This window comes from Melanaphis sacchari, unplaced genomic scaffold, assembly GCF_002803265.2.
Source record: "Melanaphis sacchari strain LSU unplaced genomic scaffold, SCAv2.0 Contig20_pilon_pilon, whole genome shotgun sequence".
Classification (NCBI taxonomy): Eukaryota; Metazoa; Arthropoda; class Insecta; order Hemiptera; family Aphididae; genus Melanaphis; species Melanaphis sacchari.
The window spans coordinates 7,241,472-7,385,650 of record NW_020271042.1 but is presented as its reverse complement, the minus strand read 5'-3'; the positions used below and the strand labels follow the sequence as shown (position 1 = coordinate 7,385,650).

Below are 144,179 nucleotides of genomic sequence, written 5' to 3'. Positions count from 1 at the left end.
ACAATATGCGCGCACAAAATGTGACAATATATCACGTTAATATATCATGTGTGTGTGTTTGTGTGTGTATATTTTATATTGATTTTTCACATTATATCGCATAGGCTACCGGGTGGTCCACTGGCTCACGATGAACAATCCATTTAGAAGTATAAAGAGAGCTATTTAGTCGTGTATTTTGATCTGTGGCAAGTTGCACACTGCCTGCAGGCTGTAGCAGTACGCAATTCATGTAATACTACTCGTATGTGTACGCAAGCACCTCGTCGTATATACAATCATAAGTCAACACGTACTGCGTCTATACAAAATAATAATAATATTATTATAAAAGCAAACAAACGAGTCGTCACAGTTGTCGTCAAAAGTATTTATGTGTGTGTATATATATATATATATATATATAAGTAGTGTTGTAGTTACGAAATATGATTAGTATTATCACGACACACGCTTCCATTTAAACTGTTGTTCAATCGTATTCGTGTATACATATATATAAATTACGAGTGTAATACGACGACCCCGCGCGGGCGCGTGCGGATAAAAAGGACCAAACGTCTGTCCCCGAGGGTCGTATGATCGTCGTAGATTTGTTTTTGGGGAGAGAGAGAGAGAGAGAGAGAGAGAGAGAGTTTAATACTATATATACTCTTCAATATTATGTACGTTAATATAATATAATATATATGCTATATCTGAACGGGGACGATGCAATATTATCACATATTATATACAATAGCAGACCGAGAATGATATACATACACGTTGCACATACCGGGGACCTCCGGTTATAAGTTTAAAACGTTACATCCCCGCCCCTACAATACCCAGCTATAAACCTACACCGCCACCCTATTGCGCGTGTATCACATGATCACGTCGGCGTGGGAGGAGGTTTTTAAGTGTTCTCATATTAGCGCTACCCCGCCATAATAGCACGCATAAAGTAATTATGACGAATAGTGTTCGGACCCGAGTACACATAATATTATATAATATTATAATATATCACGTGCAGTATAATACATATATACACATGCACGAGCTTCTAATGAACGCCATTCATCGTGCGTATGTTATTATTTGTATATACGTCACACACACACACACACACACACACACACACATAGGAGCCGACACTAAAAACGTTTGATCGTCGCCTAATGATTTCGTCGTTTTGATGTAATATATAATATAATATCATACAATAATAACAATACGTGCAGTATGACGCGTGAAAACGCACTTTACACGACTACCCTATCGGCACTATAAAGACGTCGTCTTCCCGGATAAAGCTTTTGTTTTAATTATTAAATTACACGCGATGATGAATAACTGTATTCGGAATCTGACGTGAAGTGCGTCTATATAATAAATGTTACGCAATTTATTTTTAACACGCGCGTATTAATTTTTTTTTAACTTTTATTGTTGTATATATTTTATAATCGATATTGTCGATGTTTGATGTGTTGTAGAACTCATCTGACTGATACTATTTAGTGTTAACATGTCATCATGTATAATATAGATGATTGTTGATTACAATGCACCATTAATTGTTTAGGAAATTAAAATATGTATCAAAAATAAATGTTGTTAGGTATATGGTATATTGTTTACATTTTAAATTCTGAGCGGTGCGATGAATGTATTGATTTTACAATAATGATGTATTTTTTTTTGTCTGTCATCACTATTTGTGCAGTAAAAATGCTACAATTTTCAACCTTGGAGGTGATTTATTATTGAAAACTAATTATAGACATTTGAAATTGTCGATTTTTTATTTTTTCTAATTTAACTGTTAACACAAAAAATCTTTGCTTGATCTTTAACCTTAAAAATTTAATACAGAGTTCATCATAAGCTGTTATTAATGAAAATTTAAAAACAATTGAGTTTAAATAAACAAAAATATTTTATAAGCATTTTAAGTTGAATTTTATCGAATTTTGTCAAAAACGCAAGATAGAAATTATATAATTATCCATAAAATAACTTCTCAAAAAGTGTTTGTTATTTTATTGTAATTTAAAAATGAATTATTGTAAGTACCTATTTAAAATGTTTATTAAATTATTTCTACTTTTTTTTTAACTATTTATAGGCATGTATATGCAATACATAAACACAATAATTTTTAATAAACATTTGAAGTTCAAATTTGGACAAAATTACGTATTTAAGTGATGAATAACAATGTTAGTTATTTTTTGATAATTTAAAACATTATTCTCGGGGACTAAAAACTTATACGTATATTATGAATTTTACCATATATACAAAGATATGCAATAATAGGTATTTAGAAATTTAGCACATTTATTCCAATGACCCAGTCGATATCAAACTGTACCTACAGTAGAGTGTCCTATGTCCTATTTGTCCCCTTTTTTTATAGGTATTTCAAATATTGAGACATACTAAACACATTTTTAAACAATGAAACGTTGATAGTTATAAGTTTTAGTATAGGAATTTACTTATCAATAGTTTATTACTCAATATGAAGTAATGTAAAACGTATATGTAATTTATTTGTAAATAAAGTAATAAATAAAAAATATTCATTGATTAAATACTCATTCCAAAAATCACGGTTTCACTTTACTATTTTACTATACAATCAATTAAAAATATTTAATTTTATTAATCCTCTCTCATAATTTATTTTGTTTACACATCAATATTGTAACAATTATAAAACACGACACTACTACAACTAACTACTGGTGGAACACATTTACACACAATTAACTGTAAGACTTTTTGTCGATACACACAATGTAAGAGTGACAGTTTGTTGAACTCATTATACATTAATGCACCACAGGCTATCTAACTTATAGATTATAAATAAGTTTCAATCTCATTTATCCAACTTAATAATCACATTTGTATATGTGGTACTTGTTTGGGTCGTTTTTCCTATAAAAACTGAAGGCCAATCGATAAAGTTTAAATTATATCTTAAATATGTCTGTATAGGTATCTAATAGATAATTTATGATATCAGCCATATTTGTTTTATGTTTTTGAGTGTCTTGAGTTTTTGTAGTGTCATACTATTTTCTTAACTTCTCTATTATAGTAACTTTTTGTTTAATTTTTCCTTACTGACAATATTTTGATTTTTTTTTAATAATTTAAACTAAAAATAAAGTGATTCAATTTTTGTTTTATTTTAGAGCAAAGTTCTATTACCTTTTTGACTATAGTTATTTCAGAATTAAGTTTCAAATTTTATTTCAAACATATTAAAATGTTGGATTTCGACATTGTCATCCATATTGTTGATTTAATTTAATATTTTGTATAATATTGTTAGATTACTATTAAATTATATATTTGGTATAAATTATTAGTTTTTCTATAAATAATATACATCATACATATTTATTGATTGTTATCAATTATTATGTATAAAAAAACGAATATTACTTTGACTACTTATACATAGTATAAGACAAAGTCGCTTCCCGCTGTCTGTGTTGAAATTAATTTCAATTTCTAATTTTTGAATTTAATATTGTAAACAAATAACATTTAATATAATAAACAGTGTTTCTATAATAACAACAGGTAAGGTATTTTTTAAATGATTTAAGTAACTACGTTTATGGTTACGTTATTAATTATTGAACACATTTTGTCTTTTCTCGTACAAAAGATATTAATAAGTATTACATAAATACATTCAAAATAATGTTTGTTTGTGAAAAGAACAATTAAAAAAAAAGAAAAAATTACCATTCTATTTCGCATTTTTGTTCGATACCTATATTATTGTATGGCATTGATTTGACGCATTTGCTGCGTTACCGTATAATACGTTTCTAACGTTTATCGCTAATATATTACAATGGTCGCAATATACTTCGTTTTAAGCCTTTTATCGCTTGTTAATCACGCGACCCAATCAACCGTTGAATTGAGACCTGTAGTGTTGTAGCTGCGTATCGGACCGAGTAGTTCGTCCTATATTAAATCATACGGTACCTACTGTATTACTGTATACGCACGCAGTACAGAACTGGTGTCGGCCGATTATTGCATTCCGGAGGAGTGCGTCGCGGCACGACAATATGTGTTGTAATATATTATATTTAAGTAATATGTATAGACTTTTAGGGCTAAGTGCGCTTTTTGTTTTGGACGCGCACACTCGTTGTACACACCTGTCTGCTCGACGACGCGCCGATCGCAGCACCCCGTTTGAAGAGGCGTCGAAAACGCGCGAAGAATGTGCTACCGCGCTTCGGCCCTCTGGACGTGAGCGCGGGGGGTGCACGATTTTCCGCACCGTCGCGGTCGGCCGTTTTGCGCACAACACTCGGCGGCGGCGGCGGTTCGGCTCGTCTTTTGTCGTCATTATTATTATTATTTGTAAACGATACACTATATACACCTATTATAATACATATAATATTATATAGATCGAAAACGCCGACGACGCGTATATTATTATATTTTATTATGTTGCGGCGTGCATATGAGTATTGCGGTACGAGTATTTAATGGTACCTTTTTGTCGGCGGCGGCGGTGGAAGATGCGCCGACAACGATTATAATAATATACGAACCGACACACATACACGCGAGCGCGGGGTGATAATACGTTTCCATCCAGTGAGAGTCTTTTGTCGCGGGCGGGTGTTGTGTATATGTTATATACATACATATATATATATTCGTTACATTATATATTCGTTGTGTGTATTTTTTTTTTTTTTTAATACGGTCCTATCCCTCCCCCTTTCTTACTATTCACAGACGTGTATTATACATGTATTTATAGTAACACACCGTCGCGTCGTCGGTAATCCTTCTGTGTGCGATCGCTACTCTTTTATTTTTCTCCGGGGCGCAACAATATGATATGTGTGTTATAACGTCGTCGTGAGTACGTATATACCTATACACTGTGTGCAAGTATAATGTGTGTATATATTGTGTATCGGCCCCCGAGCGGCATCCTTTGGTCTCGGCGACTAATGCGTCGCGTAACCCTCCGCCACCACCTCTGCGAGGTTTGGCGTTGTTTTTTTTTTCTACCCGTCTCGATGACTCGATACAATATAATAATATAATAATATTCTCCGCGGCTGTGTACAATAATATATATTATTATTATTTTTATTAGGCTTACGCGTTTCGATTTTAAATCTCTCGTGAAATTCAACACGTATATTACCTGTATATTTTATATCGCAGCGGCGCGGCGTGTGTTGCGTGTACATAGTATGCCCCCCAAACGTATGTAGACATATACTTGTCCGCCCACCCCGTCCGATGTGCGTAAACATGTTTATAGATTATACCGTTCGCCGCGCGCAATAATGGTATACATTTTATTATTATAGACTATAGTAATATTTACATTTTATAAAATAAAGGTCTGTATACAGGGCGGTACCAGGTTAGAATTTTCTAAACAGTAGTCACTAATTGTATGTACTTATATTATACAAACCTCAAATTTCAATAATTATCGTTTTAATATTTAGAATGTATTTGTGTACGTAATAATCTAATATTAATACATTATACGATTGTGCTACAATATTATATGGGTCACAATGACTGTTGAAGTGTTTAAATGAGTATATTATGTAATTCGTGTTCGATAAAACACAATTTTTATTTATCGTAAAAATCCAATTACTATAAGGTTAAAATAGGGATAGTGAAAATTAATGATGACTAAAATAAAGACATGCCTACCAATATTTTTCATTTAAACTATTTTAAGTATTTTAAAAAAGTGAGTAACTCTAGTCAAGTAATAATTAATTAAATATAAAAACGAAATATAATAAAAATTAATTTTATAGTAAAATAAACTTTTCCTAGAAAGTTTTGCGTAATTATGACTAAAAGTTGATGTTAAATTGTGATGAGCATTAGTAATTTATTAAATTAATTAGATAGAACATCTTAAAAATAATCAAAGTTAAGTAAAAAGTTGTGTTAAATAAACTTCTTACTTAAACTTTAACTTTTTAACTCATTCATGGCCTTATATGGATGTTGACTGTCGCAACTCGACTATGGAAACTTAAATATACACTATATGTATTCTAATTTTATTAAAGTATCAATATTTAACTACGTATGTTGGGTGTGTGTGTGTGTGAGAGAGAGTTAAATTACGACATTAATAAAGAGTATCAGTATTTTAATCAAGTAATGTATTTTGTATTAATTATAAAATAAATTAATGTGTAAACATAGGTACCTAGTACATAATATATATTTTAAAAATTTTCTAAAAATAAAATAAGTTGTAACTGATCCATTTTAGCACTTTATACCCGTTAATACATGGTTAGTTAATATTGAGTATGGAACCCAGTTAAAAAGGCAGTTTGATTCTTCGTGTGATTAAATTCAAAGTTTACGATGTCAATAAACTATTAATTATTGAGTTTTTTCAATAAATTAAATATTGAATCGATACTGTAAGAAATTAATAATTATTGGTCCATACAGTATTTTATGCTATTTAAAATGAGATTTTATGCACGGAGAAATGATATCTATACTCTCATTTATTTGAATTTTTTCATCGAACTTATTCCTATTTACATTTTAGTTTAAAATTATGTTACTATGTTAATTTAATTTCCCAGACAATGCAGAATGATCAATTTGTACTTTTTAAATTTGTTCGGTTTAAGACGTAGTGTATTCCTAGTAGAATAATTTAACTTGAATAACTTTGATAACATTTCTTCTATAATATACTACCTATTGTATGTTGTATGTATAATACACAGGTACATTTAACATTACTTAGATAATAACAAATATTCAATTTTTATTTAAATTTTTACATATCTGTCATAATTGAAATTATGATTTACATATACACTTCTTAATTCAAGCTTCAACTATTTTTTGTCATCATACACTAAGAACCATATAATATAAAGACATTGAGAAGAAAATGTTAGAACTAAATAACTGCTTCGGCCCGGTAGCCCGTTAGTTGTCAGTTGTCAACAGTCATTTTGCGTTATATTATACATATTTATTTAATTGCATATTGTATATTTCGTCTTCAAACAGTGTATAATTTGTGCGACAGACGCCAAGAAAATACGAACAGTAGTAGCGAGAGCATCAGCAGAAGGGGGTGCGAAGAAACGTTAGGGGTTCGTCGTCAGTGGTGGAGGAGAGATTCATTAAAAACGGAGTTCGTCTATGTATGGTGCGTATACTATACAGGGCGAACAAAATTTTCACGGTGACTGAACCTGGGCCCCTCGGAGCTGAAATAATACATCAGGGCGATGTCCTCGCAATGTGACAAACGCACACAATTTGGAATTGTGTTTATTGCGAAACTGACATGAAAGCGATGGTGTGGTGGAAGAGAACGGGTGGCATTCGACGGAGGAACGGTATGTTTTTATTTTTTATTTCTTCGATAAAAGAAAATCTTTCTGTTTTTAATACTTGAATCGAGTTGAACACACACATTCATATGAAACAATCGCACAAAGCGACACGCTCGTCAACTCTGCATACAAACAATACTTTTGAATTAAAAAACTCTTCGAGTGAAAATGCTCACATTTATGATGTTTCTTTTATTAATACAAAATTATGTTTCAGAAAATAATTAAATTTCTAGATGCAGATATTGATAATGGTATTACTATAATTATAATACATTATACTATATTTATTTATTTATTTTTTTGAAGAGGGGGTTAAATCGTTAACAATAGAGTTACAATACATTTATTTCTAAACACAATACATAGATTGAAATTTAAATATTTGAATTTTAGCATCTTTACGTTGAAATTATTTAATTTCGAAACATATTCTTTAGTGTACTCATGAAAAACTATAAAAAAAGGTTTTTGATAAATTTATTTATTTTTTTTATATTTTTAATTACGAATAAAAAGTAGCTTATTATTTACATGTAATATAATTATTGATTTCAGAATAGACAAGTATTTTAATATTTAATCGATAATTACATTTCAGTTCTATGAATGTTATAACTTAATTTCAAGAATAGTATTTAAAATAATATATAGCATACTCGTAATTTTAAATTGTTTTTAATGTTATTAAAGTATAAAAATTAATCATTTTATTTATAGATAAAATTGGATACATACCTATTTTTGTCTGTAATATCCACGAATATTGTTGAATTGAAAACAATTCATTGAATCGCAATATATAATATAGGTACACCGATTCAAATGATTGCATAGAAATAAATAAACTGTATTTACGTGAAATTACGTGTTCCATACCTACTCAACAACATAACGAATGATTTTGAACGTTTGACGTATTTTCGAAAGTTATAATAAATAAGTTATCGATATACGTAGGTTGTACTCGGTTTTATATATACTTATTATATTACATTGATTTAGTTAATACTATCAGCTTTGCTTACGAAATAAAATAAAATAAATGATACAATTTTGTTATTGTACGATATTTATTATATCTGAATTCTGAACATCGTACAACGCATGCTCAATAAAAACAATAAAATACTCCGTAGTTGACTTGGTACGTAGTATTTTTGCGGCAGCGGTTCAATACGTTTATACACAAATTCGGCGCAGCGGGCGGTGGCGCTCGAACTTAACCCCTTTTGGCGAGAACAAAGAGCAAAGAAAATAATATAGTAATAAAAAATAATACCCATATTATACAGTATAATAATGCGACTGTGTATATTATGTAGTCTATTGCATCCAATACAGGGTGGTTTTAGTCGAAGTCGTACTCTGGAATTTGAAATTCTCCTATCTTCCTCGCTATAGGTACGCTATAGTCAATAATTATTCTCGACAAAAATTAACAAGTCATGTGGTGTTTATAAATATTATAATATCAATTGAAGGATACGGATTTAAGACATATCGTATACCTATACAATATACATAATATGTATTAATTCACGTTATTTCGTATTTACTTATTTTGTAATTTGAACGAAGCTCCTACTCTATAACAATATTATAAAAATTTAAAATCATCGATTTATTTATATTATATTTTCGAGTTTTTTCGAATTATTTGAAACATTTAATAATGCCACAATGAATACGATTATAATTGTACTGAAGTCATATTTTCCAAAAACCCCATAGATTAATTACCCTACTGATTGTGGTGACGAACTGACGAAAAATCGAACGGTGCACCCTGTCTGTTGCTGCACTGGGGTCGAACGGCGAAACCGCACCCTGTAGAAATATATACGTATATGCACGAGCAGTATTATCGACGAGGACTCGATCGGGTCCGGCGCGGCGGCACGTCGCCGTGAGAATTTGGGCAACGCGTCCTTTGGGTGACAAGGACACCGGGGCGGCACGCAGCACGTCGTAATAATAATGACGTCGTCGTATATAACAGTATAATATATACATATTATTGTTATACACGCGCAACAGTATAATAATATGAATATATGATGTATTATTATTATACGTCGGGCGATAACGACGTGGCGGCTAAGACCGCGCGTATTCCCGGCGGGTAGCGGCGGCGACGGCATTTCTAATATATGATGTACGACGACGTCGACGGCAAAAAAAGTAAAACCCTTCCGATAATATACCGTACACATATTGTTATGCTGTAACGCGTTGCAATGACCCTTTCTCTCCCTTATACCTACCCACCACCCCCAAACCGCTCGTCCGGGGCGAAATCTGAAATACTCTCGCACATATAATATTATGTATATATATATATATATATTATATATATATATTATGTAATACATATTTACGTTATATTGTTTACGTGTTCTGCGGGAAAGAAAGCACACGCGAGTGTGTGCTTCGTGTCGCACAGTCATCGTCATCCCCGAACCCCTCGTCATCATTACGGTCTCCTCCGATGTACACAAAATATTATATCGCATATAATATGATACGCTGTTGTTGTTAATAATATTATTATTATCGTCGTCGTCGTCGTCGTCATCGTCGTAGCCGTTGTTATAAATCGTGTAACGATAATATTATTAGCCCTCGACTATATTTATATACATATAAACGTGCGCCCTTTCACTGCAGTTATATACACTTATATGCGTACAGCATACCGTGCGGACCATTATTTTATTTTGTCGGCCGATACGGGACAAAGTGAATATGTGTTACCGTTGTGTGTATGTGGGCAAATGACACTAATGAGCCATTGAACCCTTTCCGGGCAATGGATTAGTCGAGGGTATAGTGTGGTAGTAGGGAATAGGGATGATCTGTTGAAGGCCACACGACATCACATATATACCTGACCAGAAAATTCGTATTGGTAATTACTATTTTTATTTTTTACATCTGATAAAGAGCAAAGTAATGTATAAAGTTGTTACTATTGTGTAGTACTAAGACTTATACCTCTCAAAATCTCAAGCTTTTTTCGTGCACGGCTAGTATGATGAAACATTATCATGAATTCATGACAATTACTAACAAAAGTAGTTTTTTTATTGAAATTCTTTATTCTAGTGAAGGTTTTAATTTTAAGTCCATCAATAATATAAAAATATATCATGTACCTAGTATATTATTCTCAGTTACTCGAACCTTGATTACTTGAAATTTTCGATACCTCAGACCTCTAATAAATAAAATTCCTCTTCAAATAACAATAATACTTAACGTTTAAATAATCTGGTTAATCCAAAAATTACTTTTGAATATGTTTTCGATATCTCGAATTTTCTTATCTAAATAATTTTGTACAAATATTTTTAAAACGATAAGAAAATCAATACTATTATGTACAAAAAATAGTTTATCACCGTGATTATTTTTTGCTTATGACTTGATTCGTAAAACTCAACCATTATAGTTGATTCAGTAGTTCAATCCTTAATATTAAAAGTGTGGAAGATTTATTTAAATCATTCGGTAGTTTAATAAAAAAACCGAGAACAATATATTAAATAAATCTAAACAATTAATACTTTACACTATTTTTTTTAAAAGTGATAACATTCAAGTGTAAGTATATTAATATAAATTTGAATTTGAACTTTTTTAAAATAAATAAATAGGTACGATACATAAATATTTTTTAAGATTTTGAAGACTCGATATTTTTAGTAAAAAAATTTTTTTTATTTTCTCTTGAACTTTGAGTTACTGAGATGAGACAATTGTAATTAGTTGTTCACACTCGTCTCTGTCTTAAAGCTTGTTAAGTTTAGCGGAAAAATTATTCTCTTATTTCTAATATTGTTATCAAACGGTTAAAAAAAATAAAATAAAAATTATATTTAAAATTTGTATCTATTTTTGTCATAGGATTTTTTTTATTATTAATTATTAAAAAAATAAATTTTAATTATTACAATAATTTTTGTTCAATATTTTATTTTATAAAAAACCTCTTTTTCAAAATATGAATAAAATTATTCTCATGATGATGAACCTAATATTTAAGCTATATAATATAATCCTAAACATTAAAAACGCCAAGAGCAGTTTTCATTATTTCCAATAGCCCCTATGATGAATAAGACAAATATTTCACTAAGCTTTAGTAAATTGATAGTATTAATGCTCTCTAAAAACATATTTTGAGGTAATTTTTTAATTTTTTATAGGTTATTGGATGTATTTAGATGCATTGGGATATAAAAGTATAGAACGTAGAATTTTATGAACAATTTTCAATAAATTTTAATTGTTAAAATATTTCGATGACTGCTCACCATGGCATATATTATCTACTTATCAACTTAAATTCATTCAATATATATGAAAGAATATTATAAACATAGTGGGAGAAAAATATGAAAATTCGATGTCAGTTATCTAGGTACCCTCGTGCGGGCGGTAACATTTTTCAGTAAACGTTCCCAAACCGGTAGTGTACGCTTTTTTAACTCTTGCACCGCATGACCTTTAAACATATTGCATACCGCCAACATGCAATTCATTGGCTAGTCGTCCATTCGGTATTTAAAAAATATCTTAATAATCGATCCAAAATAAACATTTACAGATGTTTTTTTATTATACATAATGAATTACAATAAAATTGGCAAAAATAGGTATAGTTAGAGTGATTCACCAAACATGCACTCCACCCCATTTCTTTAATATAAATGCTTTAAAAAATGCTGTTATTTAATATGTTCATATGTTCTTTTAAATACTTGAAATATTTGTACAAATGAAGAAGTGGAGAAAAACTATACAAACTTTCGTTTTTTTTTTTTTTTTAAGAGAATCACCCATTTTTTACTTAAAATTTATCAGCAGACGATTTTTTTTAAAATTTTTATGTGTATCTTAAACAAAATTTGATCAAGTAACCTTATTATATTAAAATATTAAATAAGTCAAAGTGCAAGTAAAAAAACAATTCTAGCTTTAAGTAAATAATGCGCTGTGTATTGTACTACAGCGTACTTATGTATAGTGCAAAAAATCAAACACTTTAAACTCCCGTGTGGTTTGTAAGTATTATCATATATTACAATCAGTTTCAAACCCAGAGGTTATGTTATAGTATTTATTTTTATTTTTTAAAGTTACCTTGAAATTTTCATCAAATTTTATTGATTAGATTGATTATTAGATTTGGTATCTTGTTAATACACGTTGAATTCGATGTATAGATAAAATTAATATTAAGACTAATGTATAACGAGTAATGACCATACTATAATTTAACTGGCATAATAATTAATTGGCATACATTGTAAATATAAATTTTAATAAAAATAATAAATATGTATATTAAATAATATAATTTTGTTTATTAAGCAATAAAATGTATGTATTATTTAAGGAAAAGAACAGAAAAATAGTAGATAAATAAATTTTTTTGGATCCCCCCCTTGAATAAATCCTAGTTGTACCACTCATTACAAGCAATATGCATATATAAATTTTAAATCGGTTCCGGGTTTACAAGGCACTGACGTTTTAATAAGTTTCCTAAAATGTACGATCGTTTTGCGTATATAAACAACAACTCAAAACATTTTCGACAACGAGACGAGGGTCGGTCAGTCACCGGTCAAATCCCATTAAAATATCATTATCATTATTATGATAATACCCGGTGACGAGGAGTGAGAAACATCGCAGTTTTCATTGCTTCAGTGCTTCAGCAGAGAATTTAATATCATATAGTATATAAACTATAGTCTATATTATATATAAGTATAATATATTCATTATAATACTATATTTTTAATTATTATAAGCTATAAGTTTCGTTTTTTAAATTTCGACATATATCACCGTAATGATATTCATATTACATGTGTACCAGCTGCTAATAAGTACTTATTATTTATTAATTATTATCAATGTTTAAACTTTGAGTACCGTACGCAATGAATATTGTTATTATATATATTTAAATTTCACATTCAGGTTTTATTTGGTGTACGTACGTCCAAAATCATAAAAGATAATTCTGATTTAATAAAACCACAAAAAAAGCAATGGATTTTAAAATAATCGATAATTCTATTCAGAAACATCGTTTAAAATTAATTATTTTACGGTGACAACTGACAAGCATGGTAAAAGTATTATGTTTCGTTCACGTGTCTATTCTATTAAATCCCCATACGAATGACTTGTTTTACTAATGAATATTGCTGTCAGTTGCAGCAGTTGTACGAATATGCAAGAATAGTTTTTAGAACTTTAATTCGGTGTTTGTCTAGTAAAATTATTTTCCAAGCGGTGTCTATCATCTATGTTTGTAATTGTTGGCACATAAACATGAACAAAAAACAAAAATACAAAATTTTAATATTCGCATTAATAGTTGAAATAATGGAGAAGTTCAAATATCATTGTCTACGTATCGAGTATAATAAAAATAACAATTTTATAGCTAATTCGGACCATATTAGGAGGCGTACGTGCAGAGTTTTTTTACCACTTCTTCAGACACCATATTAACCAACCGAAATCGCGTATAATAGATTTTATTATATACCTGTAAACTGTACAATCAGTTTGGACAGTCTAAGAACGACCGCTTTGAAATCTCACCTCGATACAAACCCACTATTGCATTATATTATATCATTATCAGTCTAATGGAATAGCATGCGCTAAAGATGCGTCGCGTGTATACTTACACGCAGGTATTATAATAGTATTTCGATTTAGAAAAACTCTCTTTTTTTGGATTGACATAAAAAAAAAAAAAACCCATTAGGATCCGAAACGATAATACATATTACGTGTGCACCTATATATACGTACCGCCATACCAATAATGTAAGCATATAATATAATATATATACCTATATAAATACACATCGCGGGTTTCTTTTGCGGATCGAAGCCCGCAATATTATATTAGTATTATGTAAACGCGTAAACCGTTAACGCGCGTTCCTCAGAAAAAATTCGTGTTAAGCTGAATGCCGTTTTTTTTCTTTTTCTTTTTCTTTTTTTTTTTTTTGTCTAGTGCCGGCTGTAACGCACGCGTTTAATATATAATATAATGTATATATAGGTACTAAATATACCCGCGCGGTGTCACGGGCCGCCGTGTATAATACATGGTCTGTTTCTCTCGCTGTCTATAATATATTATGTATAGTCGTTTATGGTGATTGCACATTAACGAAAGACGCCGCGAGATGTACCGCCGTTGCAGCAGCCAATGTATCTATAGGTATATGCGTGTGTGTATAACATAATATATATATTATACGCGATAACGCCCGGTGTCGATAAGGAGCGTGCTCATCCGAGAGAATCCCCGGCGCTTTTGACAATCGCGCAAAAATAAAGGAGAAAGAAACGTATATACACGCAGCTGCTGTCGGGGGAAAAAAACCCCCCCCGAAAGAAAAATAGTCTGTGTGTATACTTATATACATTTACGCTCGCATTATCCTATACACATATACACATCGCGGTTTGTGCCATGCTTACGGTCGGTCTAGTTCGGCGAACACTATTATATACATCGTCGTAAGTATACAGTCTACAACAACATATATAGATATATATCTCGACGAGTTCCCGCGCATATATAACATGTACATAACCGCCACACGTGAACGCACGAACACTTGCGCGGAATACCATGTATGGTGGTCTTTGTATATGCGGACATTCGTGGCTACACATATATAGTTATACCGATATCTATGTAGACATAATGTTATTTTAGGCGATACCCATAACTTATATATTGTATTTGCGTTAGTTAAGACTGCTAAGAGACAATAATATCTATTAAATGATATAATGTTAGGTTAAAGGTTACGAACAATGGAGAGGGGAAGGAAGAACAGTTAGGCTAACGTACGTACAGTAACGACAACTAAATTCAATCATAATTTAAAGGCATCTAATAAATATTAATTAAAGTTGAATTTATTATTGTAAAATTATTATCTACTCAAACACGACTACTTATCTAATCTCTATAGCTAATATTTTATTATATTATATAAAAAAAAAATGGCGTTGGATTAGGTTATGTAGTCGTTTAATCAAAATTTTATGTACTACAAATTCTCACATCTTATTAATAAGTAGTAAATATTAAACTTGTGTCCTTTGCTAATAATCTAATATAACGAAACACCGCAAAAGTAATAACGATCGGTATATGTTAAAAATATATTATATTTTGTTGTGTGAGTGCGTAAATGGAGACAATTTTCATAATAGGCATAATATTATAATATGTGTATGTGAATGCCGTGTGTATAACAATATATTAGTGCGCGATGGCCGAGTGTGCCACCGGAAGTTCGCGAGAAGTCCGGGAAGTCGTCGGCCGCCGGATCTCGACACTGTTCCGCTCCGAGTGCCGCGGCGATTGTCATGTAAATGTAAAAGATATTCCTTTTTTTTTTTCATTATCATCTGCCGGATGTAAAATTTCAAAACGCATCCCCTTTAAAAATATATGTAAAAAAAAAAATCCCTTTACAATATATGCGAGAGATACATTGTTGCGCGATTTTAATGACCCCACCGCGTAAAGCTCGGCCGCCACGACCGTCGGGAATGACGTCACGGTTTAATACCCGAGACTTCCGTGGGGTTGGGGTCGTTCTGGCCTATTGACACCGGTGATTGAGTGTGCGCGCGTCGTCGTCGTCGTCGTTAACAATTTACTGGCGGTTTATTCGGGCTGCTGTATAAAGGGGGGTCAAGTGCACAAGATCGACGAAAAATACGATCATAAAATATATTGTAAAGTAAACTATTCTGTTGTTCATCTCTGAAAGGGTTACGCGGGGTCGTCGTAAGCGTTGTACAGTAAAAAAAATAAATAAATAAAATATTTTATAATATTATTGTTATCGTCGTTGTTTTAATTGATTATCTTCCATTTTTGCCAAATTTACGCTTCGGGGTGTCCAAATCGATAAATGCGTGCATGATATAATATAGGGGGGTTCAATATGAAGAAATTGTTTTTACTCGATAATGTTAGTGTCGTACCTACCACTGTAAGTGCAGATGTAGTAATGTTAGTAAGAAATTTTCATTTCTGTCTCCAGACTTATCCCGCAAGAACTCACTCGAATTCATCATATACGAAAATTGCGTATTTATAAAAATTATAAATTTCCAACATTTTCTATGACTTTATTGTTCAACATTTTGAGTGTGTTTGTCACATTGTACACGTTTGGTGGTTAGATAAAAATAATTATTTTATAATATAAGATAACCTAACGAAACATAAGAAAGTCCTAGACGCAATTTAATATAAAAAAGCACTTTGATTCAATTAGACACGTAATTCAATATTTTGTTATCTACGTCTTTAATGATAATATACGCGCACAAGATGATTTTTACGGACATACTTAAAACACTTTTAAGCTTAAATTATACATTTAATCAAATTTCAATTTTTGGAATTTCGAAATATACATATTTATTATTTAGAAGTATATAGGATATTTACCTTAATAAAAAAAAAATTGTACGTTAAGTACGTAAAATAACTCATGAACGGCGACTCGAAAACGGTTTGATTGATTATTGAACGGCTCGGTGGACGGGTGGAAATATAACATTATAAATAAGCTAATAAGCGAAGAACGAGTTTTTCACAAACTAAAGACTTAACATTATGTTATAGAAATAGAACCACAGTTATCCGATCGTAAGTATCTACATCTTGTTTAAATAAGGTATAATTTGTTGCATTTGCATTATATTATAGTCAACTCGAGTGCATAACTACTACGCTGTTTATTGTACCGTGTTGTTTTTCATTTATATCTAATACCATTGATGACTATTATCTACGTTTTGTCACCCATTATATTATACATAGAAAACAATGGGAGATGGTGTAATGAAAGCCTTGCAATTTACGACTATGCGTCCGTCGGACATGGTCGGTGACCATTAAAAATGGGTTTCCGCATTCAACTATGCATATACCGTGCTGTATGTGTTGGGACGCATTAAGGAGGGGGTATCCGAAAGAGGCAATTACTTCAGAAATGTATTGTCTATATTTGATCATATCAAAGGTGATTAAACTATCAATGCTATATTGGTATCATAATATGTTCACAAAACATAGAAAATAATATCGGACCCATTTTGTCGAATGGGTCCAATTTTTTGTTTTGTTTACCAAGATGCGGGCGGTGTATCGTTAAAAAGAGTTCTATATCGGTACAGAGGGACTGTAAAGATACGTTTTACAATATTACATTAATTAAATGTTAAAAAAACGAAAAAAAAAACAGTTTAAATCTGACAAAATTGAAGTAAACGAGTGATAGATGTGTCCCCTCACTATGTAATGGTCGTGTGCCATGTATTATTATATTTAATAAGCATCGATAACAAAATGCCAAAAACGCGTAACGACGATGTGCTTATGATAACTCATCGGGGTTTTAGTCCGAGGAAAACGTAGTAGTTTCCATCATCCTCGATATAATTAGAGCGTCATCTGATGTTGTATTATTACGTTGTCTGTACATTATTCTCAATTGAACCGTTTTCGCGTCGTCGTCTATGAGCGCACGCGCGTAAAATATTTCAGTATTTGCAGCGCCGTGTCTGATGCTTTGCTTGCAATATGGATCATAATATGGAGTAGTTTCTATTTAGGCGAACCTAATAAATACACAGTATTAGATGTGTTGTGCTGCCGATGATAAAGATTTCAAACGACGCGCGACGTCGACCGTTCTGACTTATTATTTATTTATTGATGTGGTAGGTGCACTGAGTGCATCATATATCATTACACATGATTCGGTATGAAATGCATTGAGCATCGTCTGATTTTTCCACCTCTTCTCTCTTAAAAAATAGAGTTTGTTGTTCCTCCGCACCACGCAGTGCTTTCGTAGCGCGTAGATTCCGGTTTCCGGTTCAGCGTTGCGCGCTGTGGGTGCGTACGCGCCTTTAATTTGATTTCGCATGGCCGTTTGAATTGTAACTTAGCGCTGTAACATTTTACTTTTATTATAACTTATCGAAATCAGTCGAATTTAAAACTTATCGAACAGTGCGCGTATGAAATTAATAATCATCAAGTCAAATTTAAACGAATACAACTCATCGTCAACGACCTCTATCGATAAATATAAATATAAATACACAATCGGTAAATCATCGGTACGACGACGGACAAGAGCAAAATTCGTCATATTACTCGAAATTTATGTATAGATTTTTGATAAAATCGATTTAAATCAACATAAACATAAACATAATACGTCTTATATATACAATTATAATAATATTGTTAATAACTATTACCAAAAAATGCTAATCGTTATTAACATATTAAATTATTTTGTTTTAACTTTGATGGTTATAAACAAGCTTAATGCAATATAAGAAATAATTTATTTTAGGGTGAGATGAACTGTGCTCATCGTTTATTCAATTCGATAAAACCACACGTTACACTTTAACCGTGCAAAACTTCATACGTATATACACGGCATCGACAAATGACATTATTAAAATACATGACAGATATTTTCACGATGTGGATAGTGATATTTTATTTAGTATTTGTATGAATGCGTATAGTACCGATATTTTTAAATAAAAATAGAGAAAATACGTCAATGTAGTAGATATAAAAGTAAAAAAAAAATAAGAAAATATGAACAATTCACATTTTTATTGAAACATATTTACATTATAAATAATAAACAGAGTAAAATATAACATTTAATATAATTATTATTTATAGTAATTTTTAAATCAAAGGATTTATTTTTTTCAGCTCAGTAGTTTTTTCTTTTTTTTTTTCAATAAAAATAAACGTACTTACTTAATATTGTTTATATTCATAATAATTATAATAATTATGTATTTAAACTTTTTAATTATAAGTGTTTTAAAATTTAAAAGTATTAAATAATAAATACTTGCCATACATTCAATAATACATTGAAAAAAGGAATATTTTAGTATTTTACTTAAAATTTTTTGAAAATATTATAATTGAATATTGATTCATTTTAAATAATACTTCAAGTTATATTATATATTATATCATATATTTTAACAATAATTAATAATTGTAACGTTCATTGTACGCCAATATGGCTTGTATTCTGTAGTATAATCTTCAAATACTAATGTAAAAAAGAGCGAACATATTATTTTTTTCAATTGATATAGGGCCTACAAGCTAGTATTGGCTTTACATTGATTGGGGCCCCTATATGTCTAAATTCGGGTTTAGATTCTGTACTGTTTGTTTATCATTCCAAATTTGGCATGAACAATAACTTTACACATATAGTTTCCAGATTGAAAATGTCTATATTCAAACCCCATTCACTTTGAATCCAAGTTTTACCATATAAATAATTTATTATATGAAATTTTAAAATAATTTATTTTTTGATGTTTAGTTTTTACATTAATGCTATGAATCCTAAACAGTTATGGATGGACTGGCTTGATCATTCCTGGTGATCCGTTATACCAACAGATTAAATGGCCAAGTAATATTTTACTTAAAAATATAATATATGAAATATAAAATACAATATATTATATATAATGCATAAATAAGTTTTATCTGCTCGTGTGATTTTAAATACTATAATAATCGATAATTTAATAGCATTATGAAATAATCAACTTGATCAAGTGTATTTTTGATAAACTATTTTATAATTCATTCAAACAAGTTATGCGATGTATGAAATATACACACAGGTATATACGGGCGAATAAAGTCTCTATAGGAATTTATTTATAAACTATATGATTATCATTTTTATATTCGTAACAATTAATAATAAAGCCACCGTATACTGAGCACTGATGCTCGCACTTATCGCACACAGCAAAAATAATGTTGTAACGTAACTTAGTCATGTATTTTATTTTATTTATTTTTTTGCGTTAAATGAGATTATTATTACAGAAAGAATCGGAGAAACCAGTTTAAGTTATGAAGAAAAAACCTAATAATGAAAAAAAAATTAATAAATAAAGCTTCAAGATACCTAATTTTAATACAAGTAGTACACTAATATATATATATTCATAAATATGTGTAATGTGTAATGTGTTATAAAATATTCAAAATTGTTTGAGGAGAAATAATTATTTTACGGATGGATATCGAATGTCGTAAACATTTAACTTGAAATGTCATAAAAAATTAATTTGGCTTTACAGAAGATTTTTTTATTTATAGGTTGAAAACCAATTAAGTACGTTGTATTAAATTTTATAGCTTAGGTATAAAAATAAACATTTTTATAAATTTCTAACCACAAAATAATTTACTAATCTTTTGCGACTTTTATGATTTTTTTTTAAATTCTAATTTTAAAGTTTGAATGCTTAAAAAAATATACTGTGACAAAAGATTTTCGGTATTTTTTAATTGATAAATCAATAACTTATGAGTAGATTTGTATTATATTCTCAAAAATTTCTAACCAGCGAATTATTTTTTATCAACATTTTTAGAAAAAAAGGTAATAAAAATTTTTTTAGTGTATATAAATAGCTCAAAAATAGTAGAAATATTTTGAAGATTTGATCATAAATATAAAATTATAATATAAATATTCAGTAAAAATTTCAAGTATTTATGGTTATTCGTTTTTGAGTTACATTAAAAAAAATAAAACAAAATCTATTTTTTCAAAAATTGAATTTACATAAAAATTCTTGTTTTTTCCTTAATTTTTAATTCGTTTTTCCTGATTATAAAAATAAATACATTTTAAGTTTGGCTTCTTTAAAATATAAACTAGATCCAATCCCATGTATGAAACTAATCTCATTTTTAAAAATTGAAGCTTTTTGCTGTACTTGTGCACACACAAAAAAAAAAAAAAAAAAACATTGTAAAATCAATATTATCATCGCTTTGCTTAGAATCTAAAACAACAAATGTTGGATAGTTATATATTTTTAATTTGTTATTGTGGTTACCATAAACAACCTTGAACTTAAATATTTACTATATTGCACCTACATCAGACTACAGATGCAGTTACGTGTTTATGTATTTAATACACTTTATAATACATGTATGCATATATATATATATATATTTAATTTTAAAATTGTTTTAAAATTATTAATATATTATTATTTGTAAGTAGTAAGTAGTATAAAATTTGTAAGTAATTTATGCATAGTTAAATTGCGCTCAAGAGTATTGTGTAGATACATTTTGAAATATACTTTTTTCTAAAAGTATTCAACTTTAAAGTAATTTTATATGTTAACACATTTCGCAGTAATTTTAAATTCGTTTGTTCAAGCATTTATAAGAAGGATTACTATTTAAAATAAATTTAAGTTCTAGATCCTGAAATTGAAAACCATATCATGATATTATTATTATAACAACGTACTTTAAGGTACTTTTATATAAATCGTTCAGATACTTACAAAATGTGGTATCCACTTTTGTTTGGGAAAAAGTATAATACAATACCTATTTATATATAATATATATATATATATATTAAATTTTAAGCTGAAATAAAATAAAGAAAGTTTTACCAAATTCACATTTTTATTTTATTTTTCCAGCACTAAGATTAATTTTATATTTTTTTATCAGTTCACTGACGTCTTGTTCTTTTTTATATATATAATATTTATTCTCGAGTCATCGTTCTTGCGGAATTGCCATTCAAAAAACGTTCGCTTATCCAAGGTGAAAGAATGGAAAAAAAAAATTAGATATATACATATAAATCTCTAGCTTTTCCATCATCGTCATCTTATATGCCAAAGGCGAACCCTCTCCTCGGCGTCCCTTAACCATCTCGTATTTTTTTTTCGATTTCCAATCGTCGTATGTATCTAGCCATCGGCCGCGATTGCCCAGCCGACCGTGCAACCCCTGAAAATAAATCTTTACGCTGGAACGGATCCCAGTTGTTGTGCGCGAGCTGGATTTAAAAAATAAAAATACAAAATGATGAAAAAACTCTCATACATATATATACAAAATTCACTCTCGCACATATATTATTATTATTTTATATATATTATAGAAAAGATGAGAAAACCGATCGGAAATAAACGGCAGAAAAATAAGCGTAATAACGTTATACTCTTTACTTATTATTATTTATTTTTTAGATAAGGTTTTTTTATTTCCAGAGATTATAAAGAAAAAATATATCTCTAGATATACCTTAAAGAAAAACGGTGATTTCTACGGAGTCGCAATAACCAATGTATGACGTAGTAATTGTCCATCTGAGAAATCAGGAAAAATCTTTTGCCCAAACGTATAAACATATATATTAGGATTTTTATTCGTTATACTGTCATGACGGTATACAGTATAGTTGTAATATTATATAGGTATTCATTGAAAGTTGCCGGCAAAAATGCAATCTTCTCGAATAGGAAATATATTTTTATTATTTTTGATATAAAAACTACCGAGAGACCATAAATTAGATGACGAGTCATCACATCAATCACTATTACGTTTATTTATTTCATGAATAGTATATTTGAAGTTTAAAAGCTAATAAGCTGATGCATAATTTATAATTATTGAGTGGTGTTTTTATTTCATTTTTTATTTTCATTTTAAATTAACAGTCTAAACAAATGTTGTGCATTAAACTTGAAAATGTTGGGAACTTGTTATTTTAATAAATATGGAAATTTCTTGCTAGCATTTTTACTTCTACATCTACAATAGATGTGATATTAATGATGACATTATCAAGTAAAAAACTTTGTTTATATTGAATAATAGAAGAAAGTTTAATGGAGAGGCTTAATAGAAGAAACCATCCACTAATGACACTGTATTTTTAATTATTTTTGTTTTTTAATAATTAAATTATATTGATTATTTAATTAAAGTAATAATATATTTTCAGCTTGCAAACTAAAATTAATTAATACTGATTTTAAAAATTATTTACAAAAAAAATCTTAAAAAGAGTAAGAAAAACGTTTTTATAAAGTATTTATACTTTTACTATTATTATATAGATCACTCAACTACAATAATAATTTCTGTTGCAAAATAAAGTGATACTATGTTAGAATACTTTTTTATCAGTTTGTCTGCTTTTATAAATATCTACTGAAAACTAAACAAACACATGCATATAAGTGTATTTTTATTTTTTATTTAATAAAAAATAATTGATTTATCTATGTAGTGTTTTTGTATCGAAGCTTCATAAAGTGCTCGTGTCTGTTTTACAGACTCTGTCAACGATTTATTATCATTTATCAATATAATAAATAGAAAATGATAATTGATCCGTTTCATGTAATTATATAATTTTGTTTTGATAATAAAATAATGATATGGTTCGTTAAATTATCGTGAAAAATCAGAGACAGAAATAATGCGTCCAAAATATGTCTTTTTTTAATTATTGTTATGAATCTAGAAATAACAGAAACTAAATAACCGTGGTTATGACATAACTTATTATACTTGTATACATCATGTACATAGACTTCAATTTATCGTATAGCTGATATAAATATAATATATTGCGAAATATACTTGTGCTATAACATTAGCACATTAGTGACTAACACATCCTGGTCACAGTCCACCCCTATATGAGGACTGCGTTTTGTTCTATTGGGGTGATTAAAAATGTGCTTTGTAGGTATTTTATTCATTAATCATTATATTAAATTAAAATAGTAAGATCTTAAGTATTAGTTAAGAAATTTACAGCGGGAATTAACCAGACATTTATAAGTAAGTCTAGCAGCCTTGCTACACGTATACTGCATACATATTATTAATTTACTTATACCTATGCTGCATAATATTATAGTATTCAACAAATTATTATCGTACTAAATAATGCTTAAATTTTTCGTATTTTTATATTGTTTTTGTATGTCCACTTTATAAATTAATTGAAAAAGATCCGTTAAGTCTTTTCGAAAACATCATTTTCAATAAGTTAAATTCTCTGATCACGGCGGTCACGGTTATCCGTTAACACAAGTTGTAATATTAGTAAATTCATAACGTTAAATTTCCGCTCTGTTGTTGATGTTCCTATAACGATATTGTTACTGACAGTCTATTTTGTTGGCTATTCGAGTCCATTGGTTTTTTCCGCAAACAAAACGATCTATTATCATTTTAAATACAAGCTGTATATTATTATTTTATAACAAAATAATTAATAACTTATCGTTCCAGATAAGAAATACATCACAATTTTATATATTTATTTATGTGTATGTGTGTCTGCAAATATAATTGTTTTTTAATACCAATCAAGCTGTCTAAATGGTGGTTTTCTATAGAAAATGAATTATATTACTCGAGATGAGTAATAATAAAAAACGACGCAGCTCGTAGAACTTTAACAGCATTATAAATCAACTATAGATTGTGAGTACGCAAATCATTAAAAGTTATAAGTTATAACGATTCTCAGAAAATCCGTAAAAATAATTGTTTCAAGATCCATTTAATTTTAAACTTATTGTTTCAAATAAAATAGTATATTTATAGCTTTACGTCAATAATAACACTGAAGCATAATATTAAACTTTCAAAAATCATTATAATTATACTATTATGTATTTACACAAGTACAAAGTACTTATTTGATAAAAATTTACCTAAAAATACCTCTATAATAAATCTATAGCGATATAATTGTTATATAAATACATAATACTGTATACTCGCTAGCATAGTTCATATTTATCAGTCAATTTACAGTATTATAATGTTATATTAATATTGATTAGGTATTTGGGAATTTTTTTAGACATTTTGAATAAACTCGCTGTTACGTAGTACTGCATGGCTGTGTGGTTTATAGCGTTGAATGGTTTGGAAGAGCGAACCAATAAAAGCCGGTGTGTATACCGTTCATACTGTCCAAATGTATTAAATACATTTATGTACAGCAAGACATCCATGTAACGAACTTACATTTAACGTAATGTTCTGTTAAACGAAATTGTTTGAAAACCAATCCAAATCAAAATCAAATTTATTCAATTAGTGAAACAGAAAAATTATGTTTAAAAAATGTCTCTATAGTAGTATTTATTTTTTCATTTTTTCTATCGTCCACGAAATTTTATAATAGTTTTACACTATTTTACAATTCATAAATATCGGGAAAAAAAATTATCGATAACTGTATTGTACGTTTTTTTGACTATTTACGATGCAGCGTGATCAAAATAAAAAGCATAAAATTATAATAATTTCATAAAATATGACGTATATTAACTATTTCTAAGCTTGTATGTATTCAAAAATTTCTAGGTAACGCCCACAATCACTGATTGCATTAAATTCAACCTGTTTTGATCGTAGTGTTACTACACAAATCAATCGTCTATTATTCTATAACAGGGGTCTCCAAACTTTTTTTATTTTAGGACCACATAAAATGAAAAAAGCTCTTAGCGGGCCAAAATCTATGAACGCATTTAATTTTCATACATAATTTATAAATTACAGCTAATACAGCTGATAATTATTGCTCGTGCGCATGATAACGACTATGAAAACTATGCATATTTTTAGAACATTTGCCGTTATTTGGCGGGCCCGTGAAAACTTATTCGGGGACTGCATCCGGCCCACGGGCCGTAGTTTGGGGACCCTTGTTATGTAATATATAGACGACAATTTTTCTTCTTCAAATATCTATTTCATAAAGAGGTAAATAAATTAGGAACTTATTAGAAACCGATTATTATGATTGGTGCCTGTACTCTAACAGAATTCATAAACTCATAACTAATAGGAAATTGTTCTGTACCTTATTTATAATGTTTAAATTGTCTTGGTAGTATCGTCGTATGCGCTCAACAAAAATATATTATATACATCACATATTTTGCGCGGATGTGTTTCCTGTCGACGCTCTTCACGGTCTCCTTAATTTTCTGTATAATTTATGTATTGCACATTATATTATAATATATGTTGGAACGGTACGCATTATATTAAACGAACTCGCGTGGGCGGCGCCATTCGTCTGTATATACCTACGCTCGTATTATTTTTTTTTTCATCGGCGCACTTACTTTGTACTATACACACGAGAGGATTTTTCGTTTTCAAAACGCTTTTAATCAAAAAAAAAAAAAAAGTAATAATAATAATAATAATAATAATACGCAGCGGGCCGCATTCGTGGCGGAGAATAGAAGGGAGTCGGCTGCTTGCAGACCTTTACGCACTGTTGTCGCGGTTTCTTTTTCCTCTTCCTTTGGTTTCCATTTCCCTAATGGCCGTATGTCTATGCGTTGAAAATACCAGTGTGTTTCGGGTACACGAGCAAAAATAATAAAATGTGAAAAACCATACATTTTATCTGTACACGCGACGCTGACGAGGCACAAAGACGCGCGTCATTCATTATATATTTTATATTTGTATTATAGCAGTATGGATGGGTAAATTCAAGTTCGTGATTCGCCTACAAGCTTGCAAGCCTACACGCCTGCAAGCCAGTAGGGCTTTGCCTCCCCTATTATTATTATTATTGTTATTATTATTCCTATGTGCATAAAATGTTTAATATATACGTAAAACATAAAGACTAGTTGACTGGGCGATATTACAGTGCAATAGAGGTAGATACAGATCGCACTCTCATCATTTCGTTTTTTTCAAATAATTTAAGTGCACCTTTAATGTGCAATGTGAAACGTTAGGTAGATAGGTTTGTATTGAAGAAACAATAACATTAAAAATATTGTTTTTGAACAGTAATAGCCATACATGCAGTTAGAGATATGGTGTAATTCTTTGCGATGTCATATACTTTTTTCAAACTCGTTGGGTTTAAATCCCTATGGAACACTCAGTACAGTATATCTGTCGTTAAACTAAATATCTACTACTTCGATATATCTAAATATTTTCATTAAAATTTGTCTTTCTAAACAAAATAATCTACTTTCTTTCATTTAGTAATGCTGGTATTAAAATTATGCTTTATGGAATTTATTTTATGCTATGATTTTTAATTACTTAAATTTGTATTACAACTATTAAGCAGTGACTAGTGACGATACAAATTAATTTTTTTAGGACTATGTTTTTTTTTTTTTTTAATGTATACGCACTAACAATTAATGTTACTCTTCTAGAAAAGTGATGGAACTGATTTTTAAAAACAAGTTAATTATGTTACAGAACTTCTTTCTTTTTTTAAATTGTATAAAAAAATCTTATTATTTGAAAATATAGTGTTGTTAAAAATGTTATTACTCAGAATTGGAATAAAATAAATACATAATTAAAGGGAAGACTGGATGTCGTATGATTTGGTAATTACGATATTCTAGCTCGTAAAAAGTATTTAACACAAAAAAGCATATTGACTAGTCGGGTACTTACCTTTCATTATACCCATGTCGGAGATGGTTATTGTTCTTTGATAATAATTTATTTTCTACCTCATGCACATAAATGCATTAATTTTTTTAACATATTATTCAAATACGCTGTATTTACAATTTTCAAGGTATGTACGTATTATTGATATGTTAAACTGACTAAAATATTCTATCCCGTTGATATTGCCGTTTGTGTACGGTGTGTCTGTACAATGTACAAGCAAATAATAGCTGTCGCTTAATACTTAAACCCAAATGTATTATGATGATCTCGATCTTGGCGTTTTCGATGCTGCAAATTAAAAATTATTTTACCCGACTGCCCTGAGCTCTCTCTATATGTGTTGAAAAACGAAATAATTCAAGATCCTCCACCAACCACGGTCTATATAGTTAATGATGTAAATAACGACGGTGATGATCGTATATATTTATATGTAACAATAACACGAGTATAATATGTAGATTTTACGGTTAGATTCGGTTTTTTTTTTTGCTCCCGGAGACAAGTCGTCTGAACCCTGGGGGAGTTTTGGATAATATATATATATATATATATATATATATGTGTGTGTGTATTTCTACTGCAAGTCAACGACACAAATGGAAGATATAAAAAAAAAACTGCATCAGACTACAAAATCGCATATACAAATAATATATTATGTAAAGGCGTTCGTTAATTTTGTGTTTTTTCTTCACCACTGTATAGTACTCTCTCGCCAGTCATTTCTCATCGGATGATACTATTTCCGCAATAATAATGCAAATTCACGTAACGTTCATTCGACGACGGAAGATAAAATCACGCCATTTTGAATAATATATACAATAATAATTATATGAATCCGATACATATGAAATATACGAATACAACACGAAAATATGGTCATCGAGTGTACTATTGTGCGTTGTACAGTCGAATTATACATTTTTGGTTTTCTCTCCAAGCTGTACCATTTTTCATTTGTATAGCTTGATTGTAGTCATGCTTTACTTTTTTACACAAACGTGATAAACACATTAGGTGTACCGCGTTCACGTGTGTAAAATTAGCCTAAATTACACCAGACTAATTTTAAGTCGTAAATTTTTTCGAATTTTAGGTTCATTGATTCGAATAAATGATCAAATTTAATTGATAAAGCTAACTTCATCCATTCCTTATATATTTTTCAATCAATTTACAATAACTTACAATTTAAGCTCTATAACTTATGATTAGTCTTTTTAGTTAATCTTAATCATAATTTAAATTTATAAGCTTATAAATTTCAAAAACCAACTTATAATTTTTCCTCCAAATATTGCCAAAATAAATACAAATATATTTGAAGGTAAATGAAAATTTTAGAATCCAAGAGAACTACAACTAGTACATATACGTATATACATGAAAAATTTAAATTCCAAATTTTATGTATTCCAAAAAGTAGAGACTTTTAAAACTTTTGGTCTTAATAATAATTGAGTTGATAACAATTTACTATATAACATGCAATCTGGGGTGTCTCAAGGCAACTTAAAAATTTGCAACTGAATAGTCAACTATAATAGTCTGCATATTTTTACATAGTTACTAAAAAGGACATCAAAATCCCAATGGAATATATTTTTGAAATACGAGTTTGTAATATTCATGACACGTGAGAAGTTTGAGTTATAATTTATGGCAGGTAAAAATTTTGAAATAGTTTTTCATTTCTCTCATGATATGAAAGTTATAAAATTACACAATGTGAATACAAAATAGTATGCATTAAACAATACTTACCTTGATATTCTGTCTACACTGACTAAGGGCTGGAGTCTTGAAGATATCTTAAATATAAAGGAGTAGGTAATACTTACGCTCGTATATTGTGCAAACCTGACGATCTGTTTTCAAGGATTTTTTATAGGCAATAGGCTTTTATAAAAAGTATTCATACTTGCGTGGCTGTACTGGTTACTCGCGTAATAAATCATCATTGACCATTTATGTGTTAGCACAAGAGTATCCTAACGTCTACTCGCCCGTGATGTACACAGCATTTAAAAGATAATAACGGATAGTGGAAATGAAAATAAAATAGGCATTGATTTAACGTACAACATGTAAGTATATTTGGTTTTTTTTTTTATCTTTGGGGTTAAACTTCACAACAATGATTGTAGAATGGCACACATGTTCACAACCGGTTAACAAAATTAATTTCAGTGACATGGATTAACGTACATGTTAAAAATTTAAGCAACGGTCTCATGTACATAATAATAATACTTATATAATACTATAATATTAACGTGTTATATTCCAGAATCGACTAATAGTAAATATTTTACTATATATTATCTAATAAATATTTCTCTACGATAAAATACATTAAAAAGCGAACAAACAAACAAACAACGTTCAACAACTCAAATGCTATATATAGGTGATGGTGGCCCGAAAGACGGATGTTTAGAGATTTGAATGTGTGTTTTCACACATGAGGATATGTTAAATTACAGTAATCTAAAACGTGGGTAAGTAATAAGATTGGTTGGTGTTCAAAACCTCACTTAAAAATAAATTACAATAAAAATTGAGATAACATTGGTCATATATACAAATAATAAATAAATAATAATATAAATGATATAAAAAGACTTTATAAATATCACAAAAAATTGGGTGTAAAAACAAATTTGGCCTCGATTTTTTTTTTTTTTTTATGCCTGATGCATTGTATCATTAAGTCGAATAGGAACGCCTGCCTTAAGCAGTATGATCTTAGCACCTATCTAATAATATTAAGTTAGTGAACCTTGAAGTTAAGATTATTAATAAAATATGAATTAATTATAAATAAGAAGTATTAGGCTAAAATTTTCTAACGATCTACGAGAGAATACGAGATATGAATAAATATCATAAAATCTGATATTATAAACAACAAAACTTATTTTTATAACTCATTTACGTTAAAAAAAAAAAAAAAATAATAAATATTTAAAAAAAAAATTGCTCGCTACATTAAATTTTTTTATAAAAAGAGTATCAAGCATGTAATGTTGCTTTAATATTGAGCATTTTGAAAGAAAAAAATTTTGTTATTTATGCTACGCATATACATATATATATATATATATATATATTTATAAACGAACGCATTGGAAAATATTTGGTAACTGTTTGAACTCAATAATGTTATGCTGAAATTTCTAAATGTATAATATATATATATATATATTTTAACGATTAATATTAAGACTTTTCGTTTGACTCGCCTTTTTGAATACCATTTACTTTGATCTCGTTCACGGAATGTGATCTAGCGTGCTGATGGGAACTGCTCCGGCCGTCTCGAGTACCGGTGATCATGTTCGGCAACATGTGGTTGGCCGAGTGCGATCTAGTGTGACCATTATTACCGTTCCGATTGCCCACGCTGGTCTGACTTTTGAGAGCCATTTGATAAGCAACTTCAAACGCTTGACCTAGCGTCAAGATAATTTCAGTCGCTTGGTCCTATAATAAAGAACAGATAATCAATTTTACATACATTGTCAGAAATAAAAATTTAATTACAAATTCGATAATCAAAAATCGTCTCACCATAGAAGACACACTGAAAACGTGACTATAGTGTGAGCTAGTGTGATGATCTTTTGTGATATATGCAAAATGATTTAAATCATCTGCGTCTTGACATGCACAATCTATATTCCGAATTTCATGCTCGCACACTAAACTACCCGACATGGGGTCCATAAACCGAACACCTCGGTATGATATTACTAACGCCACTTCTGGCAAAGTCCGTTGGGCGCCATTGGCTACGGCGTGTTTAAGTTTTTGAATAGACTGTTTAGTTGACTCCGTGCCTCTAGGTTCTTTTACTTCGGTGGAACCCAAATACTAGAATATAAAATATATAAACTACGTTGTTTTTCTATATATCAATAATTATGACCAAGCTGCTTATTTTGTATTTTATTCGAGACTTACTGACGCTATATACTTGACATTTCCAGAAACAAGCGCAGCTGGCTGGTGTCTCCACTGTGTTATTAGTGTAGAAGGAACGCCAAAAAGGAGTTCTGAAGGTCCTCTGATTATTAGGTCATTGTTGTTGCGATTAGAAAAGTTTTGTAATGGTGGTGGAAGAGGGGCATGTCTAGACTTTTTAGGATTATGCCGGAGGGTAGCAGTGCCGGACGCCACGTGAACTGAATGTTTTGAACCAACTTTTTCCTTGAGTGACTGAATATTGTTTTTCTGCAACATAATATCATGCATATGTTAAAATTATAGGAAATTAATACAACTATAGGTGCCTAATGTTACATTCAACAAAACATTACAACCATCAAGTTTATGGAAACTCACCAATTGCCTGAGATCGTTTCCAATATCGTTTAAACCATCACCGACAGAAACAGCTTGATGTAACTGAGACTTACTGTTATCGACAGACGACAGTATTCTTCTTCTATGGCCGGGTTTGGTGATTTCTAGCACCGCTGTGAGTTCCACTTCCCAAATCCTTGCTATTCGCTCAAGATCTGTATATAAGTGTTTGCGGAACGTATTTATGTAGCAAGACAGCCCAATGCTAGTCAGCCATTCTTCCATCTGTTTAGCGTCTTCTTCATCATCAACTTGATCTAAATCGGCAATGGATTTACTTTTAGCTTTAGACGTATCTTTGGTATAGCGCTTTGACCAGAACTCTTTTACTAAGCATGGTAAATCGTTAACAGAATCTAAAATCTTTGCTCGATCGGTTTCGTTTTCAATACCCATGTCTTTTAAATCTGATTCTACTAATACGCCACACTACAAAATAAATATAATTTCATAAATAAATATTTTATACAAAATAACTTCTATGGACATATTTATAAGTTATGAAAATGATATATCCATTAATTGAAATTTCAATAAATAAAATAAAATACTTGTAATTAAAAATTTCAAAACAATAAAATATTAAATGAATTTTAAATTTTAAGGTACATTTATGATATACTTACAATAAAATCCAAATTATCGTAGCCAAATTCAATGAATGCATTAACAAAGTCCTGGAAACCTAATCCAAATAACCATGATTCCACCGTTAATGGACTATCATTGCAATTTATTCGAGATTTTTCTTTACTATCTGATCTATTTAATCCTAAAATAATATTCCAAATATTAAAATAAAATTGAATAATAATAAAAAAAAAAAAAACAGTAAGACTACCTAGTCTGACTTGGAATTCTTTTTCAAGCTCATTACACATAGATTCCTTAGCATTTCCGCCTCCTAGATTTGTTATCAAATCAGATATTTTAGCCCATTCCTCTTGTTCGTCAAATGGGCTCAACATAGTAGAACTTTTTGACTGATCTTCTGCGGAACCAGGCGATTGAGCTATAACTGGAGGGTCATATACTGTACGTAATTTACGTAGAGTTTTTGGTCTTTCGGCTCTATTACTATTGATTGATCCTCTCAGTAATCCTGTTTAAATTTATTTGTTTGAAAAAACATTAATATCAAATTATTTTTTTAATTATCCAACCTGCAAAGGTCGCATCTCCTACAAATTCTTCTACAGCAGTTTCTTCAGAAGTAGACACACTTTTATCAGTCAACAATGCATGAGGCTCAGGCACCCAAGTAATCACTAATAAATCTTCTTCGATTTCTGTTTCCATATCTTTTGATTTTCTTTTTAGATTACTATAAATCTAAATAACCCAATTATAGATTGTTTTTTTTTAATAATTTATAATTTTTTTATCTATAATAAATGAAAATGAACGTTACTTGACTAAGTGGTCGTATTCTAGCGTGTATGCTACGTTCAGCTTGCAATGGCGATGGCGGTGGATGATCAGGGGTAGGAGGTTGATGATAATGTGTGGGGCTTAGAGGCCAGTCAGCTGAAGGCGTATCGTCGCCATCAAGTAAACTTTCTCTGGACGATGAAATAGTAGTAGTAATAAAACCATTATGGTCGGACACAATGACCTGGTTAGTTGTAGCAGGTTCTAGTTCAACACGTTTGAATTGTAAACCACCCCGTGATAAAATTGCACCTGGATCTTTATCGTGACGTTTGAGCTTTCGCCGGGGGTTGGTTGTACGAATTGGGACATTTTGGTAAATTGAAGTTAACGCCACAGGCTCTTCGCCTGAAGTTGGTCGTAGTTTCATTTCAACATATTGGTCAGCTGACTTTTCTCGGCGTAACACTTCTCCTCGACGACTTTGATCAGACAAAGGTGAGCCAGAAGTGGCATGGTATAAATACTCATAAGGCCCACTACTGCTGTTTGCGGACACTCGAGACGGGGAATCAGCTGCAGGTGTTAGTCTTTTAGATGCCACAGGCTAAAAAATATTTACTACTCATAACATACAGAACTTAGAATAAAATAAAAAAAACAACTTACAGAAATATTAGGTGCACTAGGATTCAATGGACCCATTGGTAAATATATTGAAGAAGATATAGGTCTATGACCACTAGAAGTTGTTGAAGAACTTATACTTACAGTGTCTAGTTCAGGACCCGAGAGAAAACTAGATTCTATTAAGGACCTAGAGAGTGGAGTAGGCTCATTTTTGTACCAACGGCCTGAATGGTAATTTCCATCGGAAATCCTACGATTATAATAATTTAAAAAACTTCAATATTTAAAACAAATTGGTAATAAACTTACGCCGAAGATTCCGATACACGACGATTTTTGTGTTTTTCCCAGCGAGTGGGAGAAGGACTAGGTGATAACATATTTTCATAAGGACTATTTAATAGAGGTATGGGTACCATATCACCATTTTCACTCCTCCTTTCGGTTTCCATATCACTTTCATTGTTATTATTAAATTGGTGGTCTTAAAAATAAATACAAATTTTTTTTATAGAGTTGGAACTAAAAAGTTTAAGCTTCTGCATACTTTGTAACATGGCTGTTATTTCTACGGCAGGACCAGCTTTGGGTGGAAATTGTTTTAAAAGATCTTCTACTGTACGCCTATGGATGTCCCGTATGTGGGTATTAATTCCGTGATCAAGTAGTGTTCTTGCTACTTCAGTCTTGCCACACTGAGCAGCTTCGTGAAGTGCAGTGCCGCTACCGGTACGAACATTAACGTCCATGCCAGCTGATAATAGTAACTCTACTACAGTCCTAATTGCATTTATTCATATTTTGTTATTTAATGCATTCTAATTAATATTAATAAATTAAAAAACCTTACTTGTGGCCATTTCGGCTTGCTAAATGTAAAGGAGTGTGAGCAAACATTATACCTGCCGCACGTGAATTGTACGATCTTATCAGTTCTGGTCGTTTGGTAATAATTAGTTCTACTGTCTCTAGTCTGTTCACAATAAATGCCATTAATAAAAACCGAGTTAAATAGGTTGAAACATTGAGTTTACACACACACATATTTATAAGAAGGGCTTGGAAGTTCATGCATTTTGCATTTTTTTTTTTTTTTGGAACTTATAGATGATGCTCTCCTGGCTACAAACGTGTTTTATGAACATGTGAATCTAAATAACTAATTTTTATTTTGCAATTTTTTTGAATTTTTTGACTTTTTAAGTCATTTTTTGTTATTTTTAGGACCTACTTTCCTTTTTAGTTCAATTTCTTGTATTTATGATTAAATTTTGTCAATTAACATCTTTACATGCATATTTTTTGTTTTACACAGACTATATATACGTATCTACATAAAATTTATATTTTATAAAATAAAAAAATATTTTACACAAGTTATATACGCGGGTAGGTAAAGATAAAGATTTGTTAAAATAAGGCAACAATTGCTAGCTATCATTTTTAATTTTGACAATATAAAATGTGCTTTAATAGTACAATGTAATAATTTTGAATAATTTTTATTATTATTACTATTCTTTAAAAAAAAAAAAAATAATAATAATATATTTTTACTAGTTTAAAACAAAAATTTATAATTTTTTTAGGTAATTTTTAAATCATATTTACATATTTTTTTTTAGGTCATTTTTAATGTTTTTAAGGTCATAAACTTCCTAGCCCTATTTATAAGTTAGGTATATATGTATACAAATAATAGAGAAACTAAATTAAATTTATGTATATTTTCATTATAGGGCTAATTATTTTTAGTTTCTACTTTGTATAAAATCGATAATATTAATATTTATCAATAATTCCTACCTTCCATATTGTGCGCATAAGTCTAAAGGAGTTTCGTGTTTGTGGTTTCTTATAGTAGGATCAGCACCATGTTCTAGGAGTAGTACGACCACGCCTGAATGACCGTGTTCGGCTGCACAATGTAACGGAGTTTCTCGATTTTTTGTCTTAACATATTATTTAAAAAACATACTCTTAAGTCTCGTCAAAACATATTTCCGATCATAAGCGTACGCACGAGGTGTACAGGATATGCCACTACGACTTTGTTAAACGATTCTATATAGATCCGGTTAAAATAATTTTTTCCTTTAACTACTCATTATTGATAAATTAAAAATATTGTTTTCAAAAAATAGGCTTAGAAATTAACATCAAAGAACTTGTAGCTGAAACTGAAACTAATTCTGATAAAATATCGATTTGAATATTGCGCAATAAATATAAATTCTATGATGACAATAAATTGTAATATACCTAAAATTAACTATGTTTTTTTTTTTTTTAAGCAATGGCGCCCAACTTTTTGTAATGCATACCCTGCATAGTGCATATTATATCTGTGGACGCTCGTGTTTCCAATAAATTTAGGATTCGAAAATTACCATATGATTGACATTGGGTATTGACGGCCCGTGGCAGAGCAACAAGCGGACTATGTCAACATTGCCTCTCCATGCAGCGTAGTGTAGTGGAGCAGCGCCTTTATGATCAACTACATTTGTTGATGCTTCATTACATAAAAGAAGTTGAACAATTTCCCTGACAATAGAACAAAATGCATAAACCTTTTTTGAATTTAAATTTATTGAACCTACATAATGTATAGTTGTAATACATCTCTTATGTTTGTTTTTCCATTATAATGTTATTTTTACACTATTAATTTGTATGCTTCAAATATAGAAAATTTTATTTGTATAATATTAATAATATTAAGTTACACTTATGATTATTGGTTAATAAAAATAATCACTTACTTGTATGCATTTAATGAAGCATGGTGCAATGCAGTAAAGCCAGTTTGGTCTTGAGTATTTACACCAGCGCCTCTTCTCAAACTAAACAAATAAAAATAAATTATAGTTATTATTAATATATTAAATAGGTATTATCCCCATATAATAAAAAGTCTATGCCTATAATAAAAACTATATTGCAATCGGCTTCTTGCTGAGTATATAACTCTAATATAATGTATTCCTGTACACATATTTATATAAATTATTAATTAAAAACAATGGTCAGATGTTTCCTACAATAGATAAATATAGATCAACGCATTCCAAGGTAATTATAAAAATTAAGTTGTCAAAACAATACTATATAAATAAAGAATTATATTTAATAATTTGATATAATATAACATTTAAATTTTTTAATAAAGCAGTCACATAATAATTTAGTTTAGTAATTATCTAGAAAGATGAAAACTAATTTATGAATTATAAATCAATTTATAAATATTTCAAAAGATTTAGCTTGACGATAAAAAAATGTTCTTATCAAAGTTAGTATATATTTCAATAGTAACAAAAAAAAAAAAAAAAAAAAAAAAACAATTATTATTCACTAATAAGAACAATAGCTCAATTCCAATATTTTAAAAATAAGTTTAATATATTTTTTTTATTGGTTAATTTTATAGATGTATGATGCAATGAGTATAAGTAAGCAAATATGACGTGTAATCAAACAATTAGCTTTTTAAAAAGTTTTCTTCGACTTTTGGAAAAATTTAATTTTTAAATTTGGGTTATTATGAATCAATTTCACAACATACCAAACAGAAAACGGTATTTTTGTTTAATTCTTGTTAAATTATAAAAATTCTAAATACAATTATTATTTATTAGTGAATATTAAATAATGAATACTATAATTATTTAACCTCATCTACAATTAATATAATAATTTAAAATTGTTGGTACAGATGTACAATCTTTTAATGTTATATTTTACTAAATAGTAAATCCTTTGAAATAAATTTTTGTTTTTCATCCTTTGATAAAAATCTCATCTATGAGTCATGTTTAAAGACGTTAAGAGTGCGCTATATCCGCATGTGATTTCTCCGTCTTACAAACGCGTAGCATACCAAATTGTTCGATCAGAATAATCCATTTAACTCTGTCATGCTTAATATTTAAGTGAATTTACCTATTATTAAATTTAAAAACAAGAATATAAAATAGCAAATCTCTTAAGATTTTTGTTTATATTTTTATTTTAAAGTGAGTTATGAACACTTTAAAATGTAACAATTTAGATTTTTAAAATGCTCATAACTCACTTTAAAATAAAAATATAAAAATACCTATGAGGTTCACTAGTTTATATTCTTGCTTTTAAATTTGATAATAAGTAAGTTCACTTAAATATTAGGTAAACATGACAGAGTGAAATGGATTATTCTGATCGAACAATTTGATACGGTATGGATTTATAAGGGAGACATTGTATGCGGGTGTAACGTCATCTTGAATAAAATAAAATATAAGTATCTATGTTTAACGTGGAGAAAATAAAAACTTAGATATTTCAAACTATATTTTAATATATCTCCTTAAATTTAGTAATTAAATGTTAACGTTGTAAATAAAAAAAATTCTTTGCTGCAAAAATAAATATTATAAAATAGTACAATAGATATATACACATCGTTGCATGCCTGCATCTTATTATTATTAATGGTACTTTAACCCAACAGAAACTATGAATAGGCTATATAGGATGGGCCATAGATTGCTTGACTTCCTTCTCATGTGTACTAAATAATACGTAATGTACTATCGTATTCGTACACGATCGTAAGTATGTATAATATTATATTACAAAAATAATCAGTTATTATTCATTGTTTGTTTGTTTTATATAGCACAACAGTGGTTGTAGGTTGAAAGTGCGTTATTAACAGTTATTAATTTGTGTTTATATTGTGTTTGTAACTACTTTCTTTGTGCGAGTGTGTACACATATGGGAAGTAAAGTCCCAGTGGAAATATTTTACGATATCGATAATAAGTAATAACTAATAAGTAATAAACTCCATTAGATATATTACACTAATTACACGTCTCACAAAACATATTTATCGGCAAACTGTTAAAAACTGTCAATGATTCAATTTTACAAAAAGTACTTATTTTACTAGTCACTTAAGTATACATATAATAATAAATTTTCACATCATAATATGGCATATGAAGTTAAGAATGATAATAAACTACAAATACAATTTATTAAATTATAAGTCATTCAATCGAATGCAACTAAAGCCTTCTATAAACATTAGTTTAGTAAGTTCCATTTGACGTTAGTTAAAAAATTTAAACGCCACTATAAAGGACATTCATTAAAAATAAATAAATTATTCTACCAACATCAAAGGTCATTTATTTTATTCTTTCTTTGAATTTGATTTATCTGGTTTTATTAGATTTTTCTTTAGAACAATAAATTAGTATTAAAAAACTTAAAAGTAATACAATTTTCCCAATACTTTCATATTCAAGTTGTATTAATTATTCTTTTAATTGCATTCATTAAATGAGATTTCTTAAGCTTTTCATATTTCAGTATATGCATGTCATTATAGTATGGTTCAAGTATTTTTTTTTATTTAACGTAATAGGTAATTAAGAACTTTTAATAATTTTTAATTTTCACCTTTGCTTTTAATTTTATTGTACTAGAGTCTAGATTAGTTTAGATTATTTATTTACGAATTGTAATTATAGGGTTAAATTAAAATATTCAATCAATAATGATTAAATTTAATACTTATGTTAATATAGAGGCTAAACATATTAATTTATTATTGTTTATATATAATCTAAAAATTAAGCCGATATGCTAAAAAATAAAATTTTACATGTGAATTTAATTTCAACACGTGATATAGGATATGCTTTTAGGGTGAGTATATAATTATAACCTTTTTTTTTTATTCACAGAGTGATAATTGCGATTAATGATCTTCAAAAGTTTAAAAATATCAAATGCTATAGGGTTTGTTCAAAAAATTATTAATAGTAAAAATATCTTCGTAAATTAGGGAATATACTCACTCCAGTACAATTAGTATAAGTTTCAAGTGTACCTTGTATTTTGGTTAAGTTACTGTAATGGGTTTAGTTGTGTTAAATTTCAATTCAATAATAAATAATTGTTGCTTAACCTGAGAAGAGACAGCTTCACTTTTTAGTAACCATGGTTATCAGACAATTAAATTAATAATAAAATTAAAAATTCTACACACATTTTTGTGACATTTAATTGATGTAGTTTACACTTTGGTGGGTAAAATGTAGATAATTCTTAGAACTTTTTTAAATAATCGGGAAAAACAAAATCAAAAAACTATTAATATTTATTAAAGTTGTAATGTTATACAAATTAATTAGTATCTTTGGTTACCAAAAAGTTGAAAATCTTCATTAAAAATTTTTTTTATCGTATACCATTAATTTATCATTAAGTTAAAGTTTAAAATATCTATTACAGTGCCCAATTTAATAATGAGATAGATATACTCGATAGTCAAAATCTATACTGTAACGTACAGCATTTTTTTTCACAGTTGTTTTAAAAATTACAGAGAAATTTTTATTTTTGACACGCCAAAATACAAATTAGATTCACTAGTATATTAGCTATCAAAGACTCTCAAAGAGCTTATAAACTACTATAGAAAAAGGGTTTTCAGACACAATTTATTTTAATGAGTAGCAATAATTTGTATTGTTACGATAAAAATATAAAAATTATAATATGCTAAGGTTAAAAAAATATGTCACTTCATTAACTCGGCCTAGTTCCTTGTAATTTCATTAAAATGTTTAATTTTAAATCTGTGGAATATAGAGTGCCAAGATTTTGTATGTTATAACGCGGTTTAAGAATTTGTCTAAACAACATATGTGAATAAACTACAACTAACAGTGCACACATAATATTATTATGACGTAGGCGTATGATGACAGAATATTATGATGGGAGAGTCAATGTTTTACCTATCATGTTTTTATGTTTTAAAGATTTCTAATAGTTTGTTTCGTCAACGGTGTTTACTGATACAACTAAAATACTAATAACGAGTAACAACCATAAATAATTTTAAGTAGATCGTTTATTAGTTGAAGATGTTGAACTTTTAAATTGAGGTCAAATATCAATCTGTTGATTTAACCATAGTTAATATCTGAAGAATGTAATGATATTATAAACATAAACATAAACATGATATCGTTCAGTGAAATATTTTACTGTGTATAACTGTTGATGACGTATTCGTGCAACATAAATAGATCGTAAAATAATTTATAGTATTTTACAGTTAATTTATAGATTGACGATTCAATACTTTTATACTTGTTGATCCTGATATTTAAAGTGTATTTATGTAAGATGCCTAGTTAGTTTAAAATCCATAAAATTTACTAGATAATATAATAGTTTCAAAACATTTTTGAAGTTTATTAAAATACCAATTACATCGGAATGTAGTGTAAATAAAGAATTATCAATTTAGTTATTTATCAATACCTATGATGAATTATTAAACATTAGTGAATCATATATTTTAATAATAACGATTAATTTTACAACGTCACTTTAACTTAAATTATAACAATATGATGCTTAACGTTTTACACAATAGCTTTTTGATTCATTATGTGGCTGACGAGTGTGAAACAGGGGTTTTTAAACGCGGTAAAATGTTAGGGTCTGGATAGAAGGGAGGGGGACGAGATGGTAAAACGAGTGAAGTGATGAGGAATATTTAGGGTTAAAATGTATATATAGAATATATAATAGGTATTATATCATTTAAGTAACTATTGGTTGAATGTCGAGTATTTTCATTTTTTCAATCGGTACGATTAACAACATTATTTTTATCAAATTATCAGAAGGCATAGATCGAAGGAGAAAAAAGAAACGATCAGATTTCGTAGTCACATATCGTAAGTTTATTTTTCCTTGGTTTCAATTTATCGGGACATAAAACGAGGAACGTACTTAGGCCCCCTCACTTATCAGAATTTTGCAACTTTTTTTTTCACGAATATTTATCACTCAATTTTATTAATTCCAGAACAAGGTTCTAAAATTCGTGCACAGAGCAACAGTCGTTTTAATCGAGGAAGTTTCAACGACGACTATCGTATATAAAATAAATATATAAGCAAACATGTGTAAAGCACGAATAGATTACAATGGCTATAAATGAAACGGCGATACCTCCACCTACGAGTTACCTAATGTTATTGTCATAATTATCACAGCGAACCATAACAAAGTATTGGCCTACGACCATCACGATCAAATATGAATATTATTGAGTCATTAGTTTATAACATTGTGCCGTCACCATACGGCGTATGTCTAATACTTTAAAGAGTTTTCGTCGTTATTTTCAATATTTATTAAGCTTCAAGACTACCTATTAAATTTTCTAGTAGGCGAATATCTCGGTGAATATTGTTTACTACCTATTAATTATCATCTCACCTGGCCAGTGGTCCCGTTCTCTTGGCCTTTTGCACTAGTATCTTCTCCACGGCGTTGAGATTGCCGGTCTTGGCTGCAATCACCAGGTCGTGGTCCTTGCCCATCCTGGCCGCCGAAAGTCCCTGCCCTAAGCTGCCTCCGCTGTCGTGTCGTCGTTCACGCGTTTACGACAATCGCCGACCGAATGTCGGGCACAGTCGTACACCCGGACCGTACCGTGTCCGCGATTTTGTCACCGGTCATCGTGTTCCGTTTTATCTTTTACGCTGGCACTTCACCGTCTCGTTACGATATTATTATCACACACGAACAAGCGCGCGCGCACACACACACACACACACCGTAAGCGGACCATAACACAAACACGGTCGCCGATCGATCGCAAGGAGCCGCACCGTCGGTGCCGTGGTGGGGTGGCCGCGCGCGGTGCGTCACTCCCAGTCGGTCAGCTGCTGCTCGAGCCGCCGCCGCCGCAGCGGAATCGATAACAGAAATGTACGCAAAACCCGATCCGACGACGTCGAGATTAACAGGACTTTGGCGGTGTTTGGTGGACAATAAACGGATGCGATAAAACGTGCCGAAAATACAGTCGGCCGTCCGCCCACGTCTTATTATTAGTTCCGGTGGAAGTGCAGTGTGGCGGCGATCGCCGTATCAATATTATTGTTATTTTTATTTTTGCGACGATGATAATAATTCCGTACGGGCGCTACGACACCGCCACCGCCACGCGACACCGAGCGTATTCACGACTGTTCCCCGCCTACGATGTTACAGTGCAGTCCGCGCACACGGTTTGTACCGACGACATCAGTGTTGCCGACTGGACAATATTAACCGTAATCGTGGTCACGTCGTCATACCAGTAAACGAGTGATGCGACTGAGATGGGTAGTGACAGACATTATTGAATGCGTCGGATGGTCGTTAGTGGTGAGTAGTGACGTGCATCTGTGCAAGTCACACTCGTTTAATCGGGTGACGGGTTGTTACACTTAACAAACTATAACGTCACTAGATCCGAATCGTTCGGACTCTCGAACTTTGGCCAGCGACAACGCACTATCGTTAACCAGACTTGAACAGTCAACAAGGCTGACGGGCGTGCGAGAGGTGTGTGTGTGTTTACATAATGACATGAATACCTATTGAATTGTACATTTGCAGTATGCTTTTATTAGTCGTGGTTAACAAAAAAAACGGCGATGAGTCATATTTTTTCGTACGTCCAGTAATGATTTCCCAAACATAGGTACCTATCGCCGATTTAGGTCGTCAACATTCCGTGTTCGTGAATACGACGAGCAATTCTCCGTCTTCTAAGTTGTAGGAAAATTAGGTAGTGCAAATTTTGTAAATGTGTGTGCCTACTGATCACCGACTAGGTACCGATTTGTAGCATTGAACCAGACAGAGTGATTGTTGTGTATCAAAATAATTGCATTGAAATGTTTGTTTCCAATGTTTACAATATGTACTTATTAGTGATAATTAACGTTTGGTATGTACAAGTATACTATTTTATAGCATAATATAAAGTATAATCATATATTCATATTTATACCTATTACAGACAGCAATAGGTAACGATGCACGGAAAAAAATTATTATAATTATTTCAAGAATTTACAGAATTACGAAAAAAATATAAATTCATTTACTTTGACATGCACTTAAGTAAAATTACATTATTATGAATTATTAATAAAAATATTTTTAATTTTAGTCAATTATTAAATTTTAATTGACTTATAAATAGTAGGTATAACATATTATAATTTATCGGAATATAAGATACAATCTATAGGTACGTATAAATGTATAATCCTCGGATTGTCCTGATTGACAGAAAATCAACGTGTAGAGTATAAACTAAAATAGATAGTGACTCGATATTTTGAAAGTGTTCTTATTTTATAATGCAAGTGCACACTAAATGCTAAGAAGAGATTTTGTAAGATTCGCATTTTGAAGAGGGGTTTACGCGGGTCTTTGTCGGATCATGAAAAACAATTATTATTTTGTTTGTATAGGATTGCCGTTGGTTGTAAAAAAATAAAATAGTCATCATAATAGAATGCATTTTAGATATTTTTGTTATATTTGACCAAAACCACTTATTTAATGTTGCGCTCAATATCAGCTATCTGTACAGCTATAATCCCTTTTTATTTTGTTCGATTACAGTTCGGTTGTTTAGATATGGCAACATGTTATTTTATGGACGTCTTGATTAACGTTCTTCATATCAATAATAAGTTTGCCATTATGGACAGGTATAAAGGTCTGACTTTCTTCAATAACTTTAGTAATTAATTAATATTTTTAATTTATTATTGAATAATGTGCATATCATTATTTAAATATAAATTATTACACACAGTCTTTTTTTGTTTTTTAATTTTTGAACATCATTAGTATTAAATCAAACAAAGTTGAACAAAATTTGAATCACATAGAAACATAGATTAGTCATTTACAGGTGCACAGAGATAGGCAGATAGTTATTAGTATTATCATTGAGTATATATACTATAATATATATATATTCAATGGTATTATTTATAACATTCTTAATTTCTTGAAAATTTAAACTATATTATAAAATTAACCATTAGGTATAACAATTTAAATGTTTGATATTTTTCGCATATATAAATACGAAAACTTTCTTAAAATAATATTATAACAATTGAACAATTGAGTACTTTACATTTTAATGAATAGTAAATATACTCACTTGGCCATACTCAATTTAGGATAAAATAATTAATTTACAAACTTTTTAATTCCATTAAAATTTAACATATACAATCAAATTTCTTTAAACTATTATTATGTATTGCGTACTTACATATTTTAGTAATTATTGTCTATTAGGTACCAAATGGATGAGTTGTCATCATTGTAGATTTAAAATGAAGTATATCGTATATCCAATTTAATATGTTTATAATTTATATAGCATAAATTATACAATGATGCAGCAATTTAGTAATTGTATTTAATGTGCTCGAGTTTAATAAGTATTAATGTTATCTTTAAAACATTCAATATCTTGATTATTAACGTAAAAATAATGAGAATGAATCATCATTGATATAAAAAGAATTAATAAAATTTCGAAGATAAAAACCCGAAGGATATATTGTACCTATATTATACCTATTTAATAGCAAATAAAAGTATTGACACTATTTACCAGTTGAAATTTTAATTTATTTTTTAGCTTTTAAACTCAACGTGTTAGTTTATATTTGAATTAACTTATATTTACATAATTAGTTAAAAATTAATTATAGCAACTTGGCATTTTTCATTAGTTTAAATAATAATATGTTGAGTCAAAATTATGTTTTTACACATAACATACCTTTTATCCGTGGTCGTTAGTAGGAGGTTAAAATTAGAGTTAAAATATATTGGTGAATGGTGGAGACAAAAGCGTCAAAATAAAATAAGAAAAAAAGTCATATTGTACGAAAGCACCAAAATCCTATAGGTACCTGTATACCATGGTTAATAAATAGATAGATATTAAACAGTAGATAAATAATAGATATTAAATTTAAAACTTTATCGATGAAAAACTCCAAACGTTTAATCTTAATCAAAATTCTGGATAATGAATGCATTGCAATGACTACAAATGCAGCAGAATCATATCATTGAGCGCTCAAGAATTGGGCCACTATAAACCTTTTTTCAAAAAAGTATATGGTAATTGGGCTACTTCTGTTATACATTTATAATAGGTAAACTCGGTGATTGGGCCACTATTTTAAATATTTTTTATTATTGTATCTGGTAATAGGCCTAATAGGGCCAACATTCAATTTTAATAAAATAATATTTAATATAATTTTCGGTCGAGCTTAGAACAATTAATGCCCCAATATTTGGACATTGCTCCTATTTTTTTTTTTTTTAACACATCTTAATTGTAAATTAAAAACTTTATCTGTGTATAATAGAATCAAATTGTATACAGACACAACATTAATGTGATAATTTCTAGACATATATTTTTGAAGTTAAAAATAAAATGATATAAATACAATTATATATAAAAAGAAGAAAACACAATACAAAAAAAAATTTTTAAAAACTCAGTTTAATGAACAAAATATTATTTATACATAATGTTATATAAACTTAATTATATAATAATTTTAATTAAAGGATTATAAATGAACTCAGCTCCTATTTCCCATACTTTTGAATTCGTCAATCACCATGTCAATATTAATACAAGATGTTAGTTTTGGTTCAATAAACATTAATAATAAACTATTAAGTCGATCTTATTGTATAGTACTCCTTAAGTTATTATTTTTTTATTGTTAATTTAAAAAATATCCGTTTGCAGGAACAACTCATAACTAGTATTACACTGAATAATTTCAGTACAGTGAAAAATCTAGTAAATGATTTTATGTAATTATTTGCTTTCATATAATCTAGCCACGAGTATATTGATTCATTATTAATATTAGTATATAGTTGAAATTGTATTATGCCCCTATAATATATTATTTCAAAGATTTAAAATGTATAAAAGAAAAAGGAAAAGAAAACAGTGTGCAGTTTTATTATATTCGTTGTTATTATTATTATATTGTACTGCGCCGTTGTCATTATAGTAATAGCGTCTTTAATGTTTATGAAAATATGTAAAATCATTTTGATTTGATTTTTTTACGTTGCAGTATTTAATACAAAACGTATTGTTTCATTACACTATAAACTATATACGCAACATTATTGTTGTAGAACAGTATAACACGCCATACATACATTTCACTAATACACTATATACAGTACCTATGTATATACTCAAATGTAGTATATTGTTTTGTTATTTTCGAACGGCGGTTCAACACAATGGCATCTTTTCTCGGTACAACAATAATAATATTTGTATTGTATACGGTTAAATAAAAAACAAAATATTTAATTTTCTGCCCACGCCATACATAAAATGTACACATGTATATATTTACAAATATATCCATTGGTCGGTTATACATATTATCATTATTATTATTATTATTATAAACGTATATACTGCTCCCTTTTTGTTTTTATTTTTCCCTCTTTACTACTGCTAGCTTTACAACCCCCTCCGCAGCCTCTTTTACAGTTTTGCGTATTTCCCCGCTGGCCGCTCTATAGTAATAATCGCACACACCACTGACTATTATGTTATCTCTTGTCTGTATATATATTATGGCATTATGGGTATTCATCGACGTTCGTTCCTATGGAATATCTCTCTCGTACTCCGCTCCAACTTTTTTCGATGTACCTATTCACATTATTTTCATTAGTCGTTATCTTTTAGCCTCTCTCTTCTGTGCGCGCGCATTTAAAACTTTTCGTTTCGAATAGCTTTTGGGTTTGTTTTTTTAATTCTGTTTTCCAATCGGATAAAAAATTTTTCTTGTAACCTCGTCATCGCCCTATTAAGCATGATACCTGACGTACCTATAAATTCATAACTTTTTTATATAATTGGTGCTATACTGCAGACATTTTATTTGCTCATCGCGTGAATGAAATTGTACAGAGTTTTTCATCAACAGAGTTCACCTCCGTGTTTTCTTTCGCAGTAATGAATTTATTCAAATTCTGAGTTTTTAATTTTTTTATATACCTACTTCTGTAGATTATGTATTTTATTTATATGTATTTTCTTTCTATGTATTTTAACATTCTTGAGATACTGTATACCACTGGATAAAATTAATGTCTTGCTATTATTACTATAAAATTTTTACGTAGTGAGATATAAATAAGTATCTGGCACCTCATCAATACTTATGTACCCAGTTTGTATTACTTCACTAGTTTATCCATGCAAAATTCAAATAAATTTACCTGAACCGACTTACAATATTCCACCGAATTAATAAGTAAATAAAAAACTCGTTAAAGTTTACATTTGTATATGTAAGATTGGGTGTCAAATCATCGTTTTTGTATACGGAGTATATACCTGAACATAATTTTGAAACTCCAAATAACCTGTGAATGCTATAAATTTAAAATCATTTATATTTATTGTTGTTCCTATACTTGTTGATTTTAAAGCTTATTAAAAACCACAGTGAAACTTTGTAATCAACATTACCTATGTTGTGTTATATTGAGAGTTTTTTTTTTTTTTACGACATGTATAATTAATAATTATAAAAAGTAATTCAACAAGCAGGCTTATCTACATGGTTTCCTTTAATAACTTATTTATTTAATGATTTCTGAGTTTTGAAGTATACTTACTTAAGAACTATATTTTCAAATAGGCACTTAAATTGTTTATACTAATTAAAGAGTATCTTGTAACGATACTAATAATTTCCGTTTTTCTAATAAAAACCACTCTTTCTTCTGTAATTTTTTAAGCAGATAATTTTTATTTTTCAACCATATTATGTACTATTGGCGATAGATTCAAAATAATAATACATTTGTAATATTTTAGGTCGCATGGTGATATGGAATTTTTAATAATTAACATGACGTATTTTATATTAACATTTTATAATTTGAAAAAATTGTCTGGTTATCATAATATATTTTATTAATTTTTATATAACAATTTTTAAGAACTACGAAAGACTTATATATAGTATATTGTATGTAGATAGAAATTAATAAATCAAAAATTAATTGTTTGAGTTTTTATTTAGATATCTTTATTAAGATAAAAAAAAAAAAATTACTTGTTTCAAAATTTAAGTAAGAAGGTTGGTTATCATTTATCATTTTAAAAAAATAAATAAGTTTTCTATTGCCGCATAATGCACTTAAAAATTTCAAAAATCTAAATTGGAAAAAATAAATTACCAGAGAAAAAAATGGAAGTGAGCCACCCCTAACCGTAGTTATTAATATAAATACTTTATACAACGAAAATAAAGGTGAAACTTCCAAAAAAACAAAATCGTGTTGTTGATATTTTACAAAAATTTTTTTTGTATGTACTATGTAACGACAAATAATAAACTTTTTGCTCTTTATAAAATCCCAAGACACTCTTGCGAGTTGCACTCGTCAATTTTGACAATCATATAAATATATATATTTTTATATAGCACGTCGCACATGTACCTTCACCTTCATCCCGGTTAAAACCCAGTCGCAATGTCTAATAATATCTTTATGTCCTAAATACTTTGATATTTGAAGCTCTCTTATGAGTATCAATAATAAAAACAATAATTACAAATAAAATCGATGAGATCGCTCACAACTATTTTTTATTTGTCTCTATCTCTAGCAGCCATATAAAATTTGTATAAAAATATTTACTTACAAAAATAAACGGCTTCTACAAAAAGCTCATTGTGCTGTATTCCGGGAAGATTTAGCCATCCATATAGGATGCATGCTGCTAAGTAGATAATTATCATGAAGGTAAATATAGGTATATAAACAAAATCCATAGGTTTTACAATATTTATTTATGATTCTCATTTATTGATAATATGTTTTTTACAAAATTTTCGTAAACAATCGCAAGATCATGTCGCGATACAAATATTATAGATTGTATAATGTACAAGTAAAAAAAAAGAAAAGAAAAATTCGATCACTTTATTAGCTACTATAGAATCTATTTATCGTAAAAATAACATATTATTATTAGAGATATGCGAGACTCTAATAATTTTACACAGTAAGACTAATACGAGAAATTAAAACAAAGTATAAAAAAAAAAAACTGTATTAGAATCAAAATTAAAATCTGACGACTAAATCTCTCTCTACTAGTTTATGTATATATATATGTATATATATGTATATATATAATTTTTATTTATATTCATATAGATTCATATTTTGTTCTGTATATTATTAATGCGGTTATAATATAAGTTTATAATGATCAATTTATTTATACAATATCAATAATTATTACTTAATTATTTAATATCTTACAATATAATATAATATATATGTATAATATGTACGGACATATATTGGTACAAACATCAATTAAAAATCTTTCGCGTTTATTAAAATAAAAATTAAATCACGCAGAACATTCGTCGTAATGTACATAATTTAAAGCTTGTCAGCAGTAAACTTCGTCCGTTTACTGTAATCTCGACCAGTATGTGTGTTCCGGCGCTTGGCTCAATGGTATTTGAACCGGTACCGATACTCCTGCAGATATTACGCCTGAAAACACGCAATTATCAACATTAAAAAAAAAAACTCATGATAAAAAATATGTAGGTATTGACAAATTCAAAATAAATTTTAGTAGAACTCCTCGATTCCTAAAAGTAAGTACGCACACATTTCTGGTAATTTTAAGCGTCTGTAACATAATTTTAATAGGTAGGTACTTACCTATTACCTATATACGTATAGTATTAATCTGGTGACTTTGTTAAAGCGTACAGATTGGCTTATTATGCGTATATTATTGTACAATATTAGACTACGTCTAATTTTTATGCGTTGGTAATTTAAGTAATTCGATTAGGTTACTCGCATGGATTCATAGAATTTTATTGGAGGTTTTTACAGTCAACACAACCGTAGTTCGTGACATTATATTATTATTATGTGCTACGTAGACTACTTTTTGTTATTGACAGGAAAACACTACATCTTTCATCTTTGACATAATTCATCGCAGTCTATATATTAATGAAACGTTATATTTGTATGTTTATATGCGTCTAAGAGATCACAGCCAAGTCCATCGCATTCGTGGTCATGAAATTTGGTACTAAGTAATTCTATACCCTATAGTCTATAGGTACCTGAAGATATACACTTCGAAGCTCAAACACACAAATTTGTTGGCACACGAAAAACGTATATTTTTTATTCGTTTTGCGATACTATTGGCTACGGAAAATAAAACATTTATATCTGGATATAATTTTAGACCTGTTTTGTATAATTGATCAAAACTATCTAACTTAACGTGTTAAAAACATATGTAGTTTATTTCATTTGTCATGGGGAAACACCACACAGCATGTATTATGAAAAATTGGGTTGAACACTACGTCGTTGTCGTGTTTTTCCCACCCGCGATAACTAATAATAATAACAATTAAAATAATTAAAATAGTAATAAATTTTTACCTGTGCCCGTAGCGCCCGGTGACGTGTTGGACGCGTGATGCGTAGAAGTGGGATACGCTGCCGGATGTGTGTTTGCGTTGACTGAGTGCGCGGGAGCGGGCTGGCAAGGGACACGCGGTGACGACGACACTGGATGGTTGTACAGCGAGTCCGGTGGCGGATGATGGAACATGTACGGATACGAGCTTGCCGGATGATGGTGGTGATGGTGATGATGGCCGCCGGATACCATGCTCGACATGGAACTGAAAATTAGAACATCGAATGACCTGTGAGAACCATCGTAAGTGCATCGTCGAGTTATGAGGCCCGTAAAATGCGATATGCAGGCGAAATACATTACATAACGTGACGTACGTCCGAAGACGTGTCGATCTTTTTATTCGGACACCCTCTTAAAAACCCGCCGATAATCGTTCGTAATATATAATTAAGTTAGATTAAGACGCGTATGTAATGTGTATATACCCACACAGCATTGAAAGTTATATTTAATCGTGTTCGATTTTAAACGGGGATCAGGAAAAAAGTGATAATCGACGGATTTTGGCAAACAATCCGAGTCATAAATCGGTGGATTCAAAAGAAAATAAAATTGATGTTTTTTGTTTTCTCCAGAAACATTTGAATCGCGTGATTTCAATGTATATTGAATGATGGATCACGTTAACTCGGTAGAGGTATGCACTATGCACTCATGTACACTACTTAGTACTTAAAAGTAAAGACAATATAGTAATAGAGATGAGTGTAGTCAGTTTGCACCAAATTGATCCTAAATATTTACAAAATGTGTAATTTGCACCAAAACTTTTAAGCTACGTCTGTAATTTGCACCAAATTAAAGATATTTAATTTACACCATCTCATGTAGCAATAAATAGGAAATTTAATTTTCATCAGTCAAAATCGATTAATATTAGACAGGTACAATATCGAAAGAATAATCGTACAATTTTCGATAGTTGAATATAATATATTAAAAAAAAATAAAAATATAAAAATAATAAAACAAACTAATGTTGCATTGATTGTTAGATAATTAGATTGTAATTTATGTTTTGATACTTACAGGTTTTTTGCATTTGTATGTAACTTATACAATGAATGGAGTTTTTGATATCAATTTATTATTATAATGGTCCAAACAACTCGAATTTGATTTGTTTATTCACTTGTTTAAGAAGTCGTTCGGTTAAGTTTATACAAACTCGATAGTTTTATGTATGTATCTGTTTGAAAATCGGTTAGAACTTTAATGAAGTAAAACATTTTCTCAAATATCGAAACTTGTACGATTATTCTTTCAATAGTAACCTATCTTATAATAATGGATTTTTATTTTGGTACAAATTACATTTTCTACTTTTTATTATATAAGGTGGTGTAAATTATATACCCTTATTTTGGTACAAATTACAAACATTATTTTCAGCTACCTGTAGTGGTGCAAATTACGAACTCCCATAGAGACTTACCCATAATTATCGGTGGGCATGGTGGCAATTGGTTGTGATATGGACTGGTACATATGGTTGAAACCGGCCGCTTGAATCGACGCCAATCGGTTGTTGTGGCCACCGCCACCTCCGCCACCGCCGCCTCCACCAACTGTGTTTGACGTGGCACCGGCTGGCGGACTTACGGATGCAGATGATGAAGAAAGAGCAGCCGGCGTTCCGTTCTGCTGGTCAAGAACTCCACCACTACCTCCACCACCTCCACCCCTGCGCTGGTTTCTCAATTTTTCTTCTCGCCGCCATTTTGCTCGACGATTGCTAAACCATACCTGCATGAAAAAAGCAATCAAAGATTTTAGTTTATATTCGGATGTGTATTTGATATAGGTACTATAGCAAAATGTTGCAAGTCATCTACTAAGCACATTTTATTTTATATCAACGTAGTGTGATGTTTAAACGTTTAATATAATATAGTTTTTAGCAACGACGTAATAACACATTTTGTGACTGTTCCTCCCCATTTCGTGTATGCCGCTCATTTTGAGTGACTTCTATACACGATTGTATTTAGCTATTTATAGGGTTGAATCGATTCCAAAAAAATAAATGATACGATATGATGTTATGAGTTTCATTAGGTTAATAGTCGACGCGATAAACCATTGCAGCATCACATATATATAACATCTGTAATGTGATATAAGTGCAGTATACGCATCTTGGACAGCGTATATGCGTTATTCTTTCTGTATTTATTTTTTCGAATGATATACGTCTGTCGTGTTTACATATGTTTTGGGTTCTTTTTACTGTGAGTGGGGATCGGACCGTTTATGTTTCCATTAGGATTTATTACAAATGTATGTATAGCGCGCATGTATTTATCGACGGATTCTGTTTCGACTGTGGCGACCATTCACGGAACGCACCGGTCCGTGAAAACTACAACCAGCATATGATTATAGAGGCGGTGGTGGGTTTCACGTGTATGTTTCTAATTTAGCTAATGATCGGTTGCCCTACATAATATTCAATTCCGCTAATGTTGCGGACGAACACCCCTTATAATGTATAATGTATAATATCGTTTGCGCCAGCTAGTATACCACCCATAGATATACAAAAATATAGAAGGCACCGTGTATCATTTATACAAATATAATAGATACGATTATGTAATATCACGAGATGGGGTCGTCGATGACGATTTTTTTTTTTACTCGTGTTTTCCCGCAGCGAGATTATAATAATATTGTCGTTGGTCATAAACACTAGTATTTAATATTTATGTACATTTATAAAATTATAAACAACACGATAGGTGGTAAATTGATGCTATGTGTATGTAGTTGTGTATATAAATATGTAGGTAAAGTATGCTCGTCGCAATGACTGAAACATTAATGATATTATTAGTTTTGGTACGTTGAAATTCAAAATTAATGTTTTTCTTGTTCCTTGAAGTTGTATATGTCTTGGTTGAGGTACACAAATCGACAAATATTTTTAAATAAATTAAATATATTTTTATCTTGCATGAAAGTTGAAATTCAAGTTATTGTGACTTGAGTCTTTACTGTAATATAATATATTTAAATGTGCACGAGAACCCTATATGGTCTATATGAAACTGAATTTTTACGTTACGTATTGATAGGTATATAACTGTATGTGCGTGTGCGCATTTACTAAAAGCCGCTTATATTATGTTCTCTTGTCGAAAGTTTGATGAGTTCCCAGTATAATGGATATTTAATTTTGAAGTTAATATGTACATTAAACTATTCCGGATCTGATTAAGTATTACGGAACGCGTTGCGTCCGATGATTTATGTTTATAAGCATTATATATACATACTCGTGAGTGCGCTTTGAATCTATGATATCTACTACTATAATAATATAATATACACTTTTAAATATGCTTATAATTACTTAAAACGATATACAATCCACGAGGCAAACGTTGGTATCCTATACAGTTTTAATAACTATTAACTGTATAATATAAACGCAGTGTTATAAATAGAATTATCGGATGTAATATTAATAACAAAATAATACGAACATTCCTCAATCAATATTAATTATGAAAATATTAAAATAACGAGTGTTGCGGTGCTATAACGAGCAAGCACAAATATTATTGAATAGATAGGTATAATAGTATAATAGATACATTACGGTCTTTGGAGACTTTGGAGTTGGGGAGAGGAAAACTTGCCATGGATCATTTTTACACGACAAACGTAACTATTATTTCATCGTATCGTCAATTTATTTATTTTTCTCCGTCGTTTGTATTATTATTAATGTTACCTACCTATACCGAAAACGTTCAACAGGCTCGTTGCGCACGACGGGCGTTGAATTTATCGTTGGCGCGAGGGAAGTTAAAAACCGGCGGTCCCTTTGTGCTCGTTAAATTTATGTCCACCCCCCTAGTACACACACATATATGCACACAAGCGCACATGCACATATGGGTTTTTATTATCGTTGGGAGGGCGGTCCGCGATTAATCAGTCTACTCTTTTTTTTCTTTCTTTTTTTTCTCCCCCCGATGTCCGGCAGCGAAGAGGACAATTTCCTAACTGGTGGCGATCATGGGATTGCTGTAACATACGTGTATATGGTAGGTATATTATAGATATAGTGTACATGTAATAAGTATATATACATATATATATATTATATTACTGTGGTGACGAAGGGGAAGAGTGCACGTTCTCAGTAATTGAACTGTCCCCAATTACTCTGCACAAACAGATTAATTTTACTGTATATATATAAACGTACGTATATAAATATATTAATAATATATTTTATTGTATATATGAGTATAATATACCCGTTGCTAATAAAATCAAACTGGCCTTTATATATGTCGGCCCTTGTATCGTAACTTAATTGTCGGAGTGAATGTATGTGCGCATGCATGGTAGATTGGTAAAAGGGGGGATGATTTTTAGAAGATGTTTTCCGTGTTCATTATCGTATTAAAATGAAATTACGTGGCGCAAATAGAAGAAACCGACCGTTGCTATATAATATTGCATTAATATTTTGATATTATGTTTACAGAGATAATATAATATGTTAAAATAGTTTCTGCAATTTTATTTTTATCCGATGATTTGATCCGATTTTATTTTAAGACGTCTGTCTTGTTACACACATGTCGATCTCCCCAGAAAAGGAGAAAAAAGGCTGTTTTTATTTTATATAAAGGGATGAAAATTCATCTCACACCTACGCTACGCCATCATAGGAATGCCAGTTATTCGCTTATAATATAATATACGCGGTGTACAGGCGACTGGCGGCAGCCAACCGCAAGAGCACATACCCGTACACACGGACAAACACAATACCCTGGTGTGGGGAAGTTGCCCCCTTTTCAAAATCAATACCTCGCACCCTATCGCCCATGGTTTTCATTGTCGCTGGCATGGAAATTCCACCACGAATAATATTTTCACTAACTCGTTCCCCGTCATCGCGAATCATGTAACAGTTGTATTACACACAAAATATAGTCAATGCGCCTCGACTACCGAATAATTAAATTGTTTGTTTTAAAGTCTGAAGTATAATATAAAATGTTATAGGCGTACTTATATTAGCAAGTTTATATTATATAGTAAAGTTTATGTTTGTCTAAATAATAGTATAGTAGGACATTGCAGTAAATACGTAATATATTATAAACGTGCGATTATTATTACCTGAATTCTGGCTTCCGGAAGAGATATGTTATCCGCCAGCCTTTCTCTGGCAAACACGTCCGGATAATGCGTTCTTTCAAATTCTGAAAACAAAATAAAATTGATTAAATTTAGATATGCATAGCAAAGTTACATTAGATGAGCTATATTTATAACTTGACCAAAAACTGAAAAAGTTACAATTATGTACTAGATAGGTACTTATGATTTATGAACCATAAGTATACTTCGGTTGGAACTTTAAATTTAGAATTATGGGATGTACGCCGAGGTGCGTATACTAATTCAGAGTTCGTATAAATCACCTGTATCTTTTGATAGGATTTTATATATATATATATATTTTTTATGATATTAATTAAACTAAGCATTACCAAACTACCAATATAATATTTATACGTAAATATAAAATTAAAATCAATTATTTAAAAAATGAATGTACCTATTCTAAAATAATATAAATAGAGATAATAGAGTGGATATTTCAATAAGCTTTAAATATTTCATACAATAAAATTGAAGTATTGGTAAATAGATATTTATTATTTTAGTATTAATAGAACAAGTGTATATTATACGGTAATTACATAAATACCTGAAAAAATTAATTTGCAAAATTTAACTTAGAGGTATGTTAAAAAAGATTAGAGAATTTAAATAATTAAAAAGATTTTATAATGAAACTGGAAATCGAAAATCCAGCCAGATAATTCTATTAATGCGACAATAATAAATTTAACAAAGCCTACATACATTATTAAATTACTATATTTTTATTTATTGTACTAAACTAAATACCTCAAATAAAAATGTTATGTTACTGAAAATAATATAGTGGTTATATTATACGATAAATTATTTTTATATTTATTGTCACCCAAATTCTTCAAGTTATATGTTACTATCGATAGGTAGTGTTTATCCTATAAACTATTTACTAAAATCAGTTTGTGCCTTATGATATTTATTAAAGTTAGACTCATACTATATATTAATTTAATTTTTGACACACATAAATGAAATTGCTATTACCTACTAGAGTTGTTTTAGCCTTATTATTTAATATTCGAAATTAAGTTTATTGGTAATGTGAATTCTACAGATTTAAATGAATAGGACAACGAAAAAGTGTTAACACTGTTAGTTTGGTTGACTAATATTAGTTGAGAAATAATGAAAAGAGCTTACGAATAATTAACAGTAGCAATCAAATTGACTGTAATTGATAAGAACAACATTAATTTAATAGTCTATTTACATATTATAGATCGACGTTGGGTTAATTAATATTATAAAAGACTAGAAAATAAAATATCAGAAGAATATATTTTATGTTTAATGAATATAATAATACTATCGATAGGCAGATATATTATTGTGGTAAATGTATATTTATATCGAGGATATATATCGCTAACGTCAATGAAAATATTAAACTTTTTAAATGAAAATTCAAAATGTAGACACCAGAGCTTTAATATTATAGATAGTTTTATTGCCAGAAAAAAACAAAAATTATTTGGTCGTTTAGAAATTGCCATGGATTCCGAAAAACGAAACTTTCCATCTTTTTAAATTCAAATTTCAGATATATTCTGCTTTGCAAATTAAATGATATATATCTATGTGATGTACGATTTTTGTGTTTTATACGTATGTTGACCACCTATAACTAACCTTTTTCTAAGCTGTCTATTTGGTCGTTGGTGAAACTAGTCCTGTTTCTTTGCAGTTTCCTTTTCAGTCTAAGTCTTAGTTGCGAATCGTCGTCCGCCGACGAATTGTGCTCCGAGTTGCCATCGGATGTGCTCTCCGGTGCCAATTCAGCAGCTGAAACACGCCAATTCGAATTCAGCAAAATTCGTTTAAAACAACAAACGGGATGAATTGTGTTTCTAATAGAGTAGTTTTATCAATATTCTATATATAAATACATATTCAAATGTCACGAAAAATACTGTGTAAGACTTCGATCGTATTGGAAACTTAGTCGGATCTCTGTGTATTATATTAAATAGTGTTTTTAAACCGCCGAAGTAAGACGATTATATCTTATATAATATCAAGAAAACACTTATCCCGCCGTCCGTGCTATCTATGCTTTAATATTGTCTCCCAAACTGTAATACATAATAATATAACGCCTGTTATATTGTTATGATGTAATATTATCGTTTTGTGTGTACGCATTATAGTAATAATAAATGGTAGGCGCTTTTACACGGTTTTTATAGCCGTTTCGTTCCACTTTCGATTTTGATCGGGTCTCACGTGATCCGCCAGTGGAGGGTACATAATTATAATATATATATATATAAAGGTGAGGTATACACACGCAGGAGAGGGGCGAGCGAAGCGATCAATCGGTTGTGTATGTGTATGTGTGTTTAACAAGGGTGCGGGCACACGTGTAACCGCTTGGCTGCGCGTGCGCGAGTCGCGTGAAATAACCCTCACGGCGGCCTTGGTCGAAGGGACGGTGGAGGGCGGTCCGGCGTGGGCCTATCGGAACTCTCGAGGGGGCCGAAGACGGGTCGGTGGTCGGCGGTGGCGGTTGCGCGCCGGTCCGGAAGGACTGCCCACCCTCCCCTCCATTGTCGGTCGTCCCGTTGTGGCGAAGGCGATAGGGCGCCGCAGCTGCTGCAGTCGGCGGGTACATTGCACCGTTGCAGAAGAGGGATGAACGACGGTGGTGGTTTGGCGGGTATAGCCGGTGGCGGTGGTGCGGGCTCCCTCACCGTTCCCGGAAAATCGGCTGCCGGCGCGCGTAACCGGATTTCGATCGGTCTGTGACGAGGGTGGTCCGCCGCTGCCGTCGATCTCGCGAAAACAATAGAATCGGCCCGTGGCCAAACTTCATTTTTATTATTATTATTATTATTATTATACGTATTATTATGTATATGTCTATAACGCGACGCTTCCGCCCAGCAAACCTTTGTACGACGTACATCCCTACAAAGTGCGAAATCACCAGCAATGGACTTGCACGATAGGCTCTTACAACACTCCTTATAAAATTTTGTTTCAGAAGTCATAATCTTTGTATAGCGTTATTGTTGTTATTGGGATCTTAAGTGTACAAAAAATACCTAATGGGCCAGAAATAATTACAGGTACCGTAGTTGCGTCCATGGGCCACGATTATATAGACAAAATTTCAACTGAAGTCTGGATCATAGTTTTGAACCGTGATTAAAAAGGTTTTATTTTATATTTTGATAGACCTGTACGTATATCGTTCGAGAATTTTATACTGAAATTGTATTATCATCGGGCCGTTACTGTTTTTCGTATAGGCAACAAAACATACTAAACGACGCTATGAGTGCCATTATGTTGCATAATAATAAATTATTTGAAGAAAATACCATAAACCACGACATAAATATATTTTATGGGAAGAGAATAAGTCATAAACTTATAAATCATGATACTTTTATGATTATAAAATGAATTGTTTATTGAGATTAATTATTATTTAAGTCTTGCATTTTATTGATTTAAAAAATGTAAATATGAAAAATATGAAACTTTCATATTATTATGAAGGTAAATGATAAAATATAATTTAAAAAAAAAAAAAATATAGAATTTATCATTATTGTAGACCTCGAGGGTTATTATACTTTAAATTCGGTTTAAGTATAAAGTGTTATACTTTTGCTGCTAAATCACTTCATGGGGAAAAAATAGTAATTTTATATAAAGAAAGGGCCACGGTATAATATGTTTCAAAGGTTGATACGTCGGTGTGTGTTGTCCTTTTATGCGTTAAAAAAGTATGTTAAATGCAGCGTACATAATTGCGCATGGAATTGCTTTTAATAAGAAAAAGTATACGTAGATTAAATATACATATTAATGTAATGATGGAAACATCGAGAAAAAATATTTATAAGTTTTTGCTAACATTAATGAGATTTCACTGTATTTTAATGATTTTCCAATAAATGTCTTTCTTGACATTCAGGCGCTACAACAATATTTTTATAAGCAAATAGGTACAAGTCCAACAACAATAACAATTGATAATTTGTAATAGTTTTATTCTATAGTGATTTTGCATAGCTTGATTAGGTTTGGTTATAAATTAATCAATATTTGCTACAATTGCACGTTTTGTATCTAATAATTAAGTCTATAAATTATTTGAAAACAATTAACTATTGTGTTAATATAACAATAATAAAAAAAGAGAAAACTTTGTTTAAAGTTTTTTGACAATACACGTATAGTATACACACACAAACTTATAAAAAACGTTTATTCATTACGTAATTTCACTCGTTGAAACATAATTAAAATAAAAACTGTACCTATAATAAAAATTTAATATCATTGGTAGAGCCAGGGGATGGTACTTTGAAGGGATGAAAAAAAATAACTGATTAAAAATTCGTAAGCTCTAATAAACTCTATTATATAGAATGATATTTTTTTAATGTTGAATTTTAATCCTATTCTTATACTTCAGTCAGTATACTATAGGTATACTGTGTGATAAATATATTATAATATATATTTTAATTGTATAGCTAATATTTTGTAGGTACATAAATATTCAGAATACGAAAATCGTTAATACGAAATTACACAAATTGTGGCCCAGTAAAAGGTTAAGTTAATTGAAAAAGTAAGTCAATGTATTTTTAAATACGTTATTCACCTTATGGCTTATAGATACTCTGTAATATTTAACTAAAGATCAGATTAATACTTGCTTTAGATTTTATTTTGAAACATTTATTTTAAAAATACAAAATGTAAACCATAAACTAATGAAAAAAAAAAAAAAATCTGGCGTAATAGAATAAAGAAAAATTAAAATAAAATTGACCGATCTCGCCGGTAGTGCTCACCTCTCCTCTGGATATCATCTCTGGACACGGCAGTGAGTGACGCCGTGGTGGCTGTGGCTAGTGAGGCAGCCGCTGGGTTTCCCGGATGGTGGCCAACCGAGCCGACCAGTGCTGGGTGATGCGGTGACGGTGCACCGCCGTGTACGGGTGGCCCGCCAGTCGAAGGCGGTGGTGGAGGCGGCGGTGCTGCGTACCATGGCCAACCCGTTTGCCCGTTGAACATGCGAAGCTTGTCATACACAGACTCTGCCGCTCCGCCGCCACCGCTAATACCTCCACCGCCGCCCAGGCCATTTCCGCCGCCCGGCTGGTGCGTCGACGAGGCCTGGTGTTCCTTTTGTGCGGCCAAATTCCTCAGCACCCGATTGATGGACGATACCTGTAAAGCACACGCGCAATTAATAATATTACGATGACTTATAACTTGAGTTTCTCGTTACAGCCGACATATCGAGTATTATTTCGGGTGTATAAATCGTGTAGAATGTATGATAAATTTAATAATACGAAGGGGTGACTTGGAATTGGAAGGAATCAATAATCTCTATAAAACGCTTCATGTATCAAATTATTTAGTACCTGATAGGTTCGAATTTAACATTATTTTTTAATGTTTTGATTCGTATAATATGGTAATTAAATCTAACGAGATAATTAGGCTATTTTGTCCGTTGGGAATGTCACCATAACCTGTAGAAGAAGTAACGTTTGTATATGTTCTATAAAAAAGTAAATGTGACTTTATATTTTTCTTTTAAATTTTCTAAATCAGTTATACATAATATTATGTAAATCTTCTTACGATTATTAACTTATGATATGATATAATTTAACTGTATTACTGTTGGTGAACGCTGCAGGGATCGCGTGACCAATTTAAAACAGCTAGTACTGTTACTGAACGGGTTTTTAAAATTAATTTTCGTGGCAATATTCTGGGTTATTGTTATTATTATTATTATTATCGCCGTCATATAGAGCAATTAATATTAGTGTTACGTACAGTCGCGTATTATATATTCGACGCGCGTACGTTTTGATTATCGCGTGTAAACACGCGTGTTATTATATACATAGATTGTGCACACAGAAAAAAGAGAATCGGTCGACTGGAGAAATCGCTACAGCAGTGATGGTGGTGGAGAAGAAAAAAATTTATTTTAATCAGTCCACGTGTGTATTGTCCGTGCGCAAATCGGTGTGTTAATTTGGACAAATGCGACGGTGGTGGGACAGACTGAAGGGTGGTATCGACCGCTGCTGCTGTATAATGAAGTATTGGCTGGCCAAGTCATTGAGCAAACATAATAAAACAAACATTTTACGCTAAAGGAGAGCGTTTAGAAAAAATAAAAAGGAAAACGGGGCCAACGGGGTTGTTGCATACACATTGAAATATTTTCTAGTTATTATTATGTGCGGTAATTGCGAGCTTTTTTAAAAAGAAAAGAGGGATGGAGAATTTTTGTTTGTTTTTCAGCTTCACTGATAACTGGTGTTCTTTTATTTATCTAAATTATTATTATTTTTTTACTATTCCAATACTGCATATTACGCGTACTTCTAACACACCTCCACGCCAATACTGCACCCGAGTCGTGTATACCTCACTAACCTAGCATCGCGTGACTGCGTGAAGTCGATATTTTACTACATTACAATTTAATTTTGAATTTTTCTAAAAATCTAAAAATTGTACCCTCGTTACCATTTTTTATACAATGTAATTTTTAAATTCTGAAAATATAATATATGAATAACAGTTTTTTCTCGAAAAAAAAATTATACTGTAACAAAAAATAAACACGAAAATTACGTTTACACGTGGACATTTCTGCTTACAATATTACACTCAGTAAAAACTAAAAGATAATAAAATTATTGTATTATTATAACATCTTTCTCGGACGGGTCGACTCGACTACATAAGTAGATTAAAATGGCGGAATTCTCGACCTATCGTTGTGATGGCCTTCAGGTTCAACGAAAATTTTAATCTGGTTACGACACAACTGATGTAGTATGTGGCAGAATATGTGCAGGATACACTGCAAAATTCTGGTCGGAGAGACATGCTCGGAGGCGCTATGTACCCTCGGCCGAATGCTGAAGGGAGGGAAAAAAAGGAATTACTCATATATATATATATACATATATATATATACACACGAGGGAAGAGTGAAGGATAGTGAGTTTATATGTATGTATGACTATATGATACTGGTTTATCAATTATATATATATGTAGAGGGCTGCCCGAAAGACTAAAGGTTTTTGGACCGTGAAACGCGTCGTACTCGTTAAGTGTAATTGCGTTACGTAAACGGCTGCGTAAGTCTGCGCGCGAGCTTTCCTCTCCGCTCCGCTTTTTCGTGTGCTCACGAGCGCCGTGTCGCCGCGACAACCAATCGACGGAGGGGTAGCGAGTCGTGCAGTGGAAGAGGTTGTATACGTTTAATACATATATATATATAGATATGCATGGGGTGAATTGCCAGTGACAGTGGAGACATAAATCCTACGGGATAAAAACAACGTGGACCCGGCAGGCAGGGATGTGAGTTTATATATATATACGTGCGGCAGTTAAATAACAAGTGTAATATACGAGGTCGCGTATCCGGCAGCGGTGGTAGAGGAGAGGTAACGAGCTCCAGCAGTAGGGGCGGCCGCGCATTCAGCGAAAATTAACAACGAAAGACCACCATTTTACTGCCTTCGGGCGGCGGCTTCATCGTGCAGTACATATTATATATATATATATATATGTGACTATACTTGACAAGACGTACGTATATATATATGTATATAAACATGGCACTGGAAACGAATGTTTTTCGTTTAAATTGTTTTTTTCGCCAAAACTGCTCCTAAGCTGTATTTGCAAAGAGATTCTTGATGTATTTTTTATAATTGAAAATTATTACATTTTCATAATTATATTATACGATATTATGGAATTAGGTGTACGTAGCCGGTAGTATACCCTAATTTATATTGCGTTTACTTTGAGCGAAAAAACTCTGTTGAAATTATGTGATGAATAATAAACTTATTATAATATATATAATATAAAGGGGAATGTGTTTGAAATCGTATCGTCGAGTGGTTTACCTATATACTATGTCCATAATATAATATTTCTTGATCGCTCTGTGCTACAAGGGAATAGTTTTTCGACAGAAGCCTATAATGTGTATAATATAATAGTGTGATATACTCGTATTATATTGCATATAATTTAGTGGCGGATCAAATCGTTTTATAATGCACAACAATAAATGTTTAATAATAATGTATAAATTACTTAAATGCTATTTCTTCACGTTAAATAATAAATAGTCTCGTAACACATACGAAATTAAAGTAAAACTACTTTATAAAAATAACTGTAGGTAGGTATCTACTATAGTGAATAGATGAAATAAAAAATGTAAGCAGTTAAAACTGACAACTAATAACTGGCGATGATAAATTCGTATGGAAAGTCAAAATAATCGTGCGGTTTTTATAATTTTCTAATTATTTCAGTTTTCGCAACGGAGTTTAGCGAGTCATGTCCAATGTTAGTGATGGAAATAGGGGATGTGCCTATTTATATTATGTACATATAGTCCGGCCATATTGTGCTGCACATAAAGACTAATTATAAATATTCGAAGTAGATCGACGATGATCTATCAGCTGGAAACAGACGTAAGGAAAAATCATGTATATTTTTATAAAACGCATAATATTGATTTTTAAATTATTATGAAATATTATACGTAATGCTAAAATCTACCTCCTAAACATTCAACATTTGCGTTTGCTGCGTTTCGGCGATTTTTGGGTAGATCAAAACGTACTCGTATCACAAGGGGCGTACGGAAACGCGTACCATATATTAACCAGTATCCGTTTAAATAACTCGGTTGTTACTCCAGCCGCTGTAACGATATATGTATATGCCTATATATAATACAAACACATATGTACACACGCGTGCGATGTTATAATATATTATAATATAATATAATATAATATAATATTGTATATTGGCAGCATTTCGGGGAGAGAAAACAATGTGTCGGATAGCGAATTTCTGCGTACATGCAACATCCATTGATCCGTCACACGTATATAATATCATGTCGTATGACTTGTGAGGCGTGCGACATGTGCGCGGCAATAAAATCTGTGACAATATTTATATTACGTACACGAGTATTATAGTGCACCGTATATTATTATGATATAGGGGCGGCGGTGACGGTGGATTGCGATTGTGCGTCCGTGTGCACTCAGACGTACAGTGTTCGCCTTGTTCTAAATCGCCGAACGGAGCGAAATTACCTCTGGTCGGTTCTCAAAGTCTGTGTAGTTACACACATAATATCATATATGTACTCGTATTTATACTGCACTGTGCACGTAGTATTAAATGTTGTTTGTTTTGTAAATATTGTATACAAGTATAACAAATTTATATATTATACTCGTGTACTTGGGTATATTATGATTAACATGCACTTTTTATACACGTGTCATTGTGCATCGTGCACGAGATAGAGTTTGAGCGGCAGTCGGATGTGCAATGAAGGATGCGTTTGTTTTTACTGAGTACAATTTGTATTTTTATAGAAATGTAATATCTTATTACAAACTGCGATTAAAATGTATTAAAACAATGTATCCATTCCGGAGTTTTCGAACAACTATGCAGCGCGTGTACAAGTCATCGTATTCGAATGACCTAAATAGCTTTCAACTACAAATTGTGTCTCCAAATATTTATTTTTCGTGTCACTATGCTGATTTTTAAATCAACGTATCAGAAAAATAAATACGTTCCGTACACCTTTAAATTCTATCATTCACCCTATTTCATCCCAATAACCATTATATGTACTAGACGAGTGTAAGTATATATCTTATAGTAGAAATACAATTCTAAATACCAGTGATATATATATATATAGTAATAAAAATACAATTTTCAGTCGAATATTGTAACACTACCTACTTTAAAGATATTTTTTGGTAAAAGATTCCTCATATTTTGATGAACAGGTACGAGTATTATTTTACAAAATACGTATTGTATTACACTTAAATGTTCAAACCAAATGTTAAAATAATATATTCTATAGTTTATACCTGTAATATTATGGAATATCCTTTTCATTGAAGTATTGGACGAAGTATTCGTTTTGTAATGACGACAGAAAACCATAATAGATGTTTAATGTTACATACACGTTATATAATATTTAATTGGTAATAATATCATAATATACCTAGTTTAAGAATTAATTATATATTTTTTTTAAATATAAATTTCATCTATTTATAGCACAATCATTTATTTTAAAGTTTCTTTTTTCGATAATATTCATAAAATGATTAAAATATATCATTTTATTTTTCTATTAAATATTTTTACATAGTTTTATTATTTCCTATATCATATGAAAATTAAATTTCTTTAGAATAACAGATGGGCATGTCATATGGAAGAATGGAAGACTATAATGTATTATTATAATAGAATAATCGCCGCTGTTGAAGTCAGTTGCCCGCGAACAAGAATCTTTTGTCATTCACATTACGTTGTAAAAAATTAAAAATTTGTAAATCATGCGTTCGATATAATATTATATACGACGGTGTGACCGCAGCGTGAAACGGGATCAGATCATTGGGGGCCGATATACATATATATAACAAAAAATTATATTATATTATATTATATTATATAGATCTACCGGCGTGGTTTCGAATTGATACGATTAAACAGCGGCAATTGGGGCCCCGGTCGGCGGGGGGGCTTGGATGAAAAAAATCAAAAATATATGCGTTACATAAAGGGTAGAGGATTAAGGAAAATTTCAAACGGGGACAAAAAACAGGCCGGATTCGATTATGTGCGACGACGGACCCCGCGAAAAGCTTAAAACTGTCGCGAGAGACAACAGCAGGAATTGTGTATGCATATAATATATATAGAGTTGACGGTACATACAAATAATGTATACATGACATACACGGGCGTGTCGGGGTTGGGTCTGCCAACGACAAAGTTTTCCGGACGGCCGAGTTTTCGCATGCACGCGAGTAAATTTAGAAACGTCGTTGGGCTACATAGGCGTCCGGCTATGGGGAGTGCGGGCGTATGGATTTTAATAGTATTAGGCCGTGTAATCTGGTCGACGGTATAATTTGTAATATAATAATGTGTTAAAGAGTGCAAGGGATGAATCTAAAATCTATAATCGTGTACGCGAACGCTGTGGCATTGGGTGCAGGGTGCAGGGGTGTGCACTGTGTATATATACACGTGTGTACAATATGTATGTATATGTATAAATATTATACGGAGGCTGCAACGGAGAATTCATTATTGCGCGAGGCCTATGCCAACGCCAGATGGGCTAATCAGCTGATCTTTATTATAGGCGACATTCTTCTGGACCATCCGACTGGAAACCGAATAACCGGGGCGAGTGGTTTTGATACGTCAGCCTGCATTTGACTCGGGACACACGGCTGCGGCGGCAGCGGAGAATATAGCATATATATATATATACACACGCCTCTGGAAACCGATTTTTTTATTAATATTATATTATTTATTATTATTTTTTTTTTTTACTTTACTGGTTTTTTTTCTTATTTCGTATTTTACCTTATATTTTTTTTATGTATTTAACAGAAATTTCTATCAGATCCACTAAGAGCTATTCGATAATCTCATGTGTTTGATGTCTGTGTGCCGCTATTTACGTAAATCATCAGCACCACAACAATATATATATATATATATTGTTTAGATTGAAAATAGATGAAAAAATAGTATTATTATTACATATTATTATTATTATGTGTGTTTTGAATGAAATAAAAATGTTTTTTTTATTCAATTATGCTTATTTTTGGGCGTAATGGTAAATTACTATTTATTTTATTTCTAGTAATACAGATTTTTATATATATTAATATATATAAGTCAGCTACAAGCAAAAAAAAAATAAAAATATTTCTTCTTGAATATTCTTATGTTATGCGGTTAAAGAAAATATACTAGGCCATTATAACTAACAATTACATTTGTTAAATTTAATTTTAATCCATCGTTGTAAAATTATTTCAATCCGAACGCCTTTTAATTAACGGTGGTGAACAGGGTTTTTCAATATAAAATACGATTAAACTCTTTCGTTCCGGACTTTGGAAGTAGCGGTTTCAACAATAGGCTTTAAATTTTGACGAACCTATTATTTGCGGTTACTGAGGAGTTTTACGCGGAAAAAAATGAAAAGATAAAAAAAGCGAAAAATCTCCAGGGTGCATTTTTGGAAAGGGGTGTGGGAATAATTTAAAACTAATTGGCGCCGGACGGGAAAGTTTCTTTGTCCATAACCTATTGCGGTGGAATGGGTGGCGAAAGACATTTCTATAACTATAAAATATATAGCCATATCTTATTTAAATGACAATGGCCGTATAAAGTTTAAAAGAGGAATTCCTTTTCTTTGTTATTATTATTACTACTATTATTATTATTATTATTATTATGTAGTCCGCAAAATTACAGAGCGCAAAACGTGGTGCGTACACCACGCAACGGGCTTCCATCCGTGCACACCCGACACCGGACAACAACCCTAAACAGAAGACTTTCAATCGCAACACTCCCCCGTAGCAGTATATATAATGTATAGGGTGTTCGTTCAATAATATAATATATTATGTATAATTTTGTTTTATTTTTTATTATTTTTTTAGGGAAACATTACCGTTGACGTTTATGTAAGCCAGCGATGACAGATGACCCGACTTAGGGCTTCGGACGCTTGACCCCTATTTACGACGAATTTCCTTGGGTATATATAACTAAACGTGTTGCAATCCGTCAACCCAGTGACTGAACACACGCGTAAATAATATTACGAATATTCTCATATCATGTATAGTGTAACATTCTTTAAAAACACATATTAGTGCATTTGATAGGTACAATACCGACCTATTATAGTCATATGTATATGATATAAAAAATTATTAGAACTGTTTTAAAATAGTTGACGAATGCTGATACATTATATTAATATGCGTACTATACACCAACACAAACGAACAATTAACAAATAGTGAATATGATATTATTATATTGTATTGTAAATTAATTGCTAAGACTGATTTAGGATTAATGGTAATTTGTATAGCAATATAATATAATATGTTAGTATTTCATATATCTAACTGATGTTATAATTTTTTCGAAAAACTATAGGTATACGTATATGAATATCATAATAATATATTAGTTTGAATCATAATTCAGTGGAAAAAAGGAAATGTAACTAAATGCTATTCTTTTTCAACAAAATATAATACATCCTTTCAAAATACTGTGCAATAAGCGAAACGGGCAAATAATATCCACGTGATGTGCACACACACACACACATGCATAATATTATGTCATGATATATCGTGTATATAGCTTATCCGCGAGTTTCACGTGCTGTTATTTACCGTATAGATGGAGGAAGTGTTTTTGTACCGGAAATCGAGGGGAAAATATGGCCTCAACGCCGACGGCGCCACTACCGTCACCCTGTCGATATGGATCAATGTTTTAGGCTTTCCCAGCTCGGCCATGTTTTCCCACAACGCGTTTTCCGACCAATCCGCAATAATTTTCCACGCCCTGGTGGTCTCCCTACCACCGATAGTGTATATATTATATATATGCACCTTTTATTCCAACTACTACCACAGTGCGTTGTCTTCTCACCGTCGAATCTTTTTCCTACACAATATGACTGTGGCGCCGAGACCATGTAAATCTTATTATAATACACATTAATACATTACAAACATATTTGGATATACGTATTGTAGGTTTAGCTATGTATCTAGTGTATTATATGTGAGTTGTATCTATAGTATGTAATAATTTTAGTTAGACTATTTTTTACTGCAAATTTTTAAATAAGATTATTTTTTTTGAAAATGTTGATGTTCCTCAATTAAAATTTTATTTAAGTGTATGGTGTCTGAGATATTAAATTGTATGTAGGTACTACGGATAATTATCCTAAATTATATTTTTATACGAAATATAAATAAATACAATATTATTAGTTATGTATACTTATCATAAATTTGTAAGCATTTCTACAAATAATAAAATTTGAATTAAGTATCCACTTCAATTGTTAATTCATATATTTGAATTTATTATCATAAAATAATATAAATAGTGGTTTTGTATAATAGATATATTGACTAGAAATATAAAAAACTAGAATTTCGTATTCGATTACACATTATATTGTAATAAAATGTTAAATTTTAAGAAGTACGATAATTTTTCTGACGTAGTTATTTACGCTTGGGCATATTATTATTTCGATGACTAAAAATTGAACAATTTGAACGTGTAAATTGTTGTGTATACACCGCGAAAGCAAGCGATTATAAAACACACATTAATAATAATAATGATTTATGGTCCAATGTGGTTTCGTCATGAATGACGGCCGCAGTACTTTTAAAAACAACAAATCGTCGGTAATTGACCCGTTTGGTGAAGAGTCGTGAAAAAAAATATATAGGGAGAAAACCACGTGCACTTCATGTACGCATACACACATAATGTCGGGGTAGGTTTAATGGCCCACATCCCAGGAGGACAAACTGCTGCACGAGCGCAACGACCACTCGAACACGCTCTCTTTTCTTCGGCTCGAGCTTTTTCTTTTTATTGTTCATGATTAATTCTATTTTTTTTTCACTTGTAATAATTGGCACCCGCTTCGTGCCCCTCTTCGTTCCCCCCTATTCAACCTCCTTCATATCTATATCATAGAAAGAGCCCCCAAACGTCCAATTATTGCTAAAATACCGCAATTTATTCAAGTTTTACCAACGTGGTGGCATTATGTTGCAGAGATGAATTGAGTACGTAGGTGCACATTATATTCTTAACAAATATATGAAAAAATATACTTAACCACATGAAATGTGAACAATATGCATATAAAGCAAACTACACACGTACATATATTATATTATTCTCACAACACGTATATACGTGCGTGTATATAAGGGTTGACGACGGGGTGTCCCATAGATCGAGAACACTTTTAGTTTTGTTTTTTGTATAAAAGAAAAATATTGTTTATCATTTTTATTGGTATATTTTTATTCGCTTTTTGGTCTACAACAAAACATATTATATTGTTTTACAAAAGGTGAGTAGTACGTAAACATGGAGAGAGAATTAATTAAATAATATGTTTATATTCATTATCGTTTTTCAAAATTGACAAGAGTTAATTTCTTTCACTAAAACTACAGATTTATCGAGTATTTTATCATGTCGAATCGTCTATACTCATTAATTCCAAATATAATTAATTAAGACGTACCTTATTCAAATTTAGATATAGTTGTTAAGATGAAAAAAAAAATACTACGTAGATATGCGCAGCTAAAAATATATGCTTAATGGTTTATTTTATTAGCTATCATATTATTAATTAAATATATTATGTTATTTCTATATATGTATAACATATTAAAACTATGTACAATTTTTTTTTTTGCAATGTGCACTGCAAAGAGCCCGTAATAAGTCGACATTTTGTCACATTAATATTTATGACAATATAACATTGTCATATTATTCAGATATATAATGCAATGCAATACAATGCAAAAATAAAATAATATTACCTATAGGTAAACAGGTAAATAGGTAATTTATCTAAAGAACCCACGAGGTTAGCGAATTTTTCTGTACAGCTGTTTTACAAGACTACTTGAAAACGCACAATATTAAATATAATATTATGTACCTATTATATGTAACTGTGCATTATATATTATGATGCTCATCATCAAGACGGTTGTTGCGATCGCACAACGCTGTACAATAATGGTCGGAAGGAAAGAAAAAACTTATGTACAATACCTATAATACTTACAAGTAATACACATATACATTATGCGTATACACACATAACAACACGATGGAATAATAATATAATGATAGCTGCGCCGAGGACCCGTACAAGTGGCACTCGACAAAAATGTAATGTACATTCATCGGCGAGTGCAGCGCTTACAAGAGACCGGATGATCGAGGCACATACGTTTACGTGTATAGACGGTACTATAGATCTGAGCCGGCAAACAACAGAGCAAAAGATTCCTTTTCTATCGTTTTTTCTACTTTCGTATTAAAAAGTAATTCCGCAATATCTGCCCCACGTATACATTGCGCAGCACAGAGGCAAAAGATTTATATATATTTATATACATTGTGTTTGGGATTGAGTGCGACGGTCCGTGAAAACTGGTAACAAAAGTGTACATGTGCGTGCGTGTTTTGGATAGGGATGAAAAGGAGAAAACATATTTTACGTTTTATTATTATTATTATTATATTCGTCTTTTTTTCTGTCCAAGAGAAGTATCTTTTTCTATACAGAACAGGAGAGAGGGCGTTTTATTGACTGAATCGATTTGCCTATATATATTATAGTCGACCCTCTGATGAAAATAATAATACCCGTTTCGGAATTGTAACGTCGAAGGTATCTGCGTTATTACAATATTATATCCAAGCGCCGTGTATATATAACAAATAAAATATAATATATGTAGATATGTATGAAATGAATCAGTCTTTTTTTTTTAATATTTAAAACATTAATTTCACGATACATTGAATTATATTTTTACATTTTATGATTCGCGTAAATTTTCATAAGCATTGATTTCATTTGAGATTTTTTAAACATTTAAAAATCACAATGCGTTTCCGAATACAACAGGATACCGTGCAGCAATGATATATAGATTTGAGGTAAATAAATAACCATTAATTCAGCTCGGCGCACTAGTATAGATTTTTAAAATTGAATTAAATTCTTAATTATCTTCATGATCGCGGGCAAACTATTTCAGTTATTTTTGTTTCAATTTAAATCAGTAAAATAAACGATTTTCAGATTTAAACAAATATTATTTCTATAATTAATATCAATTGATTAGCAATAAAAGTTGAATCGGAATATTGAAATCAACTGAAATAAATATGTATCAAAAATCTTCATCGTATATAATATAATTTACCCAATTTCCTTACATATTAATAATCAGATAAATTAATTTATACTTAATACATATATCTAAGTAGGTACATCTTATATCGATTATCGAGAACTACGGAAAAAATATAATTTATTATTTATGTTAAGTCCATAAAATACAATACTGAAACGGTATCAGATTTTTTGATTTTTCCGTAATAATTTTGTTGTAAAAACTATTGCAATGGTACTAAAATGTTATATTCATATCGTAAAATAACAGCCAATATTATTATTATTATTACTCACGCTCGGTATGTTGTCGTTGCTACACACCCCTTCGGACAGCAACCGGTCCCTGATCTCCCAAGCGAAGATGGACGGACACTCTCGCTTGTAGTCGGCGATCTTGTTCACTACGCCATTGGTGGCAACTCGCGGCTTCGAGCCGCCAATAGCACGCGGCTTAATTGAACCGGTTTCGTAATACCTGCGGCGACAAACCAGATATTTTATGAAGTACAGCTTTATAGCACTAAATGGTAAATACACGTTCTGTATTGTAGATGACAATATGATGTATTATATATTTAGGTAATTATCTCATCATTGACGAGGCGGAGGTGTCGAAGTAATCATAAATATTAAACACTTACAACAGAATGCCAAAGATCAACATTTAACATTCACCCATCATCATATACATTTCCCAATGTCTTAAAAATTTAGATACTGTATTTAAGCTATAGGTATATACAATTATGTAATTATACTAATTTATAAAAATTCTCAGGTAGTATGAACCAATTCAGATATAATTAATTTTTTGTATATATAATAGGTATACATATTAATGTGTATTACATATGAGTATATAACATAAAACAAACTATTTAGGTATATACCTAATTAAGAGAAAGCTACAGCATTCAAAACAAATTGTTTCTGTCTTGCAAGCATACGGCATACTAAATTTGTGTTGAGTAGTTCTAATAAATTATTTTTAGTATAGGCTTTAATAAATGAAGTGATTTAATCTTTTACTAAAAGGTAAAAATATTATCTATACGTCTTCTCGTGGGTTTTCTATAGTATTTAGTTTTAAAGCCATTTATGAATAAACCTATATAAAATATTACAATATAAAAATCCTTATGACTTGAGGGAAAGTAAAAATTTAGTTTTAATCCTTATAGTTTGATAATAAACCAATTCACTTTATTATTATAACTTACTATAGGTACACAGTGCCGGCCCGAGTTATTATGGCGCTTCGGGCAAATTTTTAAATGGCACCCTTAAAAATATAGTTTAAATAACATTTTTATTGTTTTAGACAATTTATTATTGTAGATGATTATATTATTATTACACACTATTATTAATGCAGTTAATTCTTTCAGTGTATCTATTATTTATGAGATTTTATTTTTAACCACATTAATATAATCTATTCGACATTCTCATTGAGTCCTCACATAATGGCTTAACAGTTAAAGATTTAATGTATTATTTAAGATATAACAACAACCTATACAGATGCAGAGAACAACACGTATATTCGTTGAATCGCTCCTAAGAAATTTTTTGACTCAATAGATTAAGAAACACTATCTTCAATTACTAAGTTCAGTAAATGACAACTACATGACATAAAAAATAACTCGAGAATTGGCTCAAAACATTCTTGTTTGTACGCCTTTATTTTTACTCTTCATATTAATTCCGTTGTTATATCCCTGACATCTACTGTTACTTAATTCTAGTTTACAATTATACATTAATATAATATAGTCTCATAAATTCCTTCACCAGACGAGTCATTTATTAGTTCAAACATAATAAAATGTTCTTTAATGCACATTTCTTATCTATATCAAAAAACTTTAAAGTCGAAGAAAGTTGTTCAACGTGACTATAATGTCCTGATGAGTGCAATTCAACATAATACTATGATATTTAGCTTTTTGAACTCGATCTAGAAAATTGTTTTGGTAAGTTTCCAATTATACAAATAATTTCATAATGAAAATCCATTTCATGATATATAATACTACGAATGTGTACATTTATACCTAACCATCGGCGTCAGATAAATATTGGTACGGCGGTATAGTGATGATGATTATAAGTCATTGTTCCCCAAACCTCCAAAGTTTTAGTCACGGTGAGTGGTAATATTATTTTAATGTATATTATTATATTAATATATTTATATTAGTTCATTGTTTCGTTAACTAAAAAAATATGTATAAGTTTTTACAATTTTTTGAACACCTTCAAATGCGTCTCTGGCGCCGCTATTCTAGAGGCACCCCGGGCAATCGCTCGGTTCGCCCGTATCTTGGGCCGGCACTCTACTCGTATAGGTAGGTACATAATATAATTTCAACTAATGAGTATAATAATAGGTACAATTTTTCTATGATGTACGTTTCAAAGACTAGTCGACACGTACGATGTGTGTTGTTTTATCAAACTTATTATTTAAAATATTTAGTTTTAATGATAATACTTTGTATATATAATATTTATTTATATATAAACAATATATAACAGATTTAAAAATACTATAGTGTTGATGTATTAATGATTAAATAAAAGTTAGAAAAATTACAAACAAATTATACAGTAGACAAATTAAAAGATTAGAAAATATGTATAAAACCATTTAAAAGATATATAGTACCTAAGTGATAAATAAAATTAATTGGTAAATTCGTTTCTCCAAGCTTAAGGAGAAAATCATTGACTACGTAAATTTTAGGTGTACAAAATTCACGTCTTTCTTTCCGATTAATTAATATGACTTTATTTTTTACTTTTTAGCGCCCTAATAATATAGAACAGTATAGAACACCCAACATATACCTTTTAATATCGGGAGTTGAATTTTTATAATTAAAACTTTAATACACTCATCGCCATGTGCTTATTATTATATAAATTAATTGATATTTAGCACTCACCTGCCGAGTATTTTGGACACGCATCCGTTTGAAACCTGCAGAATGCGGGATATGTCACACGGTCTGGCGCCTGAGTGCGCAAGCTCGACGATTTTCTGTCGCGTAGAATCCGGTAACGGACGACCATTAACATACACTCCACCCAGCTGGTTGATACCACTATGACCGGCCGCCGAACAACCGAACAGAGCCGCCGAGCTCTGGACCATCGCCGCGGCCGCCGCCGTCATGTTGCAGTGGTCTGAATCATCTGAAAAAAAAAAAACAATGATAATTATTATATTCACTGCGTTAGAATGATTTATAATATTTAAAAAGGACATTTTCATAGGATATAAATAGGTGCAGCGTGTTTATGATTTATGGGCGTAGGCCGTAGATCGATGAACATGCAATAATTGGGGTTGAAGAAAAATTTAGACACGAATTTCTGATCGCTCTGTATACTTATTGTAACTATATAATAAAACATCGACAGTAAATATATAATCGTGGTATTCTATAATATGCAGAATATTTTAAACAGAATTATCAACGAAAATGGCTCTAAGGGTGAGTGAGCGAGAGAGAAGACCACACACGCAAAACATAACATAACGTCATCCCCTCCGGTGCGTGCTTATCCGACCGTGGCGACGAAAATATTACGCGTGTATTATATTATATGTATAATAATAATATATAATATAATATTATGTGTATATAAATATATAATATGCGGGTCGTGGGTATTTTCTGATACGGTAGCGGTTTTTATTGTTCGGAGAGAAGTGGGGAAGCAAATTGGATCTGTCACTCAAGTAAAGAGGAACGGCGGAAAAAATACATACACACTCTCCGCACCCAGTGACAGCACCGACTGCAAGCATTCCCACACACTATCGTAAACTCACCGCGGGGATATTAATTAGTATTATATATAAGTATGAGTATGTGTTTGCGTTTATAGTGAGAGGAGAGATTTAAGTTTCATTGTTCCCGTTTAAATTCATCTGAAATTGTAAAATTCTAATTCTACAGCTAGGGTTGTATTTTGCCTGAAATATATTTTATGTTCTATAATAATTAATCTACTTGCGAACAATTTTAAATAGTTTAAAAGTTGCTTCATTCTGATCGTTTCGCTGTACATTATTTTTTCTCTATAACATTGAAAATTATATTTTGTTTACTACGAATAATATCAACGGCCGTGATCAAAGCAGTGCGTCGCTCATGAAAGCGTTCGTTTTAAGGTGAATACAGGTATAGCGGACGAGGTAGATTGTTGTTAATCGAATCCACGCTTGTAATATAGGGACGTCTATATAAATCAGACGGATAAATATATAATATGCACTTTGGACCGTAGTAATAATAATCACAATAATACGATTATTAAATACCCGTTTTTTAAATTATTATTACTCGCTGAAACGTGTAAAATATATTCCCAACAGAATACATATATTATTATAATTACATTTAGTTGCCGCCGACGTTTGGGCGCTGACCAAACAAAACAGGTTTCCGTCTCGAGACGGATCTTCGAGCGGCGAGTCGATCTTAAACAAGTAAACAACGCACGTTTCTTAATCATTTGATGTGTACCTACGTATACCTCCTACTATATTTAAATAGTAGGTATCTATATTATATTATATCGTTATACGTTCGATCCATCAAAATCAAAGTACTACACAGTAGGTACATTATATCTAGATGTACTCACACGTCAAAAATTCCCACTGCGAACGCATTGCACTTATTCGTATAAATAATAAAATTATTCTAATCTGTAAAAATATATACATTGAATATAAAAAATAGAAATAAGTTTCATCGGTAGATAGTAAATCGCTGGTCACTAGAATCTTATGGGACCACCAATAGCGTTTCGGACCGAAACACTAATATAGCGGCAGAGAATATTATATTTTCTCATAGAGACGACGATGAAAACATATAAACACGTATTACATAATGTATAATATTGTATCAGTTAGTCTATAATAAGTATAATATAATATTGTTGTAACGGTCGCAGAGGGTGCAAAAATGTGTATACATGAAAACATTGTGAGGGTCCGAAAATCGTCTTAAAGGATTGTGTACACCGCGGGGAAGAGTGGCGATATAGCTCAGTTGAAGAGGTTTTTTCCACGATGGGTGCCCGCCAGCATCGGTGTACCTATACATAAATCGTATTTACGCGTGTGCGCTTTTGTCACTTGTTACGCGCGATCGTTGTTGGCAACACACAGCGGACCAAATGCACCCTTTTCCGCGCAACAAAGTAATAATATACAATAATAAACATTCGATGTGTTTGGTGTTTTTCTTACAAACATATATCCGTATGTGTAGGCTGTTTACACGCCCAAACTCATTTCGAAAACGGTTTTTATTGCTTTTGAATTTAATTTAAACACTACACACACACACACACACACACACTGTATTGCGACGTCTCTCTCTTGTTTTCTCGAGTGTTGCGAATTATTGGCTGTCGACGACGAGTTAACAAGAACGGTAGCGTATGTCGCGTCATCGCTTTGAGAGCCACTCGAACCGCAGCGGGTGAAAGTTCCTATTACGTAGAAATCCTATTACGGCATATATAGTCGCGACGGACTTATAATAAATCGATAAATAATAATATTTATGAGTCGAGTGGTTGTACGCAGTTCTACGTATGCATACGTATATTATATTGTATTCGCCTATATAGTGCGTTGCGTTAGGTTAATCGATAATATAATAAATTATACATTTTGTACAGAACAAAGAGGGTGAAAACAAAATATCGTATTTAACTTATTATTATATAATATTTTAATTCGTATTATACTGGAATTATAATAATATTATACGTAGGTATTTATACGCGATTAATATTATATTATTTAAGTTAAGGTTTCCGTTGTTTGTTTTTGCAGGATATTAACTATTGAATATTTTCCGTAGATTTTACGCATGCATAAATTTATAGCATATATTATCATCTTAGAAATTCGACTTTCCTGCATGATTTTAAAATTGCATAATATCATGATATTAAAATCTAAATTAGTACAAAGATTCGCATTTACGTCGTTCCCGCAGTAAGTTAAATTTATATAATTATTGTATAATATTAATTAATTAATTTTTTTTCATTCGATTCAGTGGAAAATTTTTCGATAGAATCTTTTTTGCACGTTACTTGACCACATTGAAATGTTAGGTATTCTTATACAATTGAATGGAAAAAAAAGAATAAACATTTTTTCGCGGGCCACTTTATAGTTCAGTATACAATAGTGGTTTTATATTATGTATTCAAAAACGACGTACAAAGTAGGGTCGGAATAATATTTTTTATACCCGCCACCAGGGTGGCATATATTCGTTTTCGCCACTATTGTCCACGCGCGCCCCAAATCCCAATATAATATAGTGTATGCATATAGGTATAGGTATATGTATAATATAAGTATCAATTCCAAAACTGTCGTCTTAAGCGGTTTTTGTATTTTGAAAACCCGTGAGTGGAATTTAATGTACATAATATATATATATATATATATATTATACTTGTATAGTTTACATATATTTATATTTTCCAATGATAATACACGCACAAAAGACGTTTCAATATCGTTTTACGAGTGTCGTATCATATAATACATACGTAGGTACGAATCCACATATTAGGTATATGTATATGTAGCCATGTATATAGGTATCTAAGCCATCCTGGGATCATTGAAAGCCATCATCATCACCAATATTCATGTATATCTATACTATACGTATAATATATGTATAATATAACCACATTATATTTTTGAGATATTTTGTGCCAGTTCGTAAAGTATTACTACTGCATATTTTGCAATAAAATGCATAAAAACCGGGTTTTATTTCAAAAGTATTAAATTTGTTGAGTTCAATAGGTTAGGCAATATCAAACTACTCTGTATATATTTTTACATGTGATTCTTAAAACATGATAATATTAAAATCACTATATCCACAGGAATTTTTATATTATTTATTTTAAGAAGCTGTTGTTCATAATAGTATTATAGATGACTTTACAGTTAGAATATGTTTAACTGACTTCATACTTTTTTCACCGTGAAAACAGTTTCTGTTGTTTTTAACTTTATTTTCATTTATACAGGAAAATTTTGTTGAAACATTTAATACAATATATCATTATATTACATAAATAAAATCTCAAAACCACATAATATGATATAAGGGAGAGTCACGATCGTTACATATGTGTGTGGAAAAAGCGCATACATTGTATAATACACATTACGTGAACTGTTTCAAGGGGAGGCGGAAAACTTGAGTGCGTGCGTGTATACCGTTCGGCCGTTTCGGCTCTATGCCAGCCCGCGGCGGGAAAACGTTTTTCCGGCGGCACGTCCGGCACCCCTCGTCGTAGCCTCTGATCCAGCTGAGAACGCATAATACACCGGCGGCGGCGACCGGAAGCGTACCGAGTCGCGCTGGATACGTCACCACGCGTTACTCCGCTCGGTTCGTCGCCAAGGCAACGTGCGCGAAATAAAATGTATATATTTGTATATTATATCTATATATATCTGCGCATTATACTGTGCGCACGCGCGCTTTACCGTAAATTTAACGACCCAACACCTCCGCCGAGGACGCGCGTTTTTATCTTGTCACCATGCCGGTAGCGGTCATGACGGAGTTTACATAAAAACATAAATATAAAATTAAATCGCTAATAAGTTATTAATAATAACTAATGTTAGCGGCAGCAACAGTAATATAAAAAACTTTGATTAAAAGAAGTTGGTAAATAATTAATTATAAAAAAAATTGCATATAGGTACATATCATAATATATTTATTTTATGCATATTAATTATATTTGTAATAAATAATAGGATCATACCTTTTTAAAATGTGTTATAGGTTGTTATTAATTTCTCTACATTTTTTTCTCAGTAATATGAATAGGCAAATGGAAACAGGCAAGCGATGGAAACATTTGCTTTCACAAGGATTAACTTTATTAAGGTTTCTCATTTTTTTACGTCTTTCTCAAAAATGTTTTTTATTATACCAAGAATTCGTTTTAGTAAAATTACTGCAACAATTTTTTTTCATTTCATTTAAATGTACTGTCTTGTCAATGCTATTTTAATTAAATTGCTTGGTCTTTGTAATTTTTTTATTTTCTATGGTATAAGAAATAGCATTTGTATATACATTTTTTATTTTTCATTTATCAGAACTATTTTCTAATATTAATATTACAATCATTTTTATATTGAGATAAAAACTATTTATTATTATTTGGCAAAATGTTATTAGAATAGATGAAATTATAAAATATTATAATTTATGAAATAAAATCACATAAATCTATAACTATATATTAAAGATATAGGTAGATATAAATTGAAGGTGTATGTATAGTTTATGAATCGAATATAAAAATTTAAATATTTTACAACAGATTTTTGACTGAAGGTAGTGGCGATTCGTGAAAAATATAATTATATTTATTCTGAACTGATGCACTTTACTAATGTACACTAGTACCTATACGTTAATATTTTTATACTTTTGACCAGTGTTTCTTAAACTTTTTAATCCATGGAACTCTTTTTAATGTACACTTTTATCGTAGAATCACTATTTTTTTTTAGATTTTTAGATTTTTCAGAAATATTTATAATAACAATTATAATTATTTTATATAAAAATTATACTATACCATATTATGCATTATTATTTAATACACAAACATTTTTTTTTCTACCCACTGACCGATACTTATCTTAAGTTAGATATTTCAAAATAATTTTGTAAAAGTTTTGAAAAAATTACTTTAACTTCAAGGAACCTTAAAGTGATTACTACGAGTTCTATGAAACCCAATTTAAGAAACTCTGCTTTAGACAATCTTTCAATGTAAGTATATATTATAAAGTAATTTTTAGCAACCATATATGTAGATATAGAAAGTAAAATTTATAGTTGCAGACTTAGCAGCTGAGATTATAATAATACTGTAATCTGACAATTTGCAGTACGATACCGCAGATAGCTTGGTTATAAAAGGAATTGTTGGAAGCATTGACAAGTTGAGATTATAGATGAGTATACGATCAGCCAGACTTTTTAAAGTTTAGGAAAATGTAACATGAAAACATCAGTGGTACTTGTGCATATAATCTTTTTCAGCCAACATTAAATTGTTTTTAGAAAGTTTTTTGCCAGTCAGCAGTATAGGTACGACAGGGTAAGAAAATGGGTTGGGTTTAACTCTTATGCTTCGTCATTAAGTCGTAACTTGTAAATAATCATATACACGACGAGAGGAAAGTGTATTGAGCAATACATTGCAACGATTACAAATGGTTCAGAAAATGTGTGCGCGCGTGGTTGGGTCGTGCTGAAGCCGAAAAATACATCTATTGTGTTAAGGTTAACCCTTCACGGGATAAACAAAAAAAAAAAAAAAATCGAGAACAAATCGACATGTATGGTTCCGGCATAGGATCAATGCTGTGCGTGGTTATATATTTATAAAGACTGAAAACGCGGTGCGGTGGTTATGCCATCATTGTTCTGCAGGTGTGATAATCGGAGATGGAAAAATCTGCGCTGCAAGCCCCTCCGAAAGCCTCTTATATTATTATACGCCTACGCGCGCGCCATACACACCTGTCTGTGGGGAATCCTACAAGCGATAGATGTTTATAGGGGGAACAGATTACCCGTGATCGATTAAATTTCCAAAAATGCCTTGACCTATATATATATATATAATATGTATGTGTACAAAATGCACGCGTTATTGAAGCTGAGCTACATGGTGGATATAATAGTTACTTCCGTCCTTTGGGTTGTTTTCAGCGACACTATATTTAAGTCAATCGAAGTGCGAACCCATACTGTGCGTGTGTGGTCTATATATCATATTGTTCTTTTGTTGTGAGTGGTGGTGATTTATATATGTTTTTAGTTCAATTTTGTAGTTTTACATTTTTGAAGATACGTTTGACGTTTTCACGTAGGTGCATATCTTTAAGTGTATATATAATATTGTACCACAGTTGACAGGTAAATATAATATAATCTATAAGGTTCAACAAAAGTATTGACTACCTATCACAATAACAAGAAAAATATTGTATAGAATCATCATTACAATAGGAAATAGCCTGCAGGAAACACAGAAAATAAGTCTTTAGAACCTAATTTTATATTCTTACCAGTCTTTAAAAAATGTATACATATATAATTTATCAAATGTCAATACGGCAAATATGTGAATAGAATATTTATATTTTGATATTATACTATAATATACGTACTATATATAGTATATATTATGCTGTCAAAAGTTAACATTTAAAAATTGACAGTTAATATAAAAACAAAAACTTATTTTGGTTTTATATTAAATTTTTTATCAAACTAAAAACAGATTTTATTTTTAAATTTGGAGTTATCTATTATCATCTGTGTAGCTTAATCAAAACGACCGAATGCACGACATGGGGCAATTTTTCAATTTCGACGAGAATTATGCGTCCACCGTTCTGGAGTCGAATGACAAACGATGTTCTATATATAGTATAATATTTTAGTCACGACAAGGGATCCGTTTCAATGTCGCAGCACTGGTTGAAGAACGAGTGGTGGCAGTGGTGACGGTTTATGTCGGAGAAACCGGACTGCAGGGCGGCGTGTTTGTATACACTTAGACAGAGATATAGACGCGCGTAGACGAAGACGCACTGCTTTTACATGTTTTTTGTACGTATGTATAAGCACGCGGAAGGTTATTAAGATATTTTCATTTTATAATTCAATACTTTTTTTTTTACCTACAGTAATAAGTATAACATGTACCTATGTAGGTATGTTTGTATATGTATATTTATAATACTCATACCTACATAAATGTAAGGCGGGAGCGGTAAAAGAAAAAAAATAACGCTGAAACACGATACCTAAATGAGTCCCAACAAATATCTCATAATATTATACAACCACACACGGCCCGGTCCCTTTCGTGTACTCAGTGTCACATGTCAACTGATTAAAACTGGTTTGTATTCCTCCTTTTTCCCCTTCTTTATCAAATCTCATCATTAAAAGCGTCACTCCGTGTAGAATCTATCTGTTGCAGGTATTATACAGCAAAAAAAAAAAAAAAGACGACGATAGTTGATGGATAAAAAAAAAAAAATAAACAACGTCGATTTAAAGATTTTGTAAAAATACAGCGATCGAAAATCGTTTTGAAATGCTTGATGTCCATTAATCATGCCGCAAAGATCTGTTGGACGATTTTATGTTATTTTATTTTATGTGCCTCCATCAGTGCGTTGACGTGTCGGCGAGACATAATCAACCGGAATAGTTGGCAATGGTATTATCATATTATGTGATATGTGATTTATATATGTAAAGTATTTTGAATAAAAATGAGAAATAATTGTGCTTACAATATATTATGGTTTTATTATAATAAAATATTTCCTATGGATGACAAACACTAATTAAAATACCTACATAAATCTAGTAATTAAAAACAAAGTGTGTGATACAGGTGGACAGTAAAAAAATTAAGATTAGAGAACGATTATGTGTTAAATGTTATATTTTTAAAACAAATCAAATATCTAGATGTATAGTATTTGCAATTAAATATTTGATTTTTAACATTAAACAGCAGTTATTGTTATTCGAATCAGTAAATTATTAGAGTTTCGAGAATCCTTAATTTAAATTTATATTATTTTAGAAGACACCAGCTGCAAAATATAAGCAGTAAAATTATAATTTAAAAGTTGTAAATCTCGTTCCTTTTAAATGCATAATATTATCGAAACTTAACAACGATCGAAAGTTTAGTTAAGTTAAATTTCCATAAGTTATAAGAATATTGAAAATGTCAGCCGACTATAGAAATCCAACTAGATGTAATAATATATTAAATTATATCTATATTTTGTACATATTTTTTACTTTAACTATAATATTATCTTCAACTGTTTTATTTTTAATAATTAAAAAATTGTGTAACATTATTAATATCTTACCTTTGTGAGGCATTTTCCAGAATGGTTCGTTTTCTCTGCAAGGGAAAGGCCCGAGCCCCCCCACCCCGGCTCCAAGCAACGTCTTGACGGACCCCCACGTCCCTCCTCCGTAAAGACCCAACACCTGTAATATAAATAACAATTAATATCAAACTTTTAATTCATAAATAAAATAGAAGTCATACTTGTTTAAAAATGTGAATTAATATTTTTTTATTAAAACATAAAAAGAATATATTTTACACGCACACTTTCATACATATTTTGTTTTTCTCCCCTAAATGAATGACTCATATACAGGAGTTCCCATTAAAATACCATAAGATGACGCGTTAGAAGACTTAAATCGCGTATCCGATCTGCGAATAGCGAAGGGTCCATTTTACATTGGCCCAAATAACCTACGCTGCTAATATAATGTAAGTGCACGTTTACACGCGACAAAACACCGCGACATATATAGACACGGACAAACAACGAAGGGGACCACACGCATATTATGGAAGTCATTTATCGGAAATGGAAAGCTACTTTAAACGAAACGCGCGTTCATCGGACCATTTCAATTTGTAGAATAAATCACAACAGCTGTCTACAGGGACCACGCTAGCTTAATATTGTTGAATTGGGGGAAATCGTCGATTGATGAAAGGTAGACAACTAGTTAGCGCCACCTCGATAGCATATTATAAAGGTATACATGTATATATATATATATATATGATATCAACAATAATAATGTATACTACGAGATTCGGAGAAACGGATAATAATACTTTGAGTTTATTTTATTCAACCCTCTAAATACAATGAAGCTGTCGTCTGCGGTCGATCGCCTATTGTGCGAGCGGGTTTATTTACGTTGAAATTTTATATTGGCAAGTGTCAAAAAAAAAAGTATAAATAAAAATAAACTGCATTTGAACTATTAAAAGGTTAAAATGACAAAAATTATATGAAAAGAATTTCGTTTCGACTCTCTGTATACGGATTATGGATGGATAATAATATTATTATTATTTTGTTCATATGACAATTTACAGGTATTGATATATCTACAGGTAAAGCCATACCTTTACTAGGTAGTAGTCGATGTCAGTTAAGATAGTTGTTGATGTATTTTGTTAAAACGTATGCCATTTGGAGTACTTGTTTACTTTGAACAATATACAGTTCATAAAATGCGAACAAAAGCCAAAAAGAGTATAATCGTTTGAGTTCCAAGATAACCAGAGACGAAAATATTCTGTTTAATAAAACCAATAGCACTTATATTCTCAGTCTAACAGCACTAGAATAATGATAATGATAAAATATAACTTCCTTATTCGTCCTGTTACTATTATATTATAGTTGTATATTTCATAATAACAAAATAATATAAATTATAATAATGGCTATTACATTATTACCTAAAGAATTTAAAAATATCCCAATCGTCTAATATAATAATATAACGTACAATACGGTATACGTACTTAAAAAAAAAAGTTGCAGGTTATTACTCATTTTCTCGATTAATTTAGTAAATTGCAGCTATGCGCATAAAATGTATACTTTTTTTGCCATACTTGTAATCAGAAACTCAACCGAATTCATCTTTGAACGCGATGTATAATGATCATAATATAAAACCTATAGGTACCGTTAGTACTACTATAATATTGTATGTACCTATTATGTACAAAGCGGCGTCAAAACGTATGTGTGCACGTACACGCGACGGCAAAGCAAGTGGGCACTTGACTTGGCCCTCTATGTATAATATAATACACAAGTTTGTATATAGGTAAATTTGTATACATGTATTTTATTGTTAGTTCAAAACCGTCGCTCGGAGATCGTTTAAATGCGCGTTGCAAACGTTATAGCAAAAAATAAAAACCATATTTTATTTTATTTTTTTTTTTGATCGGTCACAGATTTTACCACTATCCCCACCATAAACTATATGTTTATATAAGAACGTCGCACGTATTATAATAATATTATATATAATCGAATACGGTTATACACATTATATAGGCACGCGAGCGTGACGGTGGAGGACAAATTCTCATTAGCGACTTCAAAAGAAAACGACTTACACGACAGGATTTGCGTTGCGTATGCGCGCGTATATTATTGTATAATACCATGTATACTATATATAATATATATACACACACACTTGAACTACCGCCGACGTCGGTTTTTCGGATTGGGCGGTGGGTGGAACGATGAAAAAATATAATTGCACTGTGCCGCAATAATGTATTCGTTAAGGGGGTATTTTTTCATTTCATTTTTACTATCCCCCGCAAAAAAAAAAAAAAAACGAAAATATGCCGCAAAGGAAACGCGCGTTATAATCCCTTTGAACTGTGTTATTTTTTTGTACGCGATTTACGCACTAATTACCCGCAACCGCGGTTTTGAATCGTGTTTTGATTACGACCGACACGCGACTTCACTGTGAATAACGATTTGCAGGCTGCTGAGTATTATGTTTATATAATATAATATATATGATGTATGTATAAGAGAGCCAGTAGATAGAGTGAGGGACGAGGGTGCAGCACATACGAATGGACTTCTAAAAGTCTGTCAGAGCCTTTATATTTACCAGTTTAGGGTGTATAACATAATATAATGTACCTACCTATATATTATTGTCAGTGTTTTGAATACAATTGTTTGTCATATTAAATTAAATAATAGATTTATGTATAGTAGGTTTACATTATACCTACATTTGTTATTAAGTGTATCCGGTTGGTGAATCAAAGTTGTTTTTGAATCAGTTTTAGAAAATTAACATAGTAATTACTGTAAAGTACACGTCTTTTACCAACAAAATATATAATATATAAATAATACATTGGAAATTTTTCTTACTAATACATTCATTAATTGTATTATATGTATACCTATAAGTAAATATTGATATGCTAAATTAATTGTATTTCTTAAAAATTTTAATTTAAAAATGTTGTATTTTATTAAGACCATATCGTTGAAATTAATATAATTGAATAATGTGAACATTGATTTATAGGTACATAGTACATATACTAACAAACTACTCAACAAATTAACATTAGTACATTATTTTTCATCATCAAACATTTATAAATAATGTCATATTTTAATGATTAAAACTAAGAAATAATAAACAAAAATAATTAAAACCGTATATACTATTATAATATATTAATAATTGATAAATAATAATCTTTATAGTTTAATTTTTAAGATATTATTATATATTATGAAAATATTACTTTTGGAGCAGCTTCCAGTTGAGTGAAATGTTTTTCTGGCATTTTCTGGTTTTAGCTTCAACAAAAATAAAAAATAAAATTTGCACGTGAGTTAATTGTTGATAATGAATTTCGATATATTACATCAAAACATCATTATGGTAGTTGATAAGAAAATAATTTTCTATAAGTTTTTCAACGAAACGGTGTTTTTTGATAAACGGAATTGCATTGTATGAGTTTTATTCGTTGTGCATACTCACTGCTTAATATTTTCTCTTTAATAGTAAATGTATTCAAATTCTTATATTTTGAATTTAATGGTTACTTATAAAGATCAAATTTTTAAATTCTTAGATTATTTTTATCTTTTAAGAAGTATGCATATTAACAATATCAATTTTTTTTCAAATGAGAACAACCCTTTTTACCGTGAATAATGATGTATTTTTTTTAAATAATGGCGTATATTTAATTTAGATATAATTTTGATTTAGATACCTACATAAACATTTTCAAAAAAAAATGATCTGCTTAACAATTAGCAGTAAAAAGGTTCTTTCCATTTAAAAAAAAAAATCATTTGGATTGTCACTGAATACTTATTAAAAAGTGAAATATCTGGTACTTCAAAATATGGTATGTATTTATTTATATTTCAAATATGAATTAAATTCATTACTAAAGAAAACAATGGTGGATAGCATGCTTAGTGAATCATCCTGTATGTGCTTTATGGGTTGTCGGGAAACCGCCATAACAATTATTATCACGATTTTCTTACCATCATTCAGAATATATTAAGTTATTATACTTATATATATTACAAACGTAACACGGTTTTATGTGCAGTGGTATAGAACTTTTGAATTATAATTTTCGATTTATTTTTAAATATTTTTCTTCACACTAAAGTTTTGTCTATGTATATATATTGGTTATGTTTTGTATAATTTTATGTATCACAGTGTACTTTGCAATTAAAATATTACATTTTTTTAGGAAAATAGAGGTCTTAGTAAATATAGGTATCTAATATAGTAAACAGTGGTAATAATAATGATAATAAAATACGCGAGTACAAATGTCGAATGTAATATACCTATACCAAGGATAAATTTAATAATTTAATAATTAACATTGATTCGCACATGATACAATTATTTTATTATAAACTATAATAATACATTTATCGTGGCTCCGCCCTCAAGCTTAAATGCCCCATCCCTCTTCGATTTGTATTGTCGCGGTACCCCGTCCACTGCCGACGGCAGATTTTTGTCAAGCACCGTGAGCTAACATAGCGTTTATGCACACACATACCCTCGTGGTCTTTTTTTATTGTTCATCTTCTTATGTGTACTTTTTTTTTCATTATTACTATTGTCCGCACGTATATATAAATATATAGCGTGGCCATGACGGTCCCCGCAGTATTTACCTACCATTGCAGTAGGGCCCACGACAATGGAACCCTGCAGCAGCAGTACCAGAGCATGGAGGCAGATGGTGTGTCGGATGGTTTTCTAATTCAGAAAACCGCTAGTGGAAAAAAAAAACGGTTCTTTTATAATAATAATATCATCGCCGCCACTACCACCGCTGCCGTCGTCGTCGTCGTAATATTATATATTTTTCCCCCCCTGCGGTGTGTGTATGTGTGTGTGTGTGTGTATCGTAAGAATAGAAAACATGCCCAGCTAATATTTATACTGAGCACACCACATAATTCGGTTAAATGTATCTATATACGTAAGTCCAATGAGGGGGCGCGAACCACGGGGAGGAGCAACCCAAAATGAAAAAAAAGACCGTTGACAGCAGTTTATATATATATAATAATTGTTAGGTATTATACAACACGGAATCAAATGACAACAACAGAACCATCTATCGATGTATGTGTGTATGTGTCTATACGTGATTAGGTTTTAATAGGCTCCCCGTACACCGTTCTTCCCCATTTTCGCACGAAACCCGGGAGCAATTATATCCCCTGTTCAAACATACTGCGTACGCGATGTTTATATATACAAGATAGTTTATTGGCTCGGGCCATATATGATACTATATATAGTCCATGAAACAACAGATCGTGGTAAATAAAATGAATGAAGTTTACATTTATATTATATAAATGTTTTTATTTTTTATTTAAGATAACATCCCTTTTGAAGTTTTACAAATGAAAAAATATCCTGTCACGTATATTATTTATATTTGTCGATAACCATTAAAAAATAAACACGCGATAACTACGCTTTTTTCCACGGAAACGTATTTGTATAGTTTATATAGTCGTTAATTATTATATTTCGAAATAATTACAGTTAAATAATTATAAAATTTCAATTAAGTGCTACAATAATTATTAATATTTTTTTTGCTATATAAACTAAAAAATAACATAAAATTCAATATGTGTGAAAATCCATTAAAATGTTAAGTTTGACAACTAATTTTAAAAGTCACAAACAATTCTAATTTAGTTTTATATAAGTAAATACCCTTATTCGGAAACTTAATAAGTGTCTAAATTTTAGTTAATTAATCAAATGTAATTAAAAATACACAGTAAAAATAATTTGAACATTTAATTTTAGTTCAATATTATAAAATGTATAACCCAACTTCGCACCTGGGAAAAAATAAAAATATGAACAAATTTAAAATGTACCTAACGCTTTATTAGTGTATTTTGGTTTTAATAGAAGCCTTCAATAGTTTTCGAGCAAATTGAAGACAGTGATCGCTTTGTGAACTAATTTGACCGAGATGGGAAATCTCACCTATAGCACATTGGATATAATTCTTGATATATTTTCAATCTAATCTCAAAATTTTTCTGATATTTCTGAGAATGATCTTAAATTTTTGTCTAAATCAAATCGGTAGAATAGTTTTTTCATACGCTACAGTTAAACAAATAATTTTGTTTGAATTTTATTTATTTAAGCAATGCCAATCCTAAATATATACACAAAAAATCAATTTTTGTGAGCCTAAACAAAATTCATGTGAAAGACATCATATAGTAATCTATGGGGATTTAAAAACGACACTAAAAATACACTCTCCTAATTATAAGGAATTTATATAGATATGCAACATTTGATTACAATTAATTAATAGTTTCCAAGTTAATATATCTTATCCTAACGTATATTAATTTATAAACATATATATATAAATAAATAGAAGATATATTTGTCGATATAACTTTTAAAATAATTATAAATATAACTTATAAGTATTGAGTGTACGAATGAAAATACAAATTTACAATTTAACCATGTTTTGATTAATTATCAACCTCAGTTTCACGAATTAATTTACACTAAAACACCAACTTTAATCGAAATAAAAATATTAATACATTGAATAAAATATATAGAGAAATTTAATTTTTCTTTTTCTTTTCTTTAAAATTTGAGCTAAAGAAACTAGGAAGTTAAGTTAATGAATTCAAAATAACTATACAAATTTGATTAAATGATTTCATACTATATTAATGATTAGTTAAGTTATATCTAATTATTTAATTATCAAGTGCAGCCTCATCATCAATGTAAAAACTATTATTCATAGATATTTAATTAACATTATTTTGGTATTAAATAAAATAAAACTATAGATATTGGGACTATTATATTTTATTCAGTTTATAGATTTAAAATCATCATTAATAATCAATCCATATAATATAATATAATACCAGTTATAATTTAACTATATAGACAATATTGATATTCTTTAAAGCTATAACCAGTTACTTAATGTGCCTAAAGAAACTATTAGATTTATCCATACGATACACTTCAATCGAAAAATGTTATTGAACTTAACTCATCAGGAATTGGAATACCAAATATTAATAAAAATAGTCTATTCCCGCATAGTTTGGTCTATAAAAATTGCAAATTAGTTAAATAATAAATATTTTAAATTAGGTACTTCATAGTAGTTATCGTATTATAACGTAATATAAAAAAATTCAATTGATTGCTAAATTAAAATTTTTAATCAGAAATACACCTATATCCACATTTTTATAAATAAGTAATGACTGTAGTCATACTTGCATAGGAATTTAAAATATAATATTAACGCGTTGTACATTTGCGCTTATAGAAGATTTCGTACAATTTGCGATAAACGATAAAAGTTAGAAACAGAAAGTTGTATAAACATTCCTCAAAAATATTACATATTGATAACAACATTAATATTAGATGGCAATTAGACTTAATTTTTAAATTGCATATTATAACTTATTAGATAGGTATTATATAATATTAAAGTAGCCAGTAGGTAACTGATAGAGTGATATGTAGTTGGTTTAAGGTTGCAGACATTATGTCTAGACTGATCAAGATAATCATTTATATGCCGACTTCTAATTATAATGGAGTGATAATGTTATATTAATATCATTAGTTTTTATTATGTAGTAATTAATATTTGGTGTAATTTGCGATAAGAAATATTTTGAAAAACAAACTACACAAATAAGCGAATATTGCCAATACTATTAAATGTATAATAGGAACATAAAAAACCACTGTTTTTAAAATATGATGTTAAGGTTAATGTAGGTGAGTATTATACTATTATCTTCTTGAAAGTTATTAATTATTATACAGATGTGCTTTTACTGTTTTCATTATTTTCATTTTTATTTATTTGATGAGTAATTACATTACAGAAACGTATTAGAAATAGTTTTAATATAAAATGTTCTACATCATTAATCTACGCGGAAAATATAAAGGTTATATAATATTGTAACAATGCGTTATACATAATACAATATTAACAATAATGCATTAACATATCATAAATATTTTATATATTTTCTTTTTAATTTTTATTAGTTAATAAATAATAATTTCTTTTGTATTTAGGTATTGTTGTTTTTTACTGTCTAATTATAATTTAATATAAAAATGATTTACAGAAAATTACAAATATTTTTACCGATAATTTATAACTATAAGAGTTGTTTATCTATTTATTTATTTTGATTTTTATTTAATTACAGAACGGTAAAATTAAATCGTGTTTTATTATATTTTGTTAAATTAATATGTAAAATCAGCGATAAAGCTGAGTGGAAAATCATCGTTGTGTATAATCGGTTTGTTGATTATTATTAGAGACGCGTCTAATGATAAACGAACGGTTAAAATAACTTATCCACGTATAAGTAAATTATTAATGTAAAATACTATTTGAGTACATTACTGTGTATAAAAAATAACAATTTTTGAATACTTTTAAAAATGTGAATTAAATTTATGGTTGGAATCATGTGCAGTGTTAAATATCATTAATTTTAAATAGTAAATAACCCAAATAAGTCATATGAGTATATTTTCGAAGTTTCCCGTATTGTATGTCCTCGACCGCGATGTTATGAATTTTGAAAAAATACTCGCGTATATGTATACGTATACGTATACGCATATAATACGTATTTGTGTACCGTCAATAGCTAAGTACTTATATTTTATTATTATTTACGAGCTTACCTATACTTAATAATAATAATAATAATAATGATAGTAATATTAATAATAATACGTGACTGCGGTGTGTTTAAAAACGTGAGATCACCACTTACCGATTAAGGTCTGTCGGGTTGGCCGGGAGCCTCTGTGCCTCAGCGCATACGACGGTGCAGCCGTTGTTGCCGTGCGCGGTTACGAATAATCCCGTCGTACCGTCGCTGTCGAACCGATCATAATACAAATAGTAATATTATGACATATCGCACTGCAGTAGTTCTTGTGATTTTCGTTTTCCGCGTGCGTTGGATCGGAAAAGTCCGACGGTCTCCGTGTCCGGCAAAATCAAAGGGGTGGAAAAAAAGCCGACGGAACTATATCACTGCGTACCTACTATATTATATTATACTTGTGACCGTTCGGTTTCGGAAAACCAGAAAAAAAAAAAAAAAAACCGAGCCCCCGGAAACACGCGACGGCGACGAATTATCGAAAACGTTTCGCGCGGCGTTTACACGACGCGAGACGATGGCTGGTGTGCGTGTGATAATATATCACACGCGTGTGCGGCGATCGCGGAGATCCTCCTCGCGGGTCGGGTGGCGCCGATAGATCGGAGGCGATCAACCGCGGATACACGCGTCGGCGAAGACCGGGCGCGCGCGCGTTAGTGTGCGTGGTTGTATTTGTGTACGGGCACGTCGCGGTCTCGGCGGCGCGCGTGTTACGGCGTTCGCGTTTTTGTCCGCCGGGCCGTGCGTGCGCGATGTGTGTACCGTTCGTGTAATACGGAGCGTGGTGAACGCGCGCGCGCTCGGAGTTCGTCCACGACTGCGTCCGTCTCGTCCGCGGTGGCGTCGGCGGCAAACTCGCGAGTCGCGACTCCGGCGGCGGCAGCGATCGCGCGCCCTACGCAGACTCCACCCCGCCGCTGATCCCCTGCCCCGTCCGTCCACCGCGAACCGGCCCGGTGGGCGGAGCGTCCTCCTATTTTCGCGGCGTCGTTGTCGTCGCCGGCAGTCGGATGCCCCGTCCCCGTCCTCCCGCCTACTAGCGCTCGCACCTCCCTTCGGCCAGCGATCGGCGGCGGCGGTGGTGGTGGTGGTTGTTGGTTTGCGCGGTGTCGGGTGCCGCCGGTGGTGGCGCGGACGAACGCGGCATCGGCGTCGTTGCGGAGGGCGAAGAAGCGAACGGTCGAGAGGGGAGAGGGCGACGTCGCGTCCCTGCTGAAGCCGAGCACCGCGCGTTTGCGGCGGTGGTCCTCGTGTGCGCCGCCGCGTTATCGCTGTCTGCAAATACATAGGTAATATTATTATAATATTATGCGATGTGTACACGCGCACGACGGCCGATACACGCGTTACATTATTATTTCCCGTTCGTAAAATAATATATTAATTTTATATGACCACACATTGTTGTATCCGGATTTGATGCGTCCGACTGTACATCTGTACCTATACACTATGATATTATTATATGATATACCTACGACTTCTGGCTGCTGCACCGTGATTCCTGTTTCCCGAGACGATACGAGTACTCCAGAGTATCCTGTGGGACTCGGCACTCGCAGGCGACGACGAATTAGTACTGCTGTATTATAGGTAGCTCTATCCCCGACGATTCTTAACAGTACAGCATCAGTTACCGCTCAGTCGGTTTAATGTAATGATAATATATTTGTTTATTTATACTGTGACTTTTCTTCTAATGGTATGAGATGATGGAATCTATACATTTTAAAAACCGAATAAATATTTTAATATACTTGCATTGATTATTACAACTAAATGCTAGTTATTTTGGTGAGATATGATATAAATTTACATGAAACAATATGTTAAAATTCGAAAGACAAACACATCAATTATTTAAGCTCGAAAGGTTAACTGTAGTCTGTATTATAGATCAACAAAAAAATATTAATTAAAATATACTATATAGATCATTGAAAATGTGTACTTTTTTAAATTAAACAAACAATTTGTTAAAATGTTAAATTATAAATTCGTCATTTTGATTTTACACACAACTACACAAGTGTCGTTATGATTATCATTTGTGCAAATCATATTATATTTCTGTACATTTATACTTTCTTTATAGTGAAAAAAAAACAGTATATCCAATAATTAAATTGTCGGTAAAATTAGTTTTTCGATTTCTTTGTTTTTCATTGTGAAATCATTATTTTTATCCACTTATTTTCGTTTATTATTAGTTATGAACATTCTTAATTTTTTGAAAGTTTTTTTTTTTGTTCTTAGTTCATTATTTTTAATTTTTTTTTATTTTTAAAAATATACTGTTTTTTTATCTATTATTAATGAGTATTAAAATACAAATAAACTCTACAAAATGCAGTGTCTCCATGAAGATATTTGTTATCACTATACATATTTATGTGAATTTTAATTTAATGTAAATGGCAATTATACAATATTGTATTCGTATATTATTATTTTTAATTGACCGACCGAAAATTAAAATTAAACCTATTATCTAGTTTAAAGTAAAATGCATTTATTGAAATATCATGTTAAAAAATAAAATAAAATAATCTACATTTTATTTGGTATTTTAGTAAATTAAAATATTTTAACTAAAAAACATATACAACATTTATATTATAAATTATTATTAAAAATCATTTTGAATTTATAAGAATTATTGTATTTTGATTGAATTTCTATTACAAAAATGCAACTTAATAGTTATAAAAAAATAGGTACATTTAAAAAATGTATATTTATTGATAATAATAAAATTATTAGTAAAATGATTAACATATAATAAATTAATACTAAGATATTTGATAAATCTCAATAAATATTTTTGACGAACATTTTTGGTATATTTGGTGTTTGACTAATACCATGACCATTTATAGATAAAAGCCAAAAGATAAAGAGTACATACTGCAATTCCATCTTAGGTATGATTACTAGATAATTATACTGTATAACATTATTGAGAAATTATTTTAATAATAAAATATAAAGAGACTCCGTTGTGAATACTGCTTTATTTTCCAAAACATAATACATACTGTATTTTTCCTAATATTTGATAACATTTTGATCGATACGATATTTTATAATACATTATATAAGCATTTCTAGTGGAGTTAGAAAAAAAGGCAGAATTATGCAATGATACCGAACATGAAATAATTTACCTATTAATTTTGAAAATTTGGCATTTACTGATTTTTCCCTAGGAGCTAGGCATATATTATTATATACCGTGTAGTATTCAAAGTAATTACTTAGCATTCAGAAAATTATTATAAAAATGTACTCAGTAGGTATTTATGTATATGTATTATATTTATAATACCAATGAACCCACCATTGTTGATTAGAAATTTTTATTAAAATGATCTTTAAAAAGTTTAGAGCTTGCCTAAGTACGCCGTGTTTTATAACATTTAGTTGTATTTATATAAGTAAATATCTACCTAATACGATTTTATATTTTAAATTGTCTTATATAATAGATTGTTTTGTTTTTACCGTTATAGTAATATAAAAAAGTTATTCTAGTATTAAATCTATCAAGGTTGATTTATTTGTATTATTTTTTATTAATCATATTTTATAGTTCTTTATATTTACTTTCTACCAAAATAATCATAACTAATATAGTTCCACGAAATAATATTTTTGGTTTTGTTCAATGTACCTACAATAGTTCTGAGTTATTTTTCAATATGATATGCACCCAACTTCAAAAAAAATACCTAATATTTAAATGGTTGAAAATTGGATTAAGTAAAAATATAAGCTTACCTAAACCTTTTGAAAAAAAAGTAAAAATAAACGGTGAACTATATTTCTTATAAATGTATAGTTTTTTAAAAATTTAAATAAGATTAAAAAGAAAAATATAAAAGGATGTTTATCGAGTAAAAATATATAAAAACAACTGTAATATATATAAGTGTAAAGCCGAAATTATAATATATATTCTATTTTAACTAAAAACTCAATATTATCGGTATATATATAAATTAAATATTTTATTGAAGATAACTTAAGCATATAAGTTATCATATTTAACTACATAATAAACGATGTGATATTAATTTATTATATTATACATATTATGGAGATAAGAATTATGATAGTATATTACATTTAAAGTTATAAATAACAATAATATTAGCAAAATAGCAAACTAAATAATTTGATTTCAGCGGATTGATGTATAGTGTACCTATACAATAATTATACAGTTAAAAGAAAACAATCCCACCCTATACATATAAGTTATAACCATGTACAGTAATTCATTAAATTGCATATTATATTATAAATGCTTATATATATATGTGTGTGTGTGTTATATTATAGTTGTTATAGCTTTATTTTATTGAAATAAATGAGTTGACGAAATGCAACACGTTTCCTAGTGACATCGAAATTCTCCTTTTGACAACGTTACCGTTAGCGTTATAGCAATAGTTATATACTATCGCATATGTGTATATAATATAAAATAATATTATTATGTTTACACATTTACGATATAATATATGTATAATAGGTTTGTATCTATATTAATATATATATATATATATATATATATATATGATATTTGATACACTCATATTAAACATGGTTCACATCACAAGAATTAACTGGAGCATACCTACATAATAATACTATTATATATATATAATATTAGGTTATGCCGATATTAAAACGATTTTTCTATGTCTTTGAACCAGATTTTTAGGGCATGAAAATAATTATGTATGCTTATAATACTATACAGTTGCAGTAGTGTGTATAGGTAAATATTGTCGGCCATCCAACGTGCGTTAAACACGGTACATTTCCGACGAACAAATTATTCGGGAACTTGTTACTTTATAAGGAACATGTATGAGGAGCTAGCATGCTATAATATATTAGTATACAATATTAATTATATTTAGGTATCATATATTTTTGTTCCTATTATATGCCTTTGCTTTCTACTTTCGCTAAATCAGATTTTAACTATCTGAAAATAAATAAAAGGTGTTTATTCTTTGTTCTCGGGTCCTCAGTATTTTATATAACTTAAACAAACATTTACTATGATAACTGATATTTTAGTAAAATTAAATGTGCTGTAAACTATCTACAACCTATAAAAAAATAAGTACCTATTCAGTATAATATTAATAAATATTATTGATTTTAAAATATACAATGTGAGTTAAGATGTGAGTTTCAGTAATATTGTACAAATCTAAAAATGCAAGTGCTCTGTATGACCATATTTAATTAAATAATTAAAGTTATAATATTATAATATAATACAATTTATAAAATATAAAATAATATAATATGCATGAAATTGTTACGTACCTCAGCTAGTTTATACATAATGATAATACTTGTGTATACACAAAACCGGATTTGATTTGTATATAAATGTATAATATTTACATCCTACTGTATATTATTAAATAATCGAATTTGACATACATGAGTAAATTTTATTCGGGTTTAAAAGTGTTTAATTGATGTTTACGTCCAGTGTCTAAACAATATTTAATAAGTATAATATACATGAACCAGGTGGTGAAAAATATTGTTTGAATACCCTTAATGTAAACACAACGGCATACTTCTAAGATATATACAACACCGATTCCACAACCCCGATATATACCACATTGAAAAACCGTTAATTCTTAGTGGGAAACAAGGGGAATTAGGTACCTTTTATAAAATACATATAATTGGCGTTTAACCGCCATTTAGACACCAAGCATTTACACAGATGTGGTGATAATAAACTTATATAATAAAATTTTATTTTTATTTTTAAAGCATTATAGATTATTCAGTTACAGGTAATAATATCTCAACAGTAGATACTAGATGATAATCAATATATAAACATATCCAGTATGATTCACAAAGCATGCTTATTTTTTCTTTTTTGGAAATTTTAAATGTATTTCAAGTACATATTTTTAAAATATTAAGTTTTTTTTATTTTTCATGGAGTATTTTTCAGTAATAAAAACTTGTATTGATAATTAAAAGCAGAATAATTTTAATTTTTTTTTTTAAATGCATATTTCAATGCTGATCAGGAAAAAAATTTTATGTTCGCGTTTAAAATTCATGACAAGGTGTATTCATATAGAATCGGTTTATTACCTGAGTACGTTTAGTATTTTTCACATGGCCAATTATAAACAGGGTCATATCGAACTAGGGTTCCAAACCATAAAATGATTTTGATTCCTGCCGATGATAAAATTAAAAATATTATTTTTTTAGAAACTACTTTATTTATAAACCATTCTTTAAATTTTAAACATGAATATTAAATAAATTACTTATTTAATAAACAGATAAAAATTTCATTACTATTGTTAATTTATTAACTTTTTATTTTAGTTAAGTTTAGCAGCTATGGTTCATTAAAAAACGTCTACAAAACGAAAGTGTTTTAAGATTTTAATTGGTGTTTACTATTTTTTGCCTATGTAAATATTTATTTATATTAGTGATTTAATTAATTGTTTATTTAAATAATCGCGGTGCTGTATCTATTTATTATTGATATTATATCCTAGTGTATGTAGTAAACATGTAGCATATTTTAGAAAAGTGGTAAGAATTACAAAGTTGTAATAAAAAAAAATGATTGTTTTTATATTTTTACACTATTACAACTCTTAGTGTATTATGTACTGTAAAAAAACAACCATTAAAAAAAAATTATAATTGCATATAAAAAATAAAAAAAAATAGTAGTTTTCTAAAGCAACAATTAAAACGACATTATCATTCAAAAATGATATAAATGTATAAACGTTAAACATGAATATACGTAAATATTAAATATAAGTATTGTCGTAACAAACATATTGTACACAGTAACGATATAAAAGTATAAGTACAACTCTTAGATATTCACATCACGACGTATTTATTTACCTTTGATCTTAAATTATACATGACTATTATTTATTCGTTATTATTTTATAATTGCGTTTTTTGAATGCATGCATAATAACAATAAACATTTGTAGATACTTCAAAAAAATAGTTGAATATTTTGTTAAGTATACAAATAAATGTAACGTAGCTGTACAATTGTAACAATAATATACTATTTTCAATTAATACCTAATATTATATAATAACTAAATATATATTAATATATTTTAATTAACTATGAAGTTATATCACAATAAATAACAAGTAAAATAGTTAATGATTTTAATGTGTATAATATATACTGTATACATGATTATATAGGTAATGTAGATTACTATAAATATATAATAGTAATTTAATTTGAGAATAATATGATGTGTATGCGTGATAGATGTATTTAGCATTTTGGTAAAACCACGAATGGAGATAGATGCGTTATCACATTAAACACTTAGACATCGTTTGAGTGTGTAGAAGTGGCGTCTAGAGTAAAATATTTTTGTGGTTCTATTTTCTTATAGTACTATTATTTATGTATTTATATTAGTGATAGATATGTTAATATAGATTAATTGTTCAAGCATGTTCGCCCAATTTTGTATTTAATAATAAATTAATTTAAAATTTTCATTTATTCATTATTAGAATTTTCAAGTAGCAGTCCAAAATACGAATTTCTTCTTTTTTTTTTACAAATAACAATACATTTTTTTTATATAAATTTAAACAGTTGGCTAATGAAAATATGAACTATTAGTTTCTATGTTATTAAAATATATATAAGTATTTAGGTTAATATAGATTTTAACAATGATTTTACAAGAAAATAAGATATATATAATACGTCATTTAGTACTTATTATTTGCAGATAGTTTTAACAATTTTTTTACATTTAAAATGTTAATAGATTGATTTAATATTTTAATTTCTATATTATTTTAAAAACTTCATATTTTTATTTTTTTTTTATTTTTTTATACCTGCTTAAAACACTAAGTTTAACAACCAATCGTTCAAATTTCGATTTAGATATATTAAAATTTAAAAAAAATTCCATCTGCTTAGCAATTCACAGGAAAAAGAGGTGATTGTTAATTTAAAAAAAGAACAATAACTCCTTAAATGTTACATAAAAAATGAATTTTTCGAAAATATGGCCCATATAATATATACTTACTTCAAAATTCTAGAAATATGAGTTTGAATAAATTCATTATTAAAGAAAAAGATTTGTGTGAGTATTTTGGTGAACCACCTAGGATATAGTTTTTAGGTTATTATTTTTAAAACTAAAGAGTCTCAATTAAAATAAATAACGATGTAATTCTTATTAAACTGTTTTAAAACTATAATATTTTTATGTGTTATAAGTTAATGACTACATGATAAAACTTAATTTCTCTCATTATTTTTTCTGGTAGGGGAAAATATTGGCTTTAGTACGCACCCTTATATTATATTTTATACTTCTGCAGTTTTTTGCACTAATATGAATAACCTGTATTTTCTTTTATCCAACGAGACGTAAATAAATTGTATATACCTACCTAATTATGCAATTAAAATTTTTTAATTGTTACATTTGATAATATATATATAATATTAATATCATGATACCTACGAAGAAATTTAAACACTCATTATCATATAGTGAAAAGTTATAAGACTACATTTATATAGATATACATTATATATAATTATAGCTTCAGCTGAATTGAACGAAAAATTGAAAAGCATAATTTTCCCAAAAAATCTCTCCCATCACTGTTGTAGAATGTACTTTATTACTTATACTAGTTATAATATACAATATACATTTTTCGTAAAAATAGTTCACGTTTGATTTAATATAAACGTATAATTTTATATAGTCATATGTCAATATGTGTAATAATTAAGTATTAAGTATATTTAAATTCTGTGGGTACACTACTTTTTGATCTTGCGAAGTATAATACTGATCTCTCCGTTTAGCTAATAGTGATTATTTTTTTTTTTAAACGGATAACGCCCTGGGAAATATTTTGGAATTATTGTTGGGACGCTACCATAGTTTATTTTGTTAATAATAAACACATCAAACAAATCAATATTTAAAATTATGCATAAAATATAATTTTTTTTTTGATTGTTGACCTGTTTAATATATCAATATTGTGATAATAATACAAATTGTACATTATATTATTTATCTATATGTATAATTTATCCATATATTCGTTTAATCTACACGTCCTATTATACATTAATATATACTATGTACAATATAAAACCATACGTTGTACTTACTTATCTACGTATACGATTTATATTATTTAGTTGATGGTACGTTTCTCATGTAATTCGACGCACGCGCAGAAATAGGTATAATATTATGTAGATTGTATACGCATAATCAAAATATTATTATATCACGTTTTAACATAACATTATATACATAATAATTATAAATAATAATATCATCAGTGTACCTTTGCGGCGGGAGAGCGCGGGGTTCGTTTGTCCGGGACCACTATTGGCCGCTCGGTCCCAACCAATTACTTCCGACCGACTGCGTGCATCCACGTTCATATATACTTATACATATACTATATTGTACGCATAATAATGCGGCACGGCAGGCGACCAGTGTTTTATACACCACTATCGTGGTAGTTATGTTTGTATAATAATTAATAAGTTTAAGTTGTATTATATTTTTATTTATATATATATATAACTGAACCACTATTTATGTATTAATATTACTGTTATTAATATTGCTACTATACCTTCTACACTAAATATGCTACTACGACTACCGACTACCGTCAATACTTACAACGTGTTTGTACAAATGTATACGTGGTAAATCCAACGATGGCTACAGTCGTTCTCATCGACCCCTTAGATTTCCAAAATTAATAATTTTTCATTTTCATTAGTAAGTATATAGTACCTATAGTTACATTATATATATTATATAAATAATATGGGTGACGAGCGTACGAAGCAATTCGATAATATAAGACCAGCTATTGTTACAGTTTTCTGCATTTTAACTTGTATACACGCAATATGCAACAATGTCCTAATGCATTGAAATATTCACGAGATCTTGAAAATTATTGAGAAATCGCGATGTCAAACGATGCGCTATTGTAGCTTAAGAGACTGCGCAAAATCAAAACAAATTAAATATATGCGTTATATATCTTGAACAATGCAACATGAAAGGCGGACACCGGAATTTAGCGTATTAAATATATTTAACAGGACATAGTGCAATTGAATATAACTTTACTGATTAGTGATTTACAGTGATCAATTATGTGAGATTTATATGGCTACCATCACGGTACTTTATGTTGGTTGGTTTTAATGGTAAAATGGAGGTGACCACAGACGGTTTTTCTCAACATCCTATGTAAATTAGTATACAAGGGTACAGCAAGCTACTGATTTGTCTCTGCCGTTTTATTTTTAAAAATCGAGCTCGGCCTGACTCTAGACATTTTCTAGTGGATTATTGTCGGTGAATAATAAAAACTAACAACATGTGATTACAACAAGAAACAGCCGTTCAGAATATGATAAAGGATACAAGACAACATAGTTACGGATTCACAGCATAATTCTGAATAAAATCACGTAAACGGTACCATATATTTATGATCGGTAACCACAGTATCGTTTTGTTAGTTTATAGAAAACGAAGTCGTCATTTTATCTTATATAACCGTATCTTACAAGTTATTCAATAATTAATCTTACATACGAGTATACCTTACACATCATAGGTAAAAAAAAAATATTAGTATATAAATATTTAAAATGATAGTTTTTAAAACAATTTATTATAAATCATCAAATATGATTATTTATCATCAAATGTATTATGCATAGTTTTGATATAAAAAATGCTCTAAATATGTTTGAAAATTATCCTGTAGTGCTATATATGAGTTTTGTATTTTTTTACACATGGAGATATCAGAGATAATAATATATAATTTAATAACTGTTTCAAAAACTATTTATATATTGGACTTGATAAAAATGTGGTTTTGAATGATAAGGGAAATTCTTTTTCTAATGATTTTGTAAAAATTAATATTTATCGGATTAATTTAATTATAATATAGTAAATATATAGTATGCATATTTATACTAGAAATATTTATTAATTATGTTAGACTATTTAGTACAAGCATTTTCTTTTGATATTGTTTATGATAATATTTTAACCCAAATTTACAAACCCAAGGCAAAGCCTCTGTTTATTTAAGTTACCCATCATTATGTTGTGCGTTGTGCTGTCTGTATATAAATTTATGGTATTATAGTAAAATTATACAACTGAATAGGTTGTATTAAATATATATCAGTGATTCTAAAACTTTTATATAACACCAACCTTCATGAAAGATTTTTAAAAATTCCTCTCTTATCAACTTTCTTTTGAATAGCTTTTTTTACGTAATATCTTAAGTTATGTGTCCTGCAGGTAGAAACCATCGACAAAGTCCCCGTAGACCTCCATTGGGATGTGAGCCACAGATTAAGAAACGCTGTTGTATAGTGTTTAAGTATTAATACTTTATAGGAAACTTCCAAAATATATAGCTATGTATATTGTATATAATCATCCCACGTTATTAAAAACGTTTTTTCCTGACCACTTGGCTAATTTAACAACCAGCAAACAAATATACGTGTTAAACTCAAATATTGAGTATTTATACTTATTAATTAATTAATAGATTGTTTATTTTTATAATTTTAAATTTATTTAATATAAAGTTGTAGAGAATAGGAATCATGTATATAATTTATTATTTTGTTTACGGTACTCGATTTTTATTTTTTAAACGTACTGTACATACTTTTATTGGTCATATTTCAGATATCGAAGTATTAAAATAGTTGTTGAGGTTTAATATAAATTATATAAAAAACAAATATTTCTATAATGATTACATATACCTATACATCTTGAAATAATAAATAATCATCATAAGTTATCTTTAAAATTATATCTAAGTAAAATATACAGCTACTTGTTAAATTTAATAGGTAAGAAAAAAGTTTATAAGCCCATTCAATTTTGTAATAAATTAAAAATACTATAAATATTATCTTAATGCATTTTATTGATATAAGCATCATTCGCAGATTTTATTATATAAGACAGTATAAAGATAATTACTTTAATGGAATTTTTAGTGTTAACAATGTTGTAAAACAGTATTATACAATACATGTAATACACGTCTTGTCATTCTACACTTTATTTTAACTTTAAAACACTTTTACTAATTCCACGATTGTAAAGTTTACATTTTAGCATTGTAATAATAAATAATAATAATAATAATAATAATAATAATATATGAGTATATAATCATTCACTAACTTGATAGTAACAAAATGTGTTCAATAAACTTGATCATATGAGTAAAAGTCTGTATTGATTTAAATAAAGATAATTTTATTTTGCCTACATTGTACTATTTGAAAAAATCAAATTTGACTTGCAAAAATCCAAAAACCGTTTAACATGTAAATTGAGTTTTATGTATATTCTTGCAGAGTAGTTATTCTGCAGATATACAAAAGCAGCCTAAAGAAATAGGAATATAGACTATAACTTGAAACGAAATTTTATTTACATTTTCGTTATGTAGTCCCGTGTCGGTGCTTTTCCCTTAACACAAATTACATCATGTTGCGAATACATATTCACTGTGCAAATAAAATGCATCAGACCCTGAAACGAAACCAGTGGTTTTCGTAGCTATACGTATAATGTAGGTACATGCAGAAGACTCTATAAGCCATATTAAAGTACAAACTATATTATACTTGTCATTCATCTGGCGTATTATATTCACTATATTGTAATATGTGCACATCTCCAGAAATACAAACTTTCCGGTCAAATCACGATATTAAAAATACCTGACTGGTTTATTATATTAACAATCATTAGTAAAAAAATTAATTTGGCAAAAAAATATTATTATTTAATATTTTTTAAATAAATTATTATGATTAAAAATATAAAAATAAGTCAAATATCGTGAAATTGAAACACATAATAATTATGAGTATGTCATATTTTTATAGGCATATTATGTTGAATGTTAACAGTTTTAGACAATCTAATATCTATTTTTTCAATTTTTCGGAGTATTAAAATTAATTAGTTCCATATCAGAGTCTCAAAAATTAATGATATGAATAACTTTAAATGACCAATGAGTATTAGAGTTTTGTGAAAATTGTTTATTGAAATTTGAAAGTATCAGAGAGTGCTATAAAACTACAGGTAGGATATTACTTTCCTAAAACTGATCAATGTAAAGGAACACCGGCGGTCGTCATTATCGCATACAAACCTTTAATTATCGCACACATTTATACTATTGTTAAAAAGGTACATTTTAAATGTTGATAGTTCAAAATCGCACACATTTTATTGACAGTTAAAAACTAAGCATATTTTATTGTAATAAAAAAAATAATAATTTAGTATGAATTAAAAATAATTTTTTTATATAAAGTTTTTAAATAATCAATTAATTTTATTTAATATATTTAGAAAATGAAAACCATAATCGTATCTTATCTGATGAAATGAGAGAAGTGTAGTTATAGCAATCTGCGTATAATTCCAATAGTTTCATTTTTATGATTTTGTGATCTTCATTAAATATGATTAACTATAGTGTGCGATACTAAACGATAATGTTATTTTAGATAAATGTATATATGTTATTGATATATATTAATGTGTGCGGTAATGAATGGTTTAATTTGGGGAAAATATGCGGGATCAAGTTATAAAAGTGTGTGGTTTTGAATGACGATGTTTTTTTGAAAGTGTGTGGTTATGAACGACGCCTCGTATCACGATTACCCCCTCACGTAACTTTAGTACCTATTTGTTTAAGACCACAAATTCTTCTTTTTAAAATCTTATTAATAATATAGTACGTTGAAATTCCTTACAGAAGACAGGATTTGAGACGGTTTATTATACTTCTGAATACAAATAATATAGAAATTACTATTATTTTCTAAGCTGTTCTAGAAATTAGCAATATAGGTATATGGTTCCTTATTAAATGAAAAAAAATATTATATTTTGATGTATAATTTTGGTAAAATAATTAAATATTATAATAATATAGTAATATAACTTGAGAAATTTGATTTTTTTACCCATATGCATTAGCGAAAATAGAGTAATTGAAGGGTCCGGTGCAATAACAAGGTATCTCCACTTTTTTTCGAAATGCATGTTTTAACATATTCTAATAGTGGAAAAATTTGTCTACATTTCGGTGCAATAACGATATATCTCCGACTATTAAATACGCTAATATCATACAAAAGGAGATATCTGGTTTTAAATGTTCTGGGCAAGAACCAGGTATCTCCGGAGATACCTTGTTTATGCTCAGAAAGATGGCAACACTGTACTTTAAGCATTTTCTGGGCAAGAACCGGATATCTCCGGAGATACCTTGTTTATGCTCCGATAATGCTTCTATTTATTTATTATGTGCTCATTAATAGGTACTAATATGCTCATGATTATATTCTAAAATGAAATATCCTACCAAAGTAGTTTTGTTAAGTATTTTTTTAGTCGTAAAGGATATCAAAGCTACATTAATGATTGCATAGACCAAAGTTTTACTTATATTTTGGGTCAAAAAACCAGGTATCTCCTTAAAACACATAGTTACTCAATTTAATCATTATAAAAGGTTGTGATAGGTTGGATGATTTTGATTATAGGTATAAATTACACATTATAAATGTTTTTTGAGATTATTCAATACATATGATGAAAGAATTTCTGAGATAAAAAAAAAACAAAAAACATGGATTTTAATTTTGGGGCAAGAACCCATATATCTCCACTAAATTAAACTTGAATTAATTAATTAAAATTATTCAAATTTATTTAAAAGTAATAAGGCTTTATGGAATGTTATATATACATCCAAAGCATAAAAATCAGTTTTGGAAACAGTAACATGATGAAAGGTGGGTCAGTAAAAACATTTTTTATGTCTCCTGAACAATTTCAAAAAGTGGAGATACCTTGTTATTGCACCGGACCCTTCAATTTAATTATAATAAATAATAATATAATATAATATAATATGAAAATAATTTTCTACACCTATCAGTAAGTCTATAGGTATTTTAAATGATTTTTAAAATATTTTATGTTCATAATTTTATATTTATATTTGTTTAATCGATATTATTGTGGGAATAATAGATCTAGATGAACTTATATGCTGTCGTATATAATATGTATAATACTTTCTTCCGTGGTATAAGTCACCAGGTGAACGCAAATCTCTGATTTTTGTCCTGTCTGTCCTAGATTACACGTTCTATATATAAGTATGTATACAACATATTATTTACATTTAGTTTTGCCCTTTTCTGTTCAAATATAATAATATAATTTCTCTCTGTTCTCTCCTTTCTCTCTCATTTAACGTATGTCTTTCTCTCGGGTGGCGGTGGCGTGATAAATGTGCTTACAGACCGAAAATAATGATCTTTGTTATTATTCATTATCCTAGTATAATACGTATAAATATATATATAGTTATATACGTTTTAGGTACCTGTATCATATCAGGTATGTATGAAATAATTTAAGGTACCTATGTATAGTGATGTGCTCGTGCACTGAAATCTGAACAAGAACACCGTCGAAGATACCGGCGCTGCTGCCACCAGTGCAATGACAGGTACAGAGACGGATGAGATGTAGAACCCGGCGCCGGTGGTCGTCACTGTCACCAAGCCGTCATTTCACAGATACTGATCCGGTAGTAGCCCAAGAGACCCACCGCGACCATACGGCGGTGGCATCGCCACTGCAGGAGCATAATATAACAACGACATTTTTGTATATAATACACTGGTATGATATATTATATCAACACTAGAAGCCGGTATGGCGTTATTATTATATTTACTTTATAGAATTTTTAGTTTTTTATTGATGATTCCAATGGAATATATTTGTAATAAAATAACGATAATATATAGGTTGGTAATAATAATAATAAAAATACTTAATTCGTCGAATAACTCAACGCAAAGCAGTAACATTATTTTATCAAATTTCGGTCTAGTTTGGTTGTTGAACGAGAATCGTCATCTTGATGGCATTATAAATATTCCATTACTACTACATCTAGAATGAATTATATATTTTGATAAGTGATCAATAAACTTGATGAATATATTATTTGTGTTCCTAATAGAAGAAATCGAATTTCTTTTTTAAAACTAACAGAAACATTGTATTGCAATATTCAACTACTATATTCGTATAGCAATGTGAGAAATAAAAATATTTGAAATGTATGAATTTTATACTTATTTTATAAAAGTATTATAATGATTAATTTAGTTCAATGTCTGATGATATTATTGCAATGTTAACGGTATTAACTTGGATCTCGTCTAATGCAGCACCGCGGTGTGCGTTACCCATTTGGTTTTTTATTACTATGGATATGTTTTCTTTAAGTCATCATATTCTACTTGTCGTGTTAAGCTATCCAAAAATGTCGAGCACGATTTTTCGGTTATCGGAGCGGCTTGTTGAATACGATGCTCATTACCGTTTTACTGTTGTGTTCGCCGCCGCCACCGACAATAATATTATATTAGCTGATATATACTATATACAATATATATAATAATAATGTGCGGAGAATAGGTGTACATATGTGTGTTGATCGGTTCTTGAACACAGCGGCGGCTATTTAAGCCTTCACAATAAGGTGGTTTTTTCTTTTCGGCAATTTTGTTGTCCGTCCAGTCGTTTAGATGTGTACCTGTGTGTGTTTGTGTGTGTGTGTGTGTGTGCGTGTATAATATAATATAGTATATTATACTATTTACAAACGACTATTTCATGATGTTACCCACCATCGCCAGTCATCATTTTACACACATATATGAGCTCATTGTTGCCCGAACCGTGTGAAGGAGCTGCCCCGTCGGCGTGTGTGTAATTAGCACTTTCTACCCACCCCTCCCACCTGTGTGTAGATATATGGTAGGCACTATGTATAATATTATAGTATGTTCTTTTCCCCTTTCTTTCCCATCACTACATATATCATTGAGGTATATAGTGAGTGTCATATAATATGTATAGTAATGATATAGGTACACTGCTGCAAAGTAGTAATATTTATCTATATGTTCCGTTAATGACTCGTCGCCGACAAAGGCTTTTACGAAAACACGAGTACTTGCAGATATATTTGTATACAGGTGACAGGGTTTTCCTAAAATTTTCCATCGAATTCAGTTATACCGTAGTGCGTACATTATAATAAGATGTTATATATTATAAATTATAGAGTAATAATGCACGGTTGTATATGCTGGTATAAATGATTCATATTAATAATAAACTGATTTTATTAATATAATTGACATCGGTGAGCTAAATTTCTTAAATTGTTAAATAAGTTAGTAATTAACAGGGGTCTGCAGTTAATTTCTAAAAGGTTCTGGACGATTAAAAAAAAGAGTCGAGGTCTATAGAATATTATATACATTTCTGTGTAAAACTTATTTACAAAATTTTAAGCTGATTGTGTTTAACAGTCAATAAAAAGTTTAACAATGTTTTTCTCCTCCATGGTTCGGATTCAAACCACTGTCCACCTATTATCAACCTGGACTAGTAGAAACAACTACCGTATTGATTGTTAATGTTTCAATACCTATTATAAAACTTTTATGTATGCATACTGCAAGTAATTTGGTAAACACGTTCTATTCTTTTTATGCTTAATTCATACATTTAATGCATTTAATAAATTTTATTTTAGACTTTTGATATAGTGGTATTAACTAAAATTCAATAAATGGCACATTATACGTCTATTTTACCAAGCTTTAATTTTTATTTTGTGGCTTGGTGTGGCGCGTTAGCTGCTGCCAGTCGCAGAATGCGACTGGGAATGAGGAACAGCTACAGCTACTAGTTCCTGGATGGGTGACCACCCGTGCTCGTAGTGGTTAAAATCCTTGCCACACATACACGTGTTTACTATCAACCGTAACAACCATAGCAATCGTAAAAACAACCTACCTGTACCAATCTTACCTCTATCCACAGTTCATAACCCCTATAACAATTAATGACCCTAGTCACCGGGCTTAAGTTCAATAAAAAAAAAAAACTTTTATTTTTCTTACTTAAACTTGCTTGTATATGTACAGTGTACACGTTATAATAATATATAGTAAACACAATAACCTGAACGTTAAATGACTAAAATTTACAATATACTCCATTTTTAATATTTTTACGAATTCTTGGGAATTGATTAAAGTATAAAATGTGTACTTACATTAGACCGCAAGAAATGAGACTTGAAAATATATATGTGCATAACAGATCATTCTGCTAGAATTTCAACGCGTTATAAGCTGCTACCATGCATGTAATCATGGAACATGACTTCTTAAATGGTTTGATCAGTTTAATTTAAAAATCTAACGGCACTACTTAAGAGGGTTAAAATAAGAAAAATCGTGTTTTTAAAAAACCGAATGACCTACACTGGCCAATAATGACAAAATATATCAAGTTTATCTGCTCGCGTATGTGTACGTATGCGTTTACTGTATTCAGCGTAGACAATTGTTTTCAAATTTATACCACGGTCAGGGCTGCAAGCTTTATACCACAATTAAGGTGATCGCGGCCCACATAGTTTATATTAAGTTCTATTTTATTTATACCACAGTATTTTCTGTTGGTTAACCTGAATGGACCACCGATCGTTTTCTCTGAATCGTCCGCTCAATCCAAACCGTTTTCACACTATTTCATTATTTCTGCGTGTAAGCGCATTGCAGTACAAGCGTTCAACGAAAAAGATCTTATACTATACTTTATTTTGATAGTAAATCTCATTAGTTACGGTTTGACAAAACACATTCGTTTGGAGCGCAATGGCAGTAGAGTATCAATTAGGTAAGATTCACATCACTCATAAGACACCTATGATGTATTTATAGATATCTCGTATAATGGGATGTCTACTATTAAAATCATATTTATTGTTGTATAACACATAATTTACTGTACCAGCAAGAAGTGTTTATAATATAGATTATTAAAATCTAATTAAAACCGCAATAGTCAATGTAATAGGTATATCGCTAAGACATGGCGATATGATATGGTGCATATCATAATAAAATATTTAAAAAATATTCTTTAGACTTTGGTCAGATTAGATACATTACAAAAGTCTATAATTGCCAACTCTAAGGGACATTAATCGATATTAATTTTTTTGATATTAGAAACCTTGTCGTCGCCGCAACAAGTGGTGTTGCGGCTGGTAAATACGTAATTTATAGATACAACATCGTGAGGCTAAGTCTTCTTGTCCTTATGCAACGTAATACATATACCTATATAATATTATATTAAATACCTATATAGGATACTCGGAGCGTCACAAACGAGCCTTCACACGAGCTGTCATATAATATAATGCCATGCTGTGCGGGCGCATTTCAAAAATATGATACGACAATGATGCCGCACATAAAATGTATATAATATAATATACGTATTATATTTATGAAACTACCAAACGCCGCGACTGTTTGAAGTGGTTGGCTATATACATATACTCACGCGCGTGTGCGCGTATATACTTCATTATGAATATTTATATAAACATGTGTATGATATTGTTTATTATAATTATGTGTTGTTACACATGTCACGGGTATCGGATTTTAAAAAACAATGTTATATAATTTTTATTATACTATAACATGACCATCGTGTAAGTTGGTATATAATATATTAGAAAATAATATTATACTTTATTTACGTGTTTTAATGTTAACGCCTCATTTTCAAGCTCGAATAGTTTTTTGATTGTACAGATACTACCGCATAATATATCTTAAGTATTTTTTAATATTAAAAGCCATAAGGTGTCTGGGTTTAATCATCACAAAAAAAAAAAAAAAACAAACAAAACGTGTTCTCTGCTGTTAATCTGAGTTTCAGCAAAATATTTTTAATATAATATGTTATAAAATGTAAATATTATACTCCGTATACTACTTGGTACACACTTACTACTTTTCAGCATCGTTAATGCGTTGGTAGCATAATCAATACGCACGATAATAATAATTTGAAAATTAATTTTCTCGACCTAACTGTAAACTGTCTCTCTTTGTATTTATATTTTACTTTTTACTATTTGTATGATATTTATTATGAATGAATAGCTCAGATTATGATTAAAAATAAAATAATAAATAATTTAATAATTTTAACTTATAATTTTTTATAAACTTTTGACTATTTCGTGAGTGGTATTCTACCAATGTATAAATCATATTTGGATCGTTTCGTTGTTACAAGTGATCTTGTTTAATATCGTTTCTACCCAACAATATACATTATACAATATTGTGGCTGCTAACATTAGCGTTTTGAGCAATCGTTAACTTCGAGTTCACATTCGTATAGAATACACCAGAGGCGGCCAAACAGTCCATCACGATCGTCCGGTTGATCGCAAACGATTTCAAAGTAGGTCGTGTTAGAATTTATTTTTAAGCTATGCACTTAAAAATTAATTATGGTAGTATAATAACTTAATAATAAAAAAACTTTTTATCAAAGTTGATCTTCTAAGGTAAAGTATATTTTTAGTAGATCGTGCCCAAAAAAAAGTTTGGCCGTCCCTGGAATACATAATACAATATTTATGTATGATATTACAGTCTGATTGGGTATATATAAAGATGGGTAAAATATATTATTATATTGCAGATTTATATATTTTTTAAAACATCTATTAAATATCTAAACGATTAGTTTTGTATTTATTTTATCATTATTATTTACCAAGTAGAGAAAACAAACATTACACTTTACATTATGTTCGTAACAATAATTTTAGAGACAATTTAATGCTAAATATATTCTTTTATATTTATCTTATTATAATGTATTAGCAAATCATTTTTCTCATTTATCTAGTAATAACGTCATGATTTATAGTTAAGAATCAATATTTATAAATTGTAATCCGTGGATTGTTGAGTATGATATTATATGTATATGCACGCGACTAAAAAAAATTTAATTTAAGTATAATCACAGTTTTGTTGGTCTTACTTATAATTTTTATGGCTTCGGCCGTTATGTACACGTTTATGTTTACACACTAGGAAAAACTACAAAATTGCTTTTAGGTATTAGTATATACATATTATATATAATATATACATATTATATATATATATATATTATATCGAAATATAATATTCAAATAAATCAGCGTATCAGCGTATCATATGATAATCGCATAATTTATTTTTATACACTTTTTAACTCAACTATAATTATTTTCGAATGAAACTTGATCATCTAAAATTTGTTGGTAAAAACTAACAACTCAATTATTGTTACATACACTACTTATGTATTCTTAGTTATACTATATTTTTTTTCTTTAAGTAAAAATTAGCAACAGTTTTTGTTTTTAATTTATTTAAGTACTTAAATTTGTAATAAAAATAAAATAACAATATTTTTAATTAAAGCTATATTTTTTTTCCAATACTGCATCACTTAATTTTTACTTAATTTAACTACCTAACTTAAATTATCAGTTTTCCATGAACTTTCCTCTGTTCTAAAATTATACCAAAATTTGAACCTAACTTTTACAATATTTGAATTATTTTCAACTAAAAATAACTTGAAACAGTGTCCAGATATGAGTACTGATATAAGACACTTAATTAGAATATTAAAATAGATCAAATGTTTTGTACCTGTCTTATGTCTATAGGCAACAAGTAAATCAAAATTCTTTTATTCGGATAATATTTCTGTATCGATTTCACCGTTAGCATAAAGAGAAGTTTAATGTAAAATAATAATAATAATATGGTTATTTAATAAACAAATTATTACGATCAATTTATATTTATAAAAAATATTTGTTTGACTATCATTCATGTTCAATTCTATTGAGTATCTACTCACAGATGTTTAGTATACAAATTAAGATTAAACCATCAGCTATAAACACTTAAACTGTATATTTATATATAATGTTTCATCAATTTTTTTTTTTTTTTTTGTAGCATTAGAAACAATCTTATTGATACGTTGAAGCTTCGCACTACATTCAAAATATAATATAATATACGTTACTGAGACGTTTTTGCAGCATATTATAAACTTAGTCTTCGTGTGTGGTAAAATGGCCCGGTTACCTAGTACGTATAATATTTTTCTGAATATTATTGCCAAGGGTATGTTATTACTATTATCATGGTCCCACAAAGGGTTTATCTTTAAAATTCTGCAGCTATACAACACATGCACAAAACATTAACAATAACACATGCACATCATTGAAACGCTACACGGCCGTTCCCAGGTCTAGCGCACAAGAGTGTGGGTGACGTTAAAGATTTCGGATCAAAACACGCGTGTCCCAGAGAATTCAATTTTATTTTTAATACAAAAACAGGGCTGAGGATTCTCAGCAGGGCGCGTACGTACACCGGTAGCGTGTACGGTTCGTTTACCTGCGCACAGCAGTCGACTTGTCACTGTATATACACGCGGTGGCATATATTACTATACACATGTCGTTTATATGATTTTTTTTTTTAGTGCTCTTACCTATATATTTAAACGATAATTATCTTGCTGACTTGAAAATAAAAACACGTCGGAGTAGCTTTGTAAAATAATAATTTACATTTAAATTGGTTTCCGCTGAAGAACGTTATTGCAGCAACATTGGGATTCTTGACGTTTTTCTTTTTCGTTTAAAAACAATTTTCCTTCTCTCCCATCGGTGACGATAGTGTTACCAACATTCCTTCAATACAAACATACTCGTACTATACACTATACACACACATATTACGTATATTAAACTATCATGCAGTTCTAGTTTATTAAATTCATTACCTATACTATTAAGTTATGTTAGATATGTATTTATTTTTTAAACGTAAAAAAAATCAACTAGTCGTATATCCAGCTAAAGCTGTCTTGTTCAGATGATATAAGTTTGTTCATGAAATAACATTTGGCTGAAAATATAAATTGAAATCTAACAGTTGTATACGTCTGTCATATAAATACGTTTTAAACGCCCTCTTAAGAATCTATAGTGTATAAATAAAAAGTATAATCTTTACAGTAATTATGTTAAAATAATATACATATTAACTTTTTTCTATAAAAACCCGTTAAAACAAACATGAAAACAAATGATGATATTTTCGATTACATTGAAAACATACGTATTTTATTATTGGTATTGTTAGTATTATAAATTACAGCTAAATAGTATATGTAGATACTATTATAAAATATTAGACGTTCTTATTTCACATTATATTGATCTCTTGCCGTTGGTGGGAAAAATCCTTCGAGATTTTCCATATGTTGTTTTACAATAGTTGTTTGTTCCTTTTTCATTTTAGCCATTCTATATAGTACGAACAATATAAACAAAAAATTATAACTCTCGGATAACAAATGGTTTTAAGAACTTTGTAAGTTGTGCGTGAAAAGTTGTTTTGGTTATTTACGCAGTAAAAACTTTTCAACTAGCGTGATGAAACTATGTACTATATAGGTATATGTAATATTTGTGTCAAACAAAAGTTTTTACTTTACCACAAAAATAATTTAATCATTCAATATTTGTTTCACTAATAGTTATTATAATTTAATTGTCCTATTTCCAATAAATGCACGTAGTTTATAATTCAGATAGTTAAATAATATATAAAGAACACATTAATTCAAATTATAATACAAATTATAAACATTCTAAAGAAAAACCATAAAATATTATTACATTAATATTAAAACTAATTTTCAAAACTCTCTATTAAAAAATGTCATCATCGGTTTACTTCTTTCCTTCCATTAAAATATATTTATACATTTATTTTAGTCTTCATCGTTAAAAGCTAATATTATATATATTAATGAAAACTATTAAATTTGTAATTGATCGCTAATATTGAAGTTGTTTTACTATAAATTATTACTATATGTCCCTATAGTTAAACGATTTAACTAAATATTACCTTTAAGAAGTTACCTTTGCTCTTCCAATTTATTAGCCTCCGAAAATTCGTTCATTACAACATTTTTCTGCTTTTGCCTCAAATCGGTTTTCAGGTCAATCGACATTCTTAACTCTTTTCCATAATTGAGCATCTTTTGTCGTCGCTCAACTTTTTTTTTTTCCTCTATCTCATTAAACTTTTGAAAATTTTGCAATAACTATGAAATTTTAAATATTTTGAGGTTTTTAAAAGCATGAATAAATTATTTTTTAATTTATTACTGTTTTGACAAGAACATTATCCTTTTCTTTTTCTGCTTTTTCCTCTTCTTTTTTAATGTTTAATTGCATTTCATTTTGTTGCAGCATGATGTCCCGTTGTACATTTTTTAATTCTTTTTCCTTTTTCTCTGCCAACCAAGCAGCATTTCGCTGTTGTTCGTTTACTAGATTGATTTGCATTTCTTTGTTTTTCATTGTATTTGACTGTAAACAATTATTTATTTATAAGTGCGAAAATTAGTTTATTATTTAGTAATCACAGTATAATTTCATAATTAATTTTAATTCACTACTTGAATTAAATTTACCGTTAAGGATGTTAAATTATCAACTAAGCATTTATAGATTCTTTCATTTTTTGCTTTCTTCTGGTTTTTAAATTCTTCCTGTTGCTTATCTCGTTTAGAAATTTTTATGAAATATTCCTTTATACATCTATGTATTAATAATATTAAAATGCAGTACAATATTATGCACGATAATTTGATTTGTTTCCAAAATTTATGTACTCACTTATTACTATTATCAGCTTCATTGCGTTCAATTTCCTTTAACTCATTTTCCATTTTTTCAAATACTTCCAGTTGTTTTTGAGAACAATTAGTTTTAACATTACATTTTTTTACTCCACTATTTCCAGTTGCTTCATAGAAAGTAAAAGGTTGATTCTTTAATGATGACATTCGTTGTTTTTCTGCGGCGTTTTCCTGTATTTGCTCTATGATTGCTTTTTTATAATCTAACTTGAGTTTATTTTGTCGGGTTTGTAGTTCTATTTCCTCTTCATTTTCGTAATTTCTAGTTTCTATTATTTTTAGATCATCATTATATATTCTTACCTTCTCTTCTTTTATTAAAGCCTCTTTTTCTTTGATTTGACTTAATAAATCTTTTTTTGCATAAGCCGTTCGTAATTGCTTCTCGGTATGTCGAAGTTCGTATGAATTGTTTTGAAGTAATTGACTATAAGAAGTAACACCAAACAGTGAGTTTTTTTTAAATTTAAATTAACAAGATTTAAAAATATTAAGCAACTTGGTTTTTATTTCGACTATCTCCCGGCGTTTTAAATCTGCCATCACTTGAGCAAGTTTTTGTTCTTGTTCTAACTCAGCAATTTGTCTGGCCTGAGCTTCTTTTGCCTAAAAATATAAAACTTAATTCGACGACGCGTTTATTAGTTTTTTATAAGTTCTTCACTTTTTGTATATTTGTAAACATTTCTTCCTCCTCTGACTCCAAATGCATACGCCTATACAATGATATATTTAACGCATTTTGACCCATTTTGCACATATCAATACAACGTACATCATTAGCTATTTGGTCGGTTATCTTTTTTTGGGCTGCTAAAGCACTGAGCTCAGTTTTTTTATGTTTATTCATAATGAGATAAATATAGAAATTAAATTTCTTTTAAGTTCTACTTTAAAAAAATTCGTTAGAGTAAGTGTGTATTAAATAACTAAACAAATTGCATACAATTTGTACATTTATTTAATTAATATATTATTCTGTTACTATAACCACGTTTTATATAAACAATATGTCATATAATGATAATAGTATGAAGTTATGCATGAGGCATGCACATTAGAATATTTTAGCATTTTAAAAATAATAACTTGGAGACTTAATTGTAGCTTTTTCTCAATTTTTAAAATCCGTTAAGATATTAACAGTTACAATATAATAGTGTATTAAAAATAAATTATTAAAGCTTTTAAATATTTTTATGGTTTTGATAAAAAAAAGACATATCAATTTTCATATTCTTGGAAATGGTTTTATGTTTATTTTCATACTTGTACAATACTTTTGGTGACCTTTTTATGATCTCACTGACAATATATTTCATGATAACTTCCAAAACATAAATCTTTTCTTCGTAAGATCCACCCATTCCAAACACCATTTTTGTCATCTTTCTAGCAAGTATATTAAATTTTGTGTAAGTCAATTCTTCGATATTCATTATGTTATGATAGAAGGGTGTATTCAATTTCCCTGACAAAATAGATGCTAGTTGTTTGTAAGCAAATATCATCAATCTATCGACTTGGATATCGACATGCTACACAAATAATAAAATATATTAATTTAGTATCTTTGTTTAAGTTAGTAATCTTAAAATTACATTTTCAAGACAATATTTTTCTGGCATCTTGAAAATATTATCCATTACGTTTTCATAATATGTAGTAGAAATGTTTATATTATAGCAAAAATTCAAATTTTGCCAAAATGCTTCCATTCTTTTTTGTGCATTATTTGGATACATGTTTTGTTCTGTAATCGTCTCTTCCAAAGTTAAATAGCCATACTTAACATCATTCGTTAAAAAGTCAAAAACTATTGGTTTCACGTAATTTTCATTGTTTTTTGTTATTAAATATCGTTTTGGTATTAAATTTTTCGTATTTAAAAATCGAAGCCTGTTAATTGTATTTTTCGAACGACCTAGCATTCGGTCTATGAAATAAAAATTGTCTTTATATATATATGATTAAATAGAGAATTTATGTTGTTGGCTTACAACTTATTCGTCTTTTTGTATATTCAATAACTGTTCTTCTGCATATACCATTAACAATATACAAAACATTCTCATTAATGTCTATTTCATGTTCTAGTATAAACTTAACTAAATTCATTATATCAAATGCGGTCGTTGATTTATCAATAAGGCTTTTAGCTTTAGTTAATGCATTATTTACATCTTCATCACTGAGTTCGTAGTCCAAATCTATAAGTTATATAACTCATTATAAATTCGTAAAAATGTCTAAACATTTTTCTTTTATCATAAATTAAAAATCGATATATAATAACTAATAATTCTATTATTCAATAATTTTAAGATTTATATAATTTGTATTATGTATAACTTTATAAAATAGCTGATAAAATATTTATTTTTTGTAAATTTCTATGTAAGATGTACAATCTTACTAAAGATTTAATAGGAAAAAATTATATCTATAAAGCTTGGGGAATAAAGTGAAATGCGTTATTAAAGTTTAAATTTCATAAAAATATATCTAATTTTTATATTATTTTGTTTTTTAAAATTACAAACCAGTTATAAAGATTTCCAAAAAGGATGCATTTAAGCCCAAGGAACGTTTAGTCACATTCTTGCCATTATAAAGATTTGTATTTTCGTAAATTTTTCTGAAATCATTGGGCATCATATTGTCTGAGTTATTAACCATATCCTTGAGGATTAATGATTTTCTATAAAAACATTGTGTAAGTGAATCCCAAATGGGTCCAATCTTCTGTAAAAAATATCTTCCAGTTTCACAACTATGAAAGTTTTTTTTTAACATAGCAATTCTTTTTAAATACACTTGAATATTATCCAAATTTGCTTGATTATGTATCATTTCTAATTTCTAAAATAAAAAAAATTCTAAATTTTAGCAAACTATACCTATATTATGTAGAACATGTATAATTTAGCCAGGTTAACAAGAAATAATTTATTAACCTAACCGATTGATCAGAATCTATAATACACTCTTCTTCTGTAATTGTTTCTTCCGTTGGCTCATCATTAATTTCATCTTCGTATTCTGTGGACAATAATTCTTGGTTTTTATTTTCAAAATCATCAATTATTTTATTTTCTAAACATTTTTCGATTAATTGTTGATTTTTTACTAATGTTATTTTTTGATACTCAACTTTATTGTTATAACGTTCACTATCTTTTTTTCGCTTTTCTAAGAACGTTAGATATTTTCTTTCGGCCAATAATTTTTGTGATTTTATCTCTTTATCTTTTATAAAATTTAATGTTTTTGCATTTTCACGACATTCAAGTGTTTTGTGATTTTGTAATTTTTGTTGCATTTGTTTTGCTTTTTGATGGTTGGTTTCCAACTTTTTTTTATTATTTGTAGTATTATCTTGATGTATTTTATCCAGTTTTTTGTGGTATTTATCCACTATTGTTCTGAGTAGTTCTTGCCGTTTATTGTTTTGAGTTATACGGTTCTTTCTTTGACTATTTAGTTTTGCATCTATAATTTTTTTTTTATTTTTACCTTTATAATTTAATATTTCATCAATTTTTTTAAAATTAATTGCGTTACTTTGCATATTAAAATAATAAATCATACAATAATATACGTTTATTTTAGTGAAAAATATTTCTTCAAATATCGTTGTAATCTCTGTTAATATTATTACCTTGACATCGTAACATGTGGTGTTTATTATTATTATTATTATGCTATCATCGATTTCTTAGGAAACGTTTATTAAACACACTTTTGTTAGGGCAATCATTGTTAATTTAAATATTTTTAAATTAAATTAATTTAATGTTTATTTTATACCATAAATAATTTTGAAAATATAGCGATAAAATGGATTCTACAATTATATCCAACTCTGAAGTACCATGTGTTGTGTACCCTTGGGTAAGAACATATATGAATTTAATAAATTATAAGTTTTATAGTTCTAATAAAATAAATGTATGTGTAAAGGAACTTTGTCATGACAATGAAATGCAAATGAAAGCATCTTTTGAGGATAACTATCTTGACCATATGAGTAATTTAAAAATTGAATCAAATCCATCAAAAAATACGTTAACTACTATTGCTTGTGGTATCCGTGCGTATATACTATACATATATATTAAATAAACATAAAATAGTTATAACTCTGTGTTCATAAATATTTATTTTGATATTACTATTTTAGAATTTAATGTAACTAGAAGTTTAATAGAAGAATTTTGTGAAAGTGGGGCATCAGTGGTAATATTTGATTTTAACGATTTATCATTTGAACAGAGTCGAAAAATGGTCTTTGAAATTCGCCAAGGAGTTTTTAATTATAGTCTTAAAAAAAAACAACCGAGTACCATATTCAATGACTTTAGTACTTGATCTTGGTGGATCTATCATTACGACTGGAACAGTATTCGATACAAAAGTAATACATTTCAATATAAAATAATAATTGATAGATTTATGATTTAAAAAATAAATTATTGAAGTAGCGCGTTTTCATAGTTGGAAAGAATAATGAATTAATTAAACAATAATTTATACTAAGTGTGAAACCATAAAATATATTATTTCCAAAATGATGAATTATTAATAATTATCTAATAATTTGATAAAATGGGTAATTTTACTAAATCAGAGCACACAACGTTTGATAGAATTATCGACAAATGCTCATGTTTACGTCACTAACGATATTGAGTACAAATTTAAATGCACAGAGGATCGTATTTATGTGAACAGTGACGTAATTCTTCGACTAAAAATTAACGATAGAATTTATTTGGACTACGGAAAAATCGAACTAGCCGTAATCAGAGTCGGTAAGCACGTATTTGTCATTTTATTTAATAACTATGACAGCGAACGTGATGTTTTCTTGGGAGTAAAGTTAATAACATTATTTTTTTCTTCAATGCAGACGAAGATGAGATATATTGCGTCATAAAACGAGGAGAATTTTTGGGTTCTGAAAAAATAGTGCACGTGCCAGGAATTCCAGTTGGCTCAACATCACTCTCCAAACTAGACGAGGAAAAAATTCGCACAGGGATCCAGCTCAAAGTGGACGTAATATTAGTGCCTGGTGTCAGGAACTCAGTGTTTTTCGACCACGTCCGCAAGTTTGTAGGTAAATCGAGCATGAAATATTTGCAATCAGTAAACGTCTTTGTTCTTCTATTTATTCTCTTTTGTGTCTAGTTTAATAATTACAATTGTGTTCGTTTCAGTATTTCGCCGGTTCAATGTAGCCTTGTTTTTCGATTTATATCCGCACTAGTCATACTTCATTTGTTCACATTCCATCACAATCTATTGATGGTTCCCCCGAGCTTTCATGGAAATGTTTTTCCTTAATATAATTCCACATGTGTTTATTTGGTTTTTAAAGGTATAGAGCAAGGTGGAGATATCAACTTGTATGTAAAAATCGACAATAGCATCGGATTGGAAAATATCGATGATATCTTAACAGGTGTAGATGGCGTATTCCTGAACCGACCAAACTTATCTATGGAAGTTGGTCATGATAAGATATTTCTAGCCCAGAAAATTGTATTATCTAAATGCAACTTAGTAAGTTTTTAAAACATGATTGAACTTAATTCGTTATTAAAATTATATTCCAAAATACAATATATTTTTATTTTAAAGAAATCAAACAAAATAAATTAAAAATAAATAAATATATTTTTTTTTTTTAAAGAAAAAATGTTTAAACAAAATAAATTTTTATTAATTTTAATAAAAGTAATTTTGTAATAATATATTTATTGATAATAAATTTTGAATTAAAAAAATAAAATAAATACAGTTATTTATTTCATTAAATAATGTTACATTACACAGGCTGGAAAACCAACCATCACATATGGGGAATATCTTAATTCTATGGAAATAAGTACAGTACCTACGAGCGCTGAAGTAAACGACCTTATAAATACCGTAATGGATGGGACAGATTGCATTTATTTGGATGTAACAATGCGTAGCACAAACAAATTGCACTGCATTCAGTACGCGTCTTCACTTTGTCGACAAGGTGAAGCCACCATATGGGAACAACAGTTGTTTACTGAACTTAATAAGAAGGTATAAAAACTAACGCTATGGTATTATTATTAGTCATTAGTCATTATATTAAATAATTGTGTACACATTTAAAAGTTAAAAACATAATTATAATTACTATCATTTTAATTGGAAAAATATTTAATTTTTACATATTTTTAAAGTTAATTTTAAAACAATTCAGAAAAATTATTGAAAACTAATTATTACTAGAAAATTAAATTATAATACATAGGTTATTATAACAATGTACATGATTTAATTATAATATTTAAGATTAAATGCAACTGTGCAACGCTATTTTGACTTGTAAATTATAAGTGTTTTAGAACGCAAGCAAATTAAATAAATGACTGATTTCATTTTCGTATTATTGCATTTATGTACTATGTATAATCTTATATAACTACGCTATGTTTTCAGTCCAAACCAAAAATTGATCCCGCCCACGCGGTAAGTATCGGTTGTGTAGAGGTATCGTTTAAATGTCATGCAGCCGCGATTATTGTGATCACAACGTCCGGACTATCGGCTCGGTTCATTGCCAGATACCGCCCCAGATGTCCCGTGTTGGCAATAGTCAGGCACGGGAAGTCCGCGAGAAAATTATCAGTATGGCGAAATGTCATAGCATTGCAATATATCGGTAAATAACGACAACAATAATAAAAAAATTAACAAGACATTTATAAAATACATTAAGTCCGTTCTGAAAGGACTTTAATATCTTGGCAGTTTTTGGGAATCTATATTATTGTAGGTAATATCCATAAGCCTGGATTAGGGTAAAGACGAAAAATAAATGAAAATTAGACAATTTTCTAAGAATTTTTTCCTGAATCATTTTATTTTATGATTTTCAATAGATTAGCAACATACTAATCAACCTATGTGACATAATGTCATCATTCAATAACCATTTCAGTGAACCTATTTTTTTTTTAACTTGCGTACATTTTGTCTTTTTAAGTTTAAGCTCAATTTTCAGCCAAAAATATTTTTAATCCAGATATTTTATTCATATTTGAAATGTGTAATTTTTACAAAAATATTAACTGTGAGAAAATAATAATACTGTATGATACTAAATATGTCTTTATGTGATTAAACTAAAATATTTTCACATAAGCTTGAAGGTTCTACGACTATTTGTTAGACAATATTATGTGTAAATTATGTTACAGATCCAATAGAAAATGTTTGGAAAGACATTGAAAACCGTACAAGATTCGCGATGGATTTTGGCAAAAGAAAAGGTATATTGCATCAGGGAGATTTGGTTTTACATATGAGCTGCTCTAAACAAAATGTAGGTTTTGCTAACACCATGAGTGTATTCTACGTTAGTGCTGGAGACTTCGTTAACACATAACCACTATGTACAATTTTGATAAGAATAAAAATATGTTAACAGATTTTGAAACTAAATTATTTTATTTTCAAAACAATTTATTTAGGTTTATCGGTTATTACTTGAAACAATATTTAACTATAATATTATATATTCATAATATACAACGGTCAACGAGTAAAATGATGTATTGATTTGTATTGATTTGTATATATTATTAGGTACACATAATTACCATAGAAATATGTTACATTAATCTACGAGATAAAATAATAAAAAAGAGAAAAAATATGTAACTTTTTTACTGTACCGTTGCAAGAGTCTAGTGTATTTTATCATTAATTAGGTCACTGTATTGATGCGATAAATATAAATTTAAATTTAATGATAAATTATTGCACATGAAAAACTTTTCAGAGCCGAGACAATCTGTTTATATTACTAATTATATATTATCATGTACGTATTTATATTTATATTAATTTATCATAGTGATTTTACTATTAATAATAATTAATAAGCCATAAGGTATAAATGTTTGTTTGTTTTACTCGATTATTTTGAAAAATACTGTAATTTATTTTTTATATAAGTACCAACTAGGTTCACTTCGGTTTCATATAGGAAAATATATTAAAGAAAAATTTAAACAAACCTATTGTTGTAAAAGATTTTATTTAGACAAACACACAAAAAATAGTTATAAAAAAAGTCATTATAAAATCAATGCAATAATCACCCTGCTCAAAATTTAAAAATACATTTATGTATTAAATAGTATATATATATATTTGGATTTATCGACAATCTATAAGTTAATTTAAATACCTACTTAAAATAAAAGTTTACTATAATAGTATATTAAATATTTTTTTAGTTAATAATGTAGTTATTCTTTTATCTACAAATATAATTTATTTTTTATTTTTATCTCTTATATACATACAATAATTTATAAATTAACCTACAAAATCAATTAACTCAATTTTTATTAACTAAATCATTAAATATACCAATATTTTATTATATATCATATCAAATTTAATTCAATCAATGTCTTATCTAATTTATAAACTATTGTTTTATTTTCGTCACTTTAGTCACAATCGTGGTATTCTAAAAACCTAAGAGTTACAACACATATTTTATATTATGAGACTATTTTTTGTGATATATAATGTACAATAATTTATCATTTACTTGGGAAAAATGTATAGTTATGATAATACATTAAGTATGTCTTGTCACGGTATTTTTGTGTAAACAAAAATACAACATTTAAAGTATTTTTTCAACTTCAATAGTTAAACTCATTTGACAGTTTATGGCGTCTTTTAAATAAAACTGCATATAATTTTAATTCAATTCAATTAAAAGTTCGTTTTGATTAATCAGTGCACGTTTGTACTTTGTAGTAAAAGAACAATTGGAAAGTTTTACAATCCATTTTATTTGTTGCTTGTAACGTCGTGTCAGATTATTTGTTTCTTGATTGTATACATCACAATGTATAGTAAACTTAACGACTTTAAATCTTCTTAAAACAAATTTAATCAAAGTTTTTCATGATATTGATTTATTTATACTCCAAGGATTTATCAAAAAAAAAAAATCAATATTCAGAAAACGGTACTATGTTATTATGACTAGTGAGTTTTAAGTTGTTTTTGTAAATTATATTAACTCCTAATCTAAAATTACTAATTATAATTTATTCGCGGGATTTAATGTGAATTTAAAACTTTTTAATAAATAATAATGTATTTTATAATTTATTTCATGAAATAATGAGATATTGGCTGTTTTGTCTTCCGCATCACTCAAAACCAAATCAGTACCTAAACATATCGACATGTCGGAATTTGATATAATATTGTAGACATTTATCTCAGAAATTTTTCAGTGGTTAGAGCTTTTAAAGAAACTATTACGAAAATCAAAATTAACCTCGCCTAATCGCTTAGCATAGGTATTTTCCAGATTCTAGAAAAATTAATAGGAAATGTAGGAGATGAAAACTACATACACATAAATCAATTCTAGTGGTTATTCGTGGTTCACTCACAAGTATCAATCCTAATGAAAACAGAATGGTGGAATCCGAATATAATAGCTATGTTTAATAAATCAAAAGATATATACGGACACACTCGTTTAACGATAGATTTATCGTAAACCCGTAAACGGCGGATGACCGCAAAAGAATATAATGCATTGGATTTTCATTTTTCTTGCCCGCAAACGGTAGCCGTCGTCAATTACGTTCGGTTCAAGTGCCCTGCGTTATGTACGGCGTGTAGGTAGGCACGGGGTGTAAATGTAGGTACGTCGTCCGTCTTATGTATACAACAACAGCGGCGCTGTTCCTAAGGGGCGCGACCGCCCCCGCAGCATCGCACGGTCAACCGGACGCATACAATGCGCCATGGCAATAATAATAATAATAATATATAGTTATTTACGGTTTGCAGTAGAACATCGTCAAAAGGCCGAAAAATATTATCGGCTACCGTATAATATAATAATATGTGGAGTGTTGAGTGCGTGCGTACGGCGATCATGTCCGAAGATTATAATGCGATGACGGGCCGGACCACCCGCTTTCGTCGCAGGCTATTGTCCCTTTCCGCAGAGAGCCGATGTATTTTCTTGAATTCGACTACCCACCCGCACACCAAATAATAATATAATATAACTTCGGTGCCATTACAACATAAAGGTACTATACTCGTGTGCGTGTGTATACCTACAGTACCTATATTATTATTATTATTATTATATCCTTCTATCCGACCTCTGCGCATTGTTCCGCTTGTTTACATTGTATTTATTACTATTGTGGCGGTGGCTCATTGCAGAAATCCGGCCGGCCCGGAGCGGCGTCTACTCGAGTATTATATTAAAATATTATTTCGCTGCTGTTGTAACTTATATGTATAATAATATCATATTATTACCTAGTGATTTACATTTTATTTTTATTCCTTCAATTAAAATCTGGCTACCGATTTCTGTGATCATCGCAGCGTAATAATATATTGTGTAATATGCGCATCGATCCAATCAATGACACGTAGAGTTTTCGAGAAAGAAATCTCGACGAACCGTTTTTGTTAGAAATTTCCTTTCGCGACCCTCTCGTAATCGTATGCAAACGAAAATAATATAACTATCATTATCGTATTATACCTCAGGCGCACGCAATATATAAAGTATGTTTATAATATAGTTGGCGATACACTCTGAACCGTTAAGTCTTTTTATTCGCGTCGAGTTTCAGTGATATAGATAAACACATTCATTATTATTAATATGATACCTACCGGTCATTCAAGTACATATGCCGTGACTTAGAAGTTAAACGATCGTTAAATTTTATATTCCAGAAATATTTTGATATACCTACCTGTATACTATATGGTTTTTTGAAGTGTAAAACATGTACATAATTCACCCAAGATGATTCAACCCGGTCGACTCCGGTGTTGTATATTGACATGATCTACAGACTTTACGAAAACCATTTTAAACTTCTGTGACTGATTTCCAATTCTAATTTCTGTTATCCTTTATCTTGATAATTTATAATCGCAATGGTCTATATACACTTGTCGTCATATTTATAAGCGGTCTACCTTATGCACTATACAGTGTGGTCTGTCAAATAAAATATTAATATTATTTTATTTTAATGTTTAACCAATGATAAATAAATAATGTGAGCAATTAAAAATATTTTTGTTAAAATAGTTTGTGTAGTTTGAGCTTTTCATTTACATTTTAAGAGGATTTCAGTGCACTGTTTATTTTTTTCAGTCTGGCATACGCTCAATATACATAAATAACTGGTATTCTTGAAAAATCATTTTTTTTTTTTTTTATGTTTTGAATTAAGCTTAGCGTAAAATCATTCATTACAAAAATTATATATTAATATTTTTGAAGGTATATTTATTTACATAAATTTTATCTCAAAAAAAAAATAAAAAATTAATATCCATTTAAATTTATAAATATTAAATTGTTTAAGTTAATTATTTAATCAAATAATAATAAGATGCAAAACCAATATGTCAAGCCTTCAAAAATAATATATTAAATACTCTATAATTTTTGTAATAGGTGATTTTCTTTAAAACTATTTAAAAATCATAAATAATTATTTTACGTGAATGCGTTTTTTATTTTTAATTATTTTATTATATGCATTACCACGTAGATCTGAGAGAAAAAATAATTAACACTACCGATAACCTCTTAATACTTATTACTTTCTATTATTTTCCTAAATAATTTCTATATATAACTTAAAATTATTTATCCATATAATAACAGTGGTTTGTATAAGTAATTAAAACAGATTATTGAAACAATAAATATTAACAATGATGTTTTCGTAATGTTTTCAATAACAATAATAATTAATAACAATCCTAAAGAATATTTAAAACTATAATTAAAAGTAGTTAAACTAATGATATTATTTCATTAAGTTTCTTGTAGTTTGTTATAATTTGTAATATAATTACATAATATATTTATCATATAACTTGGAATACAATTGCCATTTCAAGTTCATTTTTCTTTAAAGATGTTTAAACATATGACTAATAATTAGCTTTGAAGTTTAAATTATGTTAATATTTATTATTTTTATGACTAATGGAATGATACCTAACTTAATTTTACAATCATATTAATTCTAATTGATTTTTTTTTTTAGATTTTATTTTAGTTTATAAATGAATACTTCTTGTTACCATTTTGTTAAATCATCTATAATATTTCATAAAAATATGCATTTATTTCTCTATTTTTTTAACGATAGAAAGAGGCGTTCTATCGGTGTGTATGTGTGTTTTTTTTAGTTTTAGGTTATTATAATAGTTGTATATTCATGTACATTTTCAATTGTATTATTTTAATAGTATAATTAAATTCTATACAATGTTAAGAGAATAACCTAATTATATTTTATATCTATTGAAACCCAATATGATGTAAGGTTTCACAAACTTATAATATTAAAAAGCTTTCACGGAATACATTTTCTCTGTTAAATAAAATTTCACCTAAGTGACATGGTTAATTGTATTATAAAGTCTAAGCAAAAAAAAAAATTAAAAATTACAATTAGATTTGTGTAATATTAAAATAAAAACGGCTTAACTATATTATTATACCTATATAATTAATTTTTATTAAAATATTAATATTATTAAATATTTGTTTAACTAAATTACTAAAACGTAAAACTTAACCTTCTAATTAAAAAATTGAAATCTATGTGACTATGTGCACAGACGCATTAAAAATATGAAAAAATATTGATACCTAAGTGTTTTTCTTAAAGATTGGGTATACACGTTTTATTTTTTAAATAGTTATGTAGGTAAAGCAAAATGTTTAGCAAAATGTTTATGATTTAACACTTATTCAATTTATGTTAAACATCACTTACAATGAACTTATCCTAAAAGACTGTTTATTATATTGACTGTTAAATGAAACATTAAAAAATGCATTAGATATAAGTTCAAGTTAATATAGTTATTATTAAGGTATTTAATATTTTAGTTAACTGTAATTTTAATCAATTCCGATAAGGCTTTAGATAATTTAAAGATTTTAAAGATATATATTACCTACCATTTTAATATCTCAATCTAGAGCCTATTTTTGTGTTTAATGCATTACTGATTGTAATATGACAATACAATTATTGTGCGGTAAAATATGGTGAAGTAAGTAACGATTAATTTATTTTATTTTAAAAAATTACAATAATATGAAACATTTTTTTTTTTTGTTATAAATAATATTTAATAAATAAGTTTTGATATTTTTTCAATGGACGTGATTATTAACATTATGGATTTGCAGTTAAGATTATTGGTAACTTATTATTTTTAATAAAATAATATATCAATAAAATATGTATTATAATATATTATTAAACATGTGATTAATATGTAAAAAATCTAAGCTAGGATTTAGAAAACATAAGACCTAATAAGACGCGCGCTCTATTGGTTTTTTGTTCAAATATGAGTGTGAATAAAATTCAAATCGTAGAGCGCGCTCGTGTATTCTCAAACTGAATTTTTTTAACTTAATTTATACAACTCGAATATAAAATATAAATATTATACAACTTTCTTTTGATCGTACTTATGACATTTAAAGATCATAAGTGGAAAATTCTATTATAATTATTATATTATTGTGTTTTACTCTTAAGACTTTCATTGTAATTGGTTAAACATGTTGTGATGATTGCATATACTCCAATATACATATAATGTACACTACAATATACAAGTATTATTTTAAATTTATCTATACCAAAGGATAATTTTGATTGCTATACTCGCTTTATGATGTACTTTATGGAGAAAATTTAAACTGGGAAACTTGCACATGCACATGTAAAAGTCAGTTAAAACTGTTACTGTTTAAAATGCATGGAATCTATACAATAAAAACTATTTACCTTACTTAAATCAATTAGATTGATGTTGGCGTTGTGCAAAGATACGAATTATAAAAATAGATTTGAATTCACTGTGAAATGTAATATAATATATAATGAGATTCGACAATTCACTTTTTGTAATTTTTTTTAGTTTTCTTTTTTTTGAATAATTTATTAAATTTAAAAAAAATTTCAAATATTTCAATTATTTTTTTTGTTTTTAAGTAAGGGACTAATATTCAAAAAAGTTGTTAGACCATTCTCGAATAGATTTAGTATTGAATTAAAATCTGTTTTTGGAATTTTTAACACTTAATTATATGCAAATAAGACTGAATGAAGATAAATTGTTGATTTTACACCACAATTTCAATAGGAATTCAATCGCCTTTTAAATAAATGTGATTATTTTGTTTAAAAACTGATTCATAAATATTATTTATTAGTGAAACGTAAGTATATATGGTTAGTGTTATTCAGTGTTTAATGTTACACAAGGTTAGCATAACCCAATGCAAAGTGTGATTTTTTTCATACCTATAAATTATATAATTATTACTTATCCAAAACTTTACATCGAGTACTGATAAGTGAATGGCTGTAAGCCCTGACCACGGTGAATAATTAAGTCAGAAAATTAAAAACCAATTAAATTTAATAAAACTATTTTATTGGTAATATGTTACATTATAAGCAAAACTATATATCTGTGCAATAGCCCGTGTACAGTAAGTAATCATAATAAAACGCTGATATAAAATCATAATTTTTATATAATAATTTATAAATATTAAAGGCACGATACATTGAACAAATTAATTATTATTCTGTACTGTGCAAAACTCAAAAAAAAATTGGTTTAAACAGAACAATTTTAAATATAGGTACAAATTTTGAATGAAATCAGACAATTTTTTTTCCTTAAATTTTTTTTAGTAAACCTACAAAACCAGCTGTGGCGGTCAGGACAATTTTGATGAGATCTCATATAAGATCTCATGGCGGTCAACGTGTTAATTTTGTTTTTCTAATTAAAAAAGTTGCAAATCGTGATTTGCTGTTTATCCTCTAAACAATTTTATGCGTGATTGGTTTTTGGAAAAATTAATTGTTAGTTATTTTTGAAAATGTCTGGTTAATATTAATATACAAGTAAAGGTCTATGAATTTATAATATTATAATACCAATCAATCATCATCTATAATAAACGTTAAACATCAGTATTATAGTTATAAACGATTAATAATTTAAAAAGACAAAAAAATTGAGCTAACAATAGAATATTAACAAATCGTTAAACATTACTTAAGTATATAACTATTATAGTACGTACTTAGTCTCAGTTTCGTTCCATTCAGGTTATTTTTAAACAATATCTCAATACTTTCAGGTCAAAGTGCGACGAAGAAGGATGAAGAAAGCTTTTCTTCGGTGGTGATTTATGTACAGCGTGGCTCATGCGCGTCTGGGTTTTAGGTATGGTACATTTTGATTTCACCGAAACAGTCGAATTCACGTAAGATAGTTTTTCTATTATTTTGGGGAATTAAATATATTTTTAAGATTCAATATAAATGTTAATTGATATAGAAAATCCACAATATGATTGACGTAGTAAAGTATTATGATGAAATGTGCGCTGTACTGTGATGTAACAGTAAACTCTCCTAAACAGAATAATAAACATGAATTATATTTTTTTGTATGTACCTACATTTTATAAATTACTTTTAGCATTAATAAATAATTTCATTAATAAACACTCATAATTTATTCAAATTAAAATTCAATATTACTAAAATTATTCTTAATATATGTAAACAATCATTTTGAATAAATATTCAAAATTAATTATTTTATACTGGGAAAGCATAGGTTTTGTGAGTAATATACTGTTATTAATTAATTTATATCTTTATTAATGTGTGTATTCGTGCACACGTTAATAAAGAATATATGATTATTATTATGAGTAATTTATTTTTCTATTATTAGAAAAATAATAATACAACATAATATTATATTTTATATACATATATATATATTTAAATTGTTATATGAAATATATAAAATAATATAATTGTATAATAAATACTACACATGTTGTGTTTATAAAAATTAATTGTATCTACTGTTTATAATAATAAAAAAATAATATATAATATTTTTTTGTATAATATACAATATTTTTTGTATAATATACAATATAAATATAAAATAACACATTATATTATTATTAATACATAATATTATATTTATTATATCTATTATAATATATAATAATAATATAATATTTTTTATTTTTTATTATTATAATTTTTGTAAAAACATAGTATATAATATTATACAATACATTATGTTATTTATCTCAAATAATATTTTCATTGTATTATAAATGGTTTCATAGCAATAAAAGTTTGAAATTATTTTAAACATTTTGAAATATAAATTGCGTTGAGAAATTATTAATATACATTATAAGAAATTATAAATTTGATTTTTTAGGCTTTTGACAGAAAACATTTTGTTACCAATACTAATCAAAAATAAATACTAAAAAAATTAAAACTTTTCAAATAGTTTTATATAGGCTAACATGTGCAACTCTTTTGTTTTGAAATATATTTTGGAAGAAAAATTTTGTTTATCAAGTTTAATAAGATGTATAATAAAAACATTTTGTAAAGTTTTATCTTTTAATTTGAACTGAGGTAGGGAACTTAATACATTTAGGGACTCTAAGAAAAGAACGAATTTCTTTTAATGTTAAATTAATGAAGAACTTAATGAATTCTTATTTGTACTAAAAGAACGAGGAATTTAATGAGTTGATATATAAAAGAAACGTAAACCACACTGCTGCTAATTGCTAGATGATCCACCACTGTTGATCGAGCTATACATACAATAAAAGCGTTTATTGAATAATAAAACCATCAAAAAAATATATTATTATAATATAATGTGTTTAAAAAAGACCGTATTTTTTTTTTATAAAATATTAAGTTATGTTGAGTTATTTAGTTACTAAACAAATACTTAGATTTTAATTGTTAAATTTCTTATTTACTATGCATTATTTTAATATGAGTATAATAAGTATATGCTAATTATAGCCTGATGTGGTGCGGTGGTTGGCCTCAGCTAACGTGTTCTGAGGTCAAGCATCGGCTGGCGTCACTAGCTTTCGGATGGGTGACCACCCGGTTTCCAAGGCACACACATACTTACACGTGTTCAATAACTATACATACCCTAAAAAAAAACTCGAAAACTTATTGTACCTTCTCACAGCTAATGGCTTTAGTTGCCAGACTTAAGAATTAAGATCAATAAAAAATATATGTTAATATGGTATATTATTTGAATCATTGATTTCTATTGAGAAATATTTTATTAAATTTGTATAATGCATAATATATCGAAATCAGCTTTGAAAATGCATATAGTTATTACTGTATTACTGTATCCTTGTTTAGACTACTGTAGTAAAAAAATCACATAAATTATAGTATTATATATTTGCCATTTATTTCACAAATAGTTATATGAAATTATAACCATCTCGGCTCGCAGCACTAAAATCGTATTTTGCATAAAAGTAAATTTGCATACTACATATAAAATGTTATGATGAATATAATAAATAGAATAATATTATAGATGCAAAACTAATATGCTTTTCTATATGGTGTAATACTGTACATATAAAGTGGATATTTTAACATTAAAAAGTAATGATAACTATTTCTGAATTTTAGTTTTGGAAGATTTATAGCCTTTATCATTTTATGATTGCTTCTTATCAATTATCGCTTTTATAATATGAGATATTCAGTTTACTAATATAAATAAAGGAGTATACAATTTTTAATTTTATATACTTTTTGGAACATTCCGAAAAAATCAAATATTAGTTTTTATATTTATGACTTATGAGTGTTAAGTTTACACTTAATATCATCGTATAGATAAAAATAAATTATCTTATGTTGAATTACACTGTCGTAGTGTCAGTGTTTATAACATTATATAGATGGATGAGTATGTTTAGATGATTTAAAATGTTTTAGATAAAAATAGTTGACCAAAATTATTTCATACGTAGAAACAACAGAGCTCAAGTTGAGCAATATATTTTGATATTCTTAATTTCTATACTGTGGCAAAGTAAATTATAACGATTAACAAAAAAAGATAGCTATGTAATGAACATAATCTAAGTATTCTTTTATGTTATAAATATAATACACGTTAAATCAATGGGCATGGCCGTTTTCGACTAAAACGTACCCTTCCCTTTTCGGTTGATTCACTTTTCGACCAAAAAAAAAGTTTAATATAATATACAATATTAATATTATTGAAAAATGAAAAATACATCATGGATTATCAAAATGGACAACTTAACAGATACAGTATATAGCTATGCTTTATAATTACCTAAAAGTAAATATTTGTATGCTTTTATATTTGTAGGTATGATTTTGTTAAGTTGGTTTCAAATAACTACTTTAAAAAGTAGTGAACCAGCAACCTAACCTAAACAGTGCTAACAAAAGTGAGTAAAAAAAAATGAATTATGATAGGTACCTATAAATATTATGATTATATTATTATTGGTATTTTATACAACTTATACATTTTTTAATATTTTTTTTATGATAATATGTTTAACATAAAGACTTATATTATGTAATTATTATCATTATTTATTTGTAACTTAATACTATATTTAAAAATAACTAACAAAAATTATTTTTTCTATATAAAGACTTATAATTATTATTTAATAATATTTTTTTGGTCGAAATGTGAATCGGCCGAAAAAGGAAGGGCACGTTTTTAGTCGAAAAGGAAATCGACCTTTTTCAAAATTTGATCGAAAAGTGATTCGGCCGAAAAAGGAAGGGTACGTTTTTGGTCGAAAAGTGTCTCGCCCAAATCAATCGATTTTTAATATATTGTTTTTGAAAAAAATTATAGGAATGTGTTCTTTTTACACGATAATAATTTAATAATAAAATTATTAAACGTCGACAATCAATAGTGAATTTTTTTTTTTGTTGTAACACTATAAATTACGTACCTACATTATTGTTAATAAAAATTTGTTATTTAACATTATAATATTATTACGATTTAATTATAATAGTTTTGGAAAGTTTGTGAACTCCATTTCTCAGTAAAATTAATTCCGTTAATTGTTATTCTTTTTATTTTATACAATTTTAATTCCTCATGGGTATACTTTTTAAACATTAATAAAATTATCACCTACTCAAATATTTACAAGGTTGTGCGTATCTGTTTGATTAAATCTTTTGAGTAGTTAAATTAATATTTTTTTAATAATTATCGTAATGAAAAAAACATGAAATTTTCAATATTTTTTTAGTACTTTTACTGAACGTATCATTAATGTACATATTTTATTTGAGTTCAATTTCGAATGTAAAACATTTCGATATTTCATTATGCAATGCTTAATAGTTTGTTTTTTATCCATTCACAAATTATATGTAGGTATTAATAATAATATAATTATTCACATTACTTTTACTTAAATTTTAATACTTATACCACACAGTTTTTATTATTATTTGTTTCATACTTTTATGTAATATTATAAATTTATACAAAAATATTTTGTCCAATGTAATTTATTATTTTTTTGTAATAGTATTTATACACACAGAGTTTTAAAAATAATTTTATATAATTTTATTAGGTGTTTTATTTCTTTACAAAGGAATTTATTACAATTGAATTTATGGTAATTTTGAATTTAGTAACAAAATATTATTAAATGACTAAATTATAATAATTATCGTAATAGTATTACTAAAAAGAAGTAAATAGTAATTTAAAATTTAAAACTAAAAAAAAAAAACAAAATTACTTATAAGTTAAAGTACACAGTAAAAATATCATAGTATATTGATTTGATTTGATTTCAATATTTTTTTAATAATAAACTGACCTTAAAGTGTATAATTTTAATCTTTTAATATCTAATGATACTAAGAAATATGTCAGTAATTTTTTTTCGATTATGATAAAAAAATTCTTTAAACTATAAAGTCCTTCGATGTTCTTTCGTACAATCTCTAATGTAAATTTAATCACACTTCTTTACCTTCAATATAATAATCGATAGAATTTTTTTATTGAACAATTTGTGATTTACTATCATAGTACCTACCTACTTACTTAAAATAACTAAAGAGTACCTACAGCAATAATAATATTACCTAGTTGAAATTTTGGTACTTGCCTATATCGATTACCTATAGTAATTTTATTTTTACAGACACAATCTATAAATAAATTTAAAATTAATATGTAGGTATTACCTTTTTTAAATATATGAGTATTTATGTTTCATTATGTTTATTAAAATATGATGGTATTAAAATGTTCTCGTTTATGTACAAAAAGTGTTTTTATCACTTTGTAATACTTTACTCGTATTAATCTCTGAAAACACACAAATAAAACATAATTGTGGTTTGTAGGTAATAAATACTTTAATGTGTTATTACTGCTTATTGGTCATTAGGAATGTTAGGATTACATTGTAATTAATAATGTAAAGGAATTCTATAACTTCGTGTAACCCATTAATATGGAAAAAAGTTGATTCTTATTTCTTTGAATCGTGAATAACATATAACTTTATAAAGTTCTACATTTCAATACTATAAGTGTTAAAAAAAAAAAAATGTATAGTTTTATGTTATAAAGCAAAATTTTCTTAAATGACAAAATTAGACGTTTTATAAAAACGCAATAACTGAATGAGAAAATGAGTGAACACTCATAAGCAGGCAAAACAATAACCCTAAAAATATTATATATTATATTAATGGCTGAGGGTGAGTTGCGGCCCGACTTGTCGTTTCCGGTGTTGATGACTGGTGAATTGCCACCCGGTAATATTTTAGGTATAGGTAAGTTGTGGCCCGAGTAATTATCATTACCTAAGTTATATATACATAGCTATTAATGAAAGATTCACTATGTATATGGGAAGTTATATTTTTATATAATATAGATCAGTGATTCCCAACCTTTTTGCTACTACAGTCTACAGACCACTTTGAGAACTTACGATACGTCACGGACCACCTCAATGAGAATCAATTTTTTTCACACATTTTAAAATTTAGATTATAAATAAATAAAAACAATGCAATTCCTTACAACAGTCTTTAATGTTTATAATTGATAATGTTTTACTAAAGCTTAAAATAATTAACAATTTAACGCAAATTACTATTCTAAAAAAATGTAAGTACATTTTAAATTTTAATATTATATTTATTTAAGATTGTATTATTATCAATTATCATTATATTATATTATTAATAACATTTTAAATTTAAATTAATAAATTAGTGGTACTTAAACTAAACTTAAACATTTTGCTATCTTTTATGAGATTTGATAAAACAGAACTAAAATAACTACAACACACGTATGTCGGCACAGTGACTTGGTAGCCTACTAGTATATTTTTGTATTATATTATATTAATTATAATATTTGTCATGATATTGATGTTGAGATCTTACAATTATACACCCACCCGGACTTGGCTACTAACCCATCTATTTCAGACATGAAGCAATTGCTTCAAATAATCTTACATCCCACTGCCACATATATAGGTATGTAATATATATACATTATTGTATGGCCGCAATTCGTACTTACCCTTTATAAACCCGGGCCGCAACTCACCAACACCGATATTAATACACTTTATAATGAAAAAAATTATTATACCTAATCTTTAAGATAAAATGTATTAACTTTAAAGATTTCAATAATATATACATTTTTGATAACCGAGCAAAAAATTCAAGAATCTATTGTCTCACTTTTTTTTTTTTGTGTAATTTATACATTACATATTATTAAGTTATCATAATATATCACAGTTATCATTATGTATTACACAATGATTATCACAAGCTATCTAAATTATCTTGTTATGTGACTGATACCAGTGATATCTGTGCAGTATTCTACCTATATAGTATTATTATTAAGATTACCATAGTGATGTAATGTTATTTAGATATCTATACGTCCGTCACCGCGATGAATGATTACCGTCAGTAGAAAACCATCAATGCTGTTTGTTGTACTACCTTAGAATTTTTTAAGGCAGTCAACAATCCATTATTTTTATTTTATTATCATTTACCACATTTTAATCATTATCATTTTACCACATAATACACACAGATCATGCGCACTACGCACGATGGTAGAGTCGGTTTTTCGAGCAAATAGTATTTTCGTGTTATGCCCATACGATTATTTCAAAGTTTGTGAACAGTGCGCGAAGACAATTTACATCATTATTATCATACTCACTGGACTGCACAGCGACGGCGGTTGCGGTGACTATTCTACCCGGGGGTCGGTCATCCGCCACAGCCGTACTGCAAGCCGATCGGTCAGAACTCAGGGTAATTGTTGGTTAAGCGCCCGCAAATTTACATAAAACGTATTGAATATTATTATTATTATTGTACATCACGTGAAAAACGATTATAATAATAGAGGTAATCGTAGGGAAACGAGTAAAATTGCATTATTCGTTACCGATAAATATATGCATGTACATTATACATATACACAATAATATAACATATTATATGACCACAGTGCAAGAGAGTTATTGAAGTGGTATGCATAATACCCAAAACGCATCGCCAAACAATGTACAGAATGATTATTTTAAATGTAGAAATTCATTAATTATTATTTATTATTAATATTTCTTTTTTTTTTTTTTTGTGTTATTTAAAGACATTTTTTTTTAACTTAACTATAATTAATTTCTAATCTATTGGATGTGTATAATGCTATAATTTTCAAAATTTTAATAACAATCAAAATTTAGTAGTACAGCATATTCATGTAATATGAACTTATTTTACGTAGTACCCAATATCTCATTTACGTTTATTTTTTTACCTAATTTGTTTCTACTTTTTTTAAAGTAATTATCATCATTATTTTTCATTAATTGTAGTGTATAGTTAGGAAAATTACATACAAAATTAATATGCAAATGTTTTATTTTAATTAATAATTTCAGCGGTGTATAATAACTTCTATTTATATTTAAATAAAAAAATTTAAGATTTATATTTATACTAAATGCTAAAATAAATGTTTTTGTTTTTTATTAATATTAGTGCTTTTAAGTAAGATGGGTGGAGGGTGTTACATGCTTTTCACGTTAACACTAATTAATTATATATATTTTATTTAAATGCATTGAAATCTAGTTATTCGTGTACTTAACTCAGCAAATATTCTTGGAAACCCTCTGAAAAGACTTAAGAGGCGCTGGTATCGCATTTTGGCTTTATTAAGCTGATATAAATGTTACAAAGAAAAAAAATCAAAAATTAACTCATAAAAATGTACATAAAATAGCCTAACAGATTTATAGCACCTGAGTGTTACTACTTTCCTCAAGTTTCAGGACATGTCTTTTATATTTTTCGTTCACGTGCTTTATGTTTATTGTAACTTTTAATTACAGATTGTGTATAATCTAATAATTGTTATGAAAAAAATATGACGTATCAAAATGATGTGCACGCGTCCAGAATATATCCAATATAATGTATCATAAATATTCAAATCATACGAATATAGTCAATATTATATTTTCATTAAGTTATGGGTATAATTAAAAACATCGTGATAAATATTAGATTATGCTATACTATATTATAATAGTATAGGTATACATTGAAAATATTTCGCGTTCGAATATAACCGTCCTGTATAATAAAGGTAGCGATGGATTGTAGTTTTTAAACGCATAAAACAGACTCTAATATAATGCGCGTGGAAATAATGGTAATAAATATATTATATAAATTTGTATAATATTATGTATAGAGATAATAGTAATGATGTTTAAGCGTAACCACTGCGGGCAAATATAGAAAACAAAAGTATATACTGGTACCTATGTCTACGCTATATATTATGTACTTATTCGTACCATTATATAGGTACTCATTATACTTATATCTGTACGTGAAGACGATCGCGTGTACTAGCTATTATTATAATGTTATTTCATTGGTTTTTTTTATTTTATATTTGTTCCTAACTCATTCGAAGACCTTGAACGAAGACACTCGACCTTGTGGTCGACCTATGCATGCCAACCAACAACGAATCCTCGTGTACGCTTAAACACAATAATAATATTATGATGTGAGTATAACTTATAGTGTATAAGAGCATAAGCACATATATTATGGTATACAACTGATGTACCACGTCCCAATCACTTGACTTTTGCAGTTACGCCACTGCACAGACGTACAGTCATTTACACCTCGACGATAATTTTATCTTAATAATACATTAATACGTACAATATATAAATATTACGAAAAGCAAAGCAAAAAAATAAGTATTTTATAAAAATCCTGAAAATGTAACTTTAAAATTCTCAGTCTAAAATTTATCATTTAAAGCTTTATAGATACCGTATACAATGACCAAGTTCTAACGGGCAGAGTAAAGTCGAAATATTATTCCGAATCGGTTTTATAATCAGTACATTAATATTAACACAAATTACTTCCGTAATACTTTAATATTCGGTAGCAAATATTTACACTTTGTTTATAATTTAAAAAAAATCTTTATAAATTATACATATAATATTTGACTGTAGATTATAGTATTACATTAAGTTATAGTATTAGAAATTTCAAAATCATATAAATATAAAGAGGTGTATTATCG

The 144,179-nt window shown here is 29.1% G+C and overlaps 3 protein-coding genes and 1 pseudogene across 7 annotated transcripts; 1 reads left to right on the top strand and 3 right to left on the bottom strand.

The window, feature by feature from the left end:
* Positions 1-30,836: 30,836 nt before the first annotated feature.
* On the bottom strand, positions 30,837-43,227 carry LOC112593562 (ankyrin repeat and sterile alpha motif domain-containing protein 1B). Of its 2 annotated transcripts, XM_025338016.1 has the most exons (16): positions 42,520-43,224; positions 36,984-37,064; positions 36,609-36,765; positions 36,025-36,170; positions 35,069-35,191; positions 34,766-34,998; positions 34,528-34,702; positions 34,258-34,468; positions 33,629-34,195; positions 33,381-33,549; positions 33,059-33,319; positions 32,844-32,989; positions 32,197-32,646; positions 31,816-32,085; positions 31,423-31,725; positions 30,837-31,335 (listed from the first exon to the last, which is right to left on the bottom strand). In XM_025338016.1, the coding sequence occupies exons 1-16, from the start codon at positions 42,621-42,623 to the stop codon at positions 31,072-31,074; spliced, it is 3,660 nt and encodes a 1,219-aa protein (XP_025193801.1). In that variant the 5' UTR covers positions 42,624-43,224; the 3' UTR covers positions 30,837-31,071. The 2 variants fall into 2 exon arrangements, with proteins under 2 accessions (XP_025193801.1, XP_025193802.1); XM_025338017.1 differs by lacking the exons at positions 30,837-31,335; positions 31,423-31,725 and having other exon boundaries at positions 31,911-32,085; positions 32,271-32,646; positions 42,520-43,227.
* Positions 43,228-50,526: 7,299 nt separating this feature from the next.
* On the bottom strand, positions 50,527-95,301 carry LOC112593666 (paired box protein Pax-6-like). Of its 4 annotated transcripts, XM_025338169.1 has the most exons (11): positions 94,681-95,301; positions 89,079-89,133; positions 85,816-85,939; positions 76,745-76,994; positions 74,085-74,265; positions 61,687-62,065; positions 58,502-58,654; positions 56,825-56,907; positions 53,112-53,422; positions 51,634-51,878; positions 50,624-50,709 (listed from the first exon to the last, which is right to left on the bottom strand). In XM_025338169.1, exons 2-11 carry the CDS (start codon positions 89,118-89,120, stop codon positions 50,624-50,626), a joined length of 1,854 nt encoding a protein of 617 aa, XP_025193954.1. In that variant the 5' UTR covers positions 89,121-89,133; positions 94,681-95,301. The 4 variants fall into 4 exon arrangements, with proteins under 4 accessions (XP_025193957.1, XP_025193956.1, XP_025193955.1 ...); XM_025338172.1 differs by lacking the exon at positions 58,502-58,654 and having other exon boundaries at positions 50,527-50,709; XM_025338171.1 differs by lacking the exon at positions 89,079-89,133 and having other exon boundaries at positions 50,527-50,709.
* A 22,673-nt stretch (positions 95,302-117,974) lies between these two features.
* LOC112593821 (meiosis-specific nuclear structural protein 1-like) lies at positions 117,975-120,339 on the bottom strand. Its single transcript, XM_025338392.1, has 7 exons — positions 120,154-120,339; positions 119,989-120,095; positions 119,467-119,916; positions 119,262-119,388; positions 118,954-119,157; positions 118,705-118,889; positions 117,975-118,080 (listed from the first exon to the last, which is right to left on the bottom strand). Exons 1-7 carry the CDS (start codon positions 120,337-120,339, stop codon positions 117,975-117,977), a joined length of 1,365 nt encoding a protein of 454 aa, XP_025194177.1.
* A 2,990-nt stretch (positions 120,340-123,329) lies between these two features.
* LOC112593689 lies at positions 123,330-126,924 on the top strand (annotated as a pseudogene).
* The last annotated feature ends 17,255 nt before the right edge of the window (positions 126,925-144,179 follow it).

Bases quoted from the DNA above. Each gene is read 5' to 3' on its own strand.
- LOC112593562 (XM_025338016.1), bottom strand. From the start codon at position 42,623: ATGGGCAAGGACCACGACCTGGTGATTGCAGCCAAGACCGGCAATCTC. The intron at 33,320-33,380 runs GTTGGATAATTA...AAATTTAAACAG, and splicing joins AGGAGATGCGACCTTTGCAG to GATTACTGAGAGGATCAATC. The intron at 32,086-32,196 runs GTGAGTTTCCAT...ATTATGTTGCAG, and splicing joins GAAACGATCTCAGGCAATTG to AAAAACAATATTCAGTCACT.
- LOC112593666 (XM_025338169.1), bottom strand. From the start codon at position 89,120: ATGCCAGAAAAACATTTCACTCAACTGGAAGCTGCTCCAAAA. The intron at 53,423-56,824 runs GTAATAATAATC...TTTTTCATGCAG, and splicing joins TTCCGGAAGCCAGAATTCAG to GTATGGTTTAGCAATCGTCG. The intron at 51,879-53,111 runs GTAAGTCTCTAT...TCTAATTTTCAG, and splicing joins ATGCCCACCGATAATTATGG to TTCCATGTCGAGCATGGTAT.
- LOC112593821 (XM_025338392.1), bottom strand. From the start codon at position 120,339: ATGAATAAACATAAAAAAACTGAGCTCAGTGCTTTAGCAGCCCAAAAA. The intron at 120,096-120,153 runs GTGAAGAACTTA...TTATATTTTTAG, and splicing joins TGTTTACAAATATACAAAAA to GCAAAAGAAGCTCAGGCCAG. The intron at 119,158-119,261 runs GTAAATTTAATT...AATTGTTTACAG, and splicing joins ATAATTTAACATCCTTAACG to TCAAATACAATGAAAAACAA.